The 136,306-nt window shown below is 43.6% G+C and overlaps 1 protein-coding gene across 3 annotated transcripts; it reads right to left on the bottom strand.

Annotated features, from left to right (window-relative positions):
- Nucleotides 1-47,600: 47,600 nt before the first annotated feature.
- ARK2N (arkadia (RNF111) N-terminal like PKA signaling regulator 2N) lies at nucleotides 47,601-135,153 on the bottom strand. Of its 3 annotated transcripts, none has more exons than XM_048849609.2 (5): nucleotides 134,976-135,153; nucleotides 111,700-112,509; nucleotides 81,294-81,476; nucleotides 63,601-63,727; nucleotides 47,601-50,633 (listed from the first exon to the last, which is right to left on the bottom strand). In XM_048849609.2, the coding sequence occupies exons 2-5, from the start codon at nucleotides 112,421-112,423 to the stop codon at nucleotides 50,444-50,446; spliced, it is 1,224 nt and encodes a 407-aa protein (XP_048705566.1). In that variant the 5' UTR covers nucleotides 112,424-112,509; nucleotides 134,976-135,153; the 3' UTR covers nucleotides 47,601-50,443. The 3 variants fall into 3 exon arrangements, with proteins under 3 accessions (XP_048705566.1, XP_048705567.1, XP_048705569.1); XM_048849610.2 differs by lacking the exon at nucleotides 134,976-135,153 and adding an exon at nucleotides 134,738-134,835; XM_048849612.2 differs by lacking the exons at nucleotides 47,601-50,633; nucleotides 63,601-63,727; nucleotides 81,294-81,476 and adding an exon at nucleotides 91,948-101,770.
- Nucleotides 135,154-136,306: the final 1,153 nt, after the last annotated feature.

The following is a 136,306-nucleotide window of genomic DNA, read 5'->3' as shown; positions in this document are numbered from 1 at the left end:
GTTTGATGGGGTGGGATCTGAGTTACCCAGGAAAGAATTTTATGTAGTATCTGGCAGGTGAATCTTGCCCATATGCTCAGGGTTTAGCTGATTGCCATATTTGGGGTCGTAAAGGAATTTTCCTCCAGGGCAGATTGGAAGAGACCCTGGAGGTTTTTCGCCTTCCTCTGTAGCATGGGGCACGGGTCACTTGCTGGAGGATTCTCTGCTCCTTGAAGTCTTTAAACCACAATTTGAGGACTTCAATAGCTCAGACATAGGTGAGAGGTTTTTCGCAGGAGTGGGTGGGTGAAATTCTGTAGCCTGCATTGTGCAGGAAGTCAGACTAGATGATCATAATGGTCCCTTCTGACCTTAGAATCTATGAATTGCAGGATGGATATGCTTGCTTTGCCAATTTCAAACCCTATAGAATGGAATGGGTTTCGAGTTTAATTCGGAGTTGAATATTGCAAGGGAAGGAAAAGGGTCACATCCCACTTGGACTGTGAGAGCAAGAGGGGAAAATATACCATGAAAAATTTGGCTGGAAAATTGAGGAGAGAATGGAGTGAAAAAATGAGTGAAGACTGATGGCAAAGGGGGTGGAGGGTGGGAATCACCAAACAAATAAATGCAGCAGCACCATGAATGCAGAGATGATCAAAAAACAAATGCGGAAGACATTTCAGGGAAGAGTTTGAAGAAATTTTTGTTCCACTCATTTAAAAAATGAATGATTTTGTATTTGATTTTTTGCAACAATATTCACTTCTACTTCTTTTAATTTCATTTTCCCTTTCTCCCTCTATTCCCTCCTTTTTCTTTCTTCCTCCATTTTGCCACTGAAAAGGAGGAGGGGTAGAAGGCAGAAGAGGAGCAACAATACGCTCAAGACTAAACTTCATTTTCCAGTTTCATGGAAAATTGAAAAAAAAACAAACATTTTTGGTGAGAATTTCCTATTCAAAAAAGGCCATTTTTTAGTGAAAAAAATTGTTGCCCTAAAAAATTTCAAATCAGCTCTTATATACAATAGCAACACTATGCCAACAATCTTGCTTTGGGTTGTTTTATTCTATCCCTTCTACGCCTCCCTGGTTTCTCATTAACTTGAAAAAACCTGTTGTTGAATCACCCTAGTGGAAGATAAAACAGATTTTAATTACAAGGGGAAAAAGCCAATGACCGGGAACTAGTTCTGAGAACCCCCAAGAGGATCTACATCTCAAGCCCCACAAGTTTCAACCATGCACTGATGAATCCATGTCATGACTCTGCAGCCTAGAGGAGAAATAGCCATTTAAAATTTTAATTTGGTACATATCATATTTTTTGACTCTTCAAGACCCTGTGAGACTGATGTTGTCCCCGAGCCCTCACACACCCTGCTTTCACTCTTCCAGTGACCTGCATTATCATGCACTTTTTTATTAAATCTACTGTTAAAAGGCCAAATAGCTGAGAGAAAAAGTACCCCATGCTGCTTTTCTAGGGCAATATATGGTTCCCAAAGAGGAACCATTATTTTGTATGGTTATAAAATTATAATTTTATAATATATTACTCAATATTTTGCCTCAGCAGTTATCCCCCCAGGGACTGGATCAGGGGTTTCTAAAAATCACGTTATGATGATCTTACTGTCATTTCAACATAGCTTCTAGATGAGCTCATGCTCGGATCCGTTCCATGTCTAGCACAAGTCAGTCAGAAAAGTAAAAATTACAAACGGAGAGTGATATCCAAGATATACATTCCTGCCATGCTAGCTATTACTTGCCTTGTAGGAGACCAGAATAAGTTCATGCAAAGTTCTTAGCTCTCAGTCAAGAGCTACAAAATAAAGTGGAACAAAAATGTTGCAATATCTTTCAGCCAACCAGTTCCCACAGTGCTATACAAACTATGGGCATGGGCCTGCCCCTGCTAGAACAGAGGGGTGGAATTTATACCCCACTCTGCCAGCCAGGGCAGCTGTACCCACGTGGGATTCACCAGCTCAGGAGGGCAACAGCGTTTGCACTGCTGCATTCTGGGGAGGTTCCACAAAGCCACACCAACTCCGAATTGCCATCAGGCCACCAGAGGGGTTCCTACGGGACACACTGCACCAGTTCAGGAGAGGAAGTAGCACCCTAAGGCTCCATACCATAAGGCGCTAAGTCTATGCTGCAAAGTGATGAGTCCCCTCAACTCCCGTTGACTTCATCAGTTGTCGGGGCACTCAGCACCTCCCAGGAGGCGCTGAGCATCTTGCAGAAGCAGGCCTGTAACCAGTGGAAGCCATATGGGGAAAGACAGTGAGCATGCTGTTACCCAAAACATTAGGGTTAGCACCTATAGCTGCTCCTGAGAATAGTGCAAGGGGCTCTTTGACTGAAATGAACCTGACCAGAGCATCCGTTTTACATCCTGTCAGAGCGACCCTCGGGAGGTGGCTTTCTACTGCACCACCAACACCACTTCCTCCAGAGCCCTCCTGCGCTTTCCCTGGGAGGTTGCCCTTGCGAGGACAGCGTCACCCCAGCCTTGCTTTGCTTTTGAGATCGGACAGGTTGGCTGGTTCGAGGACACTAGGGTTGCCAGGTGTCCGGTTTTTGACCGGAAAGTCCAGTCAAAAGGGGACCTGTGCAGTGTCCAGTCAGTACTGCTGACCGAACACCAGAAGTCCGGTTGCCAGAGTAACGCAATCAGCCTCCACCGCCAGGAGGGCGGAAAGAGCAGCTGCTGCTGGAGGAGGAGGAGGCATCCTGACAGCACACAGCATCTGAGGAGCAGGGATGGTGGCCGGGCTCACCGCCCATCCTAGCTTCTCAGTCTCCCGGGGCCTTGGCTCTCTCCGGCCCCAGGCTTCAGGGACTGACCCTTCCTCTGCCCTGCTGTGACCCAGTTCCGCAGGCTGACAGGCTCCGCATCAGCTCCTCCCAGGCCAGCTCTGCAGGCAACTCATGAGTGCAGGGAGAGCAAACAACTTGGTGGTGGGGGGGGGGGGAGATATAGTGTCCAGTTTTACAAAACTGGACAGTTGGCAACCCTAGCAGGAGACCTGGTTTCAGTTCTGGTTCCCCACTAGGTGTGGAACCCACTGCAAGCTTGGGAGAACAGCTTGCGAGATTTTGGCAGCAGCAGACTTTGCACCCTGAAGCTGCCTCTCACTCCAGCACCCTAAAGGTGCATCCTCCCACACATGCCTCCTCAACCTGTCTCTGACCGCACACTTGGATTACACTCTGCATCAGGCACCAGACCTCTCGACCTTCAAACCTGCCAGCGTGATCCGCATTTAGCTCACACGCTATGATGTAACACCCATGGTTCGATGCACTATTACAGCATTATCATTTTTTTAAAAACCAGAAAACCTGCTTTTAAGGGCATTTCATCACTGGGTCAATTAAATACAGCTCTTGGGTAACCTGTTACAGAGGGGTAGTACCTGGGAGGGGTCCCTGCTCTGTTTGCTCTGGGATTGGTGGGTCTGGGGAGAGGTTCCCAGCTAGAGTTTCTCAGGGTGCTATGGGGAGGAGGGATCTGGCAAGAGGGGTGATCTCTGGGCTCAGTGTTCCCCTCACTATGCAACCAAGATAGGCTGACCCTACTCCGGCCAGACCTCTCCATTTCTCCTCCACACAGTTAATTCAGTCCCTCCCCTGCAGCCTGACAACTCTGCAGGGCTCCACCGGCCTTGCTGCGGCAGCTCTGGGCTCTTCTAGGCTCTGCCCTATTCCCCTAAGAGGGCAGGGAGAGGGAGACAAGATGCCCATTGCTTTCCCTGGCATGGGAGCAGGTGAGATGGAGAAAGCAGGCAGTGGGAGCCTCCCAGTCTGACAGGTTTCAGAGGAACAGCCGTGTTAGTCTGTATTCGCAAAAAGAAAAGGAGTACTTGTGGCACCTTAGAGACTAACCATGCTCAAATAAATTGGTTAGTCTCTAAGGTGCCACAAGTACTCCTTTTCTTTTTCCCAGTCTATGAAAAGTCCAGCAGCTCAGGGCTGGCTGTAGCCCCCAGACTCCAGCTGGGAATAAAGTAGTGGCCCAGCCTCCTAGCCCTGCTCACAAAAACCTCAGCTGGCACCAGCAGCTTCCTTCCTAGGAGCCCCTCTCTGCTTCATGGAGATGGGGGCAGAGAGGAGCAGGGCCCCTGAACTGCTGGAGGAGTGTCTCTCCCCATCCTCCATGCAGTCTGCTCCTGAAGAGATGCACACACTGTGCTCTCCCCAGGGGCCTTCCCTTGATCTGAAATAAAAGCTCCAGTCAGGCCCAGGTATGGACCCCTGATGGGCCTTGCTCAGCTGTGCCATCAGCTCCCTGTGTGGCCTAGCAGGGAATTCCTGCAATAGCAACCCTGTGAAGCATATGAACTGCTTTATCTCGGCCCCCACCCCCACCTCCTTGGTAGCAAGTCACCAAAAAGGGAGGGTGTGGAAAGGCATGGTCACAACCCCGCCCCTCTTCCCCCTCAGCTTGTAGCGTGGGGGCAGTGCAAGGAGGGAAGCAAGCTGCAGGTTGCACACTGAGCAGCATTTGGAGAGACCACCCCTGCCTGCAACACAATCATCTCCCCCCAGGGCTCCTCCTGGGGTGCTCTAGCTCAATACTAACCCCAGCCAGGGGTCTGGTGTAAATGACACCCTGAAAATACAGCGGGGCTCTTGGTGCAGGGAAGATCATAAGACCCACCAGGAAGAAGCCAATCTCCAGATTTCAGCAGATTCCCACCCCCCCCCTTCTGCATGGGTTTATGTAAATCAAAAGCAAGAGAAGAAATGTATGTGGTGGGGAAGGGGGACAGAAACCTGGGAAAGGGAGAAGAAGGATCCCAGGGAAAACCCTTTCACAGAAGAAGAAGAAAAAAAAGGCAGCAGCTTCCTCCGAGCAATGCCAGGGAAGCTGCATTCCCTGCCTAACTGAGCATGAAGGGAACAAGACTCTTCCCTGCTATTTCACATGATTCTCCCCCTTCTCTCTTGGAAGCTCCCCACCTGTTCCAGGCTGGAAAGGGAAACCGGCAGCACGAATTCAAGGAGCCATCGACTCTGTCTGCCCATTTATGAAAGGGGGGAGGGAAGAAAAAAAACCCAAAACCCCACACTCTTAGCCTTTGGTTGGGTAATGAAGGAAGGGGGGAGGAAGGGGAAGGGGGAGATTGTATGACACACCAAAGGGATCCATCCTGCAGGAACTGGTCTCTCCAGCTGAAGACAAAGAGTAAATAGACAGCCTGCACAGAGAGGCTCTCTTTATGGCTGAAAGTGGATACTTTGTTGGAACAGATTTCCAATAGATTGCCCAGCACTCTCTCACAACTCGGAATCTCATTTCTTTATGTTCCCTGAACACTGGGATATGTTAGTGAGCTTGCAGCTGTCTTTGAGGGGACTATTCACCGTCTCATCGTTCTTTTTTGAATGCTGGCTTTGTAATTGCTTATAATAAATGGCTTCTTTTGCAGACTGTCCCCAGATTAAAAATAAACTAGATTCAACTAGCAGAAATCAGACTTCAGCACCCACTCTTAGTTTTGTGATCAAAATATTTGTGGGGGGGGGGGGGGAGGGAAAGGGGTTTCTCTGGTGAGGAGACAAAAAGAGTCAATTTTGTATTTAACGTGTGTGAAACAGAACAATGGTGAAACAAACTGCAGCACATGTCGAGTAATTCATTCTGGCAAGTGAGCTGGAATCAGCCAAATCCAACAGTTCCCCAAGCAAAGGTCTTAATAGTATAACTCCACCGTCTTTTTAAATAAAGCAGACGGGGCTGTATATCTTTCTCCTTATAAGGTCCGCATCACCCTAATAGCTGGGTACCTCATTATTATTAATGGAGTCCCCTCACAGCACCTTTGTGAGTACAGCTGTCTCACTGACCGATCATTTTACAGATGGGAAACTGAAGCACAAAGAAATTAAGTGACTGGCCCAAGAACACTTAGCAAAGCCTCCCGCCGTCAATCCTGCAAAGACTTAATGCAAGTGCTTAACTTTCCTATTTCAGAGTAACAGCCGTGTTAGTCTGTATTCGCAAAAAGAAAAAGGAGTACTTGTGGCACCTTAGAGACTAACCAATTGGATGCCGATGAAGTGAGCTGTAGCTCACGAAAGCTCATGCTCAAATAAATTGGTTAGTCTCTAAGGTGCCACAAGTCCTCCTTTTTCTTTTTGCGAACTTTCCTATTGCAAGCTGTCACACTGAAATCAGTGGAACAACCCACAGTAATCAAGTTAAGCACCCACGTGAATCTTTGCAGGATTGGGGTCTATATCTGTTGCAGAGGGTGGGATCTGAATCCAGATTTGCTGGATCCAACTGCAGTGCCTTAGTCACAAGACCACCACCCAGCACTTAGTTATTGTTGTTAGTTTGTTACATTACAGACAGAAGCACCTAGAGGACCCAGCCAGGTAGGAGAAAAGTCTCTGTAAGCAAAGAGATCAAGGGCTTGAGTCTGTTGTTTTATGGCCCTGTTACACTGCTCTGGCAGCAGATCTGCTCACATGGGAATATTCCTAACAGAGGGGCTTACCCTGGATGGCCTAGGGCTGGCTCAGCACCATCCCCTTTAAAGCCTCTGGCATTGGGGCATGCCAAGGACGTGGCCAGAGGGGCCAGGAGCATGGTAGGAGCACAACTGCATCCCAGATGCTCTCAGCTCCCATAACAGCCTAATGGAATCATGGGCAATGGAGCATGAGTTAGAGCAGCCTTTAGACTAGGGTTCCCAGGATCTGTGGCCAGCAAGACCCAGAGTCAGGGTTGGACTGATCTACCGAATGCCCCTCCAGTCGATCAGTTTCTGCCTGGGGTTGATATGTTGCTCATCTTCACCTAGTCCCAGTCCCCCTGGATGTCTGTCAGGGGATCCACACTTTTCTTTTTTCCAACCATGTTCTGGTACCACGCCCAGCAAAAAACAGCTTGCACAGGTTAGCGATAAGGCTGGTCTATACCCAAAAGTTGTATGGCTTTAAGATATATTGGTCAGATTTTACACACATGTAAAGCATGCATGAGAATCCACTACTTCTGGGACCTGAGTTGAAGTTTCCATGGGAAGGTTATTGCTGGCCTTGCTCCCAGCGGAGTCTGCTCTTCCCAGCAGGTGTTTGGCTTCAATGTAGGACCAATTACAGGAGACATGTGGTGTCTAGATCATAGGCCCAGGAATGGAGAGGGATTCACTTCAAGCAAAAAATGTCCACAGTGACCCTCCCTTCCAGCAACCAGAAACTAGAGATGAGGCCCAAGACGAACTCCCAAACCAGACCACTCCCAAGCCTTGAGGAGTTCAAAGTAGGATCTGAACTTGACAGATATCTCCAGTTCTAACTAGCCAAAAACCTGGATCCAAATATCCCAGAGCTTTGTATCTGGACCAGAACCTTGTGCTACGTATCCATTTCTGCCAGAAACTTTCCCTCCTCCCCAGTGTAGTGTTCTCTAGCAAATTTCAAGCCCCCTAGGAAGTGTAGCCAGTTCCCAGATGACAGCCACCCAGGAATTAACGAGTTTCCCATGGGTAAAGCTAAGGCTTTCAGAACCATTTCTAATTGCTGCAAAATTCATTAGAGTCCCAGTCTGATTTCTGGTGTTCCTAGGTAAGCCAGGGACGGAGCAGTTCACCCTAGCATATCTACATAAGAATCACAAACAAAGTGGTTTCAGAGGAACAGCCGTGTTAGTCTGTATTCGCAAAAAGAAAAGGAGTACTTGTGGCACCTTAGAGACTAACCAATTTATTTGAGCATGAGCTTTCGTGAGCTACAGCTCACTTCATCAGATGAAGTGAGCTGTAGCTCACGAAAGCTCATGCTCAAATAAATTGGTTAGTCTCTAAGGTGCCACAAGTACTCCTTTTCTTTTTACAAACAGAGTGAAATCAAACCTGAGCAACAAGCTTTGCAAATATCAGAGAGAAAGAAAAAGATGTGGAACCAGGGTACACATTTCACGAAGGAGATCAAGCTAGTTCTGAGACAACCTCTGGAAAAAAATCAGCCCCAATACATGACTGAGTCAACTGCTCAAAGCGCAAATGATTCACAAGTGGCTGGATAAACAAAGATTTAAGAGACAATGCAACAATGCAAAGCAAAAGAGGACAATAGAACTCAGCCCAGAAACAAGAGAGGCAGCCGGAATACTCAGAGGCTGTTAATGGACTAAATAATAAGGGAGTTCCAGATAGGCTCATTGTTTTGTTTTTAGAAAGAGGTGAGGGGAGGGGAGGAGACTTAAAAGGTTATTTCCACCTCCTTGATATCTTGGGACAGATAAAGCAGAGGGCACTTTGCATGTACATAGGGCCAGGGTATTGCTATTGATTTCAATGGGATCAAGATTTGGCCTGTAAACATCCCCACAAAGTGTGTGGTGTGGTGGGGGTGGGGAAATTGGGTTTGTTCCTTCTTTATGACATACGGAGGTTGACCTGACAAGGGTTTGTTTATTTTCCTGCTTGTTTGTTTTGTTTTCTTTTTTAAACCTTAGGCCTAGTTTATTGGGGCGATGCTGTTGACTCTTTTTATACCAGTAGCTACACTGATGCAAACTCTAATATAGATGAGAGGCACTGCTGAGGCTCCTACCAGTACCACTTGTTGGGGCATGCAAGTTTTCACTGCAATCAGAGACATGACAGGTCAGTGGGTGTAAACATCTAGATCAAAGATAGCTCAGGTAACTCAACCAGTGTTGCGGCCACACCTCCCATTGCAGTGTAGACACATCCTTAGTGTAGGGGAAGCTACGTTTTGGTCTAAACAGTACATCTCCATTAGGAGTTTGCTCTAGTGTAGCTTCCTCAACGTAGTTACACCAGTGCAAATTTCCCTCATCTATACAAGCCCTTAGAAATATCAGGAGGTCATGTCTGGTCTAGCCTGGTTTTGCTAGCTGTCTTTTTGGAAGACTTAGATGTTTATTTCACCACTTTCTCAGCCTTTACTGAATTAATATTGCTGCTCCCAACCATTCAAAAATCATGAATCAGCCCACCCTATCAGAAAAATCATGGAGCAGGTCCTCAAGGAATCTGTTTTGAAGCACTTGGAGGAGAGGAAGATGATCAGGAACAGTCAACATGGATTCACCAAGGACAAGTCATGCCTGACCAACCTGATTACCTTCTATAATGAGATAACTGGCTCCGTGGATTTGAGGAAAGTGGTGAACGTGATATATCCTGACTTTAGCAAAGCTTTTGATATGGTCTCCCACAGTATTCTTGCCAGCAAGTTAAAAACATATGGATTGGATGAATGGACTGTAAAGTGGATAGAAAGCTGGCTAGATCATCAGGCTCAATGAGTAGTGATCAACGGCTCGATGTCTAGTTGGCAGCCGGTATCAAGCAGAGTGCCCCAGAAGTCAGTCCTGGGGCCGGTTTTGTTCAACATCTTTATTAATGATCTGGATGATGGGATGGATTGCACCCGCAGCAAGTTTGCAGATTACACTAAAATGGGGGGGGGGGGGGGGGGGAGAGAAGCGGTAGATATGCTGGAGGGCAGAGTCCTGCACGTAGGATGGAAGAATCCAATACACCGCTACAGACTAGGGACCAGCTGGCTAAGCAGCAGTTCTGCAGAAAAAGGACCTGGGGATTACAGTGGATGAGAAGCTGGATGAGTCAACAGTGTGCCCTTGTTGCTAAGAAGGCTAATGGCATATTAGGCTGCATTAGTAGGAGCATTGCCAGCAGTACAAGGGAAGTGATTATTCCTCTCTGTTCGGCACTGGTGAGGCCACATCTGGAATACTGCATCCAGTTTCCCCCCCCCCCCCCCCCCCCCCCCGCTACAGAAAGGATGTGGACAAATTGGAGAGAGTCCAGCAGAGGGCAACGAAAATGATCAGGGGGCTGGGGCACATGACTTACGAGGAGAGGCTGAGGGAACTGGGATTATTTAGTCTGCAGAAGAGAAGAATGAGGGGGGGATTTGATAGCAGCCTTCAACTACCTGAAGGGGGGTTCCAAAGAGGATGGAGCTCGGCTGTTCTCAATGGTGGCAGATGACAGAACAAAAAGCAATGGTCTCAAGTTGAAGTGGGGGAGGTCTAGGTTAGATATTAGGAAAAGCTATTTCACTAGGAGGGTGGTTAAGCACTGGAATGCGTTACCTAGGGAGGTGGTGGAATCTCCATCTTTAGATGTTTTTAAGACCCGGCTTGACAAAGCCGTGGCTGGGATGATTTAGTTGGGATTGGTCCTGCTTTGAGTAGGGGTTGGACTAAATGACCTCCTGAGGTCTCTTCCAACCCTAATATTCTATGATTCCGTGGCAGCAATAGAGCAGGGTAGGAGAGACAAGCATCTCATTTTACATTGCGAGGCTCAGTCCCATCTCAAATTAGATCGGACCCTGAATTTTACCAGCATTCCAATGGAGCTAGGATTCAGGAATGTGGGCTGTCTTATTATAGAGATTCTGCCCCCAGTTCTGTGCATTGGTGTGGCTTGATCATTTAGTGCAATCAAAACACATTCCTGGTGCAATCTAAGATAGGTGCATTAAACAAACAACAGACAAGATGGTAAGCAGTAGGTCAGATCAGGGTATGTAGAGGTTATTTAGCAGAGGAAAAAAGTATGAAGTGTTGGAAGAAAATGGGTGTGAAGGGAAAGAGGGAAGCTGGCAAATCTACAATGGTTTGCAGGTTCATTGTTATACTAGGATATCTGCAGCTGTCCTGGTTTTGTAAAGATATTTCAGTCCTTTAGAGCAGAGACCAATCTTTGCATGTAATCTCCTTACATTAATAAAAGGAAGTGGCAGGGGTGAGATTCTGATCTGTGTTACACCACCATCAATCCAGGGTGAATAATCTGGATCTCGCCCACTGACTTTTCAGGATAGAACGTGCCAGTCTGAGGCTTGGGTGTGCGCACATGGTGGTTTATGTGCCCTTGTGCAGCCTGTGTATGCTTGAATGAGGATATCGCCTCATAAGCGGCAGCGTTTAAGGGGATTCAAAGCCCACTGTCACTGCATCTTCAAACTGGCAAGATCTCAAGCAGTTGTTAGCACGGAAGGTTCAGTGTATGCTTTCTTGTTCTGAGCCTTTTTTCCTTTGTAATAATGTAATGTAATGGCTTGCCCTTGTTTCACCTTTTTTGATTATGTCAGCCTCTCTAGGATCAGACCAAAAGAACTGAGACGGCATTGCAGCAGACTGTCCTTGCCTTGCATTAACAGAAAGCATTTAAAATATGTGTTCTGTTGCTAAATGGCATGGTATGGAATAAATGAAGATTTAGACTGACATCCAATTAGTAGCTGCATTTTGCGTGTTCTTCACCTTTACATATAATTGTGATTTTACTGTTTCTTAATCATAGAAAATATGATTGATGTAGTGCACAGGAATTGGAGAGTATCCCTTTAAATACCTTGGGAGCCCTCTAGTGGGACTAACTGCAGAAGCTAGTTAGTAAATACAATCATTTGGAACTTAGCGATGTCCTTGAGGTTGCCTCATATTCTTAATGCTGTGTAGACAGGAAAGACTCAACAAATGTGTCGTGTACAGCATTGCTGCTTTTGACCCAAGCAGCTAGTCAAAGTCTGGGGAGCCTGGAGATGTTCCAGGTGGAAGCATTAATTGGTGACCGTCAGGCATTTCTTTGACACAGCTTTGTTTACTTACAAAGCCCTGTGTCTGCAGGCCGAAGGAATCAAGAACAAAAGGAGCTGTTTCTTAGCTTGCAGGTAGCCCCCTGCCTCTTTAGCCAACACCAAACCCAAACCCTCACTGTCTTACAGGCTCCTGCTTGGCTTTTCTGGTCTGTTCCCAGTTTCTGGGTGTTCTAGAATCATAGAATATCAGGATTGGAAGGGACCTCAGGAGGTCATCTATCTAGTCCAACCCCCTGCTCAAAGCAGGGCCGATCCCCTACTAAATCACTCTCACACACCTGGTCACAATACCCAGTCAAACCTCTGCTGGTGCTGGTTTCTGGGCAGACTCTGTAGGCTCTGTCTTAGGTGTGGCCCTCACCCTTCTCTTAAACTCATTCACAAATCAGCTTGAGCAAGGTCTTAACACAACCTTAACAAGATTTCACCCGGCTCATAACCATAGCTGTGCTCCACCACAATTTACCTGAGGCTATGGCAGTAGAATTGTAGAACTGGAAGGGACCTCAGGAGATCATCTACTCCCATCCCCTGTATGTGTGGCAATACTCAGACCATCCCTGACGGGTGTTTGTCTAACCTGCTCTTAGAAAAAACCTCCAGTGAGGGAGATTCCACAACCTCCCTGGGCAATTTATTCCCATGCTTAACCACCCTGACAGTTAGGAAGTTTTTCCTAATGTCCAACCTAAACCGCCCTTGCTGCAATTTAAGCCCATTGCTTCTTGTCCTATTCTCGGGTGTTAAGGAGAATATTTTTTTCTCCCTCCTCCTTGTAATGACCCTTTATGAGCTATATACTATGAACATGAATCCCCAGCATGCATAGCCATACTTGCAGTATCTCAGTAATGGAAGAGTAGCAGCATGGCTCAGCGGGTCAGGTACAAACTCTTGAAAAAGGTGGTTACATACTCAGCATGGCTCAAGTGTGCAGCAACTGCCTGGGCTACCATGGCTGCCCTGCTATTTACTTTGGTACTAGCTCTCAACAAGCTACTGTAAAATCATGACCGGTGTAGAGAAAATAGATAAGGAAGTGTTAGGAGAAGGAGTAAACACCACAAGAACTAAGGTCACCAAATGAAATTACTAGGCAGCAGGTTTAAAACAAATAAAGGGAAGTATTTCTTTACACAATGCACAGCCAATCTGTGGAACTCCTTGCCAGAGGATGTTGTGAAGGCCAAAACCATAACAGGATTCAAAAGAACTAGATACATTCATGGAGGATAGGTCCTTCATGGAGGATAGGTCCATCAATGGCTATTAGCCAGGATGAGCAGGAGTGGTGTCCCTAGCCTCTGTTTGCCAGAAGCTGGGAATGGGCGACAGGGCATGGATCACTGGATGATTACCTGTTCTGTTCATTCCCTCTGGGGCACCTGGCACTGGCCACTGTTGGAAGACAGGATACTGGGCTAGATGGACCTTTGGTCTGACCCAGTCGGGCTGTTCTTATGTACTGTGAGAACGTGTACGCGAACAATGGAATCATGCCTCTAGTTCATAGTGTAGATATAGCCTGAATTACAGTGATCGAGCTGCAAACACAGAAAGCTGACACTATTTCCATCCCCAAGCATTCAAAAATCATGAGTCAGGGCCCCCCCAAGTTCATGAGAGCAGCTTTAAAATCATGAGGTTTTGTTTTTTTTTAAAAAGATGCATTCGGGGTTCTTTTATTTGCCTTTTTATTTTAGACTCCAGGTTCATGTTTTCAACCTTTCACAGAAGTCTGGAAACTTACTTTTCAAAAAATAGAAAGCTGCGATTCCCAGGTAATCGAGGCCATGTGTTGGTCATGGATTCTGTGACTTTCCATGACCTCAGTGACTTCTGCAGTGTCTGGTGCTGGCTCAGGGGCTGTCTGAGCTGGGCAGCCCCTGGGCCAGCAGCAGTTTGGGTGTGTGGGAGTGGGCTCATGGCTGGTTCAGGGAGTTGGGGGGTGCTTACCTGGGGGGGTCCCCAGCTCCCACCAGCATCTTCCTGCAGCTCCTAGGCAGAGGGGCCAGGGGGCTCCATGCGCTGCTGTTCCTGGCCAATGGGAGCTGCAGAGCTGGTGCTTGTGGCAGGAGCAGCATGCAGAGCCCCCCCGCCATCCCTCCCCCTAGGAGCTGCAGGAACATGACAGTCGGAGATGGGTAGGGAGCCTGCCAGCCCTGCCGCCTGCCCTCTCCAACACCCGGGGGGGGTCCTGGCCCCAGTTTTAGTTAGGGGTATTTTTAGTAAGTCAGACCGGTCACAGGCTGTGATTTTTTTTTTTTTTTTTTTTTTTTTTTTTTTTTTTTACACACTGCTTGTGACCTGGCCATAACTTTTACTAAAAACCCATGACTAAAACGTAGCCTTACACATAATCACTTGACTCCAGGAGTTGTGGCTTTAAAGAAAAACACCAGATATCAGACGACTCAAAATTGCAAGAGTTGGCAAGACTGCTGATGTGAGAGGAGACTCAGGCTCTAAAAGCTTGCTGCTGTTTTAACTATCATACTGTTCTTTCCTTATAAAAGTGCAGACTGTGGGGTAATACTTACTACACCCAACATACATTTTGGTTACTTTTCCTGTGGAGTCAACTCAGTATTTCAGAAACTATTGTCTCATTGTTTCCTTCTATGCTCCCACTGGTCTGCCTGTATCCATCAGTTGTCTCATTTTATGTTTACATTGTAAGTTCTTTGGGGGCAGGCTCCACCTTTTTGTTCTGTGTTTGTCCAGCACTCACCACAGTGAGGTCCTGGTCCATGCCGACTAAGGCTCCTAGGTGCCATGGTAATCAAAATAACCATAAAAACGATTTGCAGCATTCAAGGTAGCAGCAACACTCGAGCATCCAGGAAACAATTTAACCATTGTAACATGATAATAGAAATACCCAAAACACAGGAAGAGGTTCTATAAATGCAGTAGGAGAAAGAGAAAGATGAAGGAAAGTGTAGGTCCACTACTTACTTGGGAAGCAGAGCTAATAACAGAGAACATCAAGAAGGCTGAAGTGTTTAATGCCTATTTTGCTTCAGTCCTCACTGAAAAGTATAATTATCTCTGACAATATTAAAGAAAGGAACACAAACCAGAAGAGGGAAAGAACAGGGTAAAGAATATTTGGGTAAGTTAGATGTTTGTATTCAAGTTGGCAGGGCCTGATAAAATCCACCTAGGGTACTTAAGAAACTAACGCTGAAGCAATCTTGGAACCATTACCAATTATCATTGAAAGCTCATGGAGGATGGGTGAAGTCCCAGAGCACTGAAGGGCAATTATAGTATCTACCTTTAAAAAGGGGAATAAAGAGGTGTTAGGGGGCTTATTCCTTCACCCACTTACTTCCCTGGTCATTCTCGCATGACCAGAGCAACAATACCCAAAGTCCAAAGGTGCGAACAATTCGATGTTTATTGGGGTGAACTTCCAGCAAGCATGATTCTAGTTTCCTTCCTTAGTATCCTCCTTCCCAGCTCTGATACCACAGAGCTTTACACCTGTGTCCCTGTTCCCATTCCTGCCCTTAGCAAAACAATATTCCAATTTCCTTACCCCTACTCTCTGTTCCCATCTCCCCCTTTAGCAAAACATTATTCCAATTTCCCCCACCCACACCCACTCACTTCCTGATTGACTGCAGACTATATAGTAAAACTTGAGTTCTGCTTAGCTATACTTTAACCAATCATCTTTCTGAAATTTAACTAACCAATCCTAACATATTGTAACATGATTATGTAACCAATTATATCCCACCACCTTAATTAGTTTACACCCAGCAAAATTAATTATACAGCAGACAGAAACAATCACAGAACCAGACAGAGATTATACAGAAACAATAGCAAAGTGGGAACTATAATGACAAAATACAGAAGTGAGGATTTCACATCCCAGCTATTGATAAACTAGTTCTTGCCAGACAGGATGCTATCAAACTAAGTTTCCTTTTACATTTTCTAGGCACTTTCCTTTCTCTGGAGGTGACAGGCATTATCAAGACGGGATTGTATTCCTAACAGCCCAATAGCACCTTATTTCAATGCGACTAGTTTGGAATGTGAGGATGTGACCGTTCGCTTCCCAGCTTATGGCTGCCTCTGCTGCTTAGCCAAAGGTCTTAGCCTAAGAACAGGGCCTCAGATTGTCACAGTAAGAGAAGGCTCTTACACCAGCAGACAGTGACTTTGATTCTCTCTTTTATACCTCTATAACTAGCCAAGTGATAAGAATACACCTAAATTCTTTGAGTACAGGCCTTTACCGACAGGCCTGAATATCTATATCCTGACAAGAGGATCTGGGGAATTACAGAGCCTGACTTCAACACTGGAAGGATTCTGGAACAAATTATTAAACAATCAATTTGTAAGCACCTAGAGGATAAGAGTAATAAGGAATAGCCAGCATGGCTCTGACAAGAACAAATCATGCCAGACCAACCTAATTTCCTTGTTTGACAGGGTTACTGGCCTAATGCATGGGGGGGGGGGAAGCAGTAGATGCGATTTATCTTGATTTGTAGTAAGGCTTTTGACACAGTCCAACAGGACATTCTCATAAGCAAACTAGGGAAATGTGGTCTACATGAAAATACTATAAGGTGGGTGCACAACTGGTTGAAAATCTGTATTCAAAAGAGTAGTTATCAATGATTTGCTGTCAAACTGAGAGGACATATCCTGTAGAGTCCTGCAGGTGTCTGTTGTGTCCTAGTCATAGACACTTACTACGGTGACGGAAGGGGTTCCTCCATGTTGTAGCAAACCCACCTCTCCAAGAGGCGATAGTTAGGCTGATGGAAGCATTTTACCATGGACCTTAAGGTGTCTATGCCAGGACTTAGGTCAGCTTAATTACATCACACAGAGCGAGGCTTTTTCACAGCCCTGAGTGATGTTGTTAAGCCAACCTAACTTTGTAACGTAGACCATCCCTCAGCAACATAGGTGCTGGAGTGCAGAGCATCCCACTGATTCTCTTGGCAGTGACGAACGCCCATCTCCGCACTTCTGGGTAGTTTGTAGTATCCCAGGGTCTCCCAGTGACACCTTAGGAGCTGTTTGGGCACCACTGTCTTGTCATGCCACCCCCGACCCCTTACCAGTAATGGAATTTGTCCACATCCCCCCTCCATTGCTGTGCAGTTGGCTCAGCAGAGGAGCTTGAGCAGAACCAGGCGGTTCTGGGGGATGAGGGAGGAACTGTGGCTCGAGGCAGAGCTGAACTGGGGGTTGGCCTGGACCCGGCTGGGCACCCCCCCCAAACATTCCCACAAGACCCCTAGGGGGGCCTGCCCCACGGTTTGGGAACCACTGCCCTAAGGCCTAGGGTCCACACAAGGTTGCACCAGTTTAAGGAAGAGGTGATGTTGCACTGATTTAGTTAAAGCAGTGGTGCTTTGCATGCAGGCCCTTTGCGAGTGGTTTAAGGCCTTGCTTTCATGAGATGGAAGTGAAGTTTGAGCACATATAGCCAGTCTGGCAAAGGCAACAGGTTATGGCAGGTATGGGTATAGTATTTCTTTCCCCTTCCTGTATCTCAGCTTACCTCTCTGCTGGGGTGCAGAACAGTCTGGTGTTTTGGGGAGTTTGCGGAATAGATCTCTCTATATTAGACAGAAATCTCTGTCAGCAGGAGAGTGACCAAACCCCAAAAGGAAAATATTTACTAAATCTCTCTTGATCCATGTGAGCACATGACAGTATACTTGTAAACCAAGAAACTATAAATATTGTCAAAAAGAAAAGGAGTACTTGTGGCACCTTAGAGACTAACCAATTTATTTGAGCATGAGCTTTCGTGAGCTACAGCTCACTTCATCAGATGTATACCGTGGAAACTGCAGCAGACTTTATATACACACAGAGAATATGAAACAATACCTCCTCCACACAAGAGATCCACTTCCTGGACACTACAGTGCTAATAAACAATGGCCACATAAACACCACCCTATACCGGAAACCTACTGACCGCTATTCCTACCTGCATGCCTCCAGCTTTCACCCTGACCACACCACACGATCCATCGTCTACAGCCAAGCTCTGCGATACAACCGCATTTGCTCCAACCCCTCAGACAGAGACAAACACCTACAAGATCTCTGTCAAGCTTTCTTACAACTACAATACCCACCTGCAGAAGTAAAGAAACAGATTGATAGAGCCAGAAGAGTTCCCAGAAGTTACCTACTACAGGACAGGCCTAACAAAGAAAATAACAGAACGCCACTAGCGGTCACCTTCAGCCCCCAACTAAAACCCCTCCAACGCATTATTAAGGATCTACAACCTATCCTAAAGGATGACCCAACACTCTCACAAGTCTTGGGAGACAGGCCAGTCCTTGCCGACAGACAGCCCCGCAACCTGAAGCAAATACTCACCAAGAACCACATACCACACAACAGAACCACTAACCCAGGAACTTATCCTTGCAACAAAGCCCGTTGCCAATTGTGCCCACATATCTATTCAGGGGACACCATCACAGGGCCTAATAACATCAGCCACACTATCAGAGGCTCGTTCACCTGCACATCCACCAATGTGATATATGCCATCATGTGCCAGCAATGCCCCTCTGCCATGTACATTGGTCAAACTGGACAGTCTCTACGTAAAAGAATAAATGGACACAAATCAGATGTCAAGAATTATAACATTCATAAACCAGTCGGAGAACACTTCAATCTCTCTGGTCACGCAATCACAGACATGAAGGTCGCTATCTTAAAACAAAAAAACTTCAAATCCAGACTCCAGCGAGAAACTGCTGAATTGGAATTCATTTGCAAATTGGATACTATTAATTTAGGCTTAAATAGAGACTGGGAGTGGCTAAGTCATTATGCAAGGTAGCCTGTTTCCTCTTGTTTTTTCCTACCCCCCCCCCCCCCGATGTTCTGGTTTAACTTGGCTTTAAACTTGGAGAGTGGTCAGTTTAGATGAGCTATTACCAGCAGGAGAGTGAGTTTGTGTGTGTATGGGGGTGGGGGGGATGTGAGAAAACCTGGATCTATGCAGGAAATAGCCCGACTTGATTATGTAAAGAGTTGTCACTTTGGATGGGCTAGCACCAGCAGGAGAGTGAATTTGTGTGGGGGGGTGGAGGGTGAGAAAACCTGGATTTGTGCTGGAAATGGCCCACCTGTTGATCACTTTAGATAAGCTATTACCAGCAGGACAGTGGGGTGGGAGGAGGTATTGTTTCATATTCTCTGTGTGTATATAAAGTCTGCTGCAGTTTCCACGGTATACATCTGATGAAGTGAGCTGTAGCTCACGAAAGCTCATGCTCAAATAAATTGGTTAGTCTCTAAGGTGCCACAAGTACTCCTTTTCTTTTTGCAAATACAGACTAACACGGCTGTTCATCTGAAACCTATAAATATTGTCAGTAACAACTCTACAAAAAAAAAAATCAATACTTTCAGGGGATTTCCCCCTCCACCCTCCCCAATTTTTAGTACTTACTATTGCAAGTTCAAATGGAACCTATAACTATGCATGTACATATATACACTTCCTCTTCTCTGGGAGGATTCACCCTGCTCAGTCTGAGGAATGGTGTCCAAACCCTCTGTATGGCACATCAGCTCCTTAAAGGTGGGAAAGTAGTGATAGGCACACAATCTCCTTCAAATTCCCCATAAGACTTTGCAATATCAGTCTACAATTTGCACAGCCTGCAGTCCATTCTAGTCTTCTTCTGCAGGGGAGTGATGCAACCTGCAGTCTAAAGCCAACAGAATCAGTAGAGTCCCTGGAACACAATCCTTACCGTGGACTTGCCTGGATCTTGTCACGGCCAGATTTACCCCGATGTGCCCCTGTGCACAGCGTCTTCAGTGCCCCCCCCCATGCCTACAGCTCACCTTCATGTTTTCCGTAAAAAATGAAACTTTTAATCCATGTTTAACTTCTAGGTGTCCCATGGCATGTGCCTACTGTTCCTAATTGGAAATCCAGCCCTGGGCTTTGTGCTGTTCTACCACTGAGTTCTTCAGTTGGGCTCCCACTTCTATTTATAAACTCCTGCCCCTCCCCTTGAGTTCCCATTGGTTTCACTCTCAGAGTGACTTTGAGCAGGTCCTGCCCAGCTGCTTGCCCACAATGGAAATCACCCAAGTAACTTCAAACAGCCAATGAGCATGCCTAGTGCCTGCCACACTCAAGTTCTGGAGGATTCTGGCCCATCCAGCAGAGTTGCCTCACCTAGCTACACAAAGTTTGAAGGCACACAGAGCGAAAACAAGAACAGTGTATGCTCACCACTGTTTCTTCCCTTATTTACATCACTAAATGCATCAGTGTGAGCCTGGGGATGTACACACACACACATACCACTTTAGCTTAACCAGTGCAGCTTCTTCATCTCACTAAGCCTTATCACCAGGCAGTAGCTGCAGTATGGAAATGTTTGTTCCACTCTGCCCAATAATATCTCATGGCTAATCATCCCCATCCCATCTGTTGGTCTCCTGATGGGTTACCATGGGATTTTAGTTAGTATGACAGGGTGGGGTACATGGTGCGTGCACCCCATGAATAAGTCTCCTGGAATGCCCTTGGCCTCGGCTGTAAGGCTTACAGCCAGCATAAATAGAGTCACCTTTGCTCTCAGGGTTGTACGGCCTGATGGCCGGAATCAATATGGCTGCCCCCTTTCTCAGGGCTGAGTGGTCCAGCAGCCAGTCTGGGAAGTGGAACACCATCTAGGGGTGGGTGACAGCCAGGGTAGGGGGACCTGAGCCCCCCTGCTCCACCAAGTCCCAGCCCAGGGCCCTATCAGTGGCAAGAGTCTCTGCCACTGAGTCAGCAGGGATCCAGACCAAAACACACTGACTGTTCCCAGGCATGTGGCTGCCTCCTCCCACTGAGCTACTTTGTACCTTATCCCTTGTAGTCAAGCGCCAGGCGTCTCCAGTCTATTCAGCATGGATGGCTCCCAGTGGCCCTGGATTCTCACAGACCTCTGCTGATTTCTGGGTCTCTGCCAGGGCTGTAATGTGATTGGCTTCTGCTGTCAGAGCTTCTAGCACTTCCCAGGCTGGAGCCTATCCCTTCCTGTGCCTTCTCCGGCTCCCTTTTATACTACAGCTACACTTGGCGCTTGCCCAGTAGGGTTGAGGGGGTGTGGCTTCCTCAGCCCACAATGCGGAGTTAACCCTTCCCCGTCCATTGGGGGGTGAGTGCACTCTGTCACAGGTAGGTTTAACTTTAAGCATGTGAATAATCCCTTGATGGGGACCCCTTTGTGTTTGCATCAAACACACACAAGTGACAGTCCCTGCCTCAAAGAGCTATCATCTAAATAGACAAGACACAATGGAAACAGAGACACGGAGAGTTAAGGGACTTGCCCGTGGCCCCAAAACAGCTCAGTGGCAGAGCCAACAACAGATCCCAGCCTTCCGGAGTCCCACACCAGTGCCCTAACCACGGACCACCCTGCTACACACACTATAGTATTGTTAGCTCTCATTTTGCACTACAGCTCCCCGTTTGGGCACTAAATGCAAAAAAGGCTTTTACAATGACGCAGCAAAATCCCTGCAACAGGGTGAGGCAAACAGCTGCATTAAATTGGTCAGTATTTTTCTACAAGCTCATTGCTGTTGTACAGGCCATAAATATGGCTCTTTTCCGCCCCTCTGTGCTTTAAACAGTTGCTTTTGAAAATGATCACTGCCAGGGCTGGCCTTTAAGCGGTTTTCATTTCTTTTGATAGAAACAAAGAGAGAACCCCCTACTGGAAACTCCTGTTCCTGCACCAGGATTTAAACAGCTTCAGGAATTGAAGTCTATGTTTCATTTGCTAATTACCGCGATCTCAGTGGTTAGTTCAAAGATGCACAAACTCAAGGTGGTTTTGGTTTTGCAAAGCCTCGTCGGGGCTGTTTGGCTTTTGAAATACCAGAGTGTCTTGTCCCAATTTATCTCAGCTGCAAAAGTCCAGGGCTGCTGGAACCAAGTAAATGATCCTGATTTTGCCTCAACTGTAGTTATTTTGGGATCACAGCAGAATCATTTCATGTCACTGTCAGAGTTGGCTGGGCAAGGTTATTTCCCTCCTTTTATAGCTATTTTACATATCATAAACTCTCCTACTCCAAATCTGTATAAAAACATATTGGGGGGGAGAGGGAGGTTCTGAAATTACTATCCGAGTAAGGAACGTTACTTGATCAATAATGTGTCGAGTTTTCTATTTAAATATGCTTTTTTGGTTTGGTTGGCAGTTGAACAAGACATGCCTATGCTCTAACATTTGGGTCTAGGGTCAGATTCCCAACACCCCACGGCTGCAGCTGTTTAGATACTTTGATACAGCTAGAAGAAAAAGAGTACTTGTGGCACCTTAGAGACTAACCAATTTATTTGAGTACTCCTTTTCTTTTTGCGAATACAGACTAACACGGCTGTTACTCTGAAACCTTTGATACAGCTGTTCGGGGAGCTCCTCGGGTGACCTTTTTGAGCACGTGGGCTGTGAAGGGAACAAGATTTCTGACTCCCCTATCTTCTAGTAAAACATTACTGCTAACACTTGCATCCTAAACTTCCTGTGTAACCTTGGGCAAGGCACTTAGCTGCTCTGAGTCTCAGTTCCCCATCTGCAAAAAAGGGGAAACAGCACTTCCCTACCTCACAGGGGTGTAGTGGAGATAAATACATTAAAAATTGTGAAGCGCTTTAAGATTTACGGGTGAGCAGCACTGTGTGAAAGCCAGGTATTATTATTACTAAGGTGAGATAATACCTTAGAGGATTGTTATCCCCGTGTCACCAACGGGGAAACTGAGGCACCGGAGAGTGACGTGCCTTTCTCCAGTCATAAATGAGTCAGCAGTAGAGCCGGGTTTGGAAGCCAGGAGTCCTGACCTCCAGTCCTGTGCACCCTCCCCATCTTTGTTCCCACTGTGTTCCCTTTCCCCCTTCTCACTCCCAGTCTCTCTCTTTGCCCCTCCTTGGGCCTTTCTCCTCGCCTTTTCCCACTGGCTCCTCTTTTCTCAGTTGTCCTGTCTCCCACGCAGGCTGCTCTCTCCCTCAATTCCCTTGGCACCCATCTCCCTCATAACATGGCTGGCTAGTGAGGCTGGGCTGCTGCTCAGGGCCAGGGGGAGGTAGGGCTGCACTGAGAAGCACTGAGCTGTGGGACAAGGGGGAATATGGTCTGGTTGCCTGCGAGGAAGCCTCAGGAGTAGCCTCTCATAGCCAAGAAGAGAAGCTAATGGCAAAGTCTTGCTCCCTGCCTGCATTTAAGTTGGCATGAGAGAGCGTGAGTGACAGCAGAGATCACTGTGTGACTGTGAGGGACCCTTGGCAGGCAGCAATGCAGGGTTTGGGTTTGGCCCATCACAAAGCCACTTGCAAAACATAGCTTTGCGTTCAAAGGAACAGATGTCAGTGTGCGTGAGAGCACGAGAGAGCAGACTTGTCAATGTCCCCTTCCAAGCACCTATCCCTGGCAGCAGCAGGACCCAAAAGACCTGGTGTCATGGATCCACAGGATTAGTGCCACACCCCCAGCTTTGCAACAATCTCTTGGCGGAGCCCCTTTGATGTGCCGAACCTGCAAGGGTTCTCGCCCTTTCTTCGGGCAGGCCACACGGCCTCACTGAGTCCCACGACGGAACCTTTGGGCCTCAGCTCTCCTGCTTCACACCGTGAGCTCCGTTCAGCGAGTCCAACTAAAACCAGCTCCTGGTAGAGACTTGCACACGCCTCACAGATTAATGCACCCGACCCCCGATTTGCAGGGACACTCCAACCGCGCTGTCAAAACAGTCGGGTTTATTAGTACACTGGAACACAGCCTGGGAAGTCCTTAAGTGAGCAGAGAGAACTGAAGGTTAAAGCATAGTCCATTCTGGTGAGCCCAGAGCCCCAGCCAAGCTGTGGTGAACACCATGTTCAGGCTGTGTGTCTCTCTCTCAATCCGACCTCTTTAGTCAGTTCCCAGGTGAGAGAGCTCCCAGCGTCCTGCAGAAGCCAGCACTTATCCCCCTCTGCACATCTTCCAGTCCTTTGTTCCTGAGCTGAGGTCTTTGCTCAGCTTCCCTACTGGCAGGCAGGGAAATCCATCACCCTCTATGTCAGTGTCAATGTCCTGGAGACTGGGGTTTCCATTTTCTTCTCCAATTTTCCATTTATTCGGAGTCCCCCTAGGCAAGTCCTTTTTAATGACCCATTCAGGCTCAGAGAGCTAGGTGACACCCTCTCCTCCATGTCTCAGCCTACTGTGGGAGCCAACTTACTCCTTCCCCCCACCACCACTGTAGCCATGCAAAATATCAGGGAAACTGAGGCACACATAGGCTTCATAAAAATCTTACAGAAAATTCCCACTTGGTCACACCTGGTTGTGGACAGGAGGGCACAGGACACCTGCTTAGAGTTGTGGGAGGTGGGACACAGGGAATGTGGTGGGCTGGAGGCCTACATGGCTGAAGGATGAGGTGGAAGAGACCCAGGAGTGCATAACATAGGAAGCATGCAGCCAAAAAAGAGACTCAGAAAGGAGCAGAGGAGAGCAGATAGGTTGATGGGAAGAAAGGAGCAGAGAAAAGCTGGATGGGTTGATGGGAAGAAAGACTCTGTCTAGGGGTAAAGTGTGCTCATGTGATAGAGACCTGCATTAAAGACCTGGATGCTAATCCCAGCTCCCTTGGAGATTCATCTAGTCAGTACCCAGGCTTACTTTCGGCAGCAGATGGATTCCTTATTTAGCTGCAGATGTCAAAGGGGAGTCTCCAGATTGGACTCTGGAACCTGGCATTTGTTACAGTTATTGCCATGCTACACAGCAGAGCAGATGATGGGCAGGGATGTAGCCAGCAAAACGTTAGGAAAAATCCCAGCACATTAACAAAGCACTGTCAGTTGCATGCTATGAAGTCAGCACTGTACATGCCGTTTGCTTTAAGAGCCGCTGACAGGACTGGCCAAGACTGCATCTTACTTTGTAAATTGCACAGGAAAATTTGCACCTGGCCTTCCTATTTAGCCAGCAGTGTTAGGATTACAACAGCATTCTTCAGGGGAAATGTTTTCATGGTGCTGCAGCTCAAGTCTCATTGCACTTTCTAGCACTGTTCAGAACTCAACAACACCTGTCATTCAATCAGCAGCTTATCCCACCTATCCATCTCTAGACCAGAGGCGTGACCCCAGAACCCCTCTGGAAATGTCTGCAATGCATGTTTATTGGGTGTGGTTCTGAACTGTGTCCAAAAAATGTAGCTAATTGGCGCCATCTAGTGACTTTCCAAGGTCTATTTCTATTTGCAGAGTCGCAGCCGTGTTAGTCTAGCTGGAGACTCTTTGAGCAGAAATATCGGGAGCACAAAGCTGTTGTGAGCCGAGTCAGAATTTGTTGATGATGCGTTCAGGAAGGAGACGTAGTAACCCTTAGGCTGGGAAGTTAAACTAAATGAGTGGTGGAACCAGTGATCATGGACTGTTCCCAAACTCCTAGGCTACATAACCCCAGCCGGCTAGTTCTCTTGTCATCAGACAGCACCGATAACAGCCATGTCTCTGTCATGCACAGATTCCAGAATTGGAACTACTCAGATGATTTGTGGGCAGGAGGGAAGTTGCATCACGAATATATTACACTGAGGAAAGTAGTTTGCGCAAAGTTCTCTTCTCCAATTGCAAATCATTGAGAAACAATTCTGTGGCACTGAAAGAGTTCCCATTCACCAGCAAACTCTACCACGATGTAAAGCAGAATCCCTGCTAGGTGTGCCAGTATGAAGGCTCTGGGATGACCGCTAGCGGGAAACACACTTACACACACCCTTGGACAATCCGACATGTTAGTCAACAGAGGACACTACTGTATAGATACACTAGCCAGTATATTACAGCTCTGGCCTTCAGTGGGACATTTGCTGGTGCTGCCTTGGGTGTGGTACACTTATGACCTGAGAATTGATTCTCTTTCTTCAAAAGCAAAGCATGCTCACATGAAATCATTGCTTCACATTTTTAATGTTAACGATCTCATTCTGTTTTGTTGTGTTGGACATTTTCCTGTGCTGTAGCTAGGCTTTGCAGACATCAGGTTTGATTATTTTTATATGTAATTTTTACTAATATCATTCATTTTTCTATTTGGATCCATTTAAATTTTCACAGTTGTGCAAAGTTCTGGGTTTTAAGGATTTTTTAAATTTTTATTTATTTAAATTTTCAAGCTTGTGGGAAATGGGGTAGGAGGGGGTGGGCAGACAATGGAGGGGTCAGGCAATAGTTATTGAATAACAGCCACTGAGTTTTTAAAAGTTAAAGCTCAACAATGGTTAAAACACAAATCGTCAACATCACCTGTCAAAAGAGACAAAGTAAATCCCCTGAAAGTAAACACCGCTGAGTTCTCAAGCTGCATTCTGCTTACTTTGCCGAGCTGTAAATTTCCATCCTCATCAATGGACACGTTTTTTTCGTCGATTTGTCTGTGTTCAGTGACATCAACAATTACCAGCAAAAGTCTAATCCTTCCAAGCCTAGCTGTAGCCCACTATTATCAATGCCACCCTGGGTGGTATAAGAAGTGTTGTAGCCATGTCAGTCCCAGGATATTACTGAGACAAGGTGGGTGAGGTAATATCTTCTACTGGACCAACTTCTGTTCGTGAGAGAGACAAACTTTTGAGGATTTGGAAAGGGCCAATAAAGGTATACAGGGACCTAAGAGGGGATATGGATAGAGCGGAAGCCATCCCACAAATAAGCTGTGGTTTGGGGAGAGACAGGAACTGTTTCTTTAAGGGCCTGGGACCAGAAGCCTGGTGGAGTGAGTGAGGCAACCGGTGGGGGGAAGAACAAGGAGAAAGGGGCCATATAAAGGCTGCCTCCTCCCTTGCAGCAGGAGGCCAGACATCGGCAGGACAGACTGTCTGTCAGAGCTGACTCCCAAACCAAGGGACTAACCGGAGGGGGTGCTCAGCTGAAGGGAACTGGCCAGAGCCTTGCAACTGGCATAAGCTACAAGCCCAGCTCCAGAGAACAGGGATGGCTGGGGGGCGCCTGTTTAAAGGATGGACATACTGACCACCCGAAGGTGAGAGGGCTGAGACACCACCTCTGTCCCAGAAGGAGAGCTGGGGGGAACTCTGGTTTGAAGAAGGAAAATATGGACTACTTGAAGGCAGGGAGGCTGTGTGGAACACCCTTCACACCCTCCCACCCCCAGCACCGGGAAGACACTACACCAAAAAAGAGCTCCTCCCGCAGACACAGCTATGCTGACAAAGCTGCACTTCATACTAGGACAGTCAAACCACCCCTGCCCGGTCTCACCTACCGAGTCTATGCCAGCAGGGCTCACTAGCGTAGGTGCACTGAATGCCAGCGGCAGGTTTGCTGCTGGCAGAGTCATGCCACCTGAACAAGTGACGTGAGCTCCGCCGACAGAAGCGCTCTTCCCTCGGCACAGTTGCATCTATGCTGAGGTTTTCGTCACCATTGCTATGTGGGCTGAGGGAGTAGTTTGGGGCTTTTCACACACACGCACACACACACACACAGCTAGTTGGCCTTTGTAGTGTAGACCAGGACGCCATGAACGAAAGAAGCTACCTGCAAAAGTGCCGTTTTTCCAGCGTCACTGCATTTCCACTAGGGTCTTCTGCCAGCTCAGCATGTTAGTCAGGGATCGCAGCTCATCAAGCCCCCAGCTGACATGGCTACACCTCCAGCAGTCTGTGGAATAGACCACAGCTATGCTGGCAAGCCCTCCTAGCAGAGACACGGCCTATACCAGACAGAGTGCTTGGGCTGCTATCATTTGTACTGATTCCCTGAATGTAAAAAAAAAAATAATAATAATAATACTGACAAAAGCACTCTTTTGGCTGGTGTCACTATATTCGCAGGAGGGTTTTTGCTGCTATAGAAATGTCATAAAAAAATCACACACGCCCCCAACTGATATTACTGTACTGGGACTTTTTTAGAATAGACCTGGCCTACATCAACGAGGACAGCTCTGTTCCAGGAAGATGGACCCAACCCAAAAGCCTGGATCCAACTCACCCCTACACTTGGGAGAGTGATCAAAATCCAAACTTAGATCCAGCTCTCCACTTTATCGCTAGCCCCCTTAATTTTGATAATGGGCCAAACCTGAGAATCTCAGAGGTATGTGAATCCAGATGGGTTTGAACCCATCTCTACTACTGGGTGACCGTAAAGACATTAACGCACGATTGTGCTGCACACAGAAAACCTCTGGTGTGATTTAATCATGCCTCACAATGTTAGCATGGCTGACCCTTGGATAGAACTTGCAGTAGATCTCCGAAGGAAAACCCAGGGGCTGCAGGTTCAGATCAGTCCAGCAACACAAATCTGGGGGAGAGTTAAGACTGACTGGGTGCTGGTCATTGAGGTTCTGGAACAGCCTTCTTATAGGAGTGATGGGGACAAACAACCTAACTAGTTTTAAGAGGGAGTTGGATAAGTTTATGAATGGGGTGCCCTGTGGTGACAGGGGACTGGACTGATGACCCAGGAGGTTCCTATGTTCTTAATATTTCTGTTTAATGGTCTGCGTGGATGAACTGGGTTTTAAGGTTGGTGTCAGAATTGTTGTCTTGAGATTTCCATCATTTGTAATGTTAGTGGATTTGTGGCAGTAAACGCACGTCCCTTCTCCTGTTGAAGAGGACGATGGGTGTGCTGACACCGCGGCTACAGTCTACCTGACTGTTCCGGGCCTTACCACGATAAGGCACAATGGTCAGATTCAAAAGGCCAGCCCTTGGGTTCAAGGCAGTGAGGCCTAGTGGTCAGCCTCAGTACCGCAACCATTGAATTCAGGGCCATGCAGCCTAGCGGCCAGAGTCAGTACAGTTGCCCTCAAGGTCATGGCCGTGCAACCTAGTGGCCAGAGTCAGAGAAGTAGGCTGTCACCTAGGGTGGGAGGCGGCGGGCGGTGGGAGGGGCGCCCAGTAGTGAGCGTGGTCATCACCCAGTCAGCAGGGATCCTTCCGCAACATGCTGACTTTCATCGGGTGTGAGGTACCACTCACTCCACCCCCTGGGCCACTTCCTATCATGAGTCCTGAAACCATTCGTCATCGGGGTCTCCAAGCTCCTTGGCGCAGGTAGCTTGTTGGGACTCTGACTCCTGTTGACTGGCTCTGGGCAACTGGTCTCCGATCTGGGCCTCGGGCTCTCTGGTTCCTGCAGTCAGGAGCTGAAGCAGCTCCCAGGCTGGAGCCTGGACCGAGTGTCCTTCTTCTCTGGCAGTCAGCCCGGAATAAGCTGGGCTGCTCTTCTTTATACTAGTGCAGCATTTGGAGCATTTCCAGTCGGGCCTAAGGGATGGGATTTCCACCGCCCATAATGTGAGATTAACCCTTCCTTGCCTAGTGCGGGGTATGCATGTCCCATCACAGGGATTTTACATATATGCTTAATGGCATGATCGCTTCTGAACTGCACTTCACAAATTTCAGACAAACAAAATGAAGTACTTCTTCACACAATGTAGTGTCAACCTATGGAACTCATTGCCAGGGGATGTAAAGCCAAAAGTATAACTGAGTTAAAAAAAGGATTAGATAAGTTCAATGGCTATTAGCCAAGATGGTCAGTGATTTAACCCCATGATCCGGATGTCCCTAAACCTCCAACTGCCCAAAGCTGGAATTGGACAACTGGGGATGGATCAGTTGAAATCACCGTGTGCTTTTCATTCCCTCTGAAGCATCTAGCACTGGATGCTGTCAGAGATAGGAATCTGGACTAAATTGGCCATTGGTCTGACTCATTATAGCTGTTCTTATTTGGTTTGGAATAAGACATTGAAACATTTCCACAGCGTATGAATGTATGTTACACGTTTTGGCTGGGGGGGGAAGGGGCTAAATTCCTCAGCTTAAATATGAATTTATGCTGAACTGTTCTATGAGGAACTGTGCAAAAGTCTTTCGAGTTACTCTGCAGAGCATAGGCCATAGGGAAAGGACATTGCTTCTTCAATTATTGAGGAGACGGCATCTATTTACTCTCTCCAGTTTCAGTAGTACGTGATCATTCGAGCAGCACACACGCTCTTCCAAGCCAGCACACACCAAAAAGCTCGAGGCTTTGTATTTATGTATTTATTTGTTAAGGCAAAGGACTCTGTTAAAGTGAGTTACCAGGCAATGCTGTCTCTCTGTGCAAGGAGTACTGTCTCTATTTATTTAATATATTCCAGCATTGCCAGCTCCAGAGGTTCCAAAATCAAGAGTCAGGCCCTGCAAAATCATGAGATTTTGAAACAGAACAGTTGGGTTCTTTTTCTTTGCCTTCTGATTCTGAGCCTTTTTGGAGTGCTCGGGCCAAGTCTTAAGGCTACTCTCCACAATGGCGAGGCCTAGAAACTCACCATGACAAGGCAAGTTGCTAAGGAGCTTGCTAAGGAGTCACTCCCACTCCCACAGTCTCTTTTAGGCATGTTTATTGTCCAAACAAACAAAGTTGTCCCTCAGCATCACTCTTTACATTTTAAAGAACGAGGAGGACTTGTGGCACCTTAGAGACTAACAAATTTATTTGAGCATAAATTTTCATGGGCTAAAGCCCACTTCATCAGATGCATGCAGTGGAAAATACAGTAGGAAGATAGATAGATATATATACACATGCACACACAGAGAGAACATGAAAAAACAGCTCAATATTCCCAGCGACAACTTGGCCATTTTATTTTTGTGCCTAAGAGAACTTCTACACTGCAATTGGTGTGGGTGGGTGGGTGAGAGCTAGCTTTAAGGTAGGTACTGCCGGGTACCAATAGCAGCAAAGCATGGGCTTCAGTATATAGAGTCTGCAAGCTTGGGCCCATGAGTACATGCTCGGACAGCAAGCTGGTGCTGAAATCTGGGCTGCCAGAGCTTCACCGTTATTAGTACCCAACATAGCTAGATTAAAGCTAGCTCAGATATGTCTACATGTACTTCAATCACTCTCGCTCTCTCTCTCACACACACACACACACACACCAACTGCAGGGTAAATTTACCCTAAGTAAAGAACTGCAGGGTCTCAATGCATGGATCAGATGATGGTGTTGGGAGGAGGGGTTTAGATTTATTAGGAACTGGGGTCAACCTTTGGGAAAGGCTGTAGAGCTGTTTTTAAACGAAGGGTTGGGGGAAAGCTGACAGGTGCGGAGGAGCACGTGGTTTGGACAGAGACATTCCTTAGGGGAGGATCTATTAATGGAGATTCTCTATGTCCTAGTAAGGAGGAGAGGATGGAAGATAAAATACAGGTAGGATCTGATGAGAAAGAGTCAAATGAAAAAAAAGTCCCATTCAATTACATCACGTAGTGGCTGATGGCTAAAAAGTGACAATTTTTTTAAGTGCTTGTATACAAATTCTAGAAGTCTAAATAATAAGAGAGGTGAACTAGAGTGCCTCGTATTAAATGAGGATATTGATATATTAGGCATCACAGAAGCTTGGTGGAATGAGGATAATCAAAGGAACTCAGTAATACCAGGGTACAGAATAGAAGGACCAGAACAGATCATGCTGGTGGGGGAGTGGCACTACATGTGAAAGAAAACCTAGAGTCAAATAAAGTAAAAGTCTTAAATGAACTAAACTGTACCATAGAATCTCTACGGATAGTAGTTCCGTGCTTGAATAATAAGAATATAGGAGTAGGGATATATTACCGACCCCCTGAACAGGATGGTGATAGTGACTGTGAAAGGCTCAGGGAGATTAAAGAGGCTATAAAAATAAAAAACTCAATAATAATGGGGGATTTCAACTATTCCCATATTGACTGGGTACATGTCACCTCAGGACAGGGTGCAGAGATAAAGTTTCTTCACACCTTAAATGACCGCTTCTTGGAGCAGCTAGTCCTGGAACCCACAAGAGGAGAGGTAATTCTTGATTTAGTCCTAAATAGAGCACAGGATCAGGTCCAAGAGGTGAATATAACTGAACCACTTGGTAATAGTGACCATAATATAATTAAACTTAACATCCCTGTGGTGGGGAAAACACCACAGCAGCCCACCATGTTAACATTTAATTTCTGAAAGGGGGACAATACAAAAATGAGGAGGTTCGTTAAACAGAAATTAAAAGGTACAGCGCCAAAAGAGAAATCCCTGCAAACTGCATGGAAACTTTAAAGAAACTGTAATAGAGGCTCAACTTAAATGTATACCCCAAATTAAAAAACATAGTAAGAGAACCAAAAAAGAGCCACCGTGGCTAAACAACAAAGTAAAAGAAGCAGTGAGAGGCAAAAAGGCATCCTTTAAAAAGTGGAAGTTAAATCCCAGTGAGGAAAATAAAAAAGGAGCATAAACTCTGGCAAATGAAGTGTAAAAATTTAGGAAGGCCAAAAAAGAATTTGAAGAACAGCTAGCTAAAGATTCAAAAAGTAATAGCAAAAAAAATGTAAGTACATCAGAAGCAGGAAGCCTGATAAACAACCAGTGGGGCCACTGGACAATCGAGATGCTAAAGGAGCACACAAGGACGATAAGGCCGTTGCAGAGAAACTAAATTAATTCTTTGCATCAGTCTTCATGGCTGAGGATGTGACAGAGATTCCCAAACCTGAGCCATTCTTTTTAGGTGATAAATCTGAGGTACTGTCCCAGATTGAGATGCCATTAGAGGTGGTTTTGGAACAAATGTATAAACTAATCTGTAATAAATCACCAGGACCAGATGGTATTCACCCAAGAGTTCTGAGGGAACTCTAATGTGAAATTTTCAGAACTGCTAACTGTGGTATGTAGCCTATCATTTAAATCAGCTTCTGTACTAGATGACTGGAGGATAGCTAATGTGATGTCAATTTAAAAATAAGGCTCCAGAGGCAATCCCAGCAATTACAGGCCGGTAAGACTTACTTCAGTTCCAGGCAAACTGATCATTTTGTTCTGTTCTATAGTTTCAACCAGACACATTGATGAACATGATTTGTTGAGGAAGAGTCAACATGTTTTTTGTAAAGGGAAATCATGCCTCACCAATCTACTAGAATTCTTTGAGGGGGCAACAAGCATGTGGACAAAGGTGATCCAATGGATATAGTGGTACTTAGATTTTAAGAAAGCCTTTGACAAAAGGTCCCTCACCAAAGGCTTTTAAGCAAAGTAAGCTGTCATGGGACAAGAAGGAAGGTCCTCTCATGGATCAGTAACCAACTGAAAGATAGGAAACAAAGGGTAGGAATAAATGGTCAGTTTTCAGAATGGAGAGAGGTAAATAAATAGTGGTATCCCCCAGGGGTCTGAACTAGGACCAGTACTAATCAGAATATGCATAAATGATCTGGAAAAAGGGGTAAACAGTGAGGTGGCAAAATTTTGCAGATGATACAAAACTACTCGAGATAGTGAAGTCTAAAGCAGTGAAGAGTTACAAAGGGATCTCTCAACTGGGCAACAAAATGGCAGATGAAATTCAATGTTGATAAATGCAAAGTAATGCGCATTGAAAACATAATCCCAACTATACATATAAAATGATGGGGTCTAAATTAGCTATAACCACTCAAGAAAGAGATCTTGGAGTCATTGTGGATAGTTCTCTGAAAATATCCATTCAATGTTCAGCGGTAGTCAAAAAAGCTAACAATGTTGGGAATCATTAAGAAAGAGATAGATAATAAGACAGAAAATATCATACTGCCTCTATATGAATCCATGGTATGCCCACATCTTGAATACTGCGTGCAGTTGTGGTCCCTATCCAAAAAAAATATATATATATTGGAATTGGAAAAGGTTCAGAAAAGAACAACAAAAATGATTAGGGGTATGGAACAGCTTCCGTATGAGGCGAGATTAATAAAATTGGGATTTTTCAGCTTGGAAAAGAGATGACTGGGCGGGGGGGATATGAGAGAGGTCTATACAATTATGACTGGTGTGGAGAAAGTAAATAAGAAAGTGTTATTTACTCCTTCTCATAACACAAGAACTAGGGAGTCACCAAATGCAATGAATAGGCAGCAGGTTTAAAAGAAAACAAACCAAGTATTTCTTCACACAACGCACAGTCAACCTGTAGAACTCTTTGCAAGAGAATGTTGTGAAGGCCAAGACTATAATAGATTCAAAAACGAACTAGATGAATACATGGAGGATAGGTCCATCAATGGCTATTAGCCAGGATGGGCAGGGATGGTGTCCCTAACCTCAGTTTGCCAGAAGCTGGGAATGGGTGACAGGGGATGGATCACTTGATGATTACCTGTTCTGTTCATTCCCTCTGGTGCACCCGGCTTTGGCCACTGTCAGAAGACAGGATACTGAGCTAGACTGACCTTTGGTATGACAGTATGGTCATTCTTATGTTCCTAAGTGGGAGCTGAGATCTTTTGAAAATCTGCTCTGAAAAGTTTCCTACAGGTACTGTCCTGACCCCCCCTAGTCAAAACTTTCTCTAAGGAGTTGTTTTCACTGGGAACAAAAAATGTATTTCAACACTGGTTAGCTGGTAAACCCTTGGCTTCCACTGCGGATTTACCTGGACCAGCTAACACATGTTAAAATGACAACTGTCCTTGTCCGCATGAGGATTTAAACACCTGTTAGTTAACCTGTGTTAAAAATATACATTTTTCCATATACATTTTTTATTCTTCATCTTGGGTTTTATGCCATCACTGCAACACCTGAGCACACTCCTCTAGATTCCCTTTTCCTTCCTTCACTTTGAAAAGCTTTCCTGGTGTTTCACTTTGAAAATCTGACCACCCTATGTCTCCCCAATATTTAATATTCATTCTAGGATTGGAAAAGCTCACACTAGCAGCCCAGAGCCAAGACCTTGATACACTGAAGAAAGGTGTTAAAAGACAAGTGATTTGACAAAAAACACAGAGAGCTGTTTTCTTTTTCTCCTTTGCTTATTTAATTCAGCTTCATCACATACAGATGACTTCAAATACTATTTTTAATGCTAAAATCCCAGTTTTGCCATCCTAAATCAGGGTGAACTGCCCCTCCCTCTGTGCATAAGCCCTGTTGATAATCCACAAGTAGGACACAGTCACAAAGCTCTGAGAGGATGCAGTTGTGTCCTGCATCTCCTCTTTTAACACTCCAATGATATTTACAAGCACTCCTCCTGTGTATAAAGGCTAGGTCATCCAATTAAAGAACAGAAACCAGAACCTAACTGAAGCTTGACGAATTCAGACTAGAAATAAGGTGCAATTTTTTTTTTTAAATGAGTGAGGGTCATTAATCACTAGAACAACTTGCTTAGGCAAATAGTGGGATAGTACCATGGTGGTCCATCACTTGTAGTCTTTAAATCAAGACTGGATGTTTTTCTAAATGATATGTTATAGCTCAAAGGGAAGTTATGGGCTTGACGCAGGAATTACTGGGTGAGTTTCTTTGGCTTGCATTATTCAGGAGGTCAGATTAGATGAACATAATGGTCCCTTCCAGCCTTAATGTCTATGGATCATGTGATTTAAATTACCAATCACACAGCTCAATATCTAACCCCAAATACTCAGAAGAGTTCCCACTATGAACTGTTTTCCCAAATATGTCCATCTATTCTGAATAATGAACAAATAAGGAAAAAGTCAATCTATTCAGGGGCAATGCACAACCAGAAGAAAAGCCCACAAAGAAAATACCTTGTAATGAATAGTCAGCCAGTTCTCTGCATTGTTATACAGGGCTCCTTTTTGGCTATTTGTGCAGGTTACAGAACCCATTAAAGCTATAAAATGTTGGCAGGACCAAGGTGTTACTAAGATGTCTGAAAATAGACCGCCTGTGTTTAGCTTGTGATTTGTAGCTGGCTGCTCATATCCTGTCAAAGGATATTTTTATTAGGTGTTTTTGTCACATACACCCCCGGGAGAGTGTTAACAAATGGCCCCAAATGGGAAATGTAATCATGTGGAAAAGCAATACAATTATCCTTTCATGAATCCCTGTCATATCCTGCACATCCACTCGAGCAGGTGAGATGAGCTTAGAGTAAGAGCACATCTCATAAAGCAGTATAATAGCAACACATTGCTCATCAGGCTCTGAAAAGCATAACTCCAAGCCAAATATCTCTGACACTAACACTCCCCTTTGGGTTCATATAATAATGAGGCCATCACCAGAGCAGAATACAAAAGATAACAGAAACACATCCCGATATACTCCCGTTGGAGAATTTAAATTGTATACCGGCTGTTACAAAGGGTATGTCTACACTATGAAATTAGGTCGATTTTATAGAAGTCGACTTTTCGGAAGCGGTTTTATACAGTCGATTGCGTGCGTCCCCACTAAGTGCATTAAGTCGGCGGAGTGCGTCCACAGTACCGTGGCTAGTGTAGACTTTCGGAGCAATGCACTGTGGGTACCTATCCCACAGTTCCCGCAGTCTTCATTGCCCATTGGAATTCTGGGTTGAGCTCCCAATGCCTGATGGGGCAAAAACGTTGTCGCGGGTGGTTTGGGGTACATGTTGTCAGTCGCCCCTCCCTCTCTCTCCCTTCCTCCATGAAAGCAACGGCAGACAATCGTTTCGCGGCTTTTTTCCTGGGTTAACCGCACAGACGCCATAGCACTGCAAGCGGGAGCCCACTCAGCTCACCGTCACCACTGCTGTTGTGGGCAAGTCTGCTGTGGGGGCTGCTGTGATTCAAGTAGCCAATGCAATCATTGACATTCTGTTATCAAGGGTAGTGACTCTGGGAAATGTGCGGGCCTTTTTAGATTTTAGGTGCATCATATTCCTGTCCTTTGTCGCTGGTGAAGAAGTCTTGCAGGCGCACATTCCACAGGAAACAGCTCCAGGGCTCCAGCTCTTTTGCCTCGGCCTCGCAACAGCAGCTCCTGGGTGCCTTCGCATCAATGGTGAACGGCTCCACTGCTTCTGCTGCAACTCTGCAGCAGACGGTGCAGTAGGGCTGCGAGCCGTCCTCCTCCATGGTGTTTTGCTCGCTCCACCGCTTCCGCTGCAACTCTGCTATCTTGATCTCCTGTGAGCTGGAGGCTTCTGCCTCAGGCTGCTCTCCCAGCCAGCAGCACCGTGCAGTTTCACCTACCCCAGCCTACCCCTTGCTCCCATGGCTCATGAAGCCTGGACAGTAGTAAGGAGCAGTTTAACTATAGGCTGAGCAAGTGCAGAATGGTGGCAGAATGTGCCTTTATGTTTAAAAGCTCGCTGGCGTTGTTGGTCAGACCTCAGCGCAACCAACATTCCCATTGTTATTTCTGCTTGCTGTGTGCTCCATAATATCTATGAGAGTAAGGGGAGAGGGGGACGTTTATGGCGGGGTGGGAGGTTGAGGCAAATTGCCTGGTGTCCGATTTTGAGCAGCCAGACACTGATTAGAAGAGCACAGCAAGGCACACTGCGCATCACAAGAGACTTTGAAAGCTAGTTTCATGACTGGCCAGGCTACGGTGTGACAGTTGTGCATGTTTCTCCTTGATGCAAACCAGCCCCCTTTGTTGATTTGTTAATTCCCTGTAAGCCAAACACCCTCCCCACTTCAAAATCAAGTAACTATTGTTTTGAAACCATGCATTCTTTATTAATTAAAAAAAATTGAGATAACAGACAAGGAAACCGCCAGTGGTTTTGGGTACATGTCGTCAGTGACCATTCCCTCGCTCCCTCCCTCCATGAAAGCAACGGCAGACAATCATTACTTGCCCTTTTTCCTGGATTGCCTGCACATACGCCATAGCACTGCAAGCAGGAGCCCGCTCTGCTCACCACTGCAGTTGTGAGCATTGTAAACACCTCACAATTGCCCTTGGAGATTTTGGCATATATATTGGCATTACGTCTTTTGGAACGGAGTTCTGACAGCGCAGATTCGTCTCCCCGTACAGCGATCAGATCCAGTTCCCCCCGCTTTTGGGAGACTGCATGGTCACCTGTGCTGATGAGCTCGCCATGCTGGCCAAACAGGAAATGAAATTCAAAAGCTTCCAGGGCTTTTCCTGTGTACCTGACTAGTGCATCTGAGTTGAAAGTGCTGTCCAGAGTTGTCACAATGGAGCACTCTGGGATAGCTCCCGGAGGCCAATACCGTTGAATTGCATCTACACTACCCCAAATTCGACCCAGCGATGTCGATTTTAGCGCTAATCTCCTTGTTGGGGAGGAGTGCCAAAATCGATTTTAAGAGCCCTTTAAGCCCTGGTCTACACTAGGACTTTAGGTCGAATTTAGCAGTGTTAAATCGATGTAAACCTGCACCCGTCCACACAATGAAGCCCTTTATTTCGACTTAAAGGGCTCTTAAAATCGATTTCCTTACTCCACCCCTGACAAGTGGATTAGCGCTTAAATCGACGTTGCCGGCTCAAATTTGCGGTACTGTGGACACAATTCGATGGTATTGGCCTCCGGGAGCTATCCCAGAGTGCTCCATTATGACTGCTCTGGACAGCACTCTCAACTCAGATGCACTGGCCAGGTAGACAGGAAAAGAACCGCGAACTTTTGAATCTCATTTCCTGTTTGGCCAGCGTGGCAAGCTGCAGGTGACCATGCAGAGCTCATCAGCACAGGTGACCATGATGGAGTCCCAGAATCGCAAAAGAGCTCCAGCATGGACCGAACGAGAGGTACGGGATCTGATCGCTGTTTGGGGAGAGGAATCCGTGCTATCAGAACTCCGTTCCAGTTTTCGAAATGCCAAAACCTTTGTGAAAATCTCCCAGGGCATGAAGGACAGAGGCCATAACAGGGACCCGAAGCAGTGCCGCGTGAAACTGAAGGAGCTGAGGCAAGCCTACCAGAAAACCAGAGAGGCGAACAGCTGCTCTGGGTCAGAGCCCCAAACATGCCGCTTCTATGATGAGCTGCATGCCATTTTAGGGGGTTCAGCTACCACTACCCCAGCCGTGTTGTTTGACTCCTTCAATGGAGATGGAGGCAATACAGAAGCAGGTTTTGGGGACGAAGAAGATGATGAGGAGGAGGTGGTTGTAGATAGCTCACAGCAAGCAAGCGGAGAAACCGGTTTTCCCGACAGCCAGGAACTGTTTCTCACCCTAGACCTGGAGCCAGTACCCCCCGAACCCACCCAAGGCTGCCTTCTGGACCTAGCAGGCGGAGAAGGGACCTCTGGTGAGTGTACCTTTTAAAATACTATACATGGTTTAAAAGCAAGCATGTGAAAGGATTACTTTGCCCTGGCATTTGCGGTTCTCCTAGATGTAGTCCTAAAGCCTTTGCAAAAGGTTTCTGGGGAGGGCAGCCTTATTGCGTCCTTCATGGTAGGACACTTTACCACTCCAGGCCAGTAACACGTACTCGGGAATCATTGTAGAACAAAGCATTGCAGTGTATGTTTGCTGGCATTCAAACAACATCCGTTCTTTATCTCTCTGTGTTATCCTCAGGAGAGTGAGATATAATTCATGGTCACCTGGTTGAAATAGAGTGCTTTTCTTCAGGGGACACTCAGAGGAGCCCATTCCTGATGGGCTGTTTGCCTGTGGCTAAACAGAAATGTTCCCCGCTGTTAGCCACAGGGAGGGGGGAAGGTTGAGGGAGTAGTCACGCGGTGGGAGGAGGCAAAATGCGACCTTGTAACGAAAGCACATGTGCTATGTATGTAATGTTAACAGCAAGGTTTACCCTGAAAGAGTGTAGCCACTGTTTTATAAAATGTGTCTTTTTAAATACCGCTGTCCCTTTTTTTTTTCTCCACCAGCTGCATGTGTTTCAATGATCACAGGATCTTCTCCTTCCCAGAGGCTAGTGAAGCTTAGAAAGAAAAAAAAAGGCACTCGCGATGAAATGTTCTCCAAGCTCATGCTGTCCTCCCACACTGACAGAGCACAGACGAATGCGTGGAGGCAAATAATGTCAGAGTGCAGGAAAGCACAAAATGACCGGGAGGAGAGGTGGAGGGCTGAAGAGAGTAAGTGGCGGGCTGAAGACAGGGCTGAAGCTCAAATGTGGCGGCAGCGTGATGAGAGGAGGCAGGATTCAATGCTGAGGCTGCTGCAGGACCAAACCAGTATGCTCCAGTGTATGGTTGAGCTGCAGCAAAGGCAGCTGGAGCACAGACTGCCACTGCAGCCCCTCTGTAACCAACCGCCCTCCTCCCCAAGTTCCATAGCCTCCACACCCAGACGCCCAAGAACGCGGTGGGGGGGCCTCCGGCCAACCAGCCACTCCACCACAGAGGATTGCCCAAAAAAAAGAAGGCTGTCATTCAATAAATTTTAAAGTTGTAAACTTTTAAAGTGCTGTGCTTAAAGTGCTGTGTGGCATTTTCCTTCCCTCCTCCACCACCCCTCCTGGGCTACCTTGGTAGTCATCCCCCTATTTGTGTGATGAATGAATAAAGAATGCATGAATGTGAAGCAACAATGACTTTATTGCCTCTGCAAGCGGTGATTGAAGGGAGGAGGGGCGGGTGGTTAGCTTACAGGGAAGTAGAGTGAACCAAGGGGCGGGGGGTTTCATCAAGGAGAAACAAACAGAACTTTCACACCGTAGCCTGGCCAGTCATGAAACTGGTTTTCAAAGCTTCTCTGATGCGTACCGCGCCCTCCTGTGCTCTTCTAACCGCCCTGGTGTCTGGCTGCACGTAACCAGCAGCCAGGCGATTTGCCTCAACCTCCCACCCCGCCATAAACGTCTCCCCCTTACTCTCAGATATTGTGGAGCACACAGCAAGCAGTAATAACAGTGGGAATATTGGTTTCGCTGAGGTCTAAGCGAGTCAGTAAACTGCGCCAGCGCGCCTTTAAACGTCCAAATGCACATTCTACCACCATTCTGCACTTGCTCAGCCTGTAGTTGAACAGCTCCTGACTACTGTCCAGGCTGCCTGTGTACGGCTTCATGAGCCATGGCATTAAGGGGTAGGCTGGGTCCCCAAGGATACATATAGGCATTTCAACATCCCCAACAGTTATTTTCTGGTCTGGGAATAAAGTCCCTTCCTGCAGCTTTTGAAACAGACCAGAGTTCCTGAAGATGCGAGCATCATGCACCTTTCCCGGCCATCCCACGTTAATGTTGGTGAAACGTCCCTTGTGATCCACCAGAGCTTGCAGCACTATCGAAAAGTACCCCTTGCGGTTTATGTACTCGGCGGCTTGGTGCTCCGGTGCCAAGATAGGGATATGGGTTCCGTCTATAGCCCCACCACAGTTAGGGAATCCCATTGCAGCAAAGCCATCCACTATGACCTGCACATTTCCCAGGGTCACTACCCTTGATATCAGCAGATCTTTGATTGCGTGGGCTACTTGCATCACAGCAGCCCCCACAGTAGATTTGCCCACTCCAAATTGATTCCCAACTGACCGGTAGCTGTCTGGCGTTGCAAGCTTCCACAGGGCTATCGCCACTCGCTTCTCAACTGTGAGGGCTGCTCTCATCTTGGTATTCATGCGCCTCAGGGCAGGGGAAAGCAAGTCACAAAGTTCCATGAAAGTGCCCTTACGCATGCGAAAGTTTCGCAGCCACTGGGAATCGTCCCAGACCTGCAACACTATGCGGTCCCACCAGTCTGTGCTTGTTTCCCGAGCCCAGAATTGGCGTTCCACAGCATGAACCTGCCCCATTAGCACCATGATGCATGCATTGGCAGGGCCCATGCTTTCAGAGAAATCTGTGTCCATGTCCTGATCACTCACGTGACCGCGCTGACGTCGCCTCCTCGCCCGGTATCGCTTTGCCAGGTTCTGGTGCTGCATATACTGCTGGATAATGCGTGTGGTGGTTAATGTGCTCCTAATTGCCAAAGTGAGCTGAGCGGCCTCCATGCTTGCCTTGGTATGGCATCCGCACAGAAAAAAGGCGCGGAATGATTGTCTGCCGTTGCTCTGACGGAGGGAGGGGCGAATGACGACACGGCTTACAGGGTTGGCTTCAGGGAGCTAAAATCAACAAAGGGGGTGCCTGTACATCAAGGAGTATTTCAGGCAGGACTTCACGGAGGGTTCCAATAAGAAATGGTGCACCTAAGTTATTGTTCTTATTGGAACAAGGAGGTTAGCCTGGCCTCTGACTGATACATGCCTAGATTTACCTCGCTGCACCTTCTCTGTGAGTGACTGCAGTGTGACCTAGAGGAATGAGTCCCCTAGACAGGGGAGGAGGCAAATGAGTACAAAACAAATCTGGTCTATTTCTTGTTTTGACCCACTCCATCTATCTTTTACATCTTTGGCTGGCAGCAGACGGTGCAGAAGGACTGCATGCCATCCACATCTCATGGCTGCTCGGCAGAAGATGGTACAGTACAACTGCTAGCCATCCCCATCTCTTGCCTGCCTGGCAGAAGATGGTACAATACGACTGCTAGCAGTCCGTATTGCCTGCCCGCTCACCATAAGACGGTTCAATAGGACTGACTGCAGGACTAAAGAGAATGACCTGGTCAAGTCACTCCAAATTTAGTCCCTGCACCCATGTCTGCCCAGGCGCTCCCAGCTGACGTGGCCAGGAGCACCTCGGACATGACGAGGACGACTACCAATCGTATTGCACCTTCTGGCAGCGGGTTACTGCTACTGTGCAGCAAAGCCGTACCGCGTCTGCCAGCACCCAGGAGACATAGGGTGACGGTTACCTGAGCGGGCTCCATGCTTGCCGTGGTATGGCGTCTGCACAGGTAACTCAGGAAAAAAGGCGCGAAATGATTGTCTGCCCTTGCTTTCACGGAGGGAGGGAGGGAACGGGGGCCTGACAATACGTACCCAGAACCACCCGCGACAATGTTTTAGCCCCATCAGAGTGCTCCATTGTGACTGCTCTGGACAGCACTCTCAGATGCCCGATTGTTTGCCGTTGCTCTGACGCCGGGAGGGGCGCTTACAGGGTTGGCTTCAGGGAGCTAAAATCAACAAAGGGGGTGGCTTTACATCTAGGAGTATTTCAGGCAGGACTTCACGGAGGGTTCCAATAAGAAATGGTGCACCTAAGTTATTGTCCTTATTGGAACAAGAAGGTTAGCCTGGCCTCTGATTGATACATGGCTAGATTTACCTCGCTGCACCTTCTCTGTGAGTGACTGCAGTGTGATCTAGAAGAATGAGTCCCCTAGACAGGGGAGGGGGGGAAGCAAATGAGTACAAAACAAATCTGGTCTATTTCTTGTTTTGATCCACTCCATCTATCTTTTACATCTTTGGCTGGCAGCAGACGGTGCAGAAGGACTGCATGCCATCCACATCTCATGGCTGCTCGGCAGAAGATGGTACAGTACAACTGCTAGCAGTCCGTATCGCCTGCCCGCTCACCATAAGACGGTTCAATAGGACTGACTGCAGGCAGGACTAAAGAGAATGACCTGGTCAAGTCACTCCAGATTTAGTCCCTGCACCCATGTCTGCCCAGGCGCTCCCAGCCGACGTGGCCAGGAGCACCTCGGACATGACGATGACGGCTACCAGTCGTACTGTACCGTCTGCTGCCACAAGGCAAGGGGTTGCTGCTACTGTGTAGCAATGCCGTACCGCGTCTGCCAGCACCCAGGAGACATAGGGTGACGGTTACCTGAGCGGGCTCCATGCTTGCCGTGGTATGGCGTCTGCACAGGTAACTCAGGAAAAAAGGCGCGAAATGATTGTCTGCCCTTGCTTTCACGGAGGGAGGGAGGGAACGGGGGCCTGACGATATGTACCCAGAACCACCCGCGACAATGTTTTAGCCCCATCAGGCATTGGGATCTCAACCCAGAATTCCAATGGGCAGCGGAGACTGCGGGAACTGTGGGATAGCTACCCACAGTGCAACACTCCAGAAGTCGACTCTAGCCTCGGTACTGTGGAAGCGCTCCGCCGAGTTAATGCACTTAGAGCATTTTCTGTGGGGACACACACACTCAAATATATAAAACCGATTTCTAAAAAACCGACTTCTATAAATTCCACCTTATTCCGTAGTGTAGACATACCGTAAGTCGACAAAAATAGCTTCGTCATGTGGATGGGTGTAGGGTTAAATCGAACTAACGCTGCTAAATTCGACCTAAACTCGTAGTGTAGACCAGGGCAAAGTCAGTTAGTCCTCAGCCTTACCCTGGAGGTTTGCAGAGCTTTAGGGTGTTCTAAAGGGTTATTATGAGTATTGGGATGAAATTGGGCTATTTAAGGCTATCGTTAAAATCTGAAAGCGCTTCCAAAGAAAATGGCAGGAAGACTATTGCTTAACATTTAAAACATGCCTGACAACACATCCTGAGAGGAACAATGGTTTTGTGATTAGGACGCTGGACTAGGATTCAGGGGGTCTGGGTACAAATTTGTGGCTCCACCAAAGACCACCTGTGTGATCTTGGGCAAGTCACTTCATTTTTCTAGATCTCAGGTCTCCATCTGTCATATAAACACTCCATCATGTAAACACTTTGGGGCATGGACGGTCTCCCTTGCGTGTATGTGCAATATCTAGCACAAAGGGGCCCTGATATTGAATGAAACCTTTAGACAACTACAGTAATACAAATCACCATCGTCCAAACTAGAGGGGAAAGTTCCATTATGTTATCTAGTCCATTTCCCCAAACAACACACAGAGTAAACCCAGGATTAGTCTAGTATTTAAATAAGAGAGAATAAACTTGCAATGGGCAAGGGACATACCAGATGACAAGTTAGGCCTTTGCCACCTCTTTCGACTAGTGGTAACTAACTAAGTCAGGTTTCAGAGTATCAGAGTAATTGGTTAGTCTCTAAGGTGCCACAAGTACTCCTTTTCTTTTAACTAAGTCAGAGGGCTTGCCATACTTGCTTTAATAAGGTGAAGGCCAAAGGAGTGAAAAGCTACATGCTGACCAGGAAGCTATCTAGGTTTCTACATTACATTCATGACCATAGTACTTGAATACCTAACTGGAATATGTGAGCACTGACACACAACTATAAACTAAGCGTGGAAACAGGTGCTGTAATTTTCTGCATTTTCACTTGAGGATTATGGTTTAAAAAAACCAAAGTGGGACTTCAGCAGGTCTGTGTGAGATTGAGGATGAGGCAGTCTTAGGGAGAAAGTAGCAGGTTTGAACAGCCATGTATAATAAACTCCATTTTCCAGCAGGCACTGTGTGTGTATATATTAACACATGCCTCAGTTTTAAACAGGGCTAATGCTTTTTTCCATCGTGGCCTTCAGCAGCTATGTTAGCTCTTGAATGTGTGTTTTCAATTTATTGTCTCAGACAGTGCTCATAAGAGGTATCCATTTGACAGCCCTGCAGATGGAACTCCTTTATTTAGCTACAGAAGAGATACTGCTGGCTTCCTTGCACTGCCCCTCCCCTCTCCAAAACATGTCTCAACCCTGAGCTGGAGGGACCCACCGCAAAGAATGAGAAGATAATTTCATACCAACAAAGGCGCCAGTTGTGATGCAGACACATCACTTAGGGAACTAGATGGAGACCATAACTTCCTTCACATTGGCCATTCAACAACCAGCAAAATGACTTTCAGTTACTACCGCCTTAGTGGAATTCAAACAAGAATCCTAGGTAATAGGCTCCATATCCAATTACCTTTCCCTAGCCACTGAACACACAAGAAACACCTTTAAATAAAATCTTTAGTCAGTATGATAAAATAAAGGTCCCGGGAGGGCCGCAGTTTTAACATGATGGAAAGGACAGGGTCTTCAGTAGGTAAGGACCCTGTAGTAATTCCCTGATGAAGGGCACGCTGTGATTCTCCCTTTCTTAGTGTTCTGCAGAACTTTGCTTTCTAAACATTCAGCCTAATCAGGGCTTCTCACTGGAAGCAATAGCATATCAAACACTTAAGATTTTTCATCAGCAACTTGGGAAAAACACTACATGTTCTAGTTCTTTTGCCCTTCCATCTCCAGCATGTTTTCTCACTTGCCTCTTGCCAATTTCTCATGTGCGATCCCTAAATTGGCAAATCAAGGCAATAACACAGGAGGTTTATCGGGGGTTAATGAGTTCATCAGGTTTACCCCTGCCCATTTCACCCCCTTAGATTTACCCTTTGAAAAATGCCATCCCCCCTATCAGCAGCTGGCAGCCAATTTTAATTTTAAGCGGAATTGTAAATACAGCTGAACAACCATCTCCAAGAGAAAGCAGCCAGGGTGCGTAGGGGTGTTCTCTACACATCAGTGTTCTCATCGAGTCTGTACAGAACACACCCATCTGCTCAGGGACATGAGAGTTTTGCTCAACCCTGGTATCAAGAAAGACTCAGGGATCTGAACTCCTGGACTTTTCCATCTCATTTCAATATTAGGTGGAGACTATTCTTATTTTTACCTGTTCCAGACCACTTTAAATGCAGGACCTGTTGGTGGTAACCCAGCCTTTGGATTAGAACTTTGGATAGAACTTTGGTGGAGTGCTGCTCTTTTCCCAGTGTAAACTGTAGTCGTAATTCATTGATACTCTGGGAAACAGGGCGCGATAGCAATGGTCATTCAGACTATGGCCCTAAGAAGGCGGAACGGTGGGAACAGCATTTCACCAAAGGATACAGAGGTATTTACAAATGCTACTGTGAAAGTGGACCACCTTTCAATCCATTTACTTTCAATTCCCATTTCAAAGCAGATGGAACAGCTTTTCAGCCAAGAAATTAATTCGCATCCAGAAGATCTTATGGGGTGTGGGGGGGTGAGGAAGGGAAGAAAAATCAGGACTGATTTATTAGCTCTTGTGTTGTCCCAGGAATCATGATTTTCATAAAGAAAAGTGGCAATACGAAGTGAATCAGCCTGAGCCAGGAGGAAAGAGGTAGGTGGTTGGGGTAGAACTTCAGATGCTTTATATTTCAATTTATGAAGGCTTAGTTTATGGTACCCTTCTGGGTGTGAAGAAAGCAGATTTTAAAAATATAAATGATAGAAAAATGGTTAGAAACATATCCAGCCTGTTACTGCAATCTTTCAAAATGAGCATCAATATCAAATCAGGAGCTGAATGACTGGGAGGTGCACCAGTTGTCCTTTCTAGCTTTGCATCAAACTCTAAAGTGTCAACCTCTCTTCTGATGCCCGATGTGAAATTAGTTGGAGTCCTGTACCAATGTCCACAACACATCACCACCACAATTTGTAATTTCAATACTAAGGAGTGAATGGGTATGAAGAGTGAACTACCCTCAGCACCTCTCCCTATTTATCTTTGTATTTAGTATATATGGCACTTAGTGTAGTACCAGCTTGCGTCCTCATCTAACAAAAAGACTGATACTAAACAAAACTCTTCCTCTACCCTCTTCTCCTGCAGGAATAGCTTGAAAGGTAGATTTCTTTTCTTTCCCTTTGCTTCCCTCCTATGCATAAGCAGACTGAAAAGTAATGGGAAAGTTAAGTCAAAGTAAGGAACTTTGCATTTAATTCTGAATGTGGAAATGCCCATGTCATTCTTATCTATTGCAGGAGTGAGTTCCATAGTCTAGATCCAACTCCAGGGGAAGTTTTGTCTCCCACATTCAGAAGTCTCCCCCTATTGGTCAGTTTCATGGTTCCAATAGAACTTGGCTGACATGGGTGGTCACAGAGGAAGAGTTGTGATCCCAGATAGCTGGGGCGAATCCTATGGAAGGCTTTGAGTATCAGGACTGAGACTGAATTGGACATGGTATTCTCATCCCTACTTGTGGTCCCTGCCAGTAAGGTTTAAGGCACATGGTGGGAATGGTTTGTAGAAACCTGTCTTGCTGGTACCCATGGTGTACCTAGGTCCTATAAATAAATATAGGAATCCACTACTCATTGTCACCAGTTGTCACCTCCCATCAGTACCATAATCCAAAATTGTTGTGCTGGACCAAGTCTTTGACATGCTGGATAAAGGAAAGCTTTTGTGGTGAGGAAATAAAACATTTAACATTCTAGGCATCTAACTGAATGTCAGAGAAGGGAATAGTACTGAATTCTAAAAGTATATAACCCACTCTCAGAGCTTAAAGGCTTTATTTTGGAGGCACTCCAAATATCACAGTATTAAATGGAAGTGGAAAAAAAAAACTCCCACGCAAGGTAATATTGTTTAAATAATACACTCTTTTATTTTGTCTTAAAATAGTTTAACCTTTATGCTACAGACTTGTTTCAAAAAACAGAAGGTCTCATCTTGCACCAAAAATATATATATATTTATTTTTTTTAATATATATATATATATATAAATATATATATATATATAAAACACTCTTATTATTATTTTTTTCCTCCAAAGACCATTAAATACTAGATGGAAAATGAGAACTAAATAATGAGTGTCAAGAAGAACCAAATTTTTAACTAGAGTTGCACATTTTAAACATTAAATTCTAAGCAATGATTTGTCTCCACTGCAGAAGATTCCAAGTTCAAACGCTAGCAATAGAGGAACTGCTGAACCATAAAGGGCTTAAGACAGTGCCCACTGAAGTCAATGGAAAGCCTCCGATTGCCTTCAGTGGGCTTTGGGATCAGGCCCCAAGTGCATTGGTTGTTCGCCATACAATGGCTAACATTTCACTTTCCTGTTGAGAAGAGCAAAATTGTCCAGGCACCTTTTGCTCTCTTAAAAAAAATCCCCCAAAACAAAAAAAGAAATACTTCCTAGCTATCCAGTGATTGTGGTTTTTAGATCACTACCCTTTAAAATTTGTTAAAAGAATAAAAGAAATATGTAGTGTTTTAAATAAAAGAAAAGAAAACCAGCATCAGACTAAAATACATGATTTGTTTAAAACAAACACAGTGCACAATTGAAGGAAGTTTGGTTAGGATGCAGTCATTTTTATATATACATGGAAGTCACATCATATACAAACTGAGAAACAGAAAGTCTGTTTGCAATTTTTTAAATGGAAGGACTACAAATGGGTCCCTGCAGCTTTCTTAGAAACTGATCTTTTAAAGACAACTTCATGAAACAGTAAAAAGCAGCCACATTAAATCATCTTTCCCAGTTAACCTACAGCATGGTGCTAATCTGCTAAAATGATGGATAAGTTATGTAATTAACCAATTAGGAAAAAAGATCAATAGTCACTATTAATATAGTGAACCAATATTACAGGACAGTTCTCTATTGCAATGAGTATGGATTCCATTCACTACACTCCCTCCCACCCCCAAAGAGACCAATTACTAGAAGCACCAAATACATCTTACAGGTTATGGTCATGCAACACGCTGATCACCATTTACTGTTTTAGAAACTTTTAAAACAGAATATAAATCCTTTTCCTAGTTGCTCTTTAAAGTGCAGTCACAACCTTTCCACTTTTTGAAGCAAAGCAAACTGTTTACTATTAACAATACTAGAATCAATTTTTTTTTTAACAAATCTGTGCTACCAAAGGCAAAATGCTTGTCCATACAGCAAATTTTTGGAAGCCACCCTGTGCTCTTGCAAACTGACACCAAATCAACCAGATCAGGACTCGCGGTGTCCTTTCTACTTGCTGCATAACCCTAGCTGGTAAAAATTCTGTGTCGGAACTGTAGAAAAATCCCATTAAAAGCATTTTGAATACAAAGGGACACATTTCAATTACACAATAGATATTTAAAGTGAACATCCTCTTGTTTTGAAGTTTAGTCTTTGGTTTTTACCTTGAACAGGAGCCAGTGTGAGTGATTAAGGGCTACTTCAATACTTACTATAGGGACTAATGCTTACTAGAGCGTCTAGTCCAATTGATTTCACTGTAGTAAACACCCAGCTTTGGTAGGTAAGTGTTTGCAGGATCAGACCCTAAGAGAGGTTCAAACACTAGGATAGAAAACATGACCTAAGAATAGGTAAATGGGCAGAACTACTTAAAACCAAAGGATAAGTGTAGGCCCTGATCCTGCAAAGTACTAAAGCACATTGACAGTTTTAAGCATTTGAGTAGCCCCATTGATTTCAATGGGGCTACGCTGGTGCTTAAAATTACACATCTGCTTAAGTGCTGTGCTGGAATGGGGCCTGATAGAGTAAGTTTTCTGAAGAACTTGATTGAAGGAAAGAGGTAAAGTACAAAAGGAACCTTTCAGAAGGAAGAAGATTGAGAGGCATGGTTAAAAAAAATCAGGATCCTAAAATGCAAGGGATTCAGATCCCTTTAAAATGGGCAGGAATGCTGGGTCTTTTTGTGACTATTTTCTTATGCTTTTGTGCTGATCAGCTGCTATTAAGTCATTGTTATTTGGGGGGGGGGAATGTAACATGCTGTGGCAAATGACCAATGAAACACCATAGCCAAGAAAGACAGAAGACAGCACTGAACAGAATGTAAACTATAAATTACAACAGAAAATGACAATCCTTGAATTAAAAAGTTGTCCAGTGCATGTTATGGGCCTTTCTATAAAACGATAGTCCTGCTGGTGAAGAAACCAAATCAAATTGGGTAAATACTGTTGGTCCAATTTTCAGAAGGGCTGAGCACTTGCAGTTCCACTGAAATCAATGGAAGGGGGCTCAGCACCTCTCAAAATCAGGCCATCACTGTCTCTGATGCTCACAAAGCAAAAACACTAGCTTCTAGCAACAAAATCAATTTACTGGTAAATTAAAATCATTTTGATATCAGTGGTGGGAGAGGATGGGAGCGTGTATCTGTCTGCACAATTATTTCTTTAGATTAACACACACAATGCATAACCATAGGTGTCACTTAAATTCAGTGCTATCAAGTTTTCATACTAGGAAAAATCCTCCTTTGAGAAGGTAATATATTTGAAGCGATATTAAAATGACACTGCATTCTGATGGAAAAGGAAATTCTCCAGGAGTTTTAAGTCCATAACGCTAAGAACAGGGCTTCTGAAGCTGAAGCTACAACAATGAACTTCCGTGCCATAAAGAGGGGAAGGGATGGTGGGGGCAAAAACACGGTGACATTGCTTTACAGTAGATATTTGCGTCTGGTATCCTCGTCCAAAGTGAGATCAACTACTTCTGGGGGTGAAGCCCAATTCTGCTGGGGGGCCACCGCTGTCCATGACTGTGTTTGCCGAGTGCTAATGTACTGTGAGCCTGAGCCATGTTTCCAGGAAGACACACTCTGAATCACACCTCCCCTAGGATGGGCACACCTGCAACAAAGCGAAGAGCAAAAGCATTAACACTACTGTCAACTCTCCATATGAAATCCTTCGTTGCAATATTTCAAGGTGTTAATTTGCATCCAATTAACAGGTCTCTCTGCAAAATTTGCTCGTGCCTTTTCCATTTGTGGAGCCCATGAAGGTCTGCCAACATGACTTACTACATTTTTATATATATATTTTTTGTGTATATATACATATATATATATACACACACACACACATACACACACACGAGACCAGATTCCCATTACCAGAGATGATACATGCCTTGCAACGATTATAGTAGACATACCTATGTTTTGTACAATTATTTTTTTAAAAAATAAGCCATTATCCTTTATTGCCTTTGTAGCCCAGTGGGGTATTATATTTACTTGTATTATATTCACTGCTTTGTATCATATTCTGATTCATTATATTCAACAGTATATATATATTCAACAATATATATTTATTATATTCAACAGTAATGCAAGGAACTTACAGGCTTGTATCCTGTAAGACACTGGCTGCAGCAGTTTTCATAGGCCTCAATCCTCATGCTCTTTGGCATAGATAAATTTACGTAACACAAGTTTTGGGGAACTGGAAGTAGAGCCTAGCGGGGAATTTTGTCTATGACATCAGCCAACAATAGAAACATGAACACACACCAACTTCTGAAAGGTTCTGGACGGAACATCCAACCGTAAGAGTGCCATGGTTACGAACTGACCTACATGATGAGTTAAAATCATAAATTTACTAACCTATACAACCTAACATTGGTAAGGGGAGGAAATACAAATAAGGAAGAGGGGGAAAACCCCTACTGAATATACATTAGACACGTAACATCAGAGTAATATTATAAAATTTGCATCCCAGTGTGTGGTCACTTGTAGAGGGAGAGGGAGAGAGATGTAGCCCTTGGGAGGGGCCAGAATAATGGCCCCTGGTGAAGATGAGGAAGGTGACAGTGATGAGGAAGATAATGGCTAACATTTCAGGTTGTTCTGCAAGGGATGGTGAGAGTATGGATATTCAGATATACTTTATGTATTATCTTTATTTACCTTACTGAGTTAGAGTGTGTGTGACTTTGCTAAATGTATTAACAGATTATTTATTTGTAAATATAAAAGAGTTCCTATAGTGTGAGCGTTGCACCTGTGCACATCGGGGTTCCCAATTATATAATAATTTTAATAATACAGGGCTTGATCTTGGGACAAGAACCTGTCTAACCTTAAGGTGATAACTGGGTATTCTTATTCATAATCTATAGATCAGGCTACAGATTGGTGCCTGAACAGTGACCCTGAGGGCATACCGCGGTAATCTCCCTACCCGGGATAGGTAAAATCTAAATTAAAATCCAGGTAAACTCTTAGTCAGAATTTGGTTCCTGTCAGAAACACTCACTGTAACTCACCAGGGACTTGCTCTTTCCCCCTCTGCTATTGTTCCTCTTTTCTAGTTCTTTGCCTCTAGTCTACTATTTCTGCTTTTTCTTAGCAAGAGGGGAAGGGTATGCCCCCCTGGAGGACAGTAGTAACACAGACCCACATCAAACAGAGGAGCACTTGATTTCTTGACCATCAGATTCACTTGGCATGCCAGAGGCAGGGTGGGACCCTCGTGGGTAACCACCTGTCTCCCACCATTAGATGCTCAAGGAAATTATAACCACATAAGGGATGCAAGTGAGTGATGTGGGACTTCAGCCTGACTGCACTCCTCATTGGGTATTATCGACTAGTCACTGGTGTTTAGAATCACGCAAGGAGGGGATTCCTTTATACACATGTTAAGGGGGCTTTGTAAACTGGTTGTAATTTTGAGGTACCTATAAGAGTTACTATGGCAGTCGCATTTGGCCCAATGACCCACACTTTGAGGTGGTGCCAAGAAGCCGCAGAGGCTCAGAACTTGTACGGTCCAGGATACTTTATTTCAGTCCCCTCAGCTCTCCCGGGCTGAGCCCAGATCCATCTATCAGCAGCCTCCCCTTTGCTGCTCTGTAGGTCCCGACGGGGTAATTATTCTCGATCGGATAAGAGCACATTAGCCATCGAGGGAAGAGAGGGGGAGCAGAACCCCATCCCCTCTGCTTTTCTTGAGACTTGTTCAAGTAATTGTTGAAACTGGTTAAGGGGTTAATTATTTAAGGAGGGACACGTCTACATATGTACAGTGTTAAGTGCTTATTGCGCAGATTTAGAATGCAGCTAGCTAGTAAGATTTAATTGAGCTCATTTGAAGTAGGAGTTGGAGGTAAGTGGAGTAGAGTCTGCTCAGAATTCTGGTTGTGGTCGACCAAAACATAGCATACAAACATATTAAAGATTATGGAGGAGGTTTCATACAGATGCAACATGGACTAATTTTTAATCGCCCTAACTTGTGGGTTTGTTCATATGATCATATGTCTAATGTAACGTAACAACTAATGCTCATCAGTGGTTAAAGACTCAAATGGAGAAATGAGAAGCAACAAGACTGTCTAAGCACAGCTGTTAGTATAAATCCAACTTCCACCAAACCAGGGTGTTAAAATCCCAGGAGACTAAATTAAACGGTAATATAAAGGAATGGTTGAATAAAAAGTATCAAAGGAACAAGGGAAAAACCCTTACTTACCAGAAAGTACCAAAAGCTTCATTTTAGAGACCTTGTAACTATGCATTTAGCCCGTATCCTGTAATCCACCAAGACAACAGGCTCTGTGCTTTTAGCTTGTAATTTCTAAGTAATCCTCAGCAGCAAAATCACTTAGCCTTTGACCAGCAACTAACATGTTACTGAAAGGGGAAGTACTTTTGCACTCTGTGCTTAGGAGGAAAAGGGGAAGTAGGCAAAGAAAATTGCTTCTAACTTGAATTTGGCAGCATATTATTAAAGAGTAGGGACCCATAAAACATCTTATATATATTTTAAAAACATATCCCATAAATTGAGAAGGTTCAGCATCCTTTAGACAGACTAGACATAACCTTGTCTAAATGTGCATGTACAAGATAAAGCAAACTCTGTTTACTACTCCTCTAACCTGTAAGTGGTAGGGGAAGCAGTGCATAAGAACACAAAAATGGCCATACTGGGTCAGACCAAGGGTCCATCTAACCCAGTATCCTGTCTTCCAACGGTGGCTAATGCCAGGTGCACCAGAGGGAATGAACAGAACAGGTAATCATCAAATGATCCATCCCTGTCACCCATTCTCAGCTTCTGGCAAACAGAGGCTAGGGACACCATCCCTGCCCATCCTGGCTAATAGCCATTGATGGACCTATCCTCCATGAGAAAAAGTAGAAAAAGGAGTGAGGTAACGGCCTTAGGGAATAGTCAAGCATTAAGTATTTATATTTTTTTGTTACTTGTATGTTTGTATTAGATATATTCCTAATTTAACTAATTGGTTGTGCATTATTATTCCAAAAATAGGTATCATGTTAGTTGCAATTCCAGACTTACCCAACATGGTAAAGGAAGTCAGCAACATATAATCTTTCTGCTTCACACAGGAATTATTCTTTTAAGGAACTATTGACGCCTCTCACAAGCGACAGGTAGAAAACTTTGCTACCACAATATAAATCATGTTTATTATTATAGGTCCTAGTTCATGAAAATAAAACATTGAATCTATCTAATTGCAATTTTCCCTTTATATTTCCTAAATAAAGAATGTGTTATTTTTTTTTTGCCCATTTCTGTTTTAATCTAGGATTTAAAGATTAAAGAAAAGCAAGCTCCTGACTAAATCATTAAACTTCTTTTATAGATAAACCAAGGTTGTAAACCCAGGACATTTAATAATTTCAACCCTTAGGTTTCCTGGACTTGCTCTGAGCAGCAATATTTAATCCATTGGTGGTATAGTTTGTGGTATGTTGGGATTACTTGTTTGGATTTATTTTTATGTTTTGTGTCACGTAACTAGTTTAGGATTTTTCATACTTTTGTTTTTATTGCAACAATCTTTTTGTGCGCAAAGATGTAAATAATAAAATTATTACTAGTAAAACATTTTTCTTTGTGGTACCACACTATTTCAGTATTATAATTAAAATCTAATTACAATGGGTGTGTCCCTATATTACAGCTGGGGTGGTTCAATCTTTGCAGAAATCAAAGATAGTTAAAATTAATTTATTAATTGAAACAAACCTAACTAATCGATTGTGTGTATAACACACACACACAAAATTTTGATTTAGAGTTTGTCAAGCCATGTGGCCAGTTTGGCAGAACCCAGATTAAAATTCAGAAGTTCACTGAGCAAACCACCATCATATTAATGTAGGATTCATAGCTATATTACAGCTACAATGCAGCACTCTTGCTGTCCTGACAGTTTGTTCAGGGAAGCACCTGGCCAATTACATGCAGACTCTCAAGCTCCAGTACGTGTACCATGTGAAGGAAGCAAAGAAAACAGACTTTGTAGTAAACCTCCAAATGATGACCTCTAAGGCTGAAGTAACTGTGGACTGGAATCAATGGCAGCAGCCTACTCTTTGGTGCACTGCTATCTTTGAAGCCATATGATTTTGTCCCCAAATGGCAGTATACCGAACTCAAGGACGACTAATTATCATCGACAGTATTGAATTTATTGCCTGAACTGATGGTATCAATGTATATATGTACTAGAAAACAATATGTATCTAAAATGGGCCTATTGTAAAGGGCATACCAGGTAAAAGGGCAAACCTTAACTATACACTAATAAATGTAGCCATGTCACCTTTAGTAACCTGGAAAAAGGTCTGCCCTCTAATCAATAACGCCAGGGTGGTAGGTGGCTACACTTATGCCAGGAGTAGTAATGGATACAATTGTCATATCAATTTCTGCATACAGTACACACACATAGCACAATTTAGAATTGGGAAAGGCCCCACATTTAATCAAGGATTAGCAGTTGCTAAATTATATTGTTGAAACTGTTTTTAAATATGGAACAGGAAGAGCCATTTGCTTTAATTCTTATTTAAAAGTGCCATTGAGAACAACTCAGATATGGGGTCTGTGACACTGCACCCTAATTAAGAGTCTTATTTAACTAAGATTACATCACGGCACCTCCTTGCCTGTGTTCAATCCAGATGAGGATATGTTCGGTCACTTTGCAGCTATCCACTCAGTAGGTCATCTTGAAAATAACGTCAACATTAAATGCATCAATGTACCTGCTCTGGTAGCATATCACCCAACATGGGAAATTCCAGTGATAGCCTGTTGTCTGGGTAGGGGGTATCCGTAAATTGGCGGATGCAAGATGTTTAAGGTGGACATACAGCTGCGTGGCCAGAAGGAGGGTGCCAACAGAATTTGTCGTCATCGTTGTTGGTAGCCTATCAGGTTAACCAAGTGAGTAGCGTGTATAAGAAGGGTGACGTATAGTGGAGATAGCCAGTATGGTAATGACCGAATATCAAGATATTTTTATGGTCAATTGGAGTGCAAAGTCACAGGTTTATATTTTTGTTGCACCCCACAGGCACTTATACACATATACTAACTGGGCAGGCACTTCTCTTTTATCAATCATCTATTGGGTTATGTAAAGCACAGGTTTTAAGCATACAGTAAGGCCCTAAATGTACGTGATAAGCTTCATTAACGATTACCCTAACAAGGGAAGGGTGTCTGTATGCCAGTGGGCCATACTTACCTCTATTATATTCACTGCTTGGTATTACATTCTGCTTTATTGTATTCAGCAGTAATGCAAGGAACCTACAGGCTTGTATCCTGTAAGATATTGGCTTCAGCAGTTAGCAGGAGGATTGAAGCCTACGAACTTTAGCATAGATGAACTGAGGTAACTCATACATTTTGGGGAACTGGAAGTACAGTGTAGGGGGCAATATTGTCCATAATGACATGAGCCAACCACAGGAACATGAACGAACACCAGCTTCTGGAAGGTTCTGAACAGAATAGCCAACTGCAAGAGTGCCATGGCAACGAACTGACATATATGATGAGTTAAAATCATGAATATAGTAACCTATAGAAGGACATGTTAACATTGGTAAGGGGAGGAAATACAAATAAGGAAGAAGGAAGAAACCCCTGTTGAATACGCATTAGACATGGTTACGTTAGTGTAACATATTATAAAAGTGGCATCCCAGCATGTGGTCAGTTGGAGAGAGATGTAGCCCTTGGGAGGGGCCAGAATGATGGCCACTGGTGAAGATGAGGAAGGTGATGGTGATGAGGAAGATAATGGCTAACATTTCAGGCTGTTCTGCAAGGGATGGTGAGAGTATGGATGTTCAGATGTACTTTCTATATTATCTTTATTTACCTTACTGAGTTAGAGTGTGTGTGATTTTGCTAAATGTATTAATAGACTTATGTCATAAATATAAAGGGAAGGGTAAACCCCTTTGAAATCCCTCCTGCCAGGGGAAAGCTCCTCTCACCTGTAAAGGGTTAAGAAGCTAAAGGTAACCTCGCTGGCACCTGACCAAAATGATCAATGAGGAGACAAGATACTTTCAAAAGCTGGGAGGAGGGAGAGAAACAAAGGGTCTCTGTCTGTCTATATGCTGGTCTTTACCGGGGATAGACCAGGAATGGAGTCTTAGAACTTTTAGTAAGTAATCTAGCTAGGTACGTGTTAGATTATGATTTCTTTAAATGGCTGAGAAAAGAATTGTGCTGAATAGAATAACTATTTCTGTCTGTGTATCTTTTTTGTAACTTAAGGTTTTGCCTAGAGGGGTTCTCTATGTTTTTGAATCTAATTACCCTGTAAGATATCTACCATCCTGATTTTACAGGGGGGATTTCTTTATTTCTATTTACTTCTATTTTTATTAAAAGTCTTCTTGTAAGAAAACTGAATGCTTTTTCATTGTTCTCAGATCCAAGGGTTTGGGTCGGTGGTCACCTATGCAAATTGGTGAGGCTTTTTATCCAACATTTCCCAGGAAAGGGGGAGTGCAAGTGTTGGGAGGATTGTTCATTGTTCTTAAGATCCAAGGGTCTGGGTCTGTAGTCACCTAGGCAAATTGGTGAGGCTTTTTACCAAACCTTGTCCAGGAAGTGGGGTGCAAGGTTTTGGGAAGTATTTTGGGGGGAAGGACGCGTCCAAACAGCTCTTTCCCAGTAACCAGTATTAGTTTGGTGGTGGTAGCGGCCAGTCCAAGGACAACGGGTGGAATATTTTGTACCTTGGGGAAGTTTTGACCTAAGCTGGTAAAGATAAGCTTAGGAGGTTTTTCATGCAGGTCCCCACATCTGTACCCTAGAGTTCAGAGTGGGGGAGGAACCTTGACAACTTATTTGTAAATATAAAAGAGTTCCTATAGTGTGAGCGTTGCACCTGTGCACATCGGGATTCCCAATTATAAAATAATTGTAATAATATGGGGCTTGACCTTGAGACAAGAACCTATCTAACCTTAAGGTGATAACTGGGAATTCTTATTCATAATCTATAGATCAGGCTACTATATTTACTCAAGACTACCTGCATATGTGTGAATACTGAGATATTGTAACTGTCCAAATATAAGGCACTAATTCAGCAAAACAATTAAACTTGTATTGATTAAAGACAATGGGATTTCAGCATGGGCTTGAAGTTAAGCACATGCTTGAGTGCTTTGTTAAACTGAGGCATAAATATGTTACCTTACAACATACTTCTAATTGTTATACTGCCTTACTGACAGACAAAATAAAGTACCTGGTAATATTTAGGAAGAAACAAAACAAAAAGCAAAAATATACAGATGTATTTTGCTACAAAATGGAGTGGTAAAAAGGTCTTTACTGGCACTGATTTAGGATTGTCACATCTCTTGCCACTGATAACCTTCTTAAAATAAGTGCTAGTAAATCTTTCAAACCACTCCATGTGTTCCAAATTTATTTTTTAAAATTCTGTATGATGAAAGCTAGATGAATTTTCCCAGATCTATTCAGGTTACATTCCCCACATTTCTCTGTGATGGGAGACTGAGGATTTTCTAATTCTATTTGATGAAACTCTTCTTTGTACAAGCTGGTTTTTTAATGTTTCTTTTACTGCTCTTTAAAAGTACTGCATTCATGTTTCCTATTCTGCCTGCGGCCTGCTATTTAACCTTAGATGTAAAGTTCAAGGTGGCTTTTCCATCAGTTTCCTCAAATCTTTTGGAGTTCTATATATCTACTAAAATTTCTTTCTTTAAAAAAAAAAAGCCTTTAATAATAATTAACAAGACAAGACAGTGGCCAAAGCAGAAGTATCTCATGACGCTTGAGTCCACAAGAACATGATAGTTACAGTGCATTGTTCCAGTGTAAAATGACAGTCTCTTTGGGCTTGTCTACACTGCGTGCTAAATCGGCGCCGCCGCAATTGATGCAGCGGTGTCGATTTAGAGGGTCTGGTGAAGAAACAATGAGTCAGCGGGAGAGTGCTCTCCTGTCAACTTCAGTACTTACCTTTTGCCTCTTGGGGAGGTGAAGTCAGCAGGAGAGCGTCTCCCATTGACATAGCATAGTGTAGACACTGTGTTAGGTCGATGTAAGCTAGATCGCTCGGGCTGTGCGTGATTTTTTCACACTCCAGAGCTACATACCTTACATCAACTTAAGCGCCAATGTAGACCTGGCCTTTGGGACCTAGGCAAAACTAAAGGTAACTTTTCACCCTGAAGATGAAAAAAATCTAGCTATTAATTACTACGTCGAAATGATGCCTAACAAAAATTCATATCCTTGAACAAATCACACAAGGCAGCCAACTGCAGAAGGTTAAATCAAACATTAGCTCAGGAAACATGCTTGACAACCTGAGCATGAGGTCAATACGTCATCATGGTAAATGCAACAAACCCAAAACAGAAAAGGAGAAACAGAGGAAGATTTATTTTTTAAATACATGCATGGTAGGAAATCCACTCAACAAACAAAAAACAGCCAATAACTACCAAAAGGATTCAGTGCTTTAAGTAAATACCAAATTGTTTCTAATGATGAAAAATGTCATCAAATCACTAGAATCTAAACAACCACAAATGAAAAAAGACAAACTCAAGTTTCACAGCCCACACCAATCCAGCAACACTACAGAATATGGAGCAGAGAAATATAGTGCGAACTGAATACAATCATACAAACTAAGCATGCAAAAAAATACTGATCAAAAACCTAAAACCTTTTCAACATGACAACCCTGCCAGAAGCCCATCAATACTTCATAACTGCAAGCCTAGACCTGCAAGAGAAATAAAATTCTAAATAGGAAACAAACAACCAAAAGGTGCAAGTTTCAAAACAGAACTGATGAGAGATGGCCTCCCCAAAGATGGCAAAATAGTTATAAGCACAAAGGAAAACACAGCTGAGGATGACTTAAGAAAAATGTGCTGGAAAAACAACCTTCTCTCTCCTTCCTTTTTGAAGTGCAGGAAATATTTCCACATTAGCAAGCCTATGTCCACTAAAACTAACTTTCACTAGCAATTGTGCATTGAATTTAGAAAGATTTACATTTTAAGTATTACTGAGGCAAACAACTTAGAAAGTTTAAAAAAGAGAGAGAAAGGGATGAAACATGAATGTGATTAGTATTAGCATCTACACAAACTAGAATTTACAATGAGGAGAAAGGTCTTCTAAATAGTAGATCTGCAGGATATAGAAACCACGTATTCCAAGTGAGATCGTCTTTAAAAGAATTATCAATGTTTCATAAGATAAGGTTCAACCTGCACACAAAATGTCATCCATCTGTCTGTCTGTCTGTCCCCGCCCCAAAAATCCCACAGGTCTAGGTTGTGCCAGGGTCCTATGGCGTCAGACTGAGTAAGGCCTTCTGTGTGACTACAAAGGATTGAGATCTTGGGTGCTGCGTACTTCATACGTCCCTCCTCCCACCAGCCCATAAGTGGTGAAGGAGCAAAGAGGGTGAAGAGTAGGTGGAGCCAGGGTTCTATCTCCCCACGCCCAACATCAGCAAGCAGAGCTGTGCATGTTTCAAATGTAGCTTTGTGTGGACAATAACGACTGATTTTTTTTCCAATTTAGTTTCCCAGAATGTAGAAAAAAAGTCTCTATGTGGGCCTCAATCTGTTAATTACTTCATAATACCTCGGTCCAAAGATAGATATGAGAAGGCATTTGTCATAAATATAAAGGGAAGGGTAAACCCCTTTGAAATCCCTCCTGCCAGGGGAAAGCTCCTCTCACCTGTAAAGGGTTAAGAAGCTAAAGGTAACCTCGCTGGCACCTGACCAAAATGACCAATGAGGAGACAAGATACTTTCAAAAGCTGGGAGGAGGGAGAGAAACAAAGGGTCTGTGTGTCTGTCTATATTCTGTCTTTGCTTGGGATAGACCAGGAATGGAGTCTTAGAACTTTTAGTAAGTAATCTAGCTAGGTACGTGTTAGATTATGATTTCTTTAAATGGCTGAGAAAAGAATTGTGCTGAATAGAATAACTATTTCTGTCTGTGTATCTTTTTTGTAACTTAAGGTTTTGCCTAGAGGGGTTCTCTATGTTTTGAATCTAATTACCCTGTAAGGTATCTACCATCCTGATTTTACAGGGGGGATTTCTTTATTTCTATTTACTTCTATTTTTATTAAAAGTCTTCTTGTAAGAAAACTGAATGCTTTTTCATTGTTCTCAGATCCAAGGGTTTGGGTCTGTGGTCACCTATGCAAATTGGTGAGACTTTTTATCCAACATTTCCCAGGAAAGGGGGGGTGCAAGTGTTGGGAGGATTGTTCATTGTTCTTAAGATCCAAGGGTCTGGGTCTGTAGAAACCTAGGCAAATTGGTGAGGCTTTTTACCAAACCTTGTCCAGGAAGTGGGGTGCAAGGTTTTGGTAAGTATTTTGGGGGGAAAGACGTGTCCAAACAGCTCTTCCCCAGTAACCAGTATTAGTTTGGTGGTGGTAGCGGCCAATCCAAGGACAAAGGGTGGAATATTTTGTACCTTGGGGAAGTTTTAACCTAAGCTGGTAAAGATAAGCTTAGGAGGTTTTTCATGCAGGTCCCCACATCTGTACCCTAGAGTTCAGAGCGGGGGAGGAACCTTGACAGCATTCAATGCAAGAAATATGTAAGGCTTAAAGATTATAAATTAAAAGATGGTGGGCCTGCCACCTATTAGGATTTTGTTCCCCAATTCTCATCTCAGGTTGAGCACATGAAATGTTCTGAAATCAAATTACGACTCGTAAAAACATATTGGCTAATTCTTAAGCTACAGTGGGTGTGATGGGCCCGTCTGGGATGCAACCTGGAACTGGGATATCACTGTGCCATCTGTCTCCCCGGCCTGGGCTTTCCGTCACACTGTGACGCTGTGACAAGCTACAATCCCCTCCAGGACTTGCATTTACACAGACAGGGACACACCCAGCTGCAATTACATGAACACTTCTCCTCGGCCATTCATGAACTAACAATAGAGAGGCTACAGCCAGTAACCTCCCCCTCCCCAGCCCAACTCCACAGCCTAGGAACCCAGAGCTGTACCATCTTGCCCTGGTCAAAAACCTGACCAGTAAAGAATACCACCCAGTCTATCCCTCCCTCAATGTGGAGAAGACAATGCACCAGTCCCCGTTCCTGAGATTCCCCAAGCACTTAAAGCAAAACACACTGTTTTAGGTAAAAATATAAAACAAATTTATTAACTACCAAAAGATAGATTTAAGTGATTATAATAACGTACAGTAGATTACCATAAGAAATAAAACAAAAATGCAGTCTAAATTCTCTAAACTGGATAGGATTTGAATCTCACCCTGTTAGATAGTACAAACAGTCCACCAAGCTTCCATACACAGGCAGGCTTTCTTCTTTCCCGCCTGAGACCTCCCTTCCCCAGTTCAGTCATAGTTTCTTAGCTGTTTCCAGGTGTTGTCTTCTATGGGGAGGGAGGCCTAGTAGTCATGTCACCTCCCCCTTTTATAGCTTCTTCCACGTGGAGGCAACTTTTGTTTCAAGCCAAGCCCCCAAGCACAATTTGTGAAAAAGTACAAGCAATGAGATGAAGTTCAGTATCATATGATCTAGTCACATGCCCTTGCATGCTTGGATGAGTAATGGCAGCCATTACCTATATTTTGGCTGAAGCATCCACACAAAGCTTATCAGGCGAGGCCAAGCTTTTCCCATGGCCCACTGTCTTCGCTGATGAGCCATTACCTTGGATAGCCCCTTCACTATGTGCTGGCTAGACTGGATGTAACCAAACTTTGTGGGTGTTACCCAGGAGCAAACACATTTGAAATACAGATGCACAGTCAACTCCAGATACAAAAATGATACATGCATACAAATAGAATAATCATATTCAGCAAACCATAACTTTTCCATTGACCCCTCACATGACATTTTGTACAAGATGCATCATAATTCTATTATAACCATATCATAATCAGATCACTATGGTGAATATGGAGTGCAGAGTGTCATAGTGGGCATCCTTACATTTATCACATTGACCATGCAAGTATTTAACGGTCAATGTTCTTAAAATGGGGAATTAAATATCCAAGAAACCATTTCAATACTTAAATGAAATAAGTGCACATTTTTAAGGGCACTGTGTACACACACAGTGGGATACCTTAAACACACCTATTTTTGTGTAACCCTATTAGTATGTTCAGTTGTACACTGAATAAACACATCACATCAGTATCAAGTATACCTTGCCTATCAATATATTTGATATAGAAATCACATGCTTAATCTGTGTACATCTGAAAACATTAATAGGCTAAAAAAGATAGGCAACTCTGATATCACAATGATAGGCAGAGTATAAGAACCTAATAAAACAGTATATATTTTGCATATTTGGCACTGGTCATGGCTGAACTGTAACATCAGAAGTCAGTCAGCATTTTTCTTTTTCATTTATTTTGGCTATTTAAGAGTTTGGATAAAATGAAGAATTCAAAATTAAAATATAAAGCAAAAAATATAATAAGTACCTTGCATGTTCTTGAACTCCCACAATCTCCACTTCACTGTCAGAAGAGGCAATATTAATTTCTTCATTGATCTGTGCATTGCCAGAAGAGGTTCTCTCACTTGCTAGGAAACCTGGATCCAAATGACCTGCATAGAAGAAAAAATGCAAACACAACCTGAGCCTAAAGAACTCAGAAAACCAATGCTGAAAGTTATTTCCCATCAAACTAACCACAAACGATCAATGAATTTGAGATAATCTATTAGATCACCTCATGCAACCCCCTCCTACTGCAGGACTGGTAGATACTGTATATTGAAGTGATTTGTCCAATCTTGTTTTGAATGGCTCAAGTGATAGGGCTGTCGCACAAAAGGTCGTACCCAATTACTGTTATGAGAGCTTTCCAACTCTAGAAATAATTAGATTCTTCACCTGTAGTACTTCAGAATTGCCTTAAGAGTCAGACTGCTCCTGACCAACCCTGAGAAAAAGTTATATGAAGGCCAAATTATGCCTTATCCTAGACAAAAGAAAGTTCCTTCCAGTCAGTTACTGAAGTAGCAAGATGGAAATTTACAACAATTGTTTTTATTGTACCTTTTCTTAAGATTAAGCCATTTACTCTAGGAACTATTTTTTGTATGTAACTTCCAGCACCAGCAATGAATGTATGAAAATCACTAGACAAGGAATTAGCAGTGCCATAGTCATAAACCCAAGCTCTCCCATCACTCAGAAAAGGAAACATTACTGTGAATAAATCAAGAGTCACAGGTTAAGCAGAATAAAAATCTTCTGTGGTGTTTCAGGCTTATTTTTTAAAAGTCAGGGAAGGGGGGCAGGAAATCATGCAATCAGAAATCAATACAAACCATCAGTCCCTTCTTCATGCAGTTTAAACCCTTAAACTCCAACATGTACATAAAGCAACCAATATAAAGTAGTGTAGTTCTTCTCTCTGCAGAGTGTTCTCTATCGGATTCTAGAAAACAAATTTCTCTCTCACATGAAACTAGCCTAGCTCTTCTCTACAAGCTGATTGCCAGTACCTCAGATCAGTGAGGCCCTCTTAGGTGGGACTCTGAAACCCCTACTAGGATTCCATCCCAGAGCCCCATGACATTGTCTTGCTGGACAGGACTTCCCCCAGGAGACTGCTGGAGAGGTATGTGTTATGGCAAAAGGCCCTCTTCCAGGGCATGCCAAATGGTCTGTTCACTGTCACAGACTAACAGGCAGTTTTCAGTATAAATAGTTTTTCTGGTGACTGATGAGTGAAAGGGCTGGAGAACAGGATACATTCTGCCACCTCTTGGCTGTCAGCGAAACCCAGCCAAGGTCAGCAGAGGCTTGTTCCACATGAGGCTGTCTAATGGTTTAGGAAGTGAGTTGGTGATCTCTGTCTCTAACTCCCACTGACTGCATCATAAAAACCATCACCACAACTGGCCTTTATTAGTGTCAGCAGACAGAATGGACATGAAAACTGAACTACTCTCTTGCCCACAGAGGTGGTCTCTTTCAAACAGAGTCAAAGCAGAGGGATTGGAAGTGTGGACAAATGTTCACTGCGATTACCTCTGTATCAGCTATGTGGATGATGAGAATTTTGGTTGAAAGGGTACCTTGTCCTTAGCACTGAATTAATTGGGAAAGGATTTGAGAGGAAACATGATGCTAAATACAAGAGGCAGTAGTTGTTGTTAATGATAATACATGGTAAATTTCAAGTTACAAAATTCAGATATTTAAATTACAGATGCCCCCAAGAACACAAAATATAGTCTGAAAAATACAGAATTGTCAATGGACTCTCCTGAAATGCATCTCCTGCCTACAAACATACTCTGTCAGGGAATCTTTTTGAAAAAACATTCATGAAAAGGTCTGCAGGTGTGTACAGAAAAGTTGTTCTTTAAATAGTATCATTCACTGGACATTCACTTGAGTGGTTCACCAAACAATAAGGATGTTTTTAAAAGCTGTTTTACATACTGTGCCAGACACCACATTACCATGACACAGTAGGTAAAGTCCTAGCTTTGAATTGGAAAACACTAAATCTTTAGCATATTTTAGAGAAGATGTGTAGAGAACCACAAAACACACCTAAAATAGATACCAGACCAAAAAAGCACTCAGGTGCTCTGGTGATAAGTTCTCTAGAAAAGTCAACTACTACCAGCGCTCCAAGGAAAGTTAAAACCTATATCTCTTTTTAGTGCATAGTGGTGAGACGGGAGAGGTTGGGCAGCCTTGAAGGAGACTGCTTGCTCTTCCAACTGCCTGAGGAAACAGCTAGTACAGCTGCACTACACAGTGGGACAGTCACTCATCCAGAGGGAAAGCGCTCAGATAAGAAGGGAAGGGTGTGTATACATCTAGCTTGGCTGAACACCTGCTAAACAGACAGAGGAGGAGGAAGGGACATGATAACCTCTAGTATTTGAAAAGATCTTGAGAAACGGTTACACATTAGGCCGATACAAGGAAAGGATAATTAGGAAGAGCGGGTTTAGGCTGGATACTAGAAAAACTTTCTAATGGGATTCTATTAATTGTAAAGGTTTCAGAGTGGTATCCGTGTTAGTCTGGATCAGCAAAAACAACGAGAAGTCCTTCTGGCACCTTAGAGACCAACAAATTTATTCCAGTTGTGCAGTTTCTCGTTGGAGTCTGGACAGTTGCTACACAAAAGAATAAACGGACACAAATCTGACATCAGGAATTATAACATTCAAAAACAGGAGAACACTTCAACCTCGCTGGACACTCAATAACAGACTTAAAAGTGGCAATTCTTCAACAAAAAAACTTCAAAAACAGACTCCAACGAGAAACTGCAGAAACGGAATTAATTTGCAAACTGGACACCATCATATTAAGCCGAATAAAGACTGGGAGTGGTGGGTCACTACAAAAACTAATTTCCCCCTGCTGATACTCACACCTTCTTGTCAACTGTTTGAAATGGGCCACCTTGTTTACATTGGCCTCATTAGCACTACAAAAGTGATTTCCACCCCTTCTTGTCAACTGTTGAGAATAGCCCACTTCCAACTTAATTGAATTGGCTCATTAGCACTGACCCCCAACTTGGTAAGGCAACTCCCATCTTTTCATATGCTGTGCATTTATACCTCCCTACCTTATGTTCCACTCCATGCATCTGATGAAGTGGGTTTTAGCTCACAAAAGCTTATGCCCAAATAAATCTGCTAGTCTCTAACGTGCCACAAGGACTCCTCATTGTTTTTATTAATTGTAAAGAGCTCTATTAGATACTGGAATGACCCCTTGGGGAAGCACTGGAAGCAATATCACTTGAGATATTTAAAGCTGTTCTAGACAAAGCACAACAGCGGAGAATACACTGTAGAAAACAACCCTGCACTGGGAACAGGACTGACTAAATGACTTAATCAGTCTTCCATCTCCAACTTCTATGATATTATTTGAAGCAGTACAGCGGTGCATAGACAATCCAGGAAGTTTTTGGAAAGTGTAGGGGACAATTTCTTGGTGCAAGTGCTAGAGGAGCCAACTAGGGGGGGAGCTTTTCTTGACCTGCTGCTCACAAACCGGGAAGAATTAGTAGGGGAAGCAAAAGTGGATGGGAATCTGGGAGGCAGTGACCATGAGTTGGTTGAGTTCAGGATCCTGACACAGGGAAGAAAGGTAAGCAGCAGGATACGGACCCTGGACTTCAGGAAAGCAGACTTCGACTCCCTCAGGGAACGGATGGGTAGGATCCCCTGGGGGACTAACATGAAGGGAAAAGGAGTCCAGGAGAGCTGGCTGTATTTCAAGGAATCCCTGTTGAGGTTACAGGTTAATGTTAATGAATGAGGGAGGCAACCTAGTGACGGAGGATGTGGAAAAAGCTAATGTACTCAATGCTTTTTTTGCCTCTGTCTTCACGAACAAGGTCAGCTCCCAGACTGCTGTGCTGGGCATCACAACATGGGGAATAGATGGCCAGCCCTCTGTGGAGAAAGAGGTGGTTAGGGACTATTTAGAAAAACTGGACGTGCACAAGTCCATGGGGCCGGACGAGTTGCATCCGAGAGTGCTAAAGGAACTGGCAGCTGTGATTGCAGAGCCATTGGCCATTATCTTTGAAAACTCGTGGCGAAAGGGGGAAGTCCCGGATGACTGGAAAAAGGCTAATGTAGTGCCAATCTTTAAAAAAGGGAAGAAGGAGGATCCTGGGAACTACAGGCCAGTCAGCCTCACTTCAGTCCCCGGAAAAATCATGGAGCAGGTCCTCAAAGAATCAATCCTGAAGCACTTACATGAGAGGAAAGTGATCAGGAACAGTCAGCATGGATTCACCAAGGGAAGGTCATGCCTGACTAATCTGATCGCCTTCTATGATGAGATTACTGGTTCTGTGGATGAAGGGAAAGCAGTAGATGTATTGTATCTTGACTTTAGCAAAGCTTTGACACGGTCTCCCACAGTATTCTTGTCAGCAAGTTAAGGAAGTATGGGCTGGATGAATGCACTATAAGGTGGGTAGAAAGTTGGCTAGATTGTCGGGCTCAACGGGTAGTGATCAATGGCTCCATGTCTAGTTGGCAGCCGGTGTCAAGTGGAGTGCCCCAGGGGTCGGTCCTGGGGCCGGTTTTGTTCAATATCTTCATAAATGATCTGGAGGATGGTGTGGATTGCACTCTCAGCAAATCTGCGGATGATACTAAACTGGGAGGAGTGGTAGATACGCTGGAGGGGAGGGATAGGATACAGAGGGACCTAGACAAATTGGAGGATTGGGCCAAAAGAAATCTGATCAGGTTCAATAAGGATAAGTGCAGGGTCCTGCACTTAGGACGGAAGAACCCAATGCACAGCTACAGACTAGGGACCGAATGGCTAGGCAGCAGTTCTGCGGAAAAGGACCTAGGGGTGACAGTGGACGAGAAGCTGGATATGAGTCAGCAGTGTGCCCTTGTTGCCAAGAAGGCCAATGGCATTTTGGGATGTATAAGTAGGGGCATAGCGAGCAGATCGAGGGACGTGATCGTCCCCCTCTATTCGACATTGGTGAGGCCTCATCTGGAGTACTGTGTCCAGTTTTGGGCCCCACACTACAAGAAGGATGTGGATAAATTGGAGAGAGTCCAGCGAAGGGCAACAAAAATGATTAGGGGTCTGGAACACATGAGTTATGAGGAGAGGCTGAGGGAACTGGGATTGTTTTGTCTGCAGAAGAGAAGAATGAGGGGGGATTTGATAGCTGCTTTCAACTACCTGAGAGGTAGTTCCAGAGAGGATGGTTCTAGACTATTCTCAGTGGTGGAAGAGGACAGGACAAGGAGTAATGGTCTCAAGTTGCAGTGGGGGAGGTTTAGGTTGGATATTAGGAAAAACTTTTTCACTAGGAGGGTGGTGAAACACTGGAATGCGTTGCCTAGGGAGGTGGTGGAATCTCCTTCCTTAGAAGTTTTTAAGGTCAGGCTTGACAAAGCCCTGGCTGGGATGATTTAATTGGGTATGGGTTCTGCTTTTGAGCAGGGGGTTGGACTAGATGACCTCCTGAGGTCCCTTCCAATCCTGATATTCTGTGATTCTATGAATGTCCACCTTACCATACCCACTCAGTCTGATCCAACCTTCTTGATCACTGCTTTTGGGAAGAGAGGGCTGCCGCCTTGGCACAGCCTCTAATCAGGGTCAGAAGAGGTATGAAAGTGCTGGGCTCAGACGTGGGGTGGGTCCTGCCACCTCACAAGTAAAATATGACTATAAAAGAAAGATGACTTGTCAGTTGAACTTTAAATGAGTAATAGATAAGGCCAACTACTTTGACCATTCAAGTTCAACTGAATAACCCTTGACAATTGTTATCAGGCTGTCAGAACTTCCAAATATTTTGTTATACATATTTCGTATGTAATAAAGTGGCAGAGCACACTGTGAAGCATGAAATGGAAGTGCTAAAGAATAGGGCTATATATTACCATGCCTCAGCAATTCACCCGAGAAAGCATGATTAGCACAGCAAATACAAGAATACACTACAATGAGAAGCTTGGTACAGGTGAGAGTTGAAGTGCAGAGGCAGACTTGAGTATGCAAACGCTTAAAGACACAAATGTCATATCTAGGCTGTTAAGTTTCTCACTTTCACAAACACACACACACACACACACACACACAGAAGGTATTTTGTTTACCCTCCAAGATCAACACTTGCAGAACAACCCAAAGTATTTGCATCCCCATCAAAGAGTTGTTACCACTCCCTAGAAGGCATTTTCCACTTAAACACAAAGAAAGTTTCTCATATAACCCCACAATGTATGATCTGCTGGACTCGGACTCTCTTCAATGGAGGATCTAGGTTTTTTGGCAAGCACGGTGCAAGTATTTAACCAAAGAAATCCAAAGCCTTTAGGGTATGTCTATACTTACCAGGGATCGATGTTGAGGCGATCGATGCACTGGGGATCATGCTAGCGGGTCTAGCGAAGACCCGCTAAATTGACTGCAGATAGTTCTCCCGTCGACTCCAGTACTCCACCAGAAAAAGAAGTGCAAGGTTAGCCAACGGGACTGTGTCTCCCGTCGACCTAAGCTACGTCGACTCCAGTTATGTTATTCACGTAGTTGGAATTGCATAACTTACGTCGACTTACCCCCGTAGTGTACACAAGGCCTCAGATAAAGAGGGGGTTGGACGAAGATGAAAGCCAGTTAGGGGAGAAAAGACTGTGTTCCAAATTCCCAATCTTGGAGCACAGTAAAGAGAGACCACTGAGTTTGGAACACACAACCAGCTTACAAAATGTTTGGGGCTTGGAACACCAAATAAATCCAAGAAAAGAGTCTTTTATATGCCCATTATGACTAGGGCTTTTCTCCAAAGTGAAGCAGAGTACCCTTCTGCTACTGAAAGGAATACTGCATCATTCCTGTTGGATGCAGTCAAAGAAGAGAGTCCAGAAAAGACGACTGATATCCTGAACATTGGGACATTAACTGGAAAAAAATACAGAGCTGGTACAGACATTGATGAAAAGGAAAGTACAGATTTCCTGCTTTCAAGAGACCAAGTGGAAAGTCTCTTGAAGACAAGACAAGAGATATTGAGGAAGGCTATATGCTACTATACTATGGACGTTGAATAAGAGAAATGGACTTGGTATAGTTTTAGAGAAAGTGATGCAGGGATGTGTAGTTGTTGTGGATAGGAATGGTAGTATGAGTGTACAGATAAATTACTTCCTGATAATCCAAGCCAAGCAGAAGAACACAAAAAACTGTAAGGTTATCTCAGGGGAAAGCACTACAACTCAACATATGCTGGTTCTTGACTATGGAGACATATTGCATATGAGAAGAAAATGGTCCAAAACAGTACAGGAAACCAAGTGGTGGAAGCTTAATGAAGTTAACAAGGAGTTTAAAATAAAACTGTTGCAGAAGATCCCTTTAGAAGGGGTAAGAGAAAATACAAATCAATGGTGGAATCATATTGCAAGCTACATTCTAGAATGTGCAAAAAGCCTGCTTGGTGAAACAAAAGCAAAAGTCTTCTTCCCCAATGAGACCTCATGGTAGAATGAGAAAGCTTGAGAGGCTCTGAAGAAAAACTAAGTGTTTTAAACTTCAGCAAACAATGCTCCAACAGCAGGATTTTCAGGAGTATTAAAAAAAGCCAAAAAAGATAGCAAAGTAAGAGGTGTCAGCCACCAAGCCTAAAGCCAGAGAAGGCTTATATGCCCATCTTGAAACAAAGGAGAATGTGAAAGAAATATATAGATTGACAAAGACCCACGATAAAAGAATTAAAGACACTGGTGAGATCAAAGTTATTAAAAACGGGCATACGTTAATCAGTGAAAACCAGATTAAGGAATGGTGAAAAAATTACTTTGGAAGGCTTATGAATGAAGAGAATCCAAGAGAACTGAGACATATGATAAAACCAAGTAACGTCTCATGGCACCAGTCTTAAGAGATGCTTTTACAGAAGCACTGAGAAACATGAAAAATAAAGTTCCCAGCCCCTACGGCATACCTGCAAAAGTATGGAAGTGCCTGCAGCAATTAGACATGAACATATTGATAGAATTAATTAATTTCATCATGAGGACTGAGAAGATGCCTAGTGAAAAAATATTAATACCAATATTTAAAAGAAAAGGAAACATACAAGACTGTGGTAACTACTGGGACATTAAACTCTTGAGCCACAAAAAGATATGGGAGACAAGTTATTGATAAGAGACTTTGAAGCCCTGGTCTACACTACAGGGTTAGGTCGAATTCAGCTGCATTAGGTCGATTTTATAATGAATGCGTCTATACAAGCAACCCCATTCCGTTGACCTAAAGGGCTCTTAAAATCAACTTCTGTACTCTTCCCCAGCAAGGGGAATAGCGCTAAAATAGACCTTGCTGGGTCTAATTTGGGGTAGTACGGATGCAAATCGACGTTATTGGCCTCCGGGAGCTATCCCAGAGTGCTCCAATGTGACCGCTCTGGACAGCGCTTTCAACTCCGATGCACTAGCCAGGTACACAGGAAAAGCCACGGGAACTTTTGAATTGCATTTCCTGTTTGGTCAGCGTAGCAACCTCATCAGCACAGGTGACCATGCAGTCCCCCCAGAATCACAAACGAGCTCCAGCATCGACCAAAAGGGAGACACTGCATCTGATTGCTGTATGGGAAGAAGAATCTGTGCAGACAGAACTCCAGTCAAAAAGAAGAAATACTAATATATATGCCAAAATCACACAGTGCATGGTGGAGAGAGGCTACAACAAGGACACACATCAGTGCCGCGTGAAAGTCAAGGAGCTCAGGCAAGCCTACCAAAAGACAAAGGAGGCAAACAGTCGCTCTGGGTCAGAGCCCCATACATGCCGCTTATTCTAGGGGGGGACCCTATCTCTGCCCCACCACTGTCCATGAACACCTGCAAGGGGGGCGTCTCACGCAACACAGAGGAGGATTTTGGGGATGAGGAAGAGGAGGTGGAGGAGGAGAAGGAGAACGCGCAGCAGGCAAGCAATGAATCCGTTCTCCCCGGCAGGCAGGACCTTTTCATCACCCTGGAACCAATACCCACCCAAGGCAGGATCCCCGACCCTGAAGGCGGAGAAGGCACCTCTGGCAAGTGCACATTTGTAACTACGGTACAGGGTTTAAAAGCAATAGTGTTTGATTTGCCCTGAAGACTTGGGATGCATTTGCAGCCAGTACAGCTACTGGGAAAGTCTGTTAACGTGTCTGGGGATAGAGAGGGAATCCTCCAGGGACATCTCCATGAAGCTCTCCTGGAGGTACTCTGAAAGCCTTTGCAGAAGGTTTCTGGGGAGGGCTGCCTTATTTTGTCCTCCACAATAGGACACTCTACCACGCCAAGCTAGTAGCACGTAGTCTGGAATCATTGCAGCACAAAGCGTGGCAGCGAATGGTCCTGGGTTTTGGTCGCATTCAAGCAACATTCGGTCTATATCTTTCTGTGTTAGCCTCAGGAGAGCGATATCATTCATGGTCACCTGGTTGAAATAGCGGAATTTTTGTAATGGAACAGTAAAAGGATCCCGTTCATGCTGAGCTGTTTGCGTTTGGCTAAAAGGGATCATCCCATTGCTATGCGGCGGGGGGAGGGGTGAAGGGATCATCTCAAATAGCCACACAGAGGGGTTTCCCACCTGAAAACCGCAGCTCCTCCTTTTAAATGGCAAACCCAACCGGCATTGCTTGCTATCGGAAAGGAGGGTGCTTCAGTTTGAAAACATTTCCACATGTTATGAAGGCATTAGAAGCCAAAACCGCGTACCCTTTGGCTTACCATGGCTGCCTGGAAACCGAAATCTGTTGCCCAGCCATGGGTCATGTGTCACCATACTGGCAGTAACTCAACATAAAAGGCAAAATGCAACCTTGTACCTAAAGCACATGTGCTGTCTGCTGTGAATTGCTTGATTCACTGTGAAAGAGTCTCCCTTTTTTTCTCTGAAATGTATCTTAAATGTACCATCTTAAATTTTAAACCTCCCTTTTTTTCCCCCTGCAGGTGCAATTTTTCTATGCTCCCCCTATCATCTCCATCCCTGAGGTTATCGCAGATGAGAAGGCGAAAAAAACGCACTTGCGATGACATGTTTTCCGAGCTCATGCAGTCCTCCCACACTGACAGGGCACAGCTGAATGCATGGAGGCATTCAGTGGCAGAGGCCAGGAAAGCATTAAGTGAGCGCAATGAGAAGAGGCAGGATGCTATGCTGAGGCTAATGGGGGAGCAAATGGACATGCTCAGCCATTTGGTGGAGCTGCAGGAAAGCCAACAAGAGCACAGACTGCCGCTGCATCCACTGTACAACCACCTGCCTTCCTCCCCAAGTTCCAAAGCCTCCTCACACAGATGCTCAAGAACAAAGAGTGTGTGTGGGGGGGGGAGCAGCTCTCATCACCCAGCCACTGCACTCCAGACGACGACCCAAGCAACAGAAGGCTGTCATTCAAACAAACAGTTTTGATTTGTAATGTGGCTACAGTAAGCAATGTGGCCTTGTCTTTCCCTCCTCCCCCACCCCACCCGGGCTACCTTATTAGTTATCTCCCTTTTTTAAAAAATTAATAAAGAATGCATGGTTTCAAAACAATAGTGACTTTATTTCCTTTGCCAGCTGTGATCGAAGCAGGAGCGTGGTTGGCTTACAGGGAATTAAAATCAAGAAAGGGGGCAGGTTTGCATCAAGGAGAAACATACACAAAACTGTCACACCGTAGCCTGGCCAGTCATGAAACTAGTTTTCAAAGCCTCTCTGATGCGCAGCGCACCTACCTGTGCTCTTCTAATCGCCCTGGTGTCTGGCTGTTCAAAATTGGCAGCCAGGTGATTTGCCTTAACCTCCCACCCTGTCATAAACATCTCCCCTTACTCTCACAGATATTATGGAGCACACAGCAAGCAGTAATAACAATGGGAATATCGGTTGCGCTGAGGTCTAACCTAGTCAGCAAACAGCGCCAGCGAGCTTTTAAACGTCCAAGGCACATTCTACCACCATTCTGCACTTCCTCAGCCTATAGTTGAACCGCTCCTTACTACTGTCCAGGCTGCCTGTGTATGGCTTCACGAGCCATGGAAGCAAGGGGTAGGCTGGGTCTCCAAGGATAACTATTGGCATTTCAACATCCCCAACAGTAATTTGCTGGACTGGGAGGTAAGTCGCTTCTTGCAGCTGCTCAAAAAGCCCGGAGTTCCTAAAGATGTGAGCGTCATGCACCTTTCCTGGCCATCCCACGTTGATGTTAGTGAAACGTCTCTTGTGATCCACCGGTGCTTGCAGCACCATTGAGAAGTACCCCTTGTGGTTTATGTACTGGTTGGCAACGTGGTCCGGTGCCAAGATAGGGATATGCGTTCCACCTATCGCCCCACCACAGTTAGAGAAACCCATTGCAGCAAAGCCATCCACTGTGACCTGCACATTTCCCAGAGTCACTACCCTTGATAGCAGAATGTCAGTGACTGCATTGGCTACTTGGAGCACAGCAGCCCCCACAGTAGATTTGCCCACTCCAAATTGATTCCGACTGACCGGTAGCAGTCAGGCATTGCAAGCTTCCACAGGGCTATCGCCACTCGCTTCTCAACCGTCAGGGCAGCTCTCATCTTGGTATTCCTGTGCTTCTGGGTGGGGGAAAGCAACTCACAGAGTTCCAGGAAAGTGGCCTTATGCATGCAAAAGTTTCGCAGCCACTGGGGATCATCCCATACCTGTAACACTATGCGGTCCCACCAGTCTGTGCTTGTTTGCCGGGCCCAGAATCAGCGTTCCACTTTATCAACCATCCCCACTGCTGCCATGATGTCCCAACTGCCACAGCCCGTGCTTTCAGGAACGTCTGTGTCCATGTCCTCATCACAATTGTCCTTGTGCTGGCATCTCTCAGCCAGGTTCTGCATATACTGTAGTATAATGCACGAGGTGTTTACAATGCTCGCAACAGCAGTGGTGAGCTGAGCAGGCTCCATGCTTGCCATGCTATGGCACCTGCACAGGTAACCCAGGAAAAAAGGTGCAAAATGTTTGTCTTCAGTTGCTTTCATGGAGGGAGAGAGGGAGGAGGGAGAGAGGGGAGAATGACGACATGTACCCAGAACTACCCGCAATGTTTTTGCCCCATCAGGCATTGGGAGCGTAACACAGAATTCCAATGCGGAGACTGTGGGAACTGTTGGATAGCTACCCACAGTGCACTGCTCCATGAGTCGATGCTAGCCACGGTAGTAAGGACACACTCCGCCGATTTAATGTGCTTAGTGGGGACACACACAATCGACTGTATAAAATCGATTTCTAAAAATCGACTTCTATAAAATCGACCTGATTTCGTTGTGTAGACATACCCCTAGACAAGTCAAGGTGTATGACAATCAGTGTGGTGTCATGCCAAGTCACCAGTGGATGCTATCTTTGCATTAAGATTGTGCGTGGAAAAATACAGAGAAAAGCGAAAAACCCTGCACATAGTACTAATCAATCTTGAGAAAGCTTGTGACCACATTCCAAGAGAAATCATCTGGTAGTGTATGAAAATGAAATAGATACCTGAAGACTACATCACACTTGTCCAGGACATGTATGAAGGTGCTGTTACCACAGTTAGAAGTGAAAAGTTTCTAGAAAGAGTTGGAGTACACCAAGGAAGTAAACTTTAACCATGATTCCAGGGACTACTTCTGCACCTGAAAACTCTAAGGTTTTGCAGATAACTTAGGAATTAGCTGACAGGAGAACTGTATCTAATTATTATATAAAGAAAGAAAAAATATATACAAACTCCAGCAAAAGACACGTTTAAAATGTATACGTAAATTTAGATCAATCAGGAGATAATACAGCAAGATATTCCGAATCCCAAACCTTGAGGTATCAGTTCTAGAGCTTTAACACAGATATCAGAAACACGTTTGATACTTTGTACACTATCTTTATTAGGGACACACAAAAATTAATAAAATCTGCTTAAAATCTGTGTTACTGCCATTATCTACTCTATTTTAGTCCATTTTTTTCACTAAAAACATAATTTTAACATGTGATTAATGTTTTTTTCTCTCTCTCTTTTATTAAGAAAGGGAATTAATTTTTCTAATTATTTTGGCATTTATGACAGGTTTCAGAGGAACAGCCGTGTTAGTCTGTATTCGCAAAAAGAAAAGGAGTACTTGTGGCACCTTAGAGACTAACCAATTTATTTGAGCATGAGCTTTCGTGAGCTACAGCTCACTTCATCAGATGCATACCGTCATACCATCAGATGCAGTTTCCACGGTATGCATCTGATGAAGTGAGCTGTAGCTCACGAAAGCTCATGCTCAAATAAATTGGTTAGTCTCTAAGGTGCCACAAGTACTCCTTTTCTTTTGGCATTTATGTTTACCAATCAGAGTCATGTATGTGACTCACTAACATTTGATTCCATCATTGCTATTGGTATCATTTACTTTCATGCAAATTTTAAGTTTTTTACAGATATAACTAAAAATACAATTTGAAAACAAGCAACCTTCATCTGCCCTGTGTCTAAAGTTATGCATTTAGCTAATGTTTTTTAAACTGGCATTGCTTAGATTAGTACAAGATAAGGTTACATTCTAGACGGATACTATTATTTGATTGTACCACTTTAAATGATGAATGACAAAGCACAATATGACAAAGCCCAGTTTGCCCCTACGTAAGGCCAGCCGTGCTGTGGCGTTTCCAAGGAACTGCTTCAACATGGACTGCAATGGAGAAGACAGACTTGAAGAGCCAACCCCATAAAATTGAGACTAATGCCAGAAGAAGATGAAGGGCTTGATACCCAGCCACTGAGTTCAGTGAAAAGAATGTCAAATTGATTCACAGACCGGTCTTCTCATCTTCAAGGGCTTTAGTGGACATCGCTAACTTAAGTTAATCACGAGTGTACGTTAACCAACTTATATTTTATGCACTTGTGTTAGTCCTGCTTCTTTGGAGAAGTTTCAAGCAGCTGCCTTTCCCGGAGCCTGAGACACACTACAGAGTAGCTCAGGACTCACAAGAAGATGGAAATGCTTCAGGTGGCTGGTTTTACAAATATTATTAGGACAAAGAAAAGAAAGCCCTTGACGGTCAGCCCAGATTAGTCCAAAAATATCTTCAACTTTTTAAATACAAAAAATAGATTGCATTTATAGGATGTTTCCACCAGAATTCAGACAACATCACTTCAACATTTTCTAGTTTTCACTGGCTTCATCTTCATGGGTGGATCTGTGAACAATATTTGCACTAGTGTGCGCTGAGAGACTGACCATTTGTATTCATCTGCCTTGACCATACATTTTAAAATCACTGTATAAGGAAGGCCAAAGTTTCAGACTCTCATACTATCAGTACAGCCAAGTCCTCAAGTCCTGTGCAGCTAAAGACCTAAATATGCAGTAAGGATTCTGAATTTATGCCATACTACCTACCCCAAACCCTCTTCCTTCTCTGTTTTTCCCCTCTGCACACCCCAAGTCCAATCCACTACATCTTGTATTATTTATTTTTATAGTCAATTCAGTCCACATTATGCTGCCCCTAAATGTTCAATGTGCTGCAGATTTTTTGTTGACAAAGATAACTTCATCACTGAATTTGCCTGGGAAAAAGCTGGAGGTAATTAGCAGTAATTAGATAGGAGACAGTTGGCTATGGGAACTTGGACATTTTGGAGCTGTCCCCAGGAAGCAATTAAGGTTTCTGGGACTGAGGAAGGAATACTCCTCTTCTTTCCATCCCTCTTTTAGGCAAAAGCAGTGGTGACTTTCAACTTAGAGAAAGGGATGTTTGAATTACTTATTACCTTCTCCAGCAAATACTGACAGCAACTAACTGCCTGACTGCATTGTGTCACAAACATAAATGGCCAGGGTGGGCCAAGGCTCTGAGGTGGCACGAAGCTGGCTGGTTCTTGCTCACATGTTCAGGATCTAACAATACTATATGTGGGGGCAGTGACGTTGGAGGTTTTCCACCTTCTTCTAAAGCATGTGGGTGCAGGTCACTTGCCCGGATTAGCTGAGTATATCCCACTTAATCATGTCCTTGCCACTGCAAGGGCCTCTGCCTTTCATGCACCTCAGTTCCTTCCTATTCTCTCCCTGTGGCACATCTCGTCTAGTCTCCTGTGGGCTATAATATTTTGGTCTAATTTCAGTTGCTGGGTTTAATGTGTGGGTGCTGGGGGGGTGGTGATGTACAGACTAGACGATCCAGTGGTCCCTTCTGGCCGTAAGCTCTCTGACTAAATATCTACCACTACATCCAACAACAATGGATAAGCATTAGCTTGCTTCTGCTAAAATGATCTGCAGTGAAACAGTAAATGGTGACATTTAAATTGTCATCATTAGGTTCCTGTGTCAACTGCCCATTGAGATGAAATGGGAGCCATTCACGTCTATCATCCCATCCAACAACACTTCCCACTCTTACTTGAAGTGGATTTGACCCATTCTCCGTGATGTGTTTGGAAAGGTGGGCGATAAGAGGGAATAAGTAATTTTGATATTAAGGGGACAATAAGAGGAGTAGGTCCAAAACCTGACTCCCCCATGACCTTCCACCTGTTTGCAAGATCCATGCAATTCTTGAGATGATTCAATGTTGCGTTGGCTGACTGGTGTTTTTAGGAGAAAAAAAGTCACAGCTCAACACAGCCAACCCTTCAATAAAAAGGCTAGTCTGCAAGCAGATGTCAGAAAAAGCTGACTTCAGTTTTAAGGTTCCAAGCAGTGGTTTGGGGCAGGGGGAAGGTAACAGATTCCCAGCAGTTTTGCAATGAGATAAATCAGAGTCAGACATTTTTCATAAGTATAAATAAATTTTTCCTTGTGACTGAAAAGAAGGTATAGGTGTTGCATTTCCATAGCATCTTCCATCCAAACTCCCACCAGGTCTTTGGTGAATTGTAAGGGGAGGGGAGGGGGAATTTTGGCTTAAAAACATAGGGGCAAACTTTTAGGATCTTTAGTGTCCATGTAGCACACACAGGATCTAAGGCCCAGACCCACAAAAGATATTTAGGTACCTAACTTCCACTGCATTCATGGTTGTTAGGACCCAAACCTGAAAACTCTTACGACTAATTATAGTGCATAAGTACCATGAGTAGACCAATTCTTAAAATCAAAGTAGGAGTAAAAGTGTTTTCAAAATTGATCACTTAGGGCTTGAGCCTTTCAAGGTGCTGGGCACTCTGGCTCTGAACCAGCCAAGCACTTAAGCACATACTTAACTTTAATCACATGATTAGTCTATTGGTTTTAAAAGGACTACTTAAGTACTTAAAGCTAAGTACATGTTTAAGTGCTTGGCTAGATTGAGACAAAGGTGTTCAGCATCTTGTAGACTAGATAACTTAGCTTTCAGAAGTATCATCCAAAAGACCTACACATAATAAATTTCATGGGAGTTATTTTATTTACTTTGGAAGATTGAAGGGTTGAGTTTGACTCTGCTGGGATCTGAACTTTATGGTTGCAGATAGTGTGGAGTATATCTAACATAGTACTCACAGGCCTGATTCAGTTTCCCCCAGAAACTGATTCCAGCTGTCTTAATTTGTAGCTGATCACATCCTATGTCAGTAGGCCATTTTCAAGCTACAATCTGTGGTCAAAGCATGATGATGTCAGCATCTCTCTGCCTAAATTTGTACATTGCTCATGTGTGTGCACACTTGCCAGCTTGCATCTTACTCATTAGGAGTGCTTGTGTGGCTGTAAAGTTCAGTGCATCACAGGTAAATATCCCAGTGTGCCATGTGCCACCATCGAGTGCAGAGCCTTTTGGGAAATTTTTGCAATGGGTTGGTGGGATTAAAAATGACATAATCCCTAGCTCCTAGATCCCTGGGTAAGTTCCCAGTATGCAACTTTCTCCATCCCATAATCATCCATATCCCATAATTTTCACACTTTTTAAAATCCCACAAACCCGTGTGGCATTTTTCCATCTCTGCTACTTCTGACAGAAGCATGGAGCCTGCAGAGCTCTGCACTACTCTCATGAACATTGAAAATACAGGATGCATAATTCTCCGGTACTTGCAGACCCACAGGAAGCACCACAACAACTGGGGACATGAGGTTGTCTTCAAGGACGGTTTGCTGAGGGACACAGCAAAAAACAACTCAAGGTTGATGGTAGCATTCACAGAGCAGCTGCAGACAGTGGAGCGCTGCCTTCTGGGCCCTAGAAAGGAGCATTGACAAGTGGGATCGCATTGTAATGCGGGTATGGGATGACAAGCAGTGGCTGCACAACTTTTGGATTCCTGGAGGTGGTTCTATTGTGTTGCTGTAACAAGGCGCTTATGTCAGCCAGAGGCAAATTTGAGCACAGAAACATGCACAAATAGGTTGGTGCAAGGTGATTTACGTCAATGTAATTTGGTTGTACAGACCAGGCATGGGCAGTCCCTTACTCTGTGATGAGTCCACTGATTTCAATGGAACAAGTCACAGAGTAACAGACTACTCAGCATGAGATAGAATGGGAGAATATGTCCCTAAACAAGAAACAAAGTACATTCAGGACACACGTTTCTTCAACATGACCCTTTATACCTGATCTGTACTATTCTACACTTTTTATAACTGGTGTCAGGCCATATACATGCTACAGCATCAGAGAAGGAGGTTAATGTAGACAAACCTGTATCAGTATTCAGTTCCTCTAGCAGACCTCTGGTCCTCCAGGTAGCTCCTGTGTCCTGGTTTCCTACAGAATTATTGTGCTCTTGAACTACTGCAGCCGCCAATAGATTGTCCACATTTACCACTTCAGAGTCAGAGTTTGTGTCCGATATATCATAATGAGCTACAACCGGAGGTCCATCTGAGGAGGAAAGGAAAAGCAATGGACACAAGATGAATGCATGTTTTGAAAGACACTTTTAAAACATAAATCTCTAGCTCTAGGATCACCACATCTTCCTAAGTATGTCCTCAAGGAACAGTCAGAGGCACGTATGTTAATGATTAAACTTCAACTGGAGGAAGGAAGCCTGACACCAGAGGCATTTTAAGTTTTGCATAAATAGAAAAGATATAGAGTACCCAGCCATGTAAGCTTGCCCTCTCATATCTGATATTTACATATTATCCTTTACATTAACCCAGAAAATTCTACATATTTAACAATGTTACATTTATAACACTAAAACAAATACATTTCAGTTTAAGGAAAGAAATAATATTCTGAATGACGGGACATTAAGTAAGGCAAGAGAAAATGTTTATGGAATTGTACCTAATTCAAATGACAACTTACATTTTTTAGGGGTTGATTTGGATAAAACAACTATTTTTTTGTGTGAAATGGATCCAAACACAATACATTTAACACCAGGCAAGTTTCCTTACATAAAATCCACCTGCCAAGGACACTGGCATTTATCAAAACTGCAGTGGCTTTTTTTCATATACAAGTGCAAAAAAAAAAAATGTAAAAATATACAAGCGAATAATACCCTTTCAGGCAGAGTTTTCTGTTAAAAGCAAAGCATAGCGACATGTATGCTTTTAGCAGTGTTTTCACAGTATGAGTCTACCACCACCAAGGGGTGGGGGAGAAGAGATGTAAACCTTCAGTTTTTTGCAGCCTATTATTGAAAAACAACTACAAGAGGTTGTTTTTTTTTGGGGGGGGGCGGTGTTTTTCTTTCCTTCGTTTTCTTTCATCCTTGAGAGATGAAAATAACGTATAGTTTGATGGGGTACCAGAAGCAGCCCATCCTCAAAATAAAATCAAATTCATTTAAAAGGGTCATTTGGAAGCAGAAGAATAATTAATAAATATCATTATGAAAGTCCTCATTTTCATTAAAAAAAGGCTGCGTCCCTTAATAGCTCTAACTGATCTAGACAGTTTGGAAGACATTTTAAAGGATGAAATCCTCTCTCCACTGAAATCAACTGTAAAACTTCCACTGACTTCAACAGGGCCAAGATTTCCTCCAAAGGAATCATACCTTTGAGTGGCACATATAAAAATATCTGAATATTCTGGACCAAGACTCGGCTGATGTCAGCATAGCATAGCTTTTATTTGCACTAGGAATAGGATACATTGACAAGGCTACTACTACTTTTGTTGTATAGAACCTTCTAAATTATAAAACAACTAAAATACAAATAAAAAAAGCAGTTCTCTAAAAGAAACATTTGTTTCAGGAAACTCTGGCTTCTTTAGGGGCATAACATGAAAAGTGTTTGGCACTGAAGAAAAAAAGATCAGTGTATAATTAAAGCTTAAAACTTGGGTCACGGCTGATTCCACCAGAGCTTGTTTTGTTTTTACTTAATCCTTCAGAAAATAATCCAACACAACAATTTTAAGGAATTCTTATTCTGCAGTTAGCAACTCACTTCACTAAAGCACAACATTATGAAGGAATCTTGCTTAAACTGTGCTGAAGATCAGTTCTGCAACCTGACATGAAAAAATTCACAAACCATTTCAAGTCAGAACGCCCCCAACATCAGTTTCATAAAACAATGTTGTTACATTACAAATTCAGAACAGACCCAACGTAAAAATAAATGGGTAGTTAAATGCCAATATATAAAAGAGCAAATATGTCACAACATGAAATACTGATGATTATTACTGGGAAAAAAATCCTTATGACTAGTGGAAAGACAACTGTTTTCTTTTAAAAAGGCAAATCCAAAGTACAAGATTACCAACTTTATGATTAAATTGGTTGTTTCTGAGGGGGGTTTTTTTGCACATTTTGGACTAAATTACATGTAGAATTTACAATATAATTAATGATCCAAAGGCATGTTTTCACAGTCTTATCATCAGAGTTCAGTGCGATATGGTATCAATATATTGTGTGATCTATAAAAATAAATACTTGAGTGCAGAAGATACGAGGGTCAAGTACAATATTGACTATTTGACCATGTTTTCAGTAAGGATGTTATCTAAAATTTAAGGAGCTGTGTATAATTCCTTCATTGTTTGGTTTCTCTTTTGGTTATTACTAATCTTTCTAAGAGCAGACGCCAAATTTAAATTAAGTCGGCATGTCTACATGAGTCAAATTATAGTTGGAAAATGGCATCAAAAGTCTCAAGTCAAAATTGTACCACTCCTACATGTATAATCATGCAAAAATGTATAATAAATGTATATACATGCAGAGTGATATTCTCTTCACCTACCCATAGAAATAACTTGTGTGAAAGTCTTCATCAGTAGGAAATACAAGCATAAACTTGTTATCTGTAGCTCCACTCTTGTATCTTCCACACTTCCAAACAGCACACCTTATAACTTAGCTTAAATTTAGTATACATCAAACAGACAAATATCTTCAATGTAATTTACATTACTGTACAGTAATTTTGTCAATTTGACAGCCACCATTAAAGGATCTTTAAAGTCCACATAATCACAAGCAGACTATTTACAAACCATCCACAAAAAGGAGAGAGTTTTGCTTTTCTCAGCCTTGCCTTTCAAAATCAGATTTGGAAACAAAATGTGCCGTGAATATCAGGGCTATCTAAACCTGTCATCAGTGAATGACTGATTATGCCAACTTAATGACTACAAGACTGGAGCAAAACCCTGAAACTGTCAGCATGCGTAAAGCTAGAATATACACCCTATTGAAAAGCTGTGATGCCCCTTTAAAAAAACCAAAAACAATCAACCCAAGATTTTCTCATTAAAAACAACTCTAGAAGGACTAGAGCACTTAGAAGATTTGTACAGCGATACATAGCATTTCCCGTCTCGGTAGCCGTTTTAAATCCAGCTCATATTGGTACAGACTGAAAGTTGTTGCAAATCTGATAGCTGTCAGTGGCCTATGTTAAAAGAGCTGGTGTTTTCAGTCCAATTTCCTAGGAGACAGACATACACATGACCAAAGCCACCATTACAAATGGAATCCTTGATGGCAACCTTGATGAACTCCGTGCCCTCACACAAGGCAAGGAACAGGGCAGCATGGGGAAGCTAACAATGCTACTGTCAGTACTTCTTTCGAACGGATAAAAAGAATTCTCTTGGCATCTGCCATCACAATCTGGATAAAGAAAAAGTTATGCGCTAGATCCTGCAGTGCAGCTGATAAGCACAAAGGATGACATTAGTGCACCCTCTGCAAAGGGACAAAAGACCTATGCACTATTTAAATCCCCCTCACACTTTATTTTGAGGGCTGAGGCCCAGGTCCTCAAAGGTATTTAAGCTCCTAACTCCCACTGATTTCAATGACCAAAGAAGAACGCTGTGTAACTTGAAACCTTCTCTTTCACCAACAGAAATTGGTCCAATAAAAGGTATTACCTCACCCACTTTGTCTCTCTTATATCTTGGGACCAACAAGGATTCACATGCTGGCTCCATACCATTGGTGGATTCCCCCCGCCTCCTCCTTACAAGCCAGTTATGCCAGCTTTAGGGCCAGTTTACACTGGTGGTGCAATGCAAAACTAACACATAGCACCAGAAAGATCAGGATCACTGACTCTAGGTAGGGAATAAGAATGAACTTTACTGAAGAAAAATTGTTTTCATTACAAATATCCTTTTGAAAAGGATGAAAAAAAATTCAACACTTACTTTTTCCAGTTTTTTCACAAGAATTAGGCTACTCTTTTGAAGGAGTGGATTGAGTAAAAGGAATTCAAAAGACAGTTATTAAAGCAGACTCTGGCAAAATCAAAAATGATATTCCACATGAGAGAAAACAGGAAGTTTTTTAGTCAGCTGACAAAAGCTAAACAATTTTTTTCTCTTTTAAAAAGTCAGACCTATTGAGACTTGATTTAGGAGAAATGCTTAAAAAGCTTCATTGGTGGAAAGCTTAAATCCATGATTAATGCAACAAACACATGGGAAAAGACAAGTCTGAAAGTTAACATACATCAGCAGCAAAATACAGCTATTGACATTTAACATTAATACTGCAAAAAATGAAAAGGAGTACTTGTGGCACCTTAGAGACTAACAAATTTATTTGAGCTCAAATAAATTTGTTAGTCTCTAAGGTGCCACATGTACTCCTTTTCTTTTTACGAATACAGACTAACACAGCTGCTACTCTGAAAACTGCAAAAAACAGACAATTTTTTCCTTTGAAAGGCAGAGGCCATCTTGGCATAAAAATATCAAGGGTCTGATTCCGTTCTCACCTACACTGATGTAAATCAGAATGGTCTCCACCAGTGTCAATGGAATTTCAACCAGTGTAAAATCAGACTCAGGCCTCAATTGTCAATTTTTTATATTTTTAAGTTTGCAATATAGTTAGTTCACTATCTCACTCATGTTTACTAACCACTTACGTGTTTACTAATCACAGTGCCTCTCTCCCTGCTGGATCCCAAAACACTTTGGGCCAGATTTAGCCAGGTGTATGATGATTGTTGTATATAAAATTCAGCCTCTTTGTGATGAAACCCAACAGCTGTTTATTGATACACTAGGCCCTGGTCTACACTAGGACTTTAGATCGAATTTAGCAGCGTTAAATCGATTTAAACCTGCACCCGTCCACACAATGAAGCCCTTTATTTCGACTTAAAGGGCTCTTAAAATCGATTTCCTTACTCCACCCCTGACAAGTGGATTAGCGCTTAAATCGACCTTGCCGGCTCGAATTTGGGGTACTGTGGACACAATTCGATGGTATTGGCCTCCGGGAGCTATCCCAGAGTGCTCCATTCTGACCGCTCTGGACAGCGCTCTCAACTCAGATGCACTGGCCAGGTAGACAGGAAAAGAACCGCGAACTTTTGAATCTCATTTCCTGTTTGGCCAGCGTGGCAAGCTGCAGGTGACCATGCAGAGCTCATCAGCAGAGGTGACCATGATGGAGTCCCAGAATCGCAAAAGAGCTCCAGCATGGACTGAACGGGAGGTACGGGATCTGATCGCTGTTTGGGGAGAGGAATCCGTGCTATCAGAACTCCGTTCCAGTTTTCGAAATGCCAAAACCTTTCTGAAAATCTCCCAGGGCATGAAGGACAGAGGCCATAACAGGGACCCGAAGCAGTGCCGCGTGAAACTGAAGGAGCTGAGGCAAGCCTACCAGAAAACCAGAGAGGCGAACGGCCGCTCTGGGTCAGAGCCCCAAACATGCCGCTTCTATGATGAGCTGCATGCCATTTTAGGGGGTTCAGCCACCACTACCCCAGCCGTGTTGTTTGACTCCTTCAATGGAGATGGAGGCAATACAGAAGTAGGTTTTGGGGACGAAGAAGATGATGAGGAGGAGGTTGTAGATAGCTCACAGCAAGCAAGCGGAGAAACCGGTTTTCCCGACAGCCAGGAACTGTTTCTCACCCTAGACCTGGAGCCAGTACCCCCCGAACCCACCCAAGGCTGCCTCCTGGACTCAGCAGGCGGAGAAGGGACCTCTGGTGAGTGTACCTTTTAAAATGCTATACATGGTTTAAAAGCAAGCATGTGAAAGGATTACTTTGCCCTGGCATTTGCGGTTCTGCCTTTGCAAAAGGTTTCTGGGGAGGGCAGCCTTATTTCGTCCTTCATGGTAGGACACTTTACCACTCCAGGCCAGCAACACGTACTGGGGAATCACTGTAGAACAAAGCATTGCAGTGTATGTTTGCTGGCATTCAACCAAAATCCGTTCACGCGGTGGGAGGAGGCAAAATGCGACCTTGTAACGAAAGCACATGTGCTATGTATGTAATGTTAACTTTCAAGGTTTACCCTGAAAGAGTGTAGCCACTGTTTTATAAAATGTGTCTTTTTAAATACCGCTGTCCCTTTTTTTTTCTCCACCAGCTGCATGTGTTTCAATGATCACAGGATCTTCTCCTTCCCAGAGGCTAGTGAAGCTTAGAAAGAAAAAAAAACGCACTCGCGATGAAATGTTCTCCGAGCTCATGCTGTCCTCCCACACTGACAGAGCACAGACGAATGCGTGGAGGCAAATAATGTCAGAGTGCAGGAAAGCACAAAATGACCGGGAGGAGAGGTGGAGGGCTGAAGAGAGTAAGTGGCGGGCTGAAGAGAGTAAGTGGCGGGCTGAAGACAGGGCTGAAGCTCAAAGGTGGCGGCAGCGTGATGAGAGGAGGCAGGATTCAATGCTGAGGCTGCTGCAGGACCAAACCAGTATGCTCCAGTGTATGGTTGAGCTGCAGCAAAGGCAGCTGGAGCACAGACTGCCACTGCAGCCCCTCTGTAACCAACCGCCCTCCTCCCCAAGTTCCATAGCCTCCACACCCAGACGCCCAAGAACACGGTGGGGAGGCCTCCGGCCAACCAGCCACTCCCCCACAGAGGATTGCCCAAAAAAAAGAAGGCTGTCATTCAATAAATTTTAAAGTTGTAAACTTTTAAAGTGCTGTGCTTAAAGTGCTGTGTGGCATTTTCCTTCCCTCCTCCACCACCCCTCCTGGGATACCTTGGTAGTCATCCCCCTATTTGTGTGATGAATGAATAACGAATGCATGACTGTGAAGCAGCAATGACTTTATTGGCTCTGCAAGCAATGATTAAAGGGAGGAGGGGAGGGTGGTTAGCTTACAGGGAAGTAGAGTGAACCAAGGGGCGGGGGGGTTCATCAAGGAGAAACAAACAGAACTTTTACACCGTAGCCTGGCCAGTCATGAAACTGTTTTTCAAAGCTTCTCTGATGCGTACCGCGCCCTCCTGTGCTCTTCTAACCGCCCTGGTGTCTGGCTGCGCGTAACCAGCAGCCAGGCGATTTGCCTCAACCTCCCACCCCGCCATAAACGTCTCCCCCTTACTCTCACAGATATTGTGGAGCACACAGCAAGCAGTAATAACAGTGGGAATATTGGTTTCGCTGAGGTCTAAGCGAGTCAATAAACTGCGCCAGCGCGCCTTTAAACGTCCAAATGCACATTCTACCACCATTCTGCACTTGCTCAGCCTGTAGTTGAACAGCTCCTGACCACTGTCCAGGCTGCCTGTGTACGGCTTCATGAGCCATGGCATTAAGGGGTAGGCTGGGTCCCCAAGGATACATATAGGCATTTCAACATCCCCAACAGTTATTTTCTGGTCTGGGAATAAAGTCCCTTCCTGCAGCTTTTGAAACAGACCAGAGTTCCTGAAGATGCGAGCATCATGCACCTTTCCCGGCCATCCCACGTTGATGTTGGTGAAACGTCCCTTGTGATCCACCAGAGCTTGCAGCACTATCGAAAAGTACCCCTTGCGGTTTATGTACTCGGCGGCTTGGTGCTCCGGTGCCAAGATAGGGATATGGGTTCCATCTATAGCCCCACCACAGTTAGGGAATCCCATTGCAGCAAAGCCATCCACTATGACCTGCACATTTCCCAGGGTCACTACCCTTGATATCAGCAGATCTTTGATTGCGTGGGCTACTTGCATCACAGCAGCCCCCACAGTAGATTTGCCCACTCCAAATTGATTCCCAACTGACCGGTAGCTGTCTGGCGTTGCAAGCTTCCACAGGGCTATCGCCACTCGCTTCTCAACTGTGAGGGCTGCTCTCATCTTGGTATTCATGCGCTTCAGGACAGGGGAAAGCAAGTCACAAAGTTCCATGAAAGTGCCCTTACGCATGCGAAAGTTTCGTAGCCACTGGGAATCGTCCCAGACCTGCAACACTATGCGGTCCCACCAGTCTGTGCTTGTTTCCCGAGCCCAGAATCGGCGTTCCACAGCATGAACCTGCCCCATTAGCACCATGATGCATGCATTGTCAGGGCCCATGCTTTCAGAGAAATCTGTGTCCATGTCCTGATCACTCACGGGACCGCGCTGACGTCGCCTCCTCGCCCGGTATCGCGTTGCCATGTTCTGGTGCTGCATATACTGCTGAATAATGCGTGTGGTGGTTAATGTGCTCCTAATTGCCAAAGTGAGCTGAGCGGGCTCCATGCTTGCCGTGGTATGGCGTCCGCACAGAAAAAAGGCGCGGAACGATTGTCTGCCGTTGCTCTGACGGAGGGAGGGGCGACTGACGACACGGCTTACAGGGTTGGCTTCAGGGAGCTAAAATCAACAAAGGGGGTGCCTGTACATCAAGGAGTATTTCAGGCAGGACTGCACGGAGGGTTCCAATAAGAAATGGTGCACCTAAGTTATCGTTGTTATTGGAACAAGGAGGTTAGCCTGGCCTCTGATTGATACATGGCTAGATTTACCTCGCTGCACCTTCTCTGTGAGTGACTGCAGTGTGACCTAGAGGAATGAGTCCCCTAGACAGGGGAGGAGGCAAATGAGTACAAAACAAATCTGGTCTATTTCTTGTTTTGACCCACTCCATCTATCTTTTACATCTTTGGCTGGCAGCAGACGGTGCAGAAGGACTGCATGCCATCCACATCTCATGGCTGCTTGGCAGAAGATGGTACAGTACGCCTGCTAGCCATCCCCATCTCTTGCCTGCCTGGCAGAAGATGGTGCAATACGACTGCTAGCAATCCTCATCTCTTGCCTGCCTGGCAGAAGATGGTACAGTACGACTGCTAGCAGTCCGTATCGCCTGCCTGCTCACCATAAGACGGTTCAATAGGACTGACTGCAGGACTAAAGAGAATGACCTGGTCAAGTCACTCCAAATTTAGTCCCTGCGCCCATGTCTGCCCAGGCGCTCCTGATCGACCTCACAGAGGCGACCAGGAGCACCTCAGACATGACGATGACGGCTACCAGTCGTACTGTACCGTCTGCTGCCACAAGGCAAGGGGTTGCTGCTACTGTGTAGCAATGCCGTACCGCGTCTGCCAGCACCCAGGAGACATAGGGTGACGGTTACCTGAGCGGGCTCCATGCTTGCCATGGTATGGCGTCTGCACAGGTAACTCAGGAAAAAAGGCGCGAAATGATTGTCTGCCCTTGCTTTCACGGGGGGAGGGAGGGAACGGGAGGCTGACGATATGTACCCAGAACCACCCGCGACAATGTTTTAGCCCCATCAGGCATTGGGATCTCAACCCAGAATTCCAATGGGCAGCGGAGACTGCGGGAACTGTGGGATAGCTACCCACAGTGCAACGCTCCGGAAGTCGACGCTTGCCTCGGTACTGTGGAAGCGCTCCGCCGAGTTAATGCACTTAATGCACTTAGAGCATTTACTGTGGGGACACACACACTCGAATTTATAAAACCGATTTCTAAAAAACCGACTTCTATAAATTCGACCTTATTCCGTAGTGTAGACATACCCTTTAATACTGCAAAAAGAAAAGGAGGACTTGTGGCACCTTAGAGACTAACAAATTTATTTGAGCATAAGCTTTCGTGAGCTACAGCTCACTTCATCGGATGCATTCAGTGGAGTTTAGGACAAGAAGCAAACAACTCTAACTAACTAACGCGATACGGAAAATTTAGCCACTACATTTTCATATATAAAACAGGTATTACAAACAACCTCTCAAAGTGCTTTTCATCAGAAGATCTCAAATCGCTTTACAAAGGATGTAAGCATCATGATCTCCATCTTATAGATTGGAGAACTGAGGCACACAGCCGTGACTTGCCCAAAGTCAACCAGCAGCCAAGCTGGAAATAGGAAGTTTCCCGAGTTCTAGCCCAGCGCTCCAATCAGGATGCTGGGACAGTTCCGAACAGTAAATTACTAATGGTTAAAAAAATTAGCTTCAGAGTATTTTCTTGAAACAAAAATTAAAAAGGGTGACAAAGAACTGGGAGAGGCACTCTGTTAATGGCAAACCAATAAAGATAAGGCTTCCTTTATTCTTGCAATACAACAATACTTTTGGATCTTATTTATGGGTATTGATAATGCTTTGTAGTATTTGAACTGCATTACCCCACAACAGAGAAGTTTAATTTTTTGTATCTATCATGTGAGGAGAATATTAAAAAATTTTAAAAAAAACCCACAAGAATAAAAGGTCAGATTCTGGCCTCATTTATATCTGGTATAAATCCAAGGTAGCTTAGTTTACATCAGTGGAGTTACACCAAATTTAAAAAGTAGCATTTCATAGATTTATAGTTTTTAAGACCAAAAGGTCATTAGAATCATCCTATATAACATAGGCCAAAGAACACATAACATAGGTTATGCTTAAGAATATGGCCCTTCATGACTTGCAAAATTTATTTTAGGCAATATATACTACTAATGCCTCTGACTCCATAGAAGGATTTTTTTTTTTAGAAGGAGTTTGGACTGGATACTTTTTTTGATTTAAAAAACACAATACAAGCTTGATATTATTCAAGATATGAGTAAGAGCAACAGTTTCATAACACATGCATGGTTCAAGTGGCATTGAACCAGACTAGCTGAGCTCTAAAATGATTCCCAAATGAGAAGAAAAAAAATCTTGCCCATTGTCTAGAATTTATTAACAAGAAACATTTTATTACTATTTATATTTATTCACTCTAGGTTACAGTAGTTACATTTCAAAATTTACAGTGTTAGGCAAAAGATACACACTGTGTATACAATAAAAACAGTGAAACTACATTCTCCCTAAAATCATAAAGTGAACAAAAATTACTATTGAGATTAGTGTTTTTCATATTTTTCCTTCATTCAACAAGATACTTAATTTAATTTACACCATGGCAATAAAATCAGAAGAAAAGTAGATGAGTATCTGTTCCGAGCTAAGATTCAAGCTCATTTTAAGATACTATGCACAGATGTTAAAGCTTTGTAGATCAACATTCATACTTTCAGGCTATTTGATGGCTAGATGGAAAATAGCTTTGTTTTTTGGATAATACACAAGCGATAAAGTCACTGAGTTGTGCTCTGAATAAAGGCACATGGAACATGGCTATGTCCTGAAGATTCTAGGAAGTGGTGCATATTGTTTTACAGTGCATGTTTATCTTCTGATGGTATGTTCTGTTTCTACTGTTATTGAATTGTGAGCTAAACATTACAAAAACTGAATATCCAGGCACTCTAGTTGGCCAGTCTGTAAACTTCCACCTGACCTTTTGAGTCCCTTTCAGCCAACGAAACTATTTTCCATGTGCCCTCATTTTCCCAAGCTAATACTACATGGGATTAATAAAATTTGTAAAAAAAAAAAAAAAACCTAACACCCACACACACTGAAGTGGGTTTGTGACTTCACTTTTTGCTAGGTACTGTCCACCGTTATCAATCAGCCTGAATATTTATCTTATACAGTACATATCACACAGCACTCTCATTCTAATGATTTCTTGTAACTGTAGTGTCATGTTGCAGCCCTGTGTTATGCTGAATCTAATCAAGCATCCACTTACAGGGCCTGACCTGCAGACCTTATTCATGCAAATGCCCCATTAAGGACAATGGGAGTTATCCTTGAGTAAGAACTACAGGATTAGCTCCATCATAATTAAAAATAAGGTTTGAATACTGGTTCCATGGAAATCGACTTTTTTCCACTGACTTCCATGAAACCAGGATTACACTCTGTGTTAAAATGGCCTATAGAGACATACAGTATGTGATACAGGAAAAGACAATATATATCTTCAACAACAAAATCATTTAAATACATTTAAGGTTGTAACAACTGCCACAAATAATCCCAGAAAATGTTAGATTCAGATTGATAATCCATCCTTAGCAGCTCTGAAAAATAACCAAAATATTCCTTTCATAGACATTAAATAATAAGACAAAAAAATGATATTTCTGACAATCATTTTTTTACCTACCATTATTACAAGTCACATTGAGGATCAGTGTAAGTAAAAGGTATTGAGCAAAATATTTTTCCTCTATTTTCTCAGGGCTTGTCTACACTTGAAATGCTACAGCATAGCGCTTCAGTATAGACAATACCTACACCAATGGGAGGGGTTCTCCTGTTACTTTAACTAATCCACTAATCTACAAGAGGTGGTAGCTAGGCTGATGGAAGAATTCTTCCATCAACCTAGCACAGTCTACAAAGAGACTTAGGTCGGCTTAACTCTCAGGGATATGGATTTTTCACATCCCTGAGTGATGCATCTAGATCAACCTAATTTTCTAGTGTAGACCAGACATCGATTTCTTTACTTTGTGAATCTGACAGCACTTTGTGTACTCAGTTTCATGCTTTCACCTGTATAGTCCCAATAGCCAGTCAGTTTTCTGTTTGTGTAGTCACAAGGCAACACATGAGAGAATTTTTTTATTAAAATAAATAGAAATATGTTATAGAAAAACACAAAACTCACAGAAGGACTCTGGCCAGGTGCAATATCTGAAACTATCAGCGTCTCTTTTTAAATGACTAGTTTTCAAGTTGATGACATCTCTCTAATAAAATAGCTGTTAGTTAAAATACTACAAGAACTCTTCCGAAGGCATTCAGCTCATGTAAATGTATGTTTAGCAATGTTTACTGGTACTTTATGAACAAAGAGGCAGATTCAGGCCTTGGATGGATGCATGGACTTCTACTAACTTCAATTAGAGCCACGCAAAAGTATCAGAATTCAATGCATCACATGAAATCACAAGAGATATCTCAGTAGTATCATTGGGCATGTCAACCATTTCTTAAATGTGCCTATGATCAGTATATCAAGATGCCTCCTGGGACTCTACATGGGGGTAAGAGTCTGTTCACACAGATCAGATCTGCAGGACCGGATCGCTACCCCTTCCTGCTTCTCCACGTGGGCACCAATGATACTGCCAAGAATGACCTTGAGCGGATCACTGCGGACTACGTGGCTCTGGGAAGAAGGATAAAGGAGTTGGAGGCGCAAGTGGTGTTCTCGTCCATCCTCCCCGTGGAAGGAAAAGGCCTGGGTAGGGACCGTCGAATAGTGGAAGTCAACGAATGGCTACGCAGGTGGTGTCGGAGAGAAGGCTTTGGATTCTTTGACCATGGGACAGTGTTCCATGAAGGAGGAGTGCTGGGCAGAGACGGGCTGCACCCTACGAAGAGAAGGAAGAGCATCTTTGCGAGCAGGCTGGCTAACCTAGTGAGGAGGGCTTTAAACTAGGTTCACCGGGGGAAGGAGACCAAAGCCCTGAGGTAAGTGGGAAAGCGGGATACCGGGAGGAAGCACAGGCAGGAATGTCTGTGAGGGGAGGGCTCCTGCCTCATACTAAGAATGAGGGGTGATCAGCAGGTTATCTCAAGTGCTTATATACGAATGCACAAAGCCTTGGAAACAAGCAGGGAGAACTGGAGGTCCTGGTGATGTCAAGGAATTATGACGTGATTGGAATAACAGAGACTTGGTGGGATAACTCACATGACTGGAGTACTGTCATGGATGGTTATAAACTGTTCAGGAAGGACAGGCAGGGCAGAAAAGGTGGGGGAGTAGCACTGTATGTAAGGGAGCAGTATGACTGCTCAGAGCTCCGGTACGAAACTGCAGAAAAACCTGAGTGTCTCTGGATTAAGTTTAGAAGTGTGAGCAACAAGAGTGATGTAGTGGTGGGAGTCTGCTATGGACCACCGGACCAGGGGGATGAGGTGGATGAGGCTTTCTTTCGGCAGCTCGCGGAAGCTACTAGATCGCATGCCCTGGTTCTCATGGGTGACTTTAATTTCCTGATATCTGCTGGGAGAGCAATACAGCGGTGCATAGACAATCCAGGAAGTTTTTGGAAGGCATAGGGGACAATTTCCTGGCGCAAGTGCTAGAGGAGCCAACTAGGGGGGGAGCTTTTCTTGACCTGCTGCTCACAAACCGGGAAGAATTAGTGGGGGAAGCAAAAGTGGATGGGAATCTGGGAGGCAGTGACCATGAGTTGGTTGAGTTCAGGATCCTGACACAGGGAAGAAAGGTAAGCAGCAGGATACGGACCCTGGACTTCAGGAAAGCAGACTTCGACTCCCTCAGGGAACGGATGGGTAGGATCCCCTGGGGGACTAACATGAAGGGGAAAAGAGTCCAGGAGAGCTGGCTGTATTTCAAAGAATCCCTGTTGAGGTTACAGGGACAAACCATCCCGATGTGTCGAAAGAATAGTAAATATGGCAGGCGACCAGCTTGGCTTAACGGTGAAATCCTAGCGGATCTTAAGCATAAAAAAGAAGCTTACAAGAAGTGGAAGGTTGGACATATGACCAGGGAAGAGTATAAAAATATTGCTCGGGCATGTAGGAATGAAATTAGGAGGGCCAAATCGCACCTGGAGCTGCAGCTAGCGAGAGATGTTAAGAGTAACAAGAAGGGTTTCTTCAGGTATGTTGGCAACAAGAAGGCGGCCAAGGAAAGTGTGGGCCCCTTAATGAATGAGGGAGGCAACCTAGTGACAGAGGATGTGGAAAAAGCTAATGTACTCAATGCTTTTTTTGCCTCTGTCTTCACGAACAAGGTCAGCTCCCAGACTGCTGCGCTGGGCATCACAACATGGGGAATAGATGGCCAGCCCTCTGTGGAGAAAGAGGTGGTTAGGGACTATTTAGAAAAACTGGACGTGCACAAGTCCATGGGGCCGGACGAGTTGCATCCGAGAGTGCTAAAGGAACTGGCAGCTGTGATTGCAGAGCCATTGGCCATTATCTTTGAAAACTCGTGGCGAAAGGGGGAAGTCCCGGATGACTGGAAAAAGGCTAATGTAGTGCCAATCTTTAAAAAAGGGAAGAAGGAGGATCCTGGGAACTACAGGCCAGTCAGCCTCACTTCAGTCCCCGGAAAAATCATGGAGCAGGTCCTCAAAGAATCAATCCTGAAGCACTTACATGAGAGGAAAGTGATCAGGAACAGTCAGCATGGATTCACCAAGGGAAGGTCATGCCTGACTAATCTAATCAGGCTTGACAAAGCCTTGGCTGGGATGATTTAATTGGGTATGGGTCCTGCTTTTGAGCAGGGGGTTGGACTAGATGACCTCCTGAGGTCCCTTCCAACCCTGATATTCTATGATTCTATGATTCTAAAGGATGCATGTTAAAAATGCACAGCAATTTAATTAGTTTTGTGTTTAAATTTAGTTTTTGTAAATTTGCAGCAACCAAGGCCACATGTCAGATTTTAGTGTCTCAGCCAAATTAATCCTGTGACTTCTGAAATCAAATGATATTTTGGAGAGATAAGAATAGGAACTAATAGCACTAAAGTTATCAAGTGTATTAAAATTAACTTTTTAACCAGATGTTTAAAAAATTGCCCTCAGTTGAAGCTGATGTATGACAAATTTCAGCCCAGAGTAAAATGTTTAGAGCTAAATTATGGAGATTGAACATTAGGCTAACTTGCTTTAAAAATACTTTTCCTTCAGTCCTAGAGACAACTATTATGTTTTATAACTCTGGGTTATGTTAGAGTTTACTACACTTCGTTTTGCTGTGTACTATTTTTAAAAAAATCTAAAATATTTTAAAGTTATAAACCTTTTAAAATAGGGCTCTAATGTGAACAATAATGTATAATTTATAAAACACTAAACCAGTGTCAAACTATCATTTGTATGCTAAGTAAAACAAACTCTTTATTTAAATAAAAGACTTGTGTAACAAACAAGTAAGACAGGAAATGCACAATTACAACCAACACATCCTTCTTAACTTACCCCATTTCTGGGGGAGAGAAGTGGCTCCAAGCCTCCATAAGGACCTACAGGGAAACTTGAGCCTGCAATCAACTGAACTCCAAATCCCCACATATTTCAAAGGAGTTCTACACATAGACCAGTTCCGGTATCTGAATTTTGAATTTCCTGATTTATCAGCTTGACACACATCCTCAGTGGCACTTAAATGAAGAGAGTGTACAAAGATTTAAGTTTCATTTGCACTTTGTTACAAAAACCATAAATGAAGTAAATGTATTTCAAGTGCACAGATGCACCAATTCCTAGTTCCTGAATTTCCAGTTAGGCGTGTACTTTCATTATTCACATGCATAAATGTCTGCAGTATTTTAGGTGTCTTTTAAATTAAAAATTTTGCATAAACGAGCATATAAAATTTAATGGCCAATTCCTCATCTGGTTTTGAATAGGCACGGACTTCAGTGGAGCTATACCAGTTTACACAAGTTGACAATCTGTCCTACCATATTTATTCTTTCACAGGAGTCTGAAAGACTGCAAGTAATATTTTCTTAAGAAACTAGAGTGTTTTTTTACTCCATTCTGAAGCAAAAACCACAGGCCAATCAAAGGTAATCTAGACTCCAATAGGCTGTTCCTCCAACATACCGTATATACTCGTTCATAAGCCGAATATTTTTGGTAAAAAAAAATGACATCAAAGAGCGGGGATCGACTTATAAATGGGTCTACACCAAAATATGATGATTTTAAACTCTATGGAATCATTTAATTGAATATCTAATACATTTTCATTTTGTTTACCTGGAGCGGCTGCAGACATGGAGCCCCTCAGCACCCTGTGAACTGCGGCCACAGAGAGCTGAGGGGCTCCATGCCGGCAGACGCTCCAGGTAAACAAAACATCCCGACCTGCCAGCGGCTTGCCCTGACAGGCCGGGAGCCAAAGTTTGCCAACCCCTGAAATATAGGGTCAGTTTATGAAAGGGTCATACAGTTTTTGCTATTTTTACCTATCCATCTTGGGGGGGTCGGCTTATAAATGAAAGGGCTAATGAACGAGTATATACAGTATGTAGAATTCCCATTGGACTCTCCCACAAATGTATTCATTAAACACAACAGTTAATTAAATTTCATTTTTAAAGACAAGGCTCGTACTCTTAAAATAAAAAAGGCCAGACTATTTTACTAGCAGGACGTCAAGGTGGGGGCCAGACCTTATATACTAAAATTTCAGCTCAGAGCAAATCTTAATTCCCTGGAAATATTAATTTCAAGCCAAAACCTTTGAAAATAGGAGCTTATAGCTGAAACTGTGACAACCTTAACTGTAGCTGTATGAATATACCACCATAAAATACAAAAACTTTCAGTTTTTCAGAAATGCAACCGAAGTCCAGAACTCCATTCAGTTAAAAAGATGTCAAGTGCTGGCATAAACAATTCAAATACATAATATAAAGCAGCAAGATAGATACTTTTGTTTAAGTGTACAACCAAAATATTGCATATTTTCCAGGAGCATAAAAACAGACCATTCGTTGTCTCAAATATCATATTTATACCAAACCAATGCAAGTGGAGATTTCCCCCCCCAGGAGGAATTCAATTCTTGAAACCAGAACACAAGCTAATGGGTCAGATCCTCAGCTTGTATAAAATGACATTGGATTTGACTTCAAAGAAGTGATACTGACTTGTGCCAGTAGAAGATCTGACTCCATATGTTTTGGAGGCAGACAGAGCAGCTGACCAAACTAAAACCATTTACACATTCATTTGTTTTCAATATTGTGTAGTTCATATATGGAAATACTGTTAAATTCTACATCTCTAATCTGAAACATTTTCCTAACAATCAACTGGCTGCCTTTGAACTAATCTATCCTAAAAAGGGCACCATCTTAAAAAACATCATCCCCATATGCAGCAAAACATGTATGTTCCACCACTATTATTTTCTGATTTGTTAACATTCACAGTAATTTACAAGATAAAATCAAGTAATGTATTGGTGGTGAAAAGGTTTTATGAAGCAGAAAGTATATTTTTGTTGTTGCAAAGCTAGGAGTGCTGTTTATTAACACTTAAATTTCAAAGGTCAGTTTCAATAAAAAAAATCCCATCCAGCTTCAATGCAAAGATTTTTTTTCAAGGTTCCTATGACCTACACAAGGCACAGAAGTTAGAGAGAAATTTAATTGACTACAACCATTGCAAAGTTATTATCCAGTTACAAGAGATTTCTAATCAGTATATAAAAGTCTGTATAACAGATGAACAAATTCTGCTCAATTCTTAAGGCAATTTGTTTTCAGATGCCTAATTGCTCCATTTTTTTAAAAATAGTAATGTTTCAGAGCATGCTTAACATACTGAATAAGTGACCCTGTTATATATAAAAGTAACCAGTCACTGCTGGAAGCAGCTTTTGCATGCATGGGGAAAACTGTAGAGTTGTCATGCTTTAAATATGCTGCTCATATTAGAATTCTAAATGTATATATTATATATTAAAATCTATGAATACTAAAACGATTTTTTTTAAATCAGCAATCAGTTTTCCCTGAAAGATCTTAACTTTTAAATAGATGAGGACAAGTTTGTTAAATTGGCTGGTATAGGAAAAATATTAAACACATCATGGTTACTTTTATTTTTAAAACAAGTAAAAAATATTAGTTATTAATGGAGGGCCTGATCAGAAGGCTATGTAAATTGATAGATTCCCAGTGACTTCATCGGGCTTTGTATCAGGCCTGTAGGATACACAATGGTACTTCTAATTGGAAGAAAAAGCTTTACTGAAATGATCTAAATAAAAATTCATAAAACCACCGTGGCTTAAAAACTGAAATTCTAAGAGCCCCAAAAGACCTCTTCCATTTTCTTTACTCAAAAGACATCTAGGTAGAGACTTTTAATTCCCATTATTACAGTTTTGACTTTATTTGCATTAGAAACATCTCACCAATACAAGGGTGAAACAAACTATATAAATGTATACTTTTGGTAACTCAGGGGAAATTATTCTCTCATGAAGGCCCAACTGTAAAGGCAACAGAAAACCACATGTATTCTGGCAATGGTGAGAATTAGTTATTTCTATAATATATAGCTTAATCCTAATTTAAACATCAAAGTTTCAAGCCTGATTACTCAGAATAACTAATTATCAGTATAACAATTAAAACAAAACCCACACAGTAGACAGTTCTTATATTATTTAAACAAAACTAATGCTATGGCATTCCCAATCACAGATAATCATTTCAATGGCAGTCAGAGAGGTGGCTCAGAAAATGCTCTTGCTTTAAGACCCACAAGCAAACAGTGCATTAAGTCCACCACGGTGTTTACCAATCTGAATGTCAGACATTCGGTTTTACGTTCTTGGCCCAAGACTCAAATCTACCTACAAAGTTTGCTTATCTCAGAACTGACACTGCTCTTTTTATTTCAGCATGAAAGACATAGCCTGACCATATATATATACACACACACAAGAAAGTATCAATGTTTTATTTGTGTGCATATGTCACGCGCACACACAGAAGTGTATGTGTATACATAATTATATATATGCAAGCATACATACAAAATTGGTGCTTCCCCTAAATATGAATGTTGTATGTAATATAGCAATGTCATTAATAGAAGCTCTTGTGAGAAAATTAACTACCAAATGGGACATGAATATCAACTACTGAGCACATTCAGTATGTATAGCTAATTTTTAGGGTAGGCTTATTTACGACTTCTGCCAAAAAAAGGAGGAGGGTCAATATATAGACAAGTTTAAGCTGCAGAATTTAGGTATGAACAGACATTTAAGTATGTATTAATTATTATTATGTAGTCAAGTTCACTAAGATTCCTTAAGTCTTTAAACTTATATTTCCCTATATAAACATTTTGGCATGCAAGAGGAACATATAGATGAATACACTGATTGCTTCTACTATAACAAACATAGCTCTACCATTCCAAGGGTATGTAACAAGGATTCTAATTTACATCTTGCCAAACGTTGGTGACAGGAGGTTTTTGTTTTGAGTTTTGCATGTGTGTTTATGTGTGTGTTTTGCTTGCTTTGTTTTTTAAAAAACCACACAAGTTTTCTTTAAATAAAAGATTTACAGCATAATGTTAAAAACCCATCACGGAAAAAAAAATACTTGCATGGAGAAAAGCAAATTTTGTTCTTAACACAATCCAAGGTAATGTCAAGATTTTAAAGACTAAGTTTTTGATTGATTTAAATCATGCTCTGCAATATTCCCATTCTCTGGAAACACAGCTGGAAAATTGTTATTAAAAGTCGCTGGAAACTCTAATGTAGTGTCAACATTTTGATAGCTCACATAAGAATTAAAGGACTGCTGAGGAAGTACTTGGCTATCAGGCATCTGCGTGTATGCCCCTGACTGTGTGGTAGGGGGAATTCTTTGGCCAACTAGTTGCATTTTAGGTTCCCTGGGCTCCAGTTGTTGCTTGCTTTCTTCATCTGTGTCAAGACGAGTTAGCTTTTCTATCCACATGCGAAATTTCTCCTCTGTCTGCCTCTGCATCTCGGCAAAGCAGTTCATGGCCTCTTCCAGGACATTGCCTATGCAGTTCCTATCCCACACGGTGCCCCTGTCAAGCAATCCTGGAATTTCCCTGGTCGCTCCTCCAGATCCCCCAGCACGACTGTAGCCAGCTTTAAAGACATTGAGGCCATTTGATAAGACAACGTTAAGTAAGAACATTATAGTGTTTATTAAGGCATGCTAACTCAGGAAAACAGTATAAACTTTTCTAACTATGGCCAGATGGATACAATATTGGGAGACCAATCTGTAGCCTCCAAATTAACCAGAAGCATTTACTTCAAAGTAAAAACCCACCAGGCACCACAGAGTTATTACTTCAAGTTCTTGGCTCTAAAAATATTTCATTCTAGATTTTTCTGGTAACTATTCCGTCACAATGTGCTTGTAGGTTTTGGAAACCAAATTTAGTCCAATCCCCATAGAAACTTTAGATGCTTTCACTGTTGATTCAAAATCAAAACATCGTACAATATTTAATGATATAATGAATACCTCCATTAAACTGCAATATAAAAATATCATAGATTTTAATGGATAAACTCAATAATTATACACATATTACTTAAATGGTTAGTGCCCTCCCTCCCCACCAAGGGATGGGTAAACACACACACAACTGTACACGTAACAGAGATAGAGATTGATACTAAAATTGTACTATTTCAAGTAGCAAATCCCAAATTTTAGCCCTGTCAGTCTTTACTTCTAAAACACTGGACACTAAAGGAAGAATAAAATGTCACAAACAAAACCCTGATCTTGCACGTAGTACGTAAGTAACACCGTGCTGCTATATGGGGGAAGGAGGAGTAAAACAGCTTCTGTTTCTGACGGCAGGAAAGACTAACCACACCACAGGGGTAATCCATGCAAAGCCCAAGCCTGCTCAAATTGATATCAATGGCAAAACTCCCATTGACTCAAACGTGAGCAAGACCTGATCCTTATCTCCACAGTATCAGAAAAATGGCATTTTGTTTCTAGGAGACCCTCTTTCCTGGGTCCAGTGAGAAGGAAACTGCTTGCTCTCCTTTCTCAGTGAGGTGCTAAAATGACTGTCATTGGAAGGATCAGAAACAAACTAAGCCGGGGTGGGGAAACTTTTTGGCCTGAGGGACACATCTGGGTTTGGAAATTGTATGGTGAGCCATGAATGCTCATGAAATTGGGGTTGGGATGCAGGAGGGGGTGATGGCTCTGTCTGGGGCTGTGGGCTCCAGAAATGAGAAGTTCAGGGTGCAGGTGGGGGCTCTGGACTGGGGCAGAAGGTTGGGGCCCGGGAGGGGGTCGGGGTGCAGGCGGCACTTACCTCAAGCAGCTCCCGGAAGCAGCGGCATGTCCTTCCTCCAGCTCCAACGCAGAGGAGCGGCCAATCAGTTCTGTGTACTGCCCCATCTGCAGGTGCCGCACCTGCAGCTCCCATTGGCCGCAGTTCCCAGCCAATGGGAGCTGCGGGTGCGGCGCTTGGGGTGGTGGCAGCATGCGGAGCCCCCTGGCTGCTCCTGCACGTAGGAGCCAGAGAGGGGGGACATGCCGCTGCTTCTGGGAGCTGCGCGGAGTGCCTCCCGATCCCGCTCCCCGGCTGGCGTGCAGCAAGCCCCAATCCTGCTCCCCAGCAGGAGCTTGAGGGCCGGATAAAATTGGCTGGTGGGCCGGATGTGGCCTGCAGGCTGTAGTTTGCCCACCCCTGATCTAAACAGAGGCGCTCATCCTAGCTTATTTTAGCTTCTAAACAAAAAAGAAAGGCAGTGGTAACCTATGCTTTGGTGCTCAAACTCCTCAAAAATGCCAACTCAAAAAAAGATAGTAACATGAGGATCTGAACCTGTATGATTGAAAGTCAACAGCGTGTACCTAGAACAGTTATGTTGTTCTAATACATAAAGGGTTACTTTATTTAGATGTTTTCACAACTAGACAAGGATCACATTAAACTATTAAAAACAGGTAATTAACCGATGGAGTTTACATTTAAATTAGTATTTACTAATAAATTATATATAAATAAATAAATTTAATTAAGTGGCTTTTTTCATGCAGCTAAATTTCTGGAAGAGTCTGTTTGGCTGTTTACAATTTTCTTTACAAACCTAATGACTTGCTATAGGATATGGGTGTCTTAGTAAACAAACATTATTGTTTACAATATCCATAGGCTATCATATCTTAAGAACAACAGAAAATACCTTAAAATGCAGAGAAATCACTGGACGACCTAGACCAAGAATTTACTGATAATGAGATATGGTAGTAACACATTATTGGGGATTTATCTCTTATAGGAAATTACAGTGTCATTTAAACAATACATTCCTTTTGAGGAGCCATTTAAATTAGACACGTAGAAGAAACCTTAAATTTTGGATAATTACCAATATTTAAGATTATTCTGTTCTTATTTTCTCTATAGTTAAGGGTCACATGACATTTCCACTATGAGCCCCGGTTTTAAGGGCTTATCACTTATCTGTTTTCATACTAAACAGGCTAAAACTCAACATTCAAGTTCTCTATTCAATAGCAAACTGTTTGAGCCCTGGTCTACACTAGGACTTTAGGTCGAATTTAGCAGCATTAAATCGATGTAAACCTGCACCCGTCCACACGATGAAGCCCTTTATTTCGACTTAAAGGGCTCTTAAAATCGATTTCTTTACTCCACCCCGACAAGTGGATTAGCACTTAAATCGGCCTTGCCGGGTCGAATTTGGGGTACTGTGGACACAATTCGACGGTAGTGGCCTCCGGGAGCTATCCCAGAGTGCTCCATTGTGACTGTTCTGGACTGCACTCTCAACTCAGATGCACGATTGTTCACCGTTGCTCTGACGCAGGGAGGGGCGACTGACGACACGGCTTACAGGGTTGGCTTACAGGGAGCTAAAATCAGCAGCGCAGGTGGCTTTACATCAAGGAGTATTTCAGGCAGGGCTTCACGGAGGGTTCCAATAAGAAATGGTGCACCTACGTTATTGTTCTTATTGGAACAAGGAGGTTAGTCTGGCCTCTGATTGATACATGGCTAGATTTACCTCGCTGCACTTCTCTGTGAGTGACTGCAGTGTGACCTAGAGGAATGAGTCCCCTAGACGGGGGGGCGGGTGGGGGTTTGCAAATGAGTACAAAACAAATCTGGTCTATTTCTTGTTTTGATACACTCCATCTATCTTTTACATCTTTGGCTGGCAGCAGACGGTGCAGAAGGACTGCATGCCATCCACATCTCATGGCTGCTCAGCAGAAGATGGTACAATAGGACTGCTAGCCATCCTCATCTCTTGCCTGCCCAGCAAAGATGATGCAATAGGACTGCTAGCAATCCGTATCACCTGCCTGCTCACCATAAGATGGTTCAATAGGACTGACTGCAGGACTAAAGAGAATGACCTGCTCAAGTCACTCCACATTTAGTCCCTGCACCCATGTCTGCCCAGGCGCTCCTGATCTACCTCACAGAGGCGACCAGGAGCACCTCAGACATGACGATGACTGCTACCAGTCCTATTGCACCGTCTGCTGCCACAAGACAATGGGTTGCTGCTGCTGTGTAGTAATGCAGTACCGCGTCTGCCAGCACCCAGGAGACATACAGTGACAGTGAGCTGAGCGGGCTCCATGCTTGCCGTGGTATGGTGTCTGCACAGGTAACTCAGGAAGAAAGGTGCGAAACGATTGTCTGCCCTTGCTTTCACGGAGGGAAGGAGGGAACGGGGGCCTGACGATATGTACCCAGAACCACCCGCAACAATGTTTTAGCCCCATCAGGCATTGGGATCTCAACCCAGAATTCCAAGGGGCAGAGGAGACTGCAGGAACTGTGGGATAGCTACCCACAGTGCAATGCTCCGGAAGTCAACTCTAGCCTCAGTACTGTGGAAGCACTCCGCCGAGTTAATGCACTTAATGCACTTAGAGCATTTTCTGTGGGGACACACACGCTCGAATATATAAAACCGATTTCTAAAAAACGACTTCTATAAATTCGACCTAATTTCGTAGTGTAGACATACCCTGATAATATTTGGTCTCAATTGAGTTGGCTGCATTTTATTTAAAACAAGGTTGTGATTAGAAAGTATAATTACAAATGGCATCTTCTTGCTCGAACAGATGAGACCCTGAATATACACACAGGAAGCAAATCTATTTACTGACAAAACTTACATTTTCTTCTTTTTACTCCTAAGTATTACTGCAGGCCAATACAATAAGAGTAAGCTGAACTCTATTTATGCTTGCTCATCAAGGGCTTGATCCAAAGTTCAGTTAAACCAATGGGAGACTTCAAAGGGTTTTGGATCAGATCCCAACAACTTGTTAACTAAGTTCTAATCGCACAATCCTTTTTTATCACTGGTGATGATGGGTAAGAAATAATCCAGATTGATGTTCAAAACTCTGGATGAGTTTGCAGGGCTAGAAGCTAGAAAAAAAATGCTTCTTTAACAGGTCTGCTGAAGGAATTTGATATGATAGCTGTTGAGTCACAAATATGTAATCCTACATCATTTTTAAAGAGGCACTATTCAGGGTATAATTACACTTTAACTTAACAGTAGCAGCAAATATATTAAACAGTTTGAGATACTTCTTTTGCACTTCTAAGTAAAAGATGTTGTATGATTTTGTACATGAAATTTTACAGGAGGCTTAATTGCAACATGCCTCAGTCAATCTTTCAATTTTATCGGCAGCTTTGCGTGCCATAAAGTCTGGTTTCAAGGTGCTTTTTGCATGATATTAAAACAATAACATTTATCTAATAGATCTCTCAGCAGTCTGTAAACTGAAAACTTTATAGCTTTTGAATTTGGCTAGGATACCAAACAACCTTGGAATCTTCAGTGACCATAAAGGGATCAGTATATACACACTATGCCTCGTCTGAAACATAGCAGTCCCAGCAGAATAACATCCCTCAGCAGTGGGGCAGTGGTTTCAACACTGATTTAAGAGATTAGAGCACCAGCTACTGAAATCACCAACACTGTCTATGTACAACAAATTCTTCTTATTAGCAATCCTTCGGTTGCCAGCAAAGAGTTGCTGTTACCCATCAGTTGCTGATAAGCAGAAGGCAGCAGCTAAGGAAGTTCTGTGGGGGAAGCAGCCTGGATGCCAGGGCTTTCCATAAGGAGCAGGAGTGCTGGGACCCATGGAGCTCTACAGTATCTCTCCCTGAGCTTCCTTCCCTGTGTGGGATCCCTGGTATGGCACAGCCTGGAGAGCACATGAGGAAGTACCACAGCTCCAGCATACAGGCTGCAGCCCCTCTTCCTGCTACTGCTCAGCCCACAGCTCCATACCTCCCGTGTGAAGGCAAGTTTGAGAGGCTGAAGCTCCAGAAGGAAGGGCTAGGATGTGCTGTATTTTTGCAGGGCTGTAACCAGAGAAGGCAAGTCCCAGTACTTCCTTTCCAGCCTCACAAACGTGCCTGCAGGGGGTACTCTGCACATATCCAAACTGACAATGGGATAGGACTGGTTCCTGGCAATATGTTGCTATTAACCAGAAGTTGCTAATATCAGGATTGCTATTAAGTGGAATCTACTGTGTGCATTCTTTAGGTCTCCCACCCTTGCAACAACTAGGATCAATGTTGTTTAATTTATGAGATCTGGCAAGATCAGTTTAAGATGGTATGCTGCATCTTGTCCCCAGCTATTAATAGTGGGTCTCTCACTTGTTGATACACTAGCCCAGTACTTTTAAGAAAAACTGTATACCTTACAGCTAAATCCTTCCAAACAGATTTTTAAATGTATCTGCTCTTGAATAATCATCCTCAGTTATTCTCTTCAGTTAAAATTCATTCCTTGGCAGAGGGCCAACAAAAGACCTAGGCACGAAGCTTAGGTGAAATTGAAATGGTTCATGGTTCAAATGCTTTGTGCTGGCCCTCTACACCATGTGTTAGAAAGGCCTACATATTAAAAATCCTTATTAATATACAGGTAATTTGCCATTTCACAAATGTAACTTTTCCAACTTTAATATTTCAGCTTTTAACAATATTCCCCCATATATTAGCCTAAAACACGGATTAATGCCCTTTTTAACATTCAAAACTGTTTTTGACTTATAGGATAGCACAATGGTGTGCAGAATAACAATATTATGTTTTTATATTATATTTTATACTTTAAGAAGTGTCAAATTGTTTTAAGCCAAATATTGATTCCTAGGATCATTTTGCATGCCAAGTTTTCTTCATCCAAAGGCAGTCTGTAGAGTGAAATCAGAAATCAACAAAGAACAAAACCCTAAACAATAACAGAAGTGCTCGTAGAAGCTGCTGTACCATATTTTATCAGTGCCCAAAGTGAATGCCATCGTATATCCAAGGATTGCTTAGGAATCTTGTATGCCAATATTGCTGCTCAATCTTTAAAATACAATAGAGGCATCTTAATTTGCATCAATTAGCAAGCCATTGTGGTTTACTGGACTGGATGGAGCCCAATTCAGTGCCCATTGAGATAAATGAAAAGGTTCTCACTAACTTCAACGGGTGTGGGACAGTGCCTATAGCACGTAAAGGAACAAAATAAAATATTCAGGAATACTGCCTCACAGAATGTACTTTTGTCATGTATGCCACTAATCTAGTTATAATTGTAATGAAGTATTAGTAATGAAACCTCATCATAACATTTTGCTATTCAACCTTTGCTGAGATGTGAAATAAGACTGCTAATATTTTAATGAAAATTATCAGGTTTGCAGATTAGCACTGAGAATTGAAATTCTATTGCAAAATAGTCTGGTTCAGAAATCGTGTGTTTGAGTGAAAGCAGAAAAGTTAGTAAGATTGTTTATGTTTACGGCATCATTATGCATTTATTGGGACATTTGTCTTCTTAATAATCATCCCAAACTCATTGCAAAAGCAATCATATTGTGGGGTTCAAAAATTATTTATCTGCACTCTTAAAATGGAAGATGTCCAGTGAAATCCTTTAGCATTAAAGACCCAATTGTATCCTACCAAGTACATCACTTTAATTTTCAAACTACCCACAGGTTTAAAACAAACTTTTTTTTTCCATTTAACTAAAATAATTTTACACGTTTGACAGCATGAATATTTTATTCTTTTTTACAGCATCTCTTCATATCTGTGCTAAAAACACACCTATAGCAAAGTTATAATCTTGGAGCATCTTTGCTGGCGTAGCTATTTTTCATGCTTATGCTTGACATGTCTGCAAAACAGCATCTATGGTAAGCTGCTGAACCAATCTTGAAACTAACTCATTAGTGCAAGAGCATCCAAGCTTTATGACACTGAGGGTTACATTGGCTTCTTGTTAGTGTCATAAGTCATTTGCATAAAGAGGTACAGAATTTTTCAAAATAAGTGAACACATTTGCTCGTTCTTATATATCCCTTGATAGATGCAGAGAAGTTCAGGAGCAATTAAGCCTGCAGTTTATCACCCTTTTATCACCAATAAGGGTAAATATGGCTGAACTTGGCCTTCAGGCTGCACTTTGGGCCACCCTGTACTAGTGTCTGAGTGGTCTTTCATTTAAGTCTTTTGAGGGTCCTATTCACAACACAATGTCAACTTGGTTTCAGAGTAGCAGCCGTGTTAGTCTGCATCCGCAAAAAGAAAAAGGAGGACTTGTGGCACCTCAGAGACTAACAAATTTATTTTAGTCTCAAATTTAAATTTGTTAGTCTCTAAGGTGCCACAAGTCCGCCTTTTCTTTTTAATGTCAACTCGCTATGCTTTCTCAATGCTCTCTATTAAGTCAAATAATTATGACTTTAACACAACCAGTTCACCCAATTCAAAGAAGGATCAAGCAGAATTAAATATTTATTTTAAGTAAAAGTAGCCAGGCCAGATCATTAGCGATCCATCTACAATGGGAGAGCTAGAAACTCAGGTCAGATTCAAGGCTCAAGTACACCTATTAAATCTATTAATTTTCACTAGCCTACACAGAGCAATAGGATGCGTTCTGGATCATTTCTCTCACAACCCTTCTCATTTAAAGGGTAACTGAAATGTGAAAGAATTAGCAAGGATTCATTAAAAAGACGAAGTATGTCTTAAACATCACTTAAAAAAAAAAAAAGAACAGTCAAAGAGAAACCCACTGTTTAGAGTCCATCAGAACACCTGGGGTATGAAAGAAGATATGCAGGTCAGTGCTGTCCCCAAGTGTTTTGTGTGCTCACTCCTTGTGTCACATGTAAAATTAGGCCTTGATGCAATGTCCACTGAAGTCAATGAGAGTCTTTCCATCGATTTCAGTGGGCACCGGATCAGGCCCTTCGAATGCAAGCTCTCCAGGGCCAGGACTGAGGGCCAGATTTACAAAGGTATGTAGGCACCTAAAGATGCAGCCAAGTGTCTAGTGAGGTTTTCAAAAATTCCTAGGCACCTGACTTCCATTGCAATCAATGAGAGCTAGGTGTGTAGGTGCTTCTGAAAACCCCACTACGGCTTATCTGCAACTTTCGGGAGCTAAATACCTTTGAAAAACTGGCCTGGTCTATTTATTTGTTCTGAAGGACCTGATCCAAAGCCCACTGAAGTCAATGGGAGCCTTCAATGGGCTTTGAATCAGGCCCCAAGTGCTGAGGGCACTCTAAAAATAATAAATAATGAGACAAGTGACTGTCAAAGTTATCAGTCACACTGAACTATTTTAACTGGTAAATATAGCTACTGAACCACTATTAAATAAACCTCTTTTTTTAAAAAAACAAAAAGAACAGAACTAACCACATAATTATGGAAGTCTGTACCTTTCCCATACCTTCCAATGATAAACTGCATTTCCTGTGTTCAATCTACATCCTAGCAAAGAGATGCAGCCTTACAGAGTATAAGCAAAATAGCAGTTTTCAAACAGACAGACCAGCACCATTCACCATTATTAAAATAAGCTGAAACAGTTACAGCTATTTGTAAAATCGTAGGTAAATTCATCTTTTTTATATATTCATTCATTTTAGCTGTCAAAGTTATTAAGACTGCCATTTTCCTTTAAATCTTCCTTTAAACTACAGAAATATGCTGTTATTTAGCATACAGTTTATCCCCCAAACATCCTCTTTAGTTAGCAGAAAGGGGGAAAAGGCAGATCCACCCAGGAAAGACTGGCAAACCAAAAACTTTATTTTAAATTTTATTTTATTTTTTAACGTTGCTATACGATGAAGGTTTTGAGGTATAGTATATTGGAAAAATAGTTCACACATAATCCTGACCATGGTATTTGCACCAATTAAATAATGAAGTCTAACCGATGAGAAACTTTAAGAAGTTATCTTTCTTCTGCTATAAAAATCATGAGAATGCCCCAATAATTTGCTGCACCCAGCTTGTCAACATGGATGTAACAGAGAATTCAGAAATATAAAAATTATAGATTCATGTAACAGAGAAGGATGGAATTGGCTTACTCCTAAAATTTTGAAACACCAGGAGTGGGGACAATTTGGGGCACGTACAAATAATTTTATTTATGCCCTAAAGTAAGTGGCCAGCTGCAATTTGCATGAATGTAACGAACAAAAAGGTTAAGTAAACTACTTATTTGAAATGTAAAGCTGGAAAGCACAGCATAAGTGCAACACTGGAGAATGAGGCCTTATGGTAAAATGGGCAATAGATATGCCATATTTTTTCCAAACACAGATGCAGAGGTGCTATTGTAATATATTAAAGTGCGGATGCCCACTTATAATAATGTATTGGCTAAATATGCTGTTATGATTATTACCATCTAACCAGCAGTGATAAGAGTTCATATAGGTTTACAAAGAAAAATCTGAAAATTCCAAGATAGTCCCTTCTACAATTTACCTGTACAATTTTCTGTTGTGCAAAAGCAAACTGAAAACCTCAGAACAGAGTTTAAAATTTGCCATGTCTTGTTAATACACTGCAGTCTTCAAATTTACACAGAGCTGCAGTTCTCCTGGTTTTTCTCAAGTGTCACTCATCTAATTTAGCATGACAGCTGAGAAACGATGTCAGGCGCTTTACAGTTCAGTTTAAAAAACATCCTCTACCTGGTATCTCTGCCGTGATTGTCTTGCTGCTCCCTGAAACCTCTTCATCATCTTCTGATGAACTCGTGCTTGAGTCACAGGTCAGGTCACTATCACTGGTACTGCTGTCCTGCAGCAGATTGTATTTCTTGCGAGCAGCTGCCTCCCGTTTTTGTCTTAATAACCGGATTCTTTCTTTGTGCTTTTGGCTCCGATGACCTTTTACCTTGGTGACTCGTCCATTCTGCTTATCACTAGACTGTCGATTTTTCTTGGCAGCCATAGTTGATGTTTCACTTTCAGACCTGGACCGTCTGGATTTTCTCCCAGCTGCAGCCCCAGAAACTCCAGAAGGGTCTCCCTCTACAGGAGCTTCAGCCTGACAGGGCTCATTCTCTTCTGCAGAAGACAGCGTATCTGAATCAGCCAAATGCCCACTGGAAGAAGGGGAAAGCATGCAGTGATTAGAAGAGTCACTCTCATAAATTTGGCCTGCTGTTGGCTTATCACTCTCTGTTGATGCTAACTGAGACTCCGAGGAGTCCCGTCTCAGTTCCATCAGTAAGCACGGCATTGAGGAGAGCACCATAGAATCTGCTACAATGGGCACACCATCTTTCTGAGCACACGTATCTAGTTCTATAGGTCCATCTTCACCAGGAGCTGTCTCTTGTTTTTCAGAGAGTTTTGGTGAGACTTCTGAGTCAATGCGTTCTTCTACTTTTCCCACTGCCTCCATCTTCATTTCAGAATTCCAAGCTCCTCCTTGTCTCAAAGCATGGAGTCTAGAGGACTGGGGGAACTAGATTAGGTTTTCAACAGCAAAGCAACCTGCATAAGAACAGAACAGTAATGACAATTTACTCAAATAGCAGAATCACTTCTACTTTTTTGGTCATGTCCACAATTTCACACAGTGAGACCACTTATTTATTTAGTTAAAGCTAGTAAGGTACATTACAACTTTGGCTGTGGTACTTTTCTTTAGCTTCTGCCTTTTCCTGGTTAACTCAGTCTGTTACACTGACATGCTTAATGCTTTCCCTCTTAATGAAAGATGGCACTATCATTGTACAAAATACACTTCAAACTGCGCTAGTTATCACAACAGATCAGAAATAAAAACAACTGCAGTTTCTAAACTCTTACTTTGGAAGGTTTAAATTAATACAATATAAGCAGATTTTGAACTTTTATCTAGAAGTAATTTTTAATACACTTTAAAGGAAACTTCAGTATTGGTAAAAAGTGACATACTGAAACCCCAAAATCCTGAAGTCCTCTACCTGGGGAGGACACCTTTACGGGTGACAACATTGTTCAGTTTCCATGCCAGTGGGAACCCAATGAGTGTTAGCAGTCCACTTCCAGTAGCACTAAATCTGCTGAGGCACTGGTTTAGTACCAGCCCATAGAGAAGTGGCACTGATGGTTCATTTACAGTGAAGTACTAACAATACTTCATACAACATTTAGGTGCTCCTTGAAGGTCTCGGATATGAGTATTGACCCATCCTGACCTGGTTTTGCTGATAAGATCTGTCAAGGGAACAGCATAAGATGGTACAGCTTCTGACAAGAAACACTTTCTATCCACACACAGTTTCAATCGCATCTTTTACTTCAAGTTATAGTTTGATCAGCACTGTTCCATCTTAAACGTTAAAATCAAGCTGTCTAGAAAGCTGCTAACTTGTAGGTCCCCAACCTTTGTAGTGTCTGAGCACCTCCGAAGTATTATAAATAAAAATAGCATTAATTCTTCCACCTTTATCATAGATCTTCTTCCATCCACACTTTAATTTTGACTTCAACATACCGTAAAACCACACAAAAATCTTTCAATTATCATTCCCACTTATATGTAAGTTAAAGGGGACAATTTGTTTAGGCCTAAAAATTGGTATGTGCTAAACAAAGTAATTTAATAGTTACTACTGTCAACATTCATTATATTGAAAAATATGCAGTGCTATGTTCTAATTTGTGGGAGGGCTTTTTAAAGGCTCTATTTCTGTAGGATCTAGAAAAAGACAATGAGTACTTGTATAACATAAGAATAGCCATACTGGGTCAGACCAAACGTCCAGCTAGCCCAGTATCCTGTCTTCCTACAGAGGCCAATGCCACGTGCCCCAGAGGGAATGAACAGAACAGGTAATCATCAAGCAATCCATCCGTCACCCATTCCCAGCTTCTGGTAAACAGAGGCTAGGGACACCATCCTTGTCCATCCCCATAGGAAGGATGGTCTAATGGGGAAGGTGCTAATCTAGACTCAGGAGATCCAGGTTCAATTCCCTGCTCCATTACAGACTTCCTATGAGACGTTGGGTACTTCTGTTACTCAGTTTCTCTCTGTAAAATGGGAATAATAGTATTCCTTACCCCAGAGGGTGCTGGGAAAAGGTCTAGATTCTGTTACCAATCCCTTGAATAATCCTAAATCTTGAGATTTTTTTTTTAAATATATTTCACTCCTCCCTAAGTGTCATGAGTGTCAGGCACTACAGTTATGGGGGGTCATAAATGTACTTCCGTCAGACCAGTGAAGGAAGGAAAGTTTAAATTAACAAAACTTTCACAGCGTTGTGCTGACATTTATTAATTGTACTTCAACAAGTAATTGTACTTCAACAAGGAAATAAACTTGCCATATTAGTGTTGGGCACCATGAAAAACACAAGTATTACAAATCAAGGTTTGCTAAATGAGAAAGTGGAAACTGCTAAGCGGGAATCACAATTACAAATGCTAAAGAAGCAAGTATGGTGATGTATATAGAGAAAGAGCATCTGACAGTACTTCAAATGAGCAAAGCTAGTTTGAAACAAAATAGGAGAAGGTCCGTCTGAAGCTGTTAATTTCTAAAGAGAATTCTTATAGACAATATATAACTGCATAAGACCCACTTTCTCTGCCTCTTTTCAAATGTTACAACAGACTACAGTAAGCTGTAGCTCACAAAAGCTTATGCTCAAATAAATTGGTTAGTCTCTAAGGTGCCACAAGTACTCCTTTTCTTTTTAGTAACTCCTCACTTAACTTTGTAGTTATGTTTCTGAAAAATGCGACTAAGTGAAACAATGTTAAGCGAATCCAATTTTTCCTTAAGATTGAATGTAAATAGGGGGGGTTAATTTCCAGGGAAATTTTTTGCCATACAGTACAGTACTATAGTTGGGAGGTGCCCCTGCCTTACCCCACACAGGCACAGCCCACTTGCACTGGAGACAATGAGACAAGCAAGGAGGCTGAAGGTGCAGTAGGCTAGGAGAAGCACACTGCGCAGCAGCAGCGGCAGCTTCCCCTACTTTGCAAGCACCAGGGGTGGGGGGCTCAACCCTCGGCCCGCGCACTCCACCCCTTCTCCCAAGCCCCCACCTTTAACCCGCCTCTTCTCCCCCCCCCTTTACTCTGCACACCGCATCCTCGCTCCTCCCCCCTCCCTCCCCCGCCTCCTGCCCAAAGCAATCAGCTGGCTTGTGGTGTGTTCAGGAGGGAGGAGCGAGGACACGGCGTGCAGGCTCCCCCTCCCTCCCCTGCCTCCTGAACACCGCAAGCCAGCTGATTGCCATGGGCAGGAGGCAGGGGAGGAAGGGGGGAAGCGCACCGAGTCCTCGCTCCTCCCCCCGAACGCCGCAAGCCAGCTGATTGCCGCACGCAGGAAGCGGGGGGAGGAAGGAGAAGGCGCTGATCTGTGGGGTCTGCCGGCGGGTGGGAGGCGCTGTGGGGGGTGGTGTAGGGGAGCTGGTGGAGGGCTGCCAGCTGTGGACAAAGCAGGCAGCCAAACAACGTTATAGCGAAGCATTGCACAACTTTAAATCGAGCATATTCTGTAACTGAGAAGGGACGTAAGATCGAAACAACGTTAAGCGAGAGGACGTTAAGCGGGGTGTTACTGTACATCAAAAAAGAAAAAAAAACTTATAACTAGGAAAGCGAATATACTGAGATGTAAAAGCATCCTAAAACTAGAATACTTTCATGTACTTCACTGGCAAATCTCATTATTATTAATATACCAGTTATACAGATGGAAAAACAGAGGCACAGAGAGTTTAAGTGACTTGTCCTAGGTCAAAAATAGTATTATACCAGGGAATGGATCCTAAGGCTTTGTCTACATTAGATTTTTTTTTGTCTGTAATTCGCTATGGATGCAGTTCTCTGTTGGTCACACTGGTTAAAGCAGTAGAGTAGACAAGACTCATGTGGGCTCAGGTATTTTTAACCTTGAGTCCATCCAAGCTTTGTCTACATTAGTTTTCTCCAGTGCTATAACTAGAGAAGTTATACCATATGGGAATTAAGGGCCCAAGAAAATTTTGTGGAGATCAAGTCCATGGTTTCCTTTCCTTCTGAGCTAGGGAGTCAGAAGGGAAGCAGTATATGCCTGGGCCAGGGGAAGCTCTGGGAACTTGAGATTTACATAGGATACAGAAGTCAACAGGGCAAATGGTTCATGATGTTCAGCAGTCATGCTTCATCTCCGTTGATACAGATGCCTGCTGCTTCTCCACTATTTACCTGCACACAAGGTAATACACTGTAAATCCCAAAGCTTGATCTTGTAATCGTGTTTATGGAAATTTTGGATTTCATGATACTCTTTCTTGAGCACCATAACTTTCCCTGTTTTCCTCTCACTGGGATCAAAGAAATGTTATGTCCCTGGGGAAGATCTCAGGCAGAGGTGTGAAAATTCAGCTGCCTGATCTTTGCAGATGTATGTGTATATTCTTCCACGTCTGCCCCTGAACTGAAGAACATGAAGATTTTGCTACCACCGTATCACCGCTAGACCCCAGAAATCACACCACTACATGCCCCTTGCAGATTGATGATTTTAAAGATTCCATTCTGAAATCAACATCTGCACAATGCTGCTTCACAGAAAAAAAAAAATTCTCCAGCTAGAAGCATGAGGACTGGTGCCTTAGAGCATGTCTTCACATACAGTACTGCAGCTGTGCCACTGTAGCGCTTAAGTGAAGATGCTCCTACAATGACAGGAGAGATTCTCCCGTCAGCGTAGTTAATCTACATCCCTGAGAGGAGGTAGCTATGTCAATGGGAGAAGCTAAGGAAAAACAAATCTTAAGAAATATTATTTTAGTTCTACTTGAGAAATATAAAGAGGAAAGAAAAGCAAAAAGATGATGCTGAAATACTCCCACCCTTTCCTGGAAACATGCTACATAAGTTCTCAAGGTAACCTTAAGAGAAAGCCAAGCAGGCAACTTAAATCAGAAAACCACTGCACTGAAAACTAGTTTGTAAAACTTCACAGGCTCAAATGGATATTTAATTACACAATGTCCAAGAATTCCATTCAGCCAAAACAAAAATTTTGTCCTTTTTCTTAGTGAACAAATGTTTGTCTGAAGATTAAGAAAACAGTTCTTTAAAACAGCACTGTCAGATACTCCTAAATATCTAACATGATCTTTATGAAGAAAGTATTTTCACAGCAATCAACTCATAGGCTCATTTTGACTTCTATTTAAGCAATAAAAACTTATGCAATATTAATTTACACACTGTCAAATAGTGCACCTTTATTTGAATTAAAGTGCATCTTGTGAACAATTTAGGCATTGGTCCAGAAGGACTGCAAAACTCAAGGGTTCTGCCTCAATGCATTAACTGCAGGCATAGTAATACTAAGCATTTCTTTCTAACCTTTAATCAGGTTCTCTTAAAGAACTTCAGAAATCCAATTACACCGCACAAGATCTCCGTAATACATGTATTACTGTTTCCATTTTACATATGGGTAAACTGAGGCACAAAAAGTTGTCCAAACACCACACCAAGACAGTGACAGAAGAAAGAATAAAACCAAGAGGCCATGATTCTCAGTCTACTGCTCTATTACTCCTGGGGAAAATGTGCACTGACTGCACACATGCAGAATTCATGTCCCCAGCAGATTTCTTTGTTTCCCCACAGAAAAATGACTTTCTGATGGGGGAAGCAAAGGGAAGCCACAAGAACAGTCGTGCGCCCCTCCCCAGCAGCACGTGCGCACCATTTCAGGCACCTGGAGCAGACAACAGAGAGGTAAATCACTGTAGGGACTATGGATGCCTCAGCCAGTGCTCCTATCCCGCATCGGGTTCAGCTGCTAGTCCCTGCTGGGGGGGGGGGGGGGGGGGGAGGAGGAGAGAAGAGATGGGATTTTCTCTTCCCCTGCAAGGAGCAGCCAAGGCCAAGTCAAATCCACCCCCGGAAAACTCCCCTGGCTGCAGGAATCTCTGCAGGCCCCCCACCCCCACTTCCTGCCCCCATCACGCCTCAGCCATGGGGGGAGGGGCTACTGGACAGGGAGCTGCTCCCCCATATGCCCAACCCTGTGCATCTGGATGCCCCCGTACACAGTTCCTCACACACCTAGAACCCCACCCACCGAACTTCCCACACCCAAATCCCCATCCCGCTGAGCCTCATCCCCTGCATCCAGAGATCCTCTCCACTCAAATCCCTGCTCCTGAGCCCCACCCCCTGCACCCAGACCACCCCTGATGAGCCCCCTGAATTCCAACCCCCACAACAATAAGCCGGAACCCCCACACCTCAACCCTCCAACAGGCCCCCCGCACCTCAACCCCCAACCCACTGCACCCAGACCCCCACCCCACCAAGCCCCAAGCCCCTAGCATCCAGATCACCCCTGTTGAGTCCCCTGAACCCCAACAAGCCCGAACCCCCTACACTTCAACCCCCAACCAACTGCACCCATCCCCCCACTCCACCAAGCCCAAATCCCCTAGCACCCAGACGCTGCTGCTGAGCCTCCTGCTGCTGAGCCCCCCACACCTAGACTCCCCTGCCGAGCCCCATCCCCCGACTTTCCTGCTGAGGCCCAACCACCATCACCCAGACCCCCCCCTACAGAATCCCATTGCCCCAGCACCCAGACCCCCACTGAGCTGCCTACACCCAGACTGCCCCACACAGAATCCTCTCACCCCACATCTGGATCCTCCCACACACTAAGCTCCTCCACACTTGGATCCTGCTGGGTGGAGCCTGCCCACACCTGGTCCGCCTTTCGTGGAAAGGTAGGGCCCCGGGGTGTTTCTGGGACAGGCCCAGGCCTTGCGCTAGTTATTCCTCACTGCCGAGAGCGTTCTAAAGAATATGATGAAAGTTTATATTCTCATTATCTCAGCCTAAAATTATTGCTGCCTATATATTTTACGTTTATGTAGCAGACTGAAAGATCCCCAAGTATGTTTAGGTATACAAGCTCGCACACTGTGTAAATACTTCCACCACATGTAATTACAGTCACCTCTGAAGTGCAGGGATGCACTACTGCACAGTAAAGCAAAGAGAGGAAGCTTTGGCAAAGGACACTGAAGCAAATTCCTACTCTTACAAAGAGAATTGTGAGACCTTTAATGCCCTCCAATTTTAAGATTTAATCCAAAAGACCCATATATAGGTCTTCATGATTTTCATGCCATCTTTTATGCTTGGAACTCCCTCCCTCCCCTTTAGTACCAATAGGCCACTCTCTCCATTCAAAACTGTTCTTTACTCCTTCAGTGAAGCCCATCAATGATAATCTAACACTGAACTCAAGTTTTATATAAATGTTCAACAACAAAAATATCTAAGTAACCAAAGGAAAACAAGCAAAACTAAATCAATTCAATTGGTCCTCTCTCTGCTGGAAATACTAGCCTCCCTCAAGACAGGTGTGCAAGTACGGACGTTTTCCTTCCCACCCACCACAGTCTGTCATTTTTACTGAGCTCTTGATCAGATTTACTCTGCAAGCTCCAACACCACATCTTTTTGTCTGCTCGTAGAAGATGCCAGGCATATCCATATACATAAAACAACAGAAGACTGCATGGCACTCGGTTTAACTCAAGATGGTGGAGTCATCTTTGCTTGAATTTGAAACCTGGGCTGCTTTAGAGTGTCTAGCCTTTTTCACACCACTATACCACCACCTTCTGGATACTGTACTTCTTTATATAGATGGTCCTTAGAAAAATGCTCTCCTAAAGCTGATTCAATAGCACACCATTCTACCTAAGGAACATTTTTGGGGAGTGGACTTGGCTGTTTAGCCAGTTAATTCATAACTCAGGCCCAGCAGCAATCCTAAAAGGTTGGACACTCCATCCTTTCCAACCAATATGGTTACAGAAACATGAGATGAAAGGATGAAACTAAAGCTCTGTTTCAACTGGTTTTGCATAAACAAATGAGGTTAAAAAATAAACTATTTCTATTAAGCCCTCAGACTGTGTATACAAACCATCCAAGACTCAGTAGAGAGGGTATGTGAAACACCTCTGCATTCTTGAAAAAAAAAAAAAAAAAAAGTCCTTTTCCAGTATAAGCAAGCAAGAATTTAGAGTAAAAAACCTCCATTTAAAAATATTAATATAGGTGAACTTGAAAAAGGGAGAATATTAAAGAAAACTAGTCAAGACTGACCAGCCAAGATAATCCAAAACATACCTGTAGGACATGAGCCTGCACTCGGCACTCTATACGCACTCACCAGCTGAAAGGGAACCAAGCAAACTCATTTTCCTTGCTAAAATAAATTCATGAGTTAAATATACAGGAGAAGAGGACAGAAGTTAAGGTGTGTTCGCTTTGTTAAGCGTTTCCCTTCCACTGTGCCTGGCTGTCTATATTCCATTGTTGTGAGTAGCCGGCGTTTTCAAATCTACAAGACTTCTTCCCTCTGAATTCAAGGGAAATGGATTTTTATAAACTGCTTGTACCTAAAAATGGAGACAGAAGACACTAGATCCACAAAGGGACTCAGGTGCCCTGCCAGCCAGTAGTATTTACAGCTCCAAGTTAAGTGCCCAGCCTCCCCCTGCATTTTATGGGGAGAGTTAGGTTCCTAAAAGAGGGATTCACAGAAGCCAACACACTGAGTGGGGAGCTGCCTAAACTAGCCAGTAATAATTCCAAGGAGAGGTGCAGCATCTAAGCACCATCCGTCAAAGGTAGTTAGGTGCCTAACTCCCTCTTGGAGTTAGGCACCTAAGTCAGGTCAGCCCTTTTTCTTTCTCTCACACATACACGCACTCTCAAAGGACATCTGCCCCATAATAGCTAATAGCCCAGTGGTTCGGGCACTCACCAGAGCTGCACAAAACCCCTCAAACCACTGATCTGCATAATTTGGAGCAGCTATTTGAATACACCTGGGTTCAGGTCACTGCTCCAAATCAGGCAGAGCATGGATTCAAACTTGGGTCTATCTATCATTGCTAGCTCTTGTATGGAAGTCTACAGCACAGTATGATCAAACAGAACTGAAAGCTGCTGCTAACACATGGACAAGGGGGATCCAGTGGATATAGTGAATTTAGAATTTCAGAAAGCCTTTGACAAGGTCCCTCACAAAAGGCTCTTAAGCAAAGTAAGCAGTCATGGGATAAGAAGGGAGATCCTCTCATTGATCGGTAACTGGTTAAAAGATAGGAAATAAAAGGTAGGACTAAATGGTTAGTTTTCAGAATGGAGAGAGGTAAATAGGGGTGTCCCCCAGGGGTCTGTACTGGGACCAGTACTAATCAGAATATTCATAAATGATCTGGAAAAAGGGGTAAACAGTGAGGTGGCAAAATTTGAAGATGATACAAAACTACTCAAGATAGTGAAGTCCCAGGCAAACTGCAAAGAGCTACAAAAGGATCTCTCAAAACTGGGTGACTATGCAACGAAACGGCAGTTGAAATTCAATGTTGATAAATGCAAAGTAATGCAAATTGGAAAACATAATCCCAACTATACATATAAAATTATGGGGTCTAAAATTAGCTGTTACCACTCAAGAAAGATCTTGGAGTCAGTGGGGATAAGTCTTTGAAAACATGTACACAATTGTGCAGCGGCAGTGAAACAAGCAAACAACATTGGGAATCATTAAGAAAGGGATAGATAATAAGACAGAAAATATCATATTGCCTCTATATAAATCCATCGGCAGCAGATTTAAAACAAACAAAAAGTTTTTTCACACAACGCACAGTCAATTTGTGGAATTCTTTGCCAGGGGATGTTGTGAAGGTCAAGACTATAATAGGGTTCAAAAAAGAACTAGATAAATTCATGGAGGATAGGTCCATCAATGGCTAGTAGCCAGGACGGGCAGGGATGGTGTTCCCTAACCTCTGTTTGCCAGAAGCTGGGAATGCGCGGCAAGGAATAGATCACTTGATGATTATCTGTTCTGTTCGTTCCCTCTGGGGTACCTCGCCACTGTCGGAAGACCAGATACTGGGCTAGATGGACCTTTGGTCTGACCCAGTATGGCCGTTCTTATAAACCCAGCAGGATGAATATATATACCCATTTGGAAAGTGAGTACAGGTGGTACCAGTGCCATATCCTCATCTGAAACCTGACTAAAGTGTCTAAGAACATTGATTGAGATCAGCTTCTGCTGGACTATTCTCAGCACCACTTTCTTGATAATTTTGGGGACAAAAGTGGGGTTGCTAGTTGGCTCGAGAACTATCTAGGTTACTGTGCAATTTAGCGTGATCAGTGCGATTGCCCACAATGAGAAACTTTGATAATGTTGGTCAATAGAGGACCCAACTACTCTCCAACAACCACGGGGGTAACAGGTCCATTTGATATAAATCACAACTTTCTGATTAAGAATTCCCATTTGTACAATTGGGTCACATAAAAGACTACTTCAAATTCTCAGTTTAGACTATAAACCTTTCAGGGTAGGGACTGTCTTTTATTCCATGTTTATACTCTTCTTAACAATGGGACACTGACCAGACTTGAGAACCCGAGAACTACTGTAATAAAATAATTATTTTGATCCTTTCAACAAAGGAGGCATGAGAGCTCTTCACAATGAGAGCGACTCTGGTCTGAACCTGTCAACTGCAGTCTGGGTTGAGATATTGCAGGTGGTGTGGGAGTGAAGATTCTTTTGACCACTAGCACAGTTGCTCTGTTTATGACTGCATAAAATTTCTTGTGATGCTAATGGGAGTCCAAGATTATTTAGCACCAGATGTATTATAATATTCTGCCCATCAGTTGATGTAGATAAGTAGTAAATTATGATAAGTTATGAGGACAAGGCAGGAGAGGAGGAATTTTAGAACTAAAGCTGAATGAAAGCAGATGATTGTTACGTTTTAACTACACGCATTTTGGTTCCATAAATGGACAATATGCTCTTCAACTATTCTGGCTCAAGGAGGCCCTAGGATGCATGATGAAACCCACTCTCTCCCCTCCAACTGGTAATAGCAGCATCATGGACTGAATGGTACTACTGGTAACTCTAAATAAGAGGCACTTTAAATTTATTAGTCACTAGCATAGGATTGTTCTCCTGAGTACTCTGGTACCTGCATTGATTATTTTTTGTTTTTGAAGAAGAATAAGGCAGTACTGAATTGGCAGTAGGAGAAATATAGTAATATCACCCTCACACTGTAAGAAAAGAGTAGAGAAGCTGGTAAATCTAGCATGTTTAGAGAACAACACTATTCCCTTTAAATAGTCTCACTCAGACTTTAAGGACAGAAGGGACCATCATGATCACCTAGTCCAGTGGTTTTCAAACTGTGGGTTGCGACCCAGTACTGGGTTGCGAAATGTAAGGCACTCAGTCATGGCGGCTCTGGTCAGAATCATTGACCAGGTAGTTAAAAGTCCCGTTGGCGGTGCTGCCCAGCTAAGGCAGGCTAGTCCCTACCAGCTCCGACACCATGCTGTGCCCCGGAAGCAGCAACCAGCAGGTCCAACTCCTAGGCAGGGGGGCCCATGGGGCTCCACACACTGCCCCTGCCCTGAGCACCGGCTCTGCACTCCCATTGGCCAGGAACCAATGGGGGTCGGTGCCTGCGGGCGAGAGCCGTAAAGAGTCGCTTGCGTGCCTCCGCCTAGGAGCCAGACCTGCTGCTAGCCACTTCCGGGGCACAGCGGAATCCGCGATGCCTGGACAGGCGGGAAGTCTGCCTTAGGACCCCCATTGTGCCACTGACCGGGAACCGCCAGAGATAAGCCCATGCCCCAAATCCACACCCCAAACTCATCATCCCTGGCCGCACCCCAGAGCCTCCACCCCCAGCCCAAAACCCTGACCCCCTCCCACATCCCAACTCCCTGCCCCAGCCCTTAGCCCCCCGCAAAACCCGGAGCCCCCCTCCCACAGCCAAAATCCCTCATTCCCGGTCCCACCCCAGAGCCTGCACCCCCAGGCCAGAGCCCTGACCCCCTCCCGCACCCCAAGCCCCTGCCCCCTCCCGCACCCCAAGCCCCTCATCCCCAGCTTCGTTGAGTTACAGGCATCAACAATTTTCTTCAACTAATATTGACCCCTAATATTAAAAGAATTCAGCATTCACTAGTTTGTATTTTTAAATCCCCTCACTCTTAATTGCATGCCCTTATCCAAGTATCGTACTTCAGCAAAGAAGTATATAGACAAAAAAGATTAGATTTATTACACATATTGGGAAAAAACAGAAGAAAAAACTTTTCTGATCATGTGTGACAAAATTAAGTCTCTACTCTAAATTCAAATTATTTTTGAAAATTGAGTTATATAGGCTCTATAGTATCTATATAGCCCTAGAATTTTTTTTTTTTAAATTGGGTTGTGAAAACTTCCTCTCTAACCAGAATTCCATGGCACTCCGTCCTAGCATGTTTTGCAGCAACCTACCATTCCTGAATTCCCTCACACCATGCTGAATTGATATCCAGCCAGGCTCAACCCACAGCCTTCAAAGGGCTACTGCACACCGCTTTTAATTAAGGCTATAAGTCAGTTTTCAAAATATAGTACATTTTATTGGATGAAATCATGGATATAGATAGGGTATCAGCCACATTATACAGCATCAATTTCCTTATGTCTTGAAAAATATTGTCATCAGGTGTTCTGCTTACATGCTGCTAATCAAACTGTATTGTAAATCCTGGAAAACTACAGGTATTCTGTGGCCAGGGAGTTTCACAGTTCAATTGCACCCGTGTTGCTCCTCAGTGGTCCAGCCAGGGCACCTACTCTTCTCAGGCTTCCAGCTTCCACCTCTCTTGGGTGGAGACCCGCATCCCTCTCCCTTCTGACCAGCTTATTTCCAGGCTGCACAGTTCCCTGACTTCACTGTATATTTCCCAGTACAGTCAGGTTGTTTGAGGACACCTGCTTGCTTTCTCTTTAGAGAAGGTTATCAGGTGCTACAGATATAAGTCACCACACAGCACTTCCCATGCAAGCCTCTTAAGGTAAAAAGCATTACAGAGAAAACACATAGAAAACAATGAAAGAACCTACTGAAATGAAAATAACCCTAAAATGAGCTCTAATAGGAACTGTCCTTCAAACCCTTCCCCTCTCCACCTGCCCACAACCAAAGGGGAGTTCTTGCAGTTACTAATTCATCACAGCTTCAGCTCAGAACAAGCACCCAGCCCTTCCAACCCTCCACTAAGGATTGGGACCCTCCATGGATCAGGGTCCTGTCCATTTGCTGGATGAGGAAGAAGGCCTTGAGCCAGTTTAAAACCAGGCTTATTTATCCACAAACCCTTTCTTTGCCCGCTGGGCCCTGGAGAATCCAGTTTGAACTAGTATATGCAGACCTCTCCAGAGGGGTGGCTTCAAAAGGTTGATAGGAGAAAGTATATTAACATCCCCGACTACGGAAGGTATATACAATGCCACAACACATATATAATTGCATTTTTAATACAACGTACCTCAGAGATATTAACCCTAATTCAATAAATTTTACCTTAATTCCATAAAATTTATTCAGGGTAATACAGAATATTGTCAGTCTGTCACAGGGAGCAACAGCCAACTATAATCGCGCCAACTTTCTTGCTAGCTGTACCTGCAAGCTCTGCTACAGAGTTTAGCATGAAAATATTGCTGCAGCCTCATTCAGTGAAATTAACACGCATTGCTACACTGTGCTTTTATCATTAACCCCCAAGGTTTTAATATTATAGAAGAGAATAAACAACTGCAATACTTCCTCTACTTTTCCTCTTAATTAAAGTGAACTAGTGCTAGTGAAAGGTGCTACCTTGACAGTCTGGAGACAGGGCTTGCTACAGGCACTGTCAGCGTCCTCAGACTAGCCTGCAGTGTGCTTGACCTCACTCTCCTCTCAAATATGTTAATTTAGATATTAAATACTTCTCATTTATCAAATGTTAAAGTCAGTCATAGCATGTTTTTTCCCCCCAAAGGTCAGTTTCTGCTTCACTAAAGAAAAGAAAAGTCTTCTCTTTGCAGCTATTTTGCTGAATGCCTCTAGTCTTGTCAAAGGTGCCTGACTGGCTACAAGTGGTAACGGAGGCAACCTATTAGATCTAAAAGAAAAGGAGTACTTGTGGCACCTTAGAGACTAACCAATTTATTTGAGCATGAGCTTTCGTGAGCTACAGCTCACTTCATCAGATGCATACCGTGGAAACTGCAGCAGAGTTTATATATACACAGAGAATATGAAACAATACCTCCTCCCACCCCACTGTCCTGCTGGTAATTGCTTATCTAAAGTCATCATCAGGTGGGCCATTTCCAGCACAAATCCAGGTTTTCTCACCCTCCACCCCCCCACACACAAATTCACTCTCCTGCTGGTGCTAGCCCATCCAAAGTGACAACTCTTTACATAATCAAGTCAGGCTATTTCCTGCATAAATCCAGGTTTTCTCACATCCCTCCCACCCCCATACACACACAAACTCACTCTCCTGCTGGGAATAGCTCATCTAAACTGACCACTCTCCAAGTTTAAATCGAAGTTAAACCAGAACATCTGGGGGGGGGGGGGTAGGAAAAAACAAGAGGAAACAGGCTACCTTGCATAATGACTTAGCCACTCCCAGTCTCTATTTAAGCCTAAATTAATAGTATCCAATTTGCAAATGAATTCCAATTCAGCAGTTTCTCGCTGGAGTCTGGATTTGAAGTTTTTTTGTTTTAAGATAGCGACCTTCATGTCTGTGATTGCGTGACCAGAGAGATTGAAGTGTTCTCCGGCTGGTTTATGAATGTTATAATTCTTGACATCTGATTTGTGTCCATTTATTCTTTTACGTAGAGACTGTCCAGTTTGACCAATGTACATGGCAGAGGGGCATTGCTGGCACATGATGGCATATATCACATTGGTGGATGTGCAGGTGAACGAGCCTCTGATAGTGTGGCTGATGTTATTAGGCCCTGTGATGGTGTCCCCTGAATAGATATGTGGGCACAATTGGCAACGGGCTTTGTTGCAAGGATAAGTTCCTGGGTTAGTGGTTCTGTTGTGTGGTATGTGGTTCTTGGTGAGTATTTGCTTCAGGTTGCGGGGCTGTCTGTCGGCAAGGACTGGCCTGTCTCCCAAGACTTGTGAGAGTGTTGGGTCATCCTTTAGGATAGGTTGTAGATCCTTAATAATGCGTTGGAGGGGTTTTAGTTGGGGGCTGAAGGTGACCGCTAGTGGCGTTCTGTTATTTTCTTTGTTAGGCCTGTCCTGTAGTAGGTAACTTCTGGGAACTCTTCTGGCTCTATCAATCTGTTTCTTTACTTCTGCAGGTGGGTATTGTAGTTGTAAGAAAGCTTGACAGAGATCTTGTAGGTGTTTGTCTCTGTCTGAGGGGTTGGAGCAAATGCGGTTGTATCGCAGAGCTTGGCTGTAGACGATGGATCGTGTGGTGTGGTCAGGGTGAAAGCTGGAGGCATGCAGGTAGGAATAGCGGTCAGTAGGTTTCCGGTATAGGGTGGTGTTTCTATTCAGGGGACACCATCACAGGGCCTAATAACATCAGCCACACTATCAGAGGCTCATTCACCTGCACATCCACCAATGTGATATATGCTATCATGTGCCAGCAATGCCCCTCTGCCATGTACATTGGTCAAACTGGACAGTCTCTACGTAAAAGAATAAATGGACACAAATCAGATGTCAAGAATTATAACATTCATAAACCAGTCGGAGAACACTTCAATCTCTCTGGTCACGCAATCACAGACATGAAGGTCGCTATCTTAAAACAAAAAAACTTCAAATCCAGACTCCAGCGAGAAACTGCTGAATTGGAATTCATTTGCAAATTGGATACTATTAATTTAGGCTTAAATAGAGACTGGGAGTGGCTAAGTCATTATGCAAGGTAGCCTGTTTCCTCTTGTTTTTTCCTAACCCCCCCCCCCCCCCCCCCCCAGATGTTCTGGTTTAACTTGGATTTAAACTTGGAGAGTGGTCAGTTTAGATGAGCTATTCCCAGCAGGAGAGTGAGTTTGTGTGTGTATGGGGGTGGGGGGGATGTGAGAAAACCTGGATTTATGCAGGAAATAGCCTGACTTGATTATGTAAAGAGTTGTCACTTTGGATGGGCTAGCACCAGCAGGAGAGTGAATTTGTGTGGGGGGGTGGAGGGTGAGAAAACCTGGATTTGTGCTGGAAATGGCCCACCTGATGATCACTTTAGATAAGCTATTACCAGCAGGACAATGGGGTGGGAGGAGGTATTGTTTCATATTCTCTGTGTATATATAAACTCTGCTGCAGTTTCCACGGTATGCATCTGATGAAGTGAGCTGTAGCTCACGAAAGCTCATGCTCAAATAAATTGGTTAGTCTCTAAGGTGCCACAAGTACTCCTTTTCTTTTTGCGAATACAGACTAACACGGCTGTTACTCTGAAACCTATTAGATCTAGTCCATCTAACAGCAATGGTATTATATATTCAACAGGTAACTCATACCATCTCTTTAGGTTACGAGTTTATCCAAAATGCCTTATACTGAAAGTCAACTTGCATATTGTTTGTACTGAACTTGTAGTATTAGGGTTTTTTAAATTATTGCCCTGTACCAATGCCCAATGTTAACAGTCCTTATCAGTGATCATCTAAAGAGGAAGAAGAGAAACTCTGCATAAAGTAGAAAGTTTGGATCAAACTGCTTTGAGGCCCTGTATTTTTTCTGTGGGAGATTCCACACAGTTTATAGAAAATATTACATTAAGTGAGCTCACTTAAAATATTTTAACTTCAGCCACAGTGACAAGCATACGCAATCAGTAGTCAGTCTCCAATCCCCCTCCTGTACTCACCACCTCTTTCCCTAAGAGGCTGTGCCAGTTCTTGCTATACAGTCATCTTGAATTCCCTGGGAAAGCATTCTCAGAAAAGACAGAACTGGCAGAGTGAAGTGGGTGGACTGGAAGCTGACAACTGATTAGAAAGCCAAGATAAAACTGAGAAGTCTAGTAGTCTTAAACTGTTTTCCTGCTAACGAATGTCAGCCTGATTTCCCAGCATTACCAGAGATGGATATCAGCATTATGACAAACTAATATAGGGTACATTTAAATATTGGAATAATTGCTTAAGCAAAATAGACAATTATCTAACTTAGAAAAAGAGTGCAATAGCAATTGTAATCTATCATTTAGAGTGGATTGAGTCAGGCCTCCTTGGGCATATTTCCAGCTCTGCCACTCGCTTTGTAAACTTGGGCAAGTCACTTAACTGCTTCACCTCAGTTTACCCAAAATGGAAACAGTAATGTCAGCTTCTGTGAAAGGAAGCCTTGTACAGTTTTATCAATGACTAAAACTCAAGACCATTGATAAACACTGATGGAGCAGGCTGGGATAGGAGTTAAATTTCCCATATGTGATCAGGTTACGCATGTCCACCTTTCTGGAAAGTTTAAGAAGGTACAGAGAAACAATGTCTATAGGATACTATTAGAAAAGGAGAATTTCACCATAAATACCCAAAGCCATAATTTCAGTAACCTCTTGAAATTAAAGTGGTGCAAATGTAAATTTGAAAGTGTCTTAAATACACACACTGATACCTACATCTAGCCTTAAATAAATACCTGTTATTTGTGATTAAAAATAGTCTGATGTAAACATCATAACAATTTAAGATTTCTCCACGAAGATTGAGCATCAAGAGAGGCATAGTATATCTGTGAAAGTAAATATATTATGCTAAGTGAGTTATGCATATTCTGTTTGAAAGGCAGCTACACAATTAAATTCAGAGAAAACAGAGGATACTGGATCACCCTGGATCTGAACTCAACCCACTGCATGCCCATGGGCGTATTATTTGACCTTCCTGTGCCTCAGGCAACCCATCTGTAATTGAGTAAGAGCAACATCTCACTAACTCAGATGTTGTGCCTAGTTTTTAATCTTGAATGAGTAAAATTACTATATAAGCGTCAAAAATCTAAGCGAAATAAGGTAACAATAATACAATTGTGTTGGCCTCTTCAGTTATGAAAAATGTATTACAGATGCGTGTGAACAGGGGAACGTATTCTAAGAGAACACCGGGCTGGGAGCAAGGAACTATTTAGTTTTAATCCTGGCTATAACACTGGCCTGGACTTCATCTATGCCACCAGTTCAGTTGCAACCTCTCTAGCTCAGTTTCTTACCTAACATAGGGATAATAATTCTCTATGATGAAGGTGTTACCAATACTGAAGATTATCTAATGCTACACACCAAGTATTTTTTGTTATGGATTTTTATACAAACCCCTATACTCCTCTCAATTATAACAGTACAATTAACTAAGGGAAGAAAATACTAATTTTACTGACTTGCTTTTAAGATCATGTGATTAATGACACATATATTAGTGAGAACTGAACAGCTTGGTTTGTCAGTCCACCATGGAAATCATCACCACTATAAATAGACTAAGGGAGATAACACTATTTCATTGGAGCAGGCACTAGTGCTGTGGTAGCTCAGCAACTCTTAGGGCTTTCAATACAGCTAAAAGTTAAATGCAAAACTGAAGGCCCTCTGGGCTGAATGTGGATGCACGTTTTGCAATATGAACACCATTAGCTTCAAGTCTAGTCAGTTTTAACGGAGATTAAAGACTTACTACACTTGCTCAGCAGTCCCCTATCAGTATCTGCAGTTTTAGGTCACATTTTAATATTATTATGTTACAGACTCAGTGAGGTCAAATGAAGAGTATATTAAAATACAGACACTTTTCCTGTGACCTTTCAGTTTTAGGAACCTTAGAGGTTACTAGTATCTGTAGGTAATAAAGTGTTCAGAGAAATAAAAGTTCATTGTGTTCCTTTAAAATCTACAAGAATTTTTCAAAAACCTTCAGTTAGCAGTGTAGACGGGGGGAACTGGGGGGGGTGGGGGGGATAAACACAGCCAACGGAGTTCTAACCACCTTCTTTAAGCAAATACAACCTGCAGCCACTCCTTTATACTGTAACATCTGCGGAAACTACAGGTTCAAGGGACACAGATGCTTTTGTGATGAAACTTGCATTGTCGGTGGAGCAAAGGATATGGGAGTGGTCACAATAAGACAAAAGGAAATGGGCAAGTAAGAACACAGAGCCATGAAGATCTTTAAAAACAAACAGAGAAAGCTTGAACTTGATGCAGTATAATTGGGAAGACAGTGAAGGGATTCAAAGAGGAGAGGTGTGATCAGAGCAACAGGTGAAGTTGACAGCAGGTATGTTACTTGCTGCTTTGACTAAACCATACCCTTTTTTGGATCTCTCCACTGTATCCTTCCTTCCTACTTAATCTTCAAGGCCATTCACAATTCTGTTTCTATTCTTTGTTCGTCCAGCCTTACTTCATTAACCCCCATGTCCTCTGCATTGTTGATGGTAGCCTTATCTACCAGTCTGTCAGCTTCCCACAGGTGCTTCCATGTCTTCTTTTACAATTCAGGAGGATTTACATGGCATGTGCTGTGACCACTGACTATCATGCTATTCTTAGTTGCCTGGCTGTTGCTTTGCATTTCCTTCATCATCTGTTTGTTGTACCATTTGTTTGTTATCTTATAAACTGTAAGCTCTTCAGAGCATGTAGTCTTTTTGCTGCACTTTTTACAATGCCTATTTTAGTATGAGACCAGGTACTACCACAATACAAGTAAACACAAGTAACTGTAAACACAAGTTTCAGAGTAACAGCCGTGTTAGCCTGTATTCGCAAAAAGAAAAGGAGTACTTGTGGCACCTTAGAGACTAACCAATTTATTTGTTAGTCTCTATGGTGCCACAAGTACTCCTTTTCTTTTTGTAAACATAAGGTCACTATCTTTTCCTCTTTCGAATCTCTACTCGAGACATTTCTGCTGAGATGCCTATAAGAAGTCAGCCAACTAATGATTAGTTTGAAAAGCAGATAGGGATAGCTGGCACTTATAATTAAAAAATACAAGTGTGTATATAAATAGAGATAGATAAAAATGAATCTGAACTGTTATCTTAATCCTTCTGTTCATATGCAGCTACTATATTCAGCAATCATTTTCCAGCATCTTTTCTGCCCCTCACCCCCTCATTATTCACTTAACAAAACACTGGTATTATAAGTACACTGGCATTATTATCTGATATTTTACCAGCCATTCAAGTCTCCAAGTAATAAAACCCTTCTCTGGATCAGTTTCTTTTGTAAACACCTGACTCTTCCAGATCATTAACCAAGCAGATAAACTGCTCAAGAGTACAGCACTCACATGTTGATCAAGCATGTCATTAGAGTCTTAGGAATGGTTGCTGTGTTGATTGCACCACATTTCATCTCACTGATTGGGTGATACCGATTTACTTATACATGGATCTAAACTTCATGTAGAAAAAAAAAGGTTGTGCGCTTGCTATACCCAAATCACAGAAAATCCTATGCCACCCAAAACTTTTCAGAAGATAACAGAAATTTGATATATTTAAAGGAACACTGTTAGGTATTTCAGCAAAGATTTATGTTTGGTTGACTTTAATAGCCAAGATTCACTGATTCCAGTAAAACATTTGACACTAGCATTTCTACACAGGAGTTCTAACCGTCTTTGAAACAAAGTCAGAAACTGTGTGTTACTTATATATTAACACTAGCTATCATCAAAAGTTTGAAACTTTATAACTACGCTGTTTGAGTTATGACTTCCCAAAAAGACTACAAAGGCAAATGTGTAAACTTCTCAGAGCACAAATTATTTGGCTGATTTCTTTAAAGATTAAAAACATTTCAGAAGTATATTTAAGTTACATAGAATCAGATAGATTTAAGAATAGATTCTTCAGTATTCTGAATAAGAGTGAAGACAACTTTGGAAAAGTCTGTCCAAAAATGCCAGAATTTATAACAATGAGTAGGACCAAAAAGAAAAGCTCAAACATTAGAAAATGTCATCTGAAATATATTCAACAGCTTATGCTATGTCTACACTAGAGAGCTACAGCGGCACAGCTGTTCCAATGCAGCTGCACCACTGTAAGATCTCTCATACAGCCACTCTACGCCAAGGGGAGAGAGCTCTCCTATCAACATAATTAAACCACCCCCAACAAGCAGCAGTAGCTATGTCAGCAGGAGAAGCGCACACCATAATTTATGTCGCTCGGGGTGCTATTTTTCACACCCCTGACTGACATAAATTGCTGGCATACGTAGTAGTGTGCACTTATGGCCATAGTGTCTCTCTTACACCAAGCAGGACAGTGAAGTTTTATTTACAGTATTTTTAAAAGGTCTTTATACTTAAAGCTTCAGTGACAAGTCCTACTGTCACTCAGTAGAAACTCCTATTAAAGTCAATGGGAGATTTGCCTAAGTAAGGAAAACACAATTTGAACTCATCATAAACTCTTGAATTGGAACTTTTGCATAAATTTAGATAGGTCTATTATTTATTACATAAATTAGGCATACATTTGTCTCCAGGGGCTTTTCAAACAAAACATATTATGGTATTAGATTATGTAAATTTCTTTCTAGAACTATTTAAGTTAAGAAACCAAAAATGTGCTTCCCAGCATTGTCAAGACAGATTCAGTGAACTAGAGTAATCAAATTACAACAGATTATGGGGCTATAAAGGCAACTGGAAAACTTGAGAGTTGAGCTTTTAAGTCAGGACATGAATGAACACAAAACATCACATCAAAGCTCACTGGCACTAACCTAGTAAACCTGAACACCAGGAACCATTATTTCAGTTACCCCTATGTATTCTTTCTGTCCACAATAATATTAATTAAAAAAAACATGGTAAGTAAGATCCCTAAAGGTAGATGGGATGAGCATAAGAGTTTATAACTAGAATGACAGGCAGCAGAGCTGGAGTGGTGGGGGGGAGAGGGACGTGACCACTTTTTGACTGAGCCAAACCTGAGGGCGCTTTGACCCCACACTCCAGGTTGCAACGGTCATGATGGAGGGGCAGCTGAACCAAATCTGAGTGAATGGCATTCCCACCTGGCACACGGGGTTGCGGCAGCACTCAAGTTTGCACCGGGGTCACAATGCCACCCACTCCAATTTCGCCCAGTTGCCCCTCCATCATGATGGAAGGGCAACTGGGTCAAACCTGAGTGGTGCTGCAACCTCACATGCCAGACTGCAGCATCACTGGTTCAAAATTTGGAGAGGATGGGTGTAGGGACCCATGGGCCAGAGGACCAGGCTGCTGGGTGGGTGGGGTGCCTGAGAGAAAGAGAAAGGTCAGGCAGAGAAGCAAATTCTATTGGCCCCCACTTCAAACGGCACTCCACAGCCTTGACTGGAACAAATCCCGACACACTAAAGGTCTCTACTGGGCTTCTCTTGAAACCAGAAGTGAGGTGCTGCACTCCCACATTTCCCGCCATGTGGTAAAATGGGCGGGGGTGGGGGGGAGATACATCTAAGTGCTCCTGAAAGCCGCCCCAGAAGCTATAAAGTTTTTAAGAGTCACCCCCTGGTGCGCTGAACTGCATTTCCCGGAGCTCAAGGGTGCGGATGTGACCTCCCGCCAGGGGGCCCGGCATTCACACGGGCACTGGGGTGCTGGAACCACCCCTGAATCCCACCCCCACGCAGAATTCACCCGGCGCCTTGGCACCAGAGCAGGGCCCCTCAGCCGGGCCCCTCCCGCCCGCGCACTGAGCCCGCGCTGCGCACTCTAAGGCCGCAGGCCCCTCCCGGCATCCCTTCGGGGCCCAGCCCGGTGCAGCGCGCCGGGACCCGGACCCGGGCCCGGGCCCGGGCCCGGCCTCGGCCTCACCTCACGGGCTTCCTCCCCGGCCCGGAGAGGGGGAGACGCGGATTCCACCCGAGGCCGCGCCTCCTGCCAGTCCCGGCGCGCTGGGGGCGGGTGTACGGGCCTCTCCCGCCCAGCCCGGCCTGACGCGAGGGGCGGGGAGGGGGGGGCAGCGAGCCCGGCTCCTCCGAGAGCGCAGGCCGCGCGGGCGGGTCCCCCGAGACTGGCCCGAGCCCCCAGCGGCTGAACGCGCGTCGCTCACCAGTGCCAGCGCCGCCGCCGCCACTGCGGCTCCTCCTCGCCTCCCCCTCGCGGGGGAGCAGCTCGGACATGGGGGGCCGAGGCCGGGTCGCCGCCGCCTGCCCCGCTCCCCGCCCTGAGCGCCACCGAGAGAAAATGTCACCGGAGGCCGCTCGGCTCCGCTCGCGGCGTCACTTCCGGCGGCCGGGACCGGGCTGCCGCCGAGCGCCGTGCCGCGCACAGAGCGACCCCGCCGCTGGCCCCTGCAGCGCCACCTGGCGGCCCGCCCCCGCCGCGCCTCCCCCCTGCCCCGCAGGAACGGGAACCGCCCCCAGCCCGGCCCCCGAAGAGTGGGAGCCGGCCGAGCCCCCCCCCGCCAGGGCCCCATGGGGATGGGGGAGCAGCCGGAACCCTTCCTTCCAGGGCCCCATGGGGAAAGGAACCAGGGAGACCCCGCTCCTCTGGGGAGTCGGGGGGGGGGGGGGAATCCAGAGCCTCCTACCTAGGGTCCCGTCCAGAGGGATGGGACCCAGAGCCTCTTCCCGGTCCCGCTTCTCTCCCCCGCTCGAGCCCCCTGGGAGAGACCCGGAGCCTCACCTGTCAGCTCCCTCTGGGGCCCCATGGGAAGGGCTTTGGTGTCACCCTCTGGCAAGGCAGGGCAGCCCTGGCAAGCCCATGATGGATGGGGCTGAAAGAGAGACAGGCTAGACACAAACCAGTTAACACTGCAGCCCCATGCTCACGGGGGTGTCCAGGGCCGCCAGGCTCAGGAAGTGCCAGGCGCGAGGGGCCCTCTGTGTTGTTAGCGACACATGGGAAAATAGAATGTTTGAAGTAAAATGTTTCAGGTGTTCCGGCTGCGGAACGTTCTGGACCTTTGCAGTATCTCGTGCAACCTTCCAGATTTTTTGAGAACGACATTTTCTTTGAACCGCCTCGAATCTTGTCAGCCAGAGCCTCGTGGGTGCGGAAGGGGCAGGGCCCTGCCAGTCAGTCAGTGAGATACGGAGTGAAGTAAGAGCCCAGCTGCAATATTGTGTAATTGTGAAAGTACTTTGGGGTTTAAGACTTGAAGAGAGTAAATACAGACTAATAAAGGACTATTTAATGAGACACCAGAAATAACTATTGAACCCTTATCTAAGCAACAATATAAAAGAAATACTGTTACTCCTTTTGCCATGCTTAACACATTATGTTTGATAACTTTCTAAGACTGCGGAATATAGACTTTTGTTCTCCCTAATACTGTCTGTTTTTCCCCATAGAAAATAAAAGATGACCCCAAAGAAGCTTTCAGGTGCTCAATATAGGAAGCAAAAAGTTCAGCTGCAATCTCATTTGAAGCAAGGG

The sequence above is a fragment of the Caretta caretta genome, chromosome 5, assembly GCF_965140235.1.
Source record: "Caretta caretta isolate rCarCar2 chromosome 5, rCarCar1.hap1, whole genome shotgun sequence".
NCBI lineage: Eukaryota > Metazoa > Chordata > Testudines > Cheloniidae > Caretta > Caretta caretta.
This window is presented reverse-complemented; position numbering and strand designations above follow the sequence as displayed.

Bases quoted from the DNA above. Each gene is read 5' to 3' on its own strand.
- ARK2N (XM_048849609.2), bottom strand. From the start codon at position 112,423: ATGAAGATGGAGGCAGTGGGAAAAGTAGAAGAACGCATTGACTCAGAA. The intron at 81,477-111,699 runs GTAGAGGATGTT...TTTCCTCCTCAG, and splicing joins AATCACGGCAGAGATACCAG to ATGGACCTCCGGTTGTAGCT. The intron at 63,728-81,293 runs GTTTGTCTACAT...TCTTCTATGCAG, and splicing joins GGAACTGAATACTGATACAG to GTCATTTGGATCCAGGTTTC.